Source organism: Ambystoma mexicanum, chromosome 8, assembly GCF_040938575.1.
Source record: "Ambystoma mexicanum isolate Mex_15411 chromosome 8, UKY_AmexF1_1, whole genome shotgun sequence".
In the NCBI taxonomy this organism is placed as follows: Eukaryota; Metazoa; Chordata; class Amphibia; order Caudata; family Ambystomatidae; genus Ambystoma; species Ambystoma mexicanum.
This window is the reverse complement of record NC_090929.1, coordinates 52573418-52717596: the sequence shown is the minus strand read 5'-3', so window position 1 is coordinate 52717596 and position 144179 is coordinate 52573418.

Below are 144179 nucleotides of genomic sequence, written 5' to 3'. Positions count from 1 at the left end.
AAATCCCAGGCTACGTCCATTTCAGGGGTGCGCGGGAAGTTTCACACGCGAAAAGCTAGGCTACGGGAATACCAGGGGTGCGCGGGAAGTCCCACACGCGAAAAGCCAGGGTACGTGTATTTCAGGGGTGCGCGGGAATTTCCACACGCGAATAGCCTGGCCGCGTGTATTTCAGGGGTGCGCGGGAAGTCCCACACGCGATTACAGCAGGGTACGTGTATTTCAGGGGTGCGCGGGAAGTTCCACACGCGAATAGCCTGTCCGCGTGTATTTCAGGGGTGCGCGGGAAGTCCCACACGCGATTACAGCAGGGTACGTGTATTTCAGGGGTGCGCGGGAAGTTCCACACGCGAATAGCCTGTCCGCGTGTATTTCAGGGGTGCGCGGGAACTCCCACACGCGATTACAGCAGGGTACGTGTATTTCAGGGGTGCGCGGGAAGTTCCACACGCGAATAGCCTGGCCGCGTGTATTTCAGGGGTGCGCGGGAAGTTCCACACGCGAATAGCCTGGGCGCGTGTATTTCAGGGGTGCGCGGGAATTTCCACACGCGAATAGGCTGGGCGCGTGTATTACAGGGGTGCGCGGGAAGTCCCACACGCGATTACAGCAGGGTACCTGTATTTCAGGGGTGCGCGGGAATTTCCACACGCGAATAGCCTGGGTGCGTGTATTTCAGGGGTGCGCGGGAATTTCCACACGCGAATAGCCTGGGCGCGTGTATTTCAGGGGTGCGCGGGAATTATCACACGCGAATAGCCTGGGCGCGTGTATTTCAGGGGTGCGCGGGAATTTCCACACGCGAATAGGCTGGGCGCGTGTATTACAGGGGTGGGCGGGAAGTCCCACACGCGATTACAGCAGGGTACGTGTATTTAAGGGGTGCGCGGGAATTTCCACACGCGAATAGCCTGGGCGCGTGTATTTCAGGGGTGCGCGGGAATTTCCACACGCGAATAGCCTGGGCGCGTGTATTTCAGGGGTGCGCGGGAATTATCACACGCGATTTGGCTTGGTACGTGTATTACAGGGGTGCGTGCGAAGTTACACACGCGATTAGGCTGGGTGGGTCCTGTCACCCTCGACGGCCCCTGCAGGCAGCCCACAAAACAGGGGACTACCCTGCACACCTGCTCATGTCTCCCACCACCCCCACCCCCCCAGTCACCAGGGGTACCCTCCACCAGGCCCCCACTCATGTCTCCCACCACCCCCACCCCCCAGTCACCAGGGGCACCCTCCACCAGGCCCCCAACCATGTCTCCCACCACCCCCACCCCCCACCATCCAGGGGCACCCTCCACCAGGCCCCCAACCATGTCTCCCACCCCCCCCACCCCCCCAGTCACCAGGGGCACCCTCCACCAGGCCCCCACTCATGTCTCCCACCACCCCCACCCCCCCAGTCACCAGGGGCACCCTCCATCAGGCCCCCACTCATGTCACCCACCACCCCCACCCCCCACCATCCAGGGGCACCCTCCACCAGGCCCCCACTCATGTCTCCCACCACCCCCACCCCCCAGCAGTGCAGGGGCAGCCTCCACCAGGCCCCCACCCATGTCTCCCACCACCCCCACCCCCCAGCAGTGCAGGGGCAGCCTCCACCAGGCCCCCACCCATGTCTCCCACCACCCCCACCCCCCAGCAGTGTAGGGGCAGCCTCCACCAGGCCCCCACCCATGTCTCCCACCACCCCCACCCCCCAGCAGTGCAGGGGCACCCTCCACCAGGCCCCCACTCATGTCCCCTATCACCCCCACCCCCCCAGTCACCAGGGGCACCCTCCACCAGGCCCCCACTCATGTCTCCCACCACCCCCACCCCCCACCATCCAGGGGCAGCCTCCACCAGGCCCCCACTCATGTCTCCCACCACCCCCACCCCCCCGCCACCAGGGGCACCCTCCACCAGGCCCCCACTCATGTCTCCCACCACCCCCACCCCCCAGCACTGTGGGGAACCTGCCAGCAGGCCCCCACACATGTCCCCCTGGCCCCAGGTCCTGACGATACACAATCATGGCAGTAATGGCCAGCATACCCAGCACAAACACCCAGGCAAGGATTGCATCCACCCACATAGTGAATGTAATCACATGACACAACCCCAATGCCAAGTATGCAAAAGAACACATGTCTGTCACACACACATACACAATGGGTGCAAGTGAATGTCAAAACCCATATCATGACATGTAACAAACCAATGAGAAAATAACACAAGTGTAAGAAAATATAAAAAATGTATTAAATACCAAAAATAAGTGAACTTTTCAAACATACAACGATGTGGCTAAGTAAATAAATGGCCCATGTCCGAGAACAAAAGTGATAAACAAAAAAACAAAGGAATAAAAAATTAAAATGATTTTGTCCAAAGCAATATCATGTCATAGGAAATTAATGAAAAACCATTACGTCATGGTGAAAACAATAAGAAATTAAAAAAATGTATCTCCCAAAAAAACAAACTATATACAGGAATGTTCCAGGGTCCATGAGCCCAACACCAAAAATGAAACCTACCACTAACTAATGAAAAATATATGTACAAAAAAGTGGCCATTGTCTGAGCGGTCCAAAATAATAAAAATAAATAAAGGAAACCTAGCACTAACTAACTAAATAACTATATACAAAGGCAGCGGGCAAGTCCTGCGGCTCACTTGGTGATGTTGCTGGCCAGGGCATCATCGAACTCCATGTCGATGTCCTGGAGGCGGGACTCTGTCCTGGCCCCGAGGTCTCGCAGGGACAACCCCATGTCCACCTCAATCTCCCTGCGAGCTTTCTCGAGGCACTCAGCCCGCCTCAATGCCCGACGCATGGAGAACTCCGCCCTGACCATGGCGAGCCGCTCCTCTTCCGCCCGCTGCCGCTCCGCACCTATCCGCTGGCCAAACTCCTCCCACACGGAACACACCACCATCCCAGGGTTGCCCTGCCCTCCGGCCGATGCCTGCCCCTCTGATCTTGATGGCCCCGAGCCATGATGCCTCCCACGTCGAGCCCGCTGCTGCCTCCGACACCACTGCCTCTGCCAGCACGACGGCATCCAGGCTGATGGAAACCACCGACGCCGTCGTGCACGTGCCCTGCCCGATGATGCCGTCACATCTTCCATCTGCTGGGGTCCACTTGCTGTGTTGTCCACCCCTGCTGGACCTCCGACTCCCAACTGTGGCAGGGATGGGATCCCCACCGAGCTGGCTGCATTGGTCGGGGCAGGTCCACAGGGGGCTCTGGTGGCATCTGGGCCGGAAGACGGCAAGGAGAACGACCGGTGGATAGCCTGCACAGAGGAGGAGAGGGCCGTCAGATTGGCCAACACATGCAGGAAACCCCCGAACATGGCCGATCCCAATTGGGCCACGTCGGCACGGTGCACTTCGTGATGACGTGCGTGCTCCTCCCGGGAAGCACGCACGGCATCACGAATCACAGCCGTGCGCATCGCGACCCCAATCAGGACCTTCTCCACGCGGCCAGGGGTTACCACGTCCGCAGGTGGAGGGGAGTCAGGTGAAATGGACATCCCCTCTACCTGCCGACGGGCCTGGGACGGGGCATCCCTGCTGGTGCATGGTGGTGCACTCACAGGGTCAGGGACAGTGACATGCACAGGCCCCTCCACGGTGACCTGTTCTGCCTCCTGCCCCTGGCCCTGGACTGCACCACTTGCACCAGCAGGGATGCTCCCACCAGGCCCCATGTGTGCACCAGTGTCGGCCTCCTCCTCCTCTGTGCAAACCACCAACCTGGATGGCTCCTCACCGTCTCCCGCCGTAGCAGGCCCCTGTGGGGGCTCACCCACCCCTTCCGCTGCAGCCGTGGGGGCATCCCCGCCGCCTTGCTCCACAGCGCCGTCTCCGCCCTCTTCTTCACTAGCCGCTGCGTAGAGGGAGACAAAGGACACAAGCATCAGGCTACTGTACAATGGTCCCCTAGACAGGAAGCAATAGCAGATGAGCACCACTGTCAAAGTACACTTCCATCATGTCCCTCCACAACACATGGGTCAGTCCAGGCAAAACACACACAGTAACAGGCATGGTGCATGCCATGGACATTTCCATGCATGTCCAATGGACTCTAGAAACAACCAGTGATATGTAACTCACATGCATCATGGCTCATGCATATCACATGCACACACTTCACCTCAGTCACATCCATCTGGCCCCAAACACACCGAACACAGGCGAAACAAGGGTAAGTTGGGTGCGTCACTGAATCTGTGCATTGTCACACACATGTGTCATGCATCCATGCCATGCACAAGTCACAGACACGCAGGTCAGGCACACAGACATGGCTACCATATATGTACCTGGCATCAGCACCCATCCTTCACCCCCATCCATGTCCAGGTACAGAGACTGGCATGCTCTCATGTCCAAAATCTGCATAGGGCTCCCCATGCCGCATTTCAACACATGCAACAACCATGTGGGTCACACATCACTGGTCGCACATGCATTACCATGATGTCCCTGCACACATACATGCATACATGGCCCATGGCACACATACAGGCAAGTATCATAGAACCAGCACACAGCAACATGCCCTGTCTCACACAGTAATGCTTGGACACATACCGCTCAACTCCAGACGGGCCTCCCTCTCAAGGACCTGGGCGTGGAGCGCTGGGCGTACGCGTTCCAGGACCCTCTTCTGGATGCAACTCATGCGGCCCCGGCCCCCCTCCACGAGGCGCCGGGCCTTCACAAGGGTCCTGGACCTCAAGTCCTCCCAGCGCTTCTTGATCTTCTGGACGTTGCGGGTTGCCACCCCCTCCGCGTTGATGGCAACCACACAGTCGGCCCAGATCCTCTCCCGTCCTTCCTTGCTGGCGCGGGACGATCCAAAGAGGGCATCATACTGCCCCAGGACATGCTCCACCAGGACACCAACTTCGGTGGCAGTGAAGCTGGTGCCCCTCTGCCCCTCTGGCCTGGGGTTGCCACTGGTGCCAGATGTGGAAGTGCCCGACATGGCAACCCCAGAGGCAGGTGTGGGTGGGCAACTGGGTCCTGGGGCTGGGCTGTGGAGCGATGTAATCCCAGTTGGGAGTCTTCAGTTCCAGCAGGGGTGGACACAGCAACTGGACCCCTGCAGATGGCTGATGTGCAGGCACCAAATGGCAGGGCACGGTGGCAGCAGGCAGGCAGGCAGGCAGGCAGGCAGGCAGCAGCAGATAGCACGTGGGAGGCTGCTCGGGGCACTGGGGGGCACTAACTCGGCCTTCTGGGCAGGAGCGTGGTGTTCCGTGTGTTTTCGGGTGGCCAGCTTGATACGGAGTGATTTGGCACGTGAAAATCCTGCACGTCAGCGTGAAATCCGAGGAAAGGCCCTTAGCGCGTAAGCGCGTCAGCACGCATACGCGATTCTATTGGACCAGAGTCCCTCAGCGCGTAAGCGCGTCTGACGTGACCCGCACGGGCGTTCCCCACTCAGCACGTGATGACGGAACACACGTGGAAATACTGCACGTCAGAGTGTCATCGCGTGATTGGCCTATGTACGTGTATTTCATTGCGTGTAATTGGACAAAAGTGCGCGTACACGCGATTGGCCTATGTACGTGTATTTCAGGGGTGCGCGGGCACTTACACACGCAAGTACGTCAGCGCACCTGTATGGCTGCTGCGTGTGAATTTCCACACGCTATTGGAGTGGGAACTAGATTCCAGGGGTGCGCGGGTCACACGCTCGCCTAGAACACGCGCAAAGCATTAATTTGCGCACTTTTCAAATAACAAGCCAGATGCCAGGATGAACATACCGTTCCTAGCAGCAGTGGCAGTGGGCTACCAAAGGAGGAGGAGGAGGAGAGTCAGGGCCAGAATATTCACACCCAGAACCAGCCTTTTCGGGATGCCTGATGACCAGGTGTATGAAAGGTACAGGTTTCCACCACACATAATACTGGACCTGGTGAGTGAGTGGGAGGATGACCTCACATCACCCACCCTGTGCTCTCAAGCACTCAGCCCCCTGGAGAAGGTCCTCAATGTACTGCACTTCTTAGCCACTGGATCATTTCAGCGGACAAGTGCCATAGTGGGTGGGGTGTCACAGGCCACCCAGTCACGCTGCCTACACCAGGTCTTGGACATCATCACTGCACGCCCATCAGTCCGCAGGCACATATACCTGCCCAGAACACCTGCTGAAAGGCATGCTGCCGCCCTGGATTTTTACGGAGTGGCACGATTCCCCAAAGTGCTAGGTGCCATCGACTGCACCCATGTGGCTCTACGTCCCCCCAGGGCATCTGAGCACATCTATAGGAACCGCAAGCAATGGCATTCCATCAACGTGCAGGTAGTATGTAATGCCAAGGGAATCATCACCTCAGTATATGCCAACTATCCCGGGTCCACCCACGACAGCTTCATTTACCGAATGTCCACCCTATGCCGGGACATAGATGCTGGTCGGCATGGCGATACATGGCTTCTCGGTGAGTATGTATGCCACTGCACATGCATGCATGTTGGATACTGAGCAAGGTCACAACCCCACCAATGATACCAATCACCACCTCCACAGGGGACAGTGCCTACCCTCTCAGCCCCCACATGATGACGCCAATTCGGAACCCCACCACGCCACCCGAGGTAAGATATAACACAGCCCACATTACAACCCGGGGCATAGTGGAGCGCACATTCGGAGTGCTAAAGTCACGCTTTCGCTCCCTTGACCGTTCTGGCGGGCAGCTGTTATACGCTCCCCCAGTAGAGTGCAGGATCATAGTGGCAGCATGTGTCCGGCACAACGTTGCAACACTCTGGGGCCTGCCCGTGGACATGGTGGTGGCCCCACATCCCCAACCACATGCACAGCCGCTGCGCATGGGAGGGGAAAGGGCACGAGGGGAGGCAGCCCGTACACAGCTAGTGGCTAATTACTTCACATAGTATTCACTCCCCTGTGGAGTGCACACTGGCCTGGCACATTCCATCTGACAATCAATGATGACTCAACCTGACACTGATCCTGAATGTCTGGAGATTCAACCGTGAAAAGCATATCAGCCTGAGATTGTTCACCTGGAAGTGTTACAATGTGTGCATCCCTACCCACACACAACACCAATTCAGTTTTGTGAAGGAACACATTCAAGCAGCCAAAATTAATACCCACTTGCTAAATGCAACAAGAGGACAGTGCCATGTCACCCAACCCATCCCCAGCACCGCCACACAACACACCGTGCCATGTCATGCTATGTGCAGGTAAACAAAGTAATCCCCACAACGTGACAAGTGTTGCGATGTACAGTGTCCCCAATTGAAACTTCCTACACCTGAAATGCTCACTGTAATGCAGGACAAACAACATACTTGAGCACGTACTACCATAAACATGACTTCAGTAATGTAATAAATCAGTTGTCTCACCACCTGGATATGCCTGCACTCCCACCACTTCCAACTGAACAGTGTTGGTGCCATGTAGAGTTGTAGGTGCACTGCTGCCAACAAGGACCCCATCTCCAGACTAGAGGGCCTTGTGTAGACATGAGGAAGGGATCTGCAAATTGGGAGGCAGACACAGATGATGAGTTACACATCAATGCAACATGCAGTGTACAACACAACAGCAATATGCACTAGGAATGTATACACAGTATTGACTAGACTACCCACACATGTAGTGGGAGTCCAATGTCACCATGTACTTCAATGTCACTTGGGCACACCCTTTGCAAGCCCATGGAAACGGGAAGCTGGAGGGGTGTGTGTGACTCAAACCCAGGCATCTGAACCTAATACATGACAAGCCTGCATGTGCCCAGCCACAATGCAGCGTATGCCCACAGGAACCACGGAAGCCAACAATGTGTCCCCAAAAAATTGGGAAAAATATAAAAATAAAAAGAAAATAAAAAATGGCCATTAAAGGGCCCGGGGGGGTTGGGGAGGCCACCCAGGAGGTCCGAGGTCAGGGTGCACACCAGAAACCACCTGTGTGGATCCTGGGGAAAAAAAACACCTCCATGGGCTCATGGCCCACACGGCTACCCTATTGTGGGAGTATCACTGCTGTCGCTATTATCACCCTGTGCAGCTGCATCCGGAGGTGGTTGCACTATGGGAGGCAGCCCACGCAAGGCCCTACTCTGTTCCTCCATGGCTGCAAGCATGCGGGTGTGGTAGGTCTCGTTCTGGAGGATGAGGGTGCGGAGGTCCCCATGCAACAACTCACGGGATGCCCGGACCTCCGCCCTCGTTGCTTGCATCTCAGCTGAGAGCGTACGGGTGAGACGCTCCAGCTGCTGTTCTGTCCTTTGGTGTGTTGAAGCCTCTAGCTCAACAAGAGTCGTCCTGAGTTGATGTAGCTCCTGCCTCAGGGCTTCCCTGTGGCCCTGGGACTCTATGGAGATGGCCTCCTGCAGAGTCGCCAGTGCCGCACGCCTGTCCCTGTTGGACGCCAACATGTCCTCCCTGTGTGACTGGCAGATGGAGTCGGTTGCCTGCTCTAGTCGCTCCATCAGCCTTTCAGGGGGGACAATGGAAGTGGCCACCCTATCCATGGCCTGAGCCATCATTTCGGATGATGCTGCCTGTTGGGTAGCCATACCGTAAATGGATTGCTCCCATACGGTATTGCCAGGTGGCGTACGGCCACCACGTCGGCGGGCACCACACCTGTCTGGGGCAAGGCGGACTGCGCCTTGCTGTGCCGGCACTGCCTGAGGCTGCAGGACTGCATTCCCCCTCTGATCTGCTGGCCCAGGAACAGGATCAGATGTCGCGGAGTGTGACCCTGCATCCGTAACCACCAAAGGCCTAGCTGCCAACACTGACATCCCCATTGAGGGTTCTGACCCTGGTGCAGGTGGGTGGGACAGAACAGATTCCCTCCCTGGAACACTCACCTGCGACGGCACGTAGGTCTCATCATTCGAGTCAACAGCTGAGTACAGCTCGGGGGAGGTGCAGCCAGAGACACCCCTTGAGAGCACGACCTGCAGCACTTGTGGGTTTTCACCCACCAGCACACCACGTCCCTCACTGGTGGTTGGTCGGCCCTCGGACCCCTCCTGGCTCTGCACCATCTCCACAACCCCAGCAGTATCAGGTGCGTCTTCCCCTGCAATGACATAATGACAAAGAAATGGAAACCCGCATTAGCACCATGGCACACAATGAGGGCTGTGAAACAAGAGAACCAGTACTTGATTGACACATGTCCCACATGACTAAGACCCTCCCATGCATGCACCCTCACTGCGTATGAAGGGCAGGCAAATGGCACACACTCATTACACAAAGATGGAAGATGAACACATTTCATGCATGCTGCCTGGCAGTGGCATCACACATTGCCCTTTGATTGCCAGGTGACACACACATGCCATCACACAGATGGCATGTGCCATTGCTTTTGAGTGTAGATGGAGAGGAGGGCAGCACTTATTCATTCTGTCCAGTTCCCACATGCTATAGCTTTTCTAATTCTGACAGGTCTGCTTTATCACCTGGAGCTGCCAGTCCAATATGGTCCAATTGCACAGGGACATGTGTGAACATATGATATCCAGGTAACAAAGTAACTCCACTTTACCATGGCCATGCCATACATGTGACTAGAGGACTGAGGAATGCCTAGTATGAGTGGTGGAATGCATACAATCTGTCTGATTGAACATAGGAAAATAATCAACAATGTAGTGGCAAGGTGACACTTCAAGGCCAACTTGGGTGCTGTTGGGCTAGATGTCTACTGTTAGCAGAAGGGATACTGCAATGGCGAAATGCAGCTGGCCAGGATGTCTTGCATGAAGCACATGGCTGACCCATTCGACTCAGGCGCACACACTCTCACCTGGCACACAAACAGATGCCCTCACACACACACCATGCACATGGATGACACACACATGCATGTGCACTCACCGGACAATGCCTCGTAATCAGGCAGATCTCCCACGCCTTGGATCTGTTCCTCCGTGACGTAGGTCCCAGCGACTGACTCATGTGGAGTGAGTTCCATGTCTTCTACTGGAGACCCACCTCCAGTCACTAGAGTTGCGGCATAACTAGAGGCCAGCTTCTTCTTTGCCCTGCACTTTAGGTCATTCCAGCGCTTGTAGCAATCATTGGCTGTGCGCCTCACGATTCCAAGGGCACTTACGATGTCCGCAATGGTCTGCCAGTGTGCCTGGCGTTGTGCAGGTGTGGTCTTGGATCCTGCAACAATGACCATCTCGTTATCATGTCCGGACACATACTCGACAAGTGCATTCAGTTCCACATCCGTGAAGCTGGGCTTCCTCGACGGACCGGACTGTGTAGCCGTGTCGGGGGCATCAGCCTGTGCCGGACGAGCACTCTTCCTCTTCCGCTTGGAAGGTGGTGGTGATCCTGAGTGTCCTGCGCCGCTCTGGACACTAGGGGCAGGAGCCCTGGTGGGCTCTGTATCAGGTGTGTGGGATTGCACACTCAGCATGGGAGTTGGTGCAGGCATTGGCTCAAGTGTAATGGTGTCATGGGGAATGTCAGCAGAATGGACTAGGACGGACACTGTCCTGGCTGGGTGTGTGAGAGCTGGGGTGGATGGAGCTGCAGCTGCCCCTGCAGCCTCTCCGCCCTGCCTACTTGGGGCAGCAGATGACCTTGCTGCCCCAGATCCACGTGGCATGATAGCATCAACGTGCACCAGCGCACGTGTCGTAGCCCTGCTGACCTGGAAGTCAGCCATGGAGTCAGCCAGGTCTGGTGCCACAATGGGCTGGTCCAACAAGGGCTGAGCATGGATGGTGTCAGCCACTTCAGCCTCAAAGGGAGGGGGGGGGATGATGGGTGCCCTTGACTGGTCCTCCACACATGGGGGGACAGGCTCACCCTGCAAGTTACGACCACGTCCCCTACCGGATCCACCACGGCCACCACTTGTGGCTCTTCCACCTTTGCCACCCTTACGGAATCCTCGCCTCCCAGCCATGGCACTGATATTAATGTGCCTATGGGAGTGGCTGTAGACAATTGTCCTGGGCAATTGGGGGTCAAAGGGGTTGGGTACCAGATGGTAATTGTACATTAGTGCTCTAGGACGGCTGATTGTAACCCCTGGGGAAAGATGACGGGTCACGCAACGCACAGGAGGCCCAAAAAAGGGAGATGACGTGCACGCAACCCCTCCTAGACCACGTGTGCAGAAAGAAAAACCTGCACTACGCTGTGGCACCCAGTAACACAAGAATGAACGTATGCGTGTCACACGCAGCCTAGAATGACCTCTGAAGGGGTAGGCTACACAGGGGGCAAGCACAGAAGTTGGATACGTGCGTGACTCACCGTCTGCCAGGTAAAGGAGCGTGAAAAATGAGCGCGTTTGGCTGGCTAAACCCCCGCCAAAAGAAGATGTGTACGATGTCTGAGAAGACAGGACAACAGTAGAAGGGGACACTGTTTGAGGGAACAGGCCCAGGTAAACCAGTACAAGAGGAATAATAGAGAAAAAGCTGTCAGAGGTAACAGGGAGTACGAACTGGAAACGCCGTGAAGTAAATCGCGTGTGAAACGACAAGAAGTACAGAATTCACCCACTCGCTCTCCACGAAAAGCACGTACAAGGAAATGGTGTTCTACATGTACCTTATATACAGGCCCACACGTACAGCGTCACTTACGCGGCGTGTACGTTCACCAATCACACGCTTTGTCACTCCTGCGTGTAGATCCATTTTCACCAATCACACGCTTTGTCACTTCTGCGTGTAGATCCATTTTCACCAATCACACGCTTTGTCACTTCTGCGTGTAGATCCATTTTCACCAATCACACGCTTTGACACTGGGACGTGTCACGCAACAATTTCCTGCACGTGCAGGTGACTATAGGCGCGCATATGCTGTTGACGGGTTTACGCGCTAAGGGCCTTTCCTCGATTGACACGCTGACGTGTGGGATTTCACTCCCTATCAGGCTGTCCACGCGTTCACTCACGAGAGACCACGCTCCTGGCCAGGAGGCCAAATTACTGCCCCCCAGAGCCCTGAGCACGCTCCCACCTGCCATCTGCTGCTGCCTGACTGCCTGCTGGCCACGTGCCCCACAGTGCTGGTGGGTGGGGGTGTTGGGAGACATGGGTGGGGGCCTGGTGGAGGCTGCCCCTGGTGGCGGGGGGGTGGGGGTGGTGGGGGGCATGGGTGGGGGCCTGGTGGAGGCTGCCCCTGGTGGCGGGAGGGTGGGGGTGGTGGGAGACATGAGTGGGGGCCTGGTGGAGGCTGCCCCTGGTGGCGGGGGGGTGGGGGTGGTGGGGGGCATGGGTGTGGGCCTGGTGGAGGCTGCCCCTGGTGGCGGGGGGGTGGGGGTGGTGGTAGACATGGGTGGGGGCCTTCTGGCAGGTGCCCCTGACTGCTGGGGGGGTGGGGGTGGTGGTAGACATGGGTGGGGGCCTGCTGGAAGGTGCCCCTGACTGCTGGGGGGGGTGGGGGTGGTGGGGGGCATGGGTGGGGGCCTGGTGGAGGCTGCCCCAGGTGGCGGGGGGGTGGGGGTGGTGGGGGGCATGGGTGGGGGCCTGGTGGAGGCTGCCCCTGGTGGCGGGGGGGTGGGGGTGGTGGTAGACATGGGTGGGGGCCTGCTGGAAGGTGCCCCTGACTGCTGGGGGGGTGGGGGTGGTGGTAGACATGGGTGGGTGCCTTCTGGCAGGTGCCCCTGACTGCGGGGGGGGGTGGTGGTGGTGGGAGGCATGAGCAGGTGTGCAGGGTAGTCCCCTGTGGTGTGGGTTGCATGCAGGGGACGTGGAGGGTGTGAATGGAACACCTGTGAGGACCCACCCAGCAGAGCCGCGTGTGAAACTTCCCGCGCACCCCTGTAAATGACGTACCCTAGTTTTTCGCGTGTAGGATTTCACGCGCACCCCTGGAATTCCCGTAGCCTAGCTTTTCGCGTGTGAAACTTCCCGCGCACCCCTGTAATTGACGTACCCTGGCTTTTCGCGTGTGGAACTTCACACGCACCCCTGATATCGACGTGGCCAGGGCAATCGCGTGTGGGACTTCCCCGCACCCCGGGATACACGTACCCAGGGCAATCGCGCGAGTGACTTCTCGCGCAACCCGTTGTACACACACGCGCACATTTTTGAACAGTGGGTGTCCGTGTTAATGGCGTACACCTTTGCACCTCATTTGTCCTTTGGGGTCACGGTATGGCCCATTGCTGTATGTGGGTGGTATTTGTTGGCGCAGGTTTTGGCGCACTTTCGTTAAGTGCGTCGGGACGCTACCGCCTGCTTACTTGTGGCGTACGTTTTTGGGCCTGTGCACTGGTTTGATCGAGCGCTGTTTTGCCCTGTTCGAATCCATGAATACGTGTTGCCGGAGAGCGTGTGGGCGTTCCGCGCACTTGCCTCCTGTACTTCCCCGTGCCGCCCACATTCTTCCCCATTCCGAGTGTTGTGCCCCATTTTATTCCCCATTCCGAGTGTCCCGCCCTGTGTTCCGCCTACTTTAGAGCTGTGCGCTGCGCTCGGAGTGATAGCGCAATGGCCGTGGCGCACGCCGTTGGTTGACCTGTGCGCCGGCGTGCGCCGCGCACTTTTTCAGCGCACGTCCTATGCTTTTCTTACGCACGGACTTCCATGAATCGACGTGCGCTGGTTTCCCTGCGCTTTTCGCTATTTTTCGGCGCAGCGCACGTATAGGCCCCTCTGCGCCGGAATTTTCGGCGCACATTTATTCCATGAATCGGCCTGTAAGTGTAGAAAATAATAAAAGATAGATAGGTAGACTGAAACTTCTGCGGGTTACTTAGAGAAGTCTAATTCCCAGTCCCAATACAGTTGTGCTCAATTCAAACCATTCACCGAGTGATTTTTATAATCTGCTGCCTGATTCCACACACCATAGACTGAATTGACTCTGTATGTGGGACATGCTTGTCAGTCTCTCCGTAGTGAGGGGTGCGCCTACAGAGGGCTTTCAGAAGAGGAGGCTGAGGGACTGGCTGTGGTTGTAAGGGGGGCTGCCCCAGATATGAAGGCCTTGGATGGGCAAAGTGAGAAGCTGGAGGCTAGCGAACTTGGCAGTCTGTGCAGAATTTCGGGGGGAGCGGTGGAGGCAGCGAGTGGGGGAGGGGAATATTTTCCTTTATAGGAAGGCTGTGCAGCATTTATAAAGCGCATAGTCTGCCATTTACACTGCCAATTGGTGTTTGGTTCATAAGCACAGTTTTGTCTGATGTTTCCTTGGGGAAGGAGTTAGTGGGTTGCAACCGTCTCCCTTTTGCTCTTTCTTTCTCAATATCTAGAGAATGTATGTTTTTTTATTAGTGTGTGTGTGTTTTTTTTAAGTGTGTATGTGTTGTCCTGCAGTGGTCCCGCCATAAGTGTGGGGCCTAGGGACAGTCTTTGTCATGAACCATCGTCTGTGTCCCTTCTGGACTTCGTGGTCCCTGACCCATAGGGGATTGAATACAGTAATCCTTCCAACATGGCCGCTTGATACGGAACGCTGCTTGCCAGTCTCTGCCCTCCACGCTCTACGTTCTACAAAACAGACACGCCCCGTGGCTCTGCACGTCTCAACGCTACCGCTTGCTGTATTTGGACGTGTGTTGCCGGAGTTCGCTCGGGGCTTTCTTCTGATTTTTGGTTCCCGGTTCCTTGAATCCCCCTTCCTTCCGCCCTTTCCTTTGCCTTACCTCCAATCTTCCTGGATTTTCACCCGTGCTCAGGTCACGGCGTTCCGTGCCTCCGAGTGCGAGCATCATTTCTTCCTGGTCTCCGTCCTGGTCATCTGAACGTATCCTGGAGTTGGATTGTGAACATCACGCTGGAATTCGAGGACCAGCACACAGGTTTATACAAATCCCGGACCGTGAGAAAGAAGACGCCACAGAAGGTCGCAAGCAAACAACAAAAACAGGTGAGAAGGGGAGAGACTTGTGACAGTGTTCTATAGGCTCAGAGGGGGCATCGAGCTGGCTCAGAAAAAGGCCCCTGGTGGTCTCAAAAAGGGCCTGCTTGCCTTGGAGTTTCATAAAGGGGCAGCATGGAGGCTCACAAGTACCAACAATGGCAATGGCATTACTAAATATAATAAATTATAAATGAGAGCAGAGCCTCTGGCCAGATATCTTTTTTCATTGCGATCGACCTTTCAGACTGCAGCCTCTTCTGTACTACCCAGGTCTTCCGCAGAAGGACAGTTCTGTTGCATGTGGTGGGTGGGCTTGACAGTGGCTGGCCCTCAATCTTCCTGATTGCGAGGTGGCTACTTGCTGCTCTCTCTTAGTCTCTGCTGTCTGACCAAGCACGAAGCTGAGCCCAGCCCAATCGTCAACCCCAACTCTGTACAGCGTATGCACTGAGAACTCAGGAAGCATGTGAGGTCAAGCAACAAATGTTGTTTCAGATTTGGGGTTTGTAGAGACCCCAGGTGATCGGTTGACACTAGCATCAGCACCTTGGTCTGTCATGCTCACTGCTGCACAGAGTGAGAGATTTAATAGCACTTTCTCTTGGCGTTTTTGCACTATATTACAAATGATGCATGATGGTGGCAGTCAGGTTGGCGTGCCCTCTACTAGTTGGCACCTCAGGCAGACGCCTGCACTGCCTGATGCAAAGACCAGTTCGGCAGGCCCAGAGGCACACCTCTGCCTAGTTCCTCAAAGCAAGGAATGGACAGTACCGCACCCTGGCTCAACTGACTTGATCAAGCTGCCATTTGGCCTTCGTCGACCCCTCCAGGGCCACTAGTATTGTGAGCCAGTCAGTCACTAAAGTAAGTGCAAAAAGGGATGGGACTGGCTCCTGTGATGTGGTAACGTGGCGCGACGGCAATGTTCTGCCGTCGCGCTTTGCTATGAATAAAGGGGGCGGTTCCGCAACACACCAGTGCACGCCGGGAGCCCGATACGTGAGGATCTGTGTCCGTTAGTTCCTTCCAGGGACGGGTGAGGCAAGGCCTTCATGTGGGGGCCCTGGGGCAGCGCAGACCACACCATTGGCGATGAGCATGCAGCTGGGTAGGGGGAAGGTGTTCCGATGTTAATTACATCTCCGGCAACCTAATCCGGCGCCTGTCAGGTGCATCGATCAATACAGTAAGGCAAACACCACCATTTTGAGGTCCCAACAGCAGCGGTTCCACACATGGAGTGCTTGCGCGCTGTGTGGGAAATTTTTGGAACCCACAAGGGACATTTTCTTTTCCTCCATTTTTCATCTCTCATAGGCTGCAATCAATGTTTCCTGAATTACACTGAGTTGCTGTCAGGAGGGGTGACGTGCCTCGCATCAGGGGTGGTCTCCTGGAAGGAGCAGAGTGTGACCACTGCAGTGCCGGAAGTCCCAGAAGTGCACCAGTGAGTGTTAATTGCGGCCTTCTTTTGCAAGGGGGGCCTGTGCGATTTGTAACCATGAGCAATGAATGTGACCTCCAGGGAGTTGGTCAGGATGCTGCAAGGGCCCCTCGGCGAGAAGGACACCACGCCAACAAGGGACACTGGCCCCATTGCCAGAATTTGACACTTCATGCATTCTCTTGAAGCTGGGACCGAAATGGTTGCTCTGGATAGAGAAGTTGGACATGTATTTTAGAGCGAAACGGATGATGAGGCAAAAATAGCAACCCTCATATACTCTGCTGGGTCAGAGGTTCACAAAATCTTCAAGTCACTGACTCCCATGGAAAACTCCTATCAAGCAGCAAAAGACAGCCTCAAAGAACATTTCTTGTCTCTAGCTCATCAAGACTATGAAAGATTCATTATGTGTAGCGAAAAACAGAAGGAGGAGGAATCGCTGGACCAGTTTTATGCCAGGCTCCATCACCTGGCAAGTACGTGTGCATGGGAGAATGAGGACGCAATGGTGAGAAACCAACTGATACAAGGGTGCGCTTCAGGGAAGCTGCACCGCCAAGCGCTGCATGAGCCTGGTCTGTCGCTAACCCGCATTTTGGAAATGGGCAGATCATATGAGCTGGCCGAGAGCCGTGCAACAAAGACGGACGCTGCGATTCGTTCACTGAAAGTCGAGGACGCGTGCTGTTAAGATGGATTTCTGAACTCTGACCTCGTGGACAGAGGTCCAGAAAGCCAGCCTAGTTTCTTGGAACAGGGTAGCTTTCTGGACAAGCCAGACCAATCAAGATAGCATTGGCAGTTGTCAAGACTAGGTCTCAGTAGGGGGGAGAGTAATCGAAAGTCCACAATGAGCACACACAGTGAAGGACACTACAAATTACTCTGTCAGGTGTATATCAAAAATACATATACATTTATTAAAGGACTTTATATCAAACGCAAGCAAAGATCAGCAGTAATACTTAAACCAACACAACACTACTGTTAAACATATATACAGATACCAATGGCCTCAATGAATGGAATACAGTAAGGGCCCACAACCTGTAAAGAAAGGAAGCATACAGTGCAAATATACTTTAGGCAGTCCTTCGCTTTATCAACCCTAACTGAGAGGCAGTCCAATCCCTAAGAAGAGTGGAGCCTTATGCTCAAAAGTACTTTCGGATGCAGATGCATGCAATCGTGCGGTTGGGCAAAAACAGGGTCTCTTACAGGGGCTAAAGCAGCTCAGGAAGGCAGGTGAGTCAGTGAAGAATAAGTTCACACTATTCGAGGAGGGTCTCCCCAAGAGGGCAGAACAGGATCCAAGAGTTTGGAATAGCTTGGTAGCACAGGCTACCTCAATAAAGAAGAGAGGCCCTCGGGGCACACTTGTGCGTAAAAATGAATGTATGCGCCAGGGGCCGCTGGTAAGGGTTGCAAGTACTCACCGACTCAAGGAACACTCCGGACCAAACTTCATCAGTCAAGTCCACTTGAGTTGCAGGTTCAAATGCTGCAATTGCCCGGTTCTGCAGCTTTCAGTGGCTGAGTTCCAGGGATGATTCTGTGGTGGAACAGAGGTTATTTCTCCTCTCCTGGTGAAGGGATCAGCTTGATTTCACTGCAGCTCATCTCAGGGCATAACAGCAGCGCACCCTCGAAGTTTGTCATCACAGCATGGCGACACAGTGGCCGCGTGCACTCAGATTCAGGCGTACTCTCCTAATTCCAGACCTAGGCGCCTAGGTGTAAGAAACTCGGCTGGAGAGGGCCTTGTACCCAGTGCTTACGGTCTCCAAAGTCTCAAGTGTCATCTCGAGACGGCGGCAGTTCCAAGGCAAAGGACCTGTACAAGCTGGTCAGTTCACTGGTTGGCTCAGGAACACTTCCGAGAAGGCATGCTTGCAGTTTAAGGTGGAAGTGCCGTGAATAGTTGTTCCCACTATTCAAATGGTTTCAAGCGCCTTTGCAGACCTTCTAAGTTCGATCAGAAGCAGGGGGTCCTGCGGAACAACAGCGGGCTCAGAGTGCCAAACCTTCCAGTGGGTCACCAGCGGTTCCTCAACTCGGCTTCTTACTTTCAAGATGCTTGGATCCTATCCTAGGTTTGTTGTGAACTGAAGAGATCGACCTGGTATGGGTGTTAGGGCTCTTCTATTATCCAGAATCTTCTTTGTGCCAAAACGAAGAGGACCCAATGAGAGAGCTGCTCACATACAGCCATGCCAGACGTGGACCAATTACGGACCACGGTGGTCCCAGTCATTCCCAGCACACCAGACTCTCTGGCACCCAGGATGTGTATTGGAACTAGACAGTCCAGCCCACATCCTGGAGGCACACACACAAGGCATGCAGAAGCCCACGAAAGCTTCGGTTTGTGCGGGGATCAGCATGAGCAAATAAGGGTTTTCCTGGGTCTGCTCAACCTGGGGAAGGCAAAGGGACAAGATGGCCAAAGGACAGAACAAAGGACCTCGTGGAAAGGCAATTTTGGGGCCAAGCCACTGTCCAGGGCCAAACGCGGTAAACACGATATGGACCACAAGAAAGGCTTAGCAATATATGAAAAATAACAGCTGCGACCAGCACTGTCCAAGGCACATCTGAACTTCGACCGAAACATCCTTAGAGGGTGTCTAGGGCCTTTGGAAACGAAAGGACAACCCAAGCGCACTGTACTGTAAGGTACTTTGTGCACTTGTAACATGTTGCACAAAAGTTGCAAGATAGGAAAAGACTAAGGGAAACAAAGTCTCCCAGTACTGACTGTCTTTAAGTGCATGTCAGTTTCCCCATAACAGAAATGAGCGAAACCCCAGCGGAGTGCAGCAGAAGGCTGTGCTCCACTGGCAAAAGTCAAGCTAGGATGGTCAGCCAACAGCAAAAGTTGGGGGGATTCACAACTGGAGGGAAAATTACACACACATGGAAATCATTCCTAACACTCGCCCCAAGTACAGGGGGAACACCCCTGGATGAGCTTCTTGTTCAGGTCGGTTAAACATTCTGGACAACCCATCAGCATTGCTATGTTGAACAACTGGCCTATGCTCAATAGTGAAGTCAAAGCCTTGCAGACTTATGGACCACCTGAGCAACTTAGGATTCTCTCCCTTCATGTTCATCAGCCACTTTAAGGGTTTATGGTCAGTTTGCACAGTGAAGTGGGTCCCATAGAGGTAAGGCCTCAGCTTCCTTAGGGACCACACAACAGAGAAACATTCTTTCTCTACTGTTCACCATCTGAGCTCTCTATCCTTAAGCTGGCGACTGATGAAACCAATAGAGCTGTCCTTAACCTTCCTCATCTACTTGTGATAGTAAAGCACCTATCCCCATAAAGATTCTGCAGTACCCTGTGAGTCCTAAAAAGGCTCTCACCTGGGTTTGTGTAGTGGAGGTAGGCCAGTATTGTACTGCTTGTACCTTACTGGGTAGAGGCTGGATCCTCCCACCTACCTCATGTCCAAGGCAGACCACTGAACCTTGACCGATCTGGCACTTACTGGCCTTTATAGTCAAGCGGGCCCTCTGAAAGGCCTGCACACAATTCTAAGGTGTGTCACATGATCCTCCCAGGTGGCACTGAAAACTGCTATTTCGAAGGGATTGTGTCCTCCGACGTATTCCTTATCTTAAATATAAATCCTTCAGCTTTGCTGGCCTCGGAAAATTTTTTTTCGCCAGAGGGCGCTGCGCGTCGATGATCGCCGAGTCGATGACCCTCGACGGCCTCCGTGCCGACGTCGACGTCATCCTGCCTATAAAGGCCGCGCGCAGCGTCCGTTGCTCAGTTCCGTTTTTCCGCGCTTCGTTGTGCCTCGGAACACCGTTGCTCAGTTCTCGTCAAGATAACGTATATAATAACTACTATTTACCTCGATATCGATGGCATCCTCCTCCGACCCGACGACCCCTCGGTCCGGTTTCAAAAAGTGCCGAGACTGCGGGAAGAAAATGTCGTTGACGGACCCTCACAGGGTCTGTTTGTGGTGTCTGGGAATCACGCACCAGAGTTCGGAGTGTGAGGAATGCCTTTCCATGACGGCGAAAGCCTTGAAGGAGCGTAGGGGGAAGCTCGAGAGAGGTAGGTCAACTTTAACTTCCTCGAAAGCTTCTTCGGTAGAGTCGAGACGTTCGTCTCCTCACCATAAAAAACACTCTCGATCTAGATCACGAAGTGGCTCCCACCACTCGTCGACATCGAGACACTCGAAGAAGAGACGTAGGAGATCCCCTTCGTCATCTTCGTCGAGTTCTCCTGAGAGAGTTCATTGCCCCACAAAACGCAGCTCGCAAGCTGAGTGGGAGGAATTCAGGAAAAAGATGCTAAGCGTCTTCGAGAAAGCGGCCTCGTCCCCCTCGAAGACAGCTGAGGGTGATACCCCGGGTAAAAAACCCAAAAAATCTAAACGCCGCGAGTCGCAGTACCCGGCGGAAAAGTCAACCCGAAAGCGCCTCGAGCCATCGGGAGATAAAGCATCATCGACGCCATCGTCGAAAACTCCTTCGAAACAGAGGTCGGCGCCATCGACGCCGTTGTCGAAGGATTCATCGGCGCATCAGTCGATCGAGTCGACGCCGACGTCGACGCCGATATCGACGCCGGTGAAGGAAAGAACCACGGCTACTCCACAGCCAACGGTTAGACAAAAGACCTCCGACTCGACGCCGAGAACGTCGACGTCGTTCTCGAGCAAGACTCCGATCCTTTCGAGTTCTTCGAGGCCTAGTACACATTTCTCGACGCTTTTCACGGCGCCTTCGAGTACTTTCACGTCGGTGTCGACGACATCGACGTTTTCAAGGCCTGTGATGATGGCTCCTTCTGCATTGGAAATGGGGTTTATACCATTCCAAAAACCAATGTATCCCCCTTTAACCTCGATTTTTGAGGAAAGGGAGGATTCAGACCAAGATATTGATTTACAGAGGACCACATCACCAGAGCCAGAGACTTTCGCCTCTGAGGAAGGAAGATTAAAAAATCTTCAGGATGCACTTCAGGAAGCTAGTGGCTTGGACACTTCTCCTGAAGCAGAATTTATCAAACCAGACCCAGGAGAACATGCGGAGACTCCATATAGAGCTCTGATGTCTAGAATCATAGAATTTATGGGTTGGTCTGCACCTTCTCCTGCCTTTCAGCAGGATGATCTCACTGACATACTGGACAAGGGCCCACAGGAGGATCCTGTGGTTCCATTTCACTCTGCTCTACAGAGAAGGATTTTGACAAACTGGGAAACGCCAGAAATTATCCCGGCAGTAAATAAAAAACTGTCAACAAAATACAGGGTGGCTAGTTCTGACCCTGAATATTTGTCAAAACACCCTACTCCTGAGAGCTTGGTTGTACAGGCTGCAACCTCATCAGGCAGCACATCTGCATACCCCACTGCTCCGCAGGATAGGGATGACAAAAAATATGATGCCATGGCTAAGAAGGTTTTTTCTGCCTGTAGCATGGCGTTAAAGTCTATTAACGCGACCTGTACGCTCGCTAGGTTCAGCCACACCCTTTGGGAGTGCGCTTCATCAGCGGCTGACTGCCTCCAAGAAGGAGAGGAAAGGGACGCATTTTTAAACATCATCAGGGATGGTAAAGATGCGATGTGCGAGACCCTACAAACTGGCCTAGATTCTGCTGACAGTATCAGCAGGGCCATGGCGGCAAGTACCACAATCCGCAGGCATGCGTGGTTGAGGAAGTCTGGTTTTGCCTCTGACGTGCAGACCAGGCTTTTGAATATGCCCTTTGACGGTTCTACCCTCTTTGGAAAGAAGGCGGATGACAGTTTGGAGAAACTGCAAACGTCCAAGGCAGCAGCCAAGTCATTGGGAGCTGCTATCCGTCAGAATACCTTTCGTCCTTCGGGATCATCGTGGAGAGGACGGTCCTTTCGTTACTATTCCTCATATGGAAGGGGCAGGGGACGACCGGCTCAAAGAGGCCAAGGAAGATTTACCCGTGGTGGACGGGGTAGGGGAAAGAAAGCCGCACCCGCAGGAGCAGGAGCCACTTTACCTTCGGCAACTGCATCAGCCGCTTCAAAACCACTCTGAGGTCTCCCCTCACAGAACACCAGTAGGGGGCAGGTTAACTCACCATCTGACGGAATGGCAGGCTATTACGTCAGATGCTTGGGCTCTGGAGACAGTAGCCCAAGGTTACTGCCTGCCCTTCCTACATATCCCTCAGAGTCATCCACCGGGGAACAACCCTTTGAAGCTTCCAGATCCGCTCCTCTTGCAGGAGGTTTTAGACCTGCTAGAGAAAGGTGCCATAGAACTGGTACCTGTAGCGGAAAGGAACAAGGGTTGGTACTCCCCCTACTTCATAATACCGAAGAAGGACGGAGGACTGAGACCCATCTTAGACTTACGGGAATTGAACAAATTCCTCCGAAAGGACAAGTTCAAGATGGTGACTCTCTCTCAGATCCTTCAGGCCCTCCAGCTTCAGGACTGGTTGGTATCTCTAGACCTCCAGGACGCTTATTTCCATGTGCCGATCCATCCCAGGCACAGGAGATACCTGAGGTTCGCAATTGGCAGCTCTCATTATCAATTTCGAGTTCTGCCATTTGGGCTAACCTCCGCCCCGAGGGTCTTTACCAAGCTAATGTCGGTTGTGGCTGCAAGTCTAAGGAGGGAAGGGATTCATGTCTACCCTTACCTAGACGATTGGTTGATCAGAGCTGTATCTTCGGAACAGGCTCAGAGACAACTAGATTATGTTTGCCACTTCCTTCACAAGCTGGGCTTCTCCCTCAATTTAAAGAAGTCACAGATGATACCATCACAGAGACTCCAATTCATTGGAGCAGTCCTGGACACTTCCCTGGGAAAAGCCTTGCCACCAGAGGTGAGGGCTCGAGATATTCTGCAGATGGTCATCAGATTTCAGAATGCCCAATATCTCCCAGCCTACGACTTTCTGAGGTTGCTAGGCCTCATGGCATCCTGCATATTCCTCGTGCCGGAGGCTCGCCTGAGAATGAGATCCCTCCAGTGGGCACTGAGAACTCAGTGGTCACAGTTCTCAGGAAGGATGACAGATCTCCTTCGGATCCCGGTCAAAGTAGCCCGAGACCTTCAGTGGTGGGCCTGTCGGGAGAACATCCTGAAAGGAGAAATGTTTTGGCAACCATGGCCGGAGATAACAGTAGTCACGGATGCCTCACTCACGGGGTGGGGAGCTCACGCCAACGACTTGACCATCAGCGGTCGTTGGTCTCCATCGGAGTCCAGACTACATATCAACCTGTTGGAGCTGAGAGCCATCAGACTAGCGCTGAAGGCTTTTCTGCCGTCTGTACGGGGAAGAAACGTCCTAATAATGACGGACAATACAGTGGCCATGCACTACCTCAACAAAAGAGGAGGCGTAGGCTCACTACCACTGTGCAGAGAGGCGATGCAGCTCTGGTTTTGGGCAATTCAGGAAGGAATCTCTCTATCGGCAATTCACCTAGCCGGAGAGAAGAACTTGACAGCGGACGCTCTGAGCAGGCAGAGCACAGTCTCTCACGAGTGGGAGATAGCTCAGGAAGTCCTTCAAGAGATCTTCGCCCTTTGGGGAACCCCTCAAGTGGATCTGTTCGCCACCAGTATCAACAGGAAGTGCGACAGATTTTGCTCAAGGGAATTTCCCCCGAGAGGAGCTCTAGGAGATGCGTTCGTAGTGGACTGGGAGTTCCCACTTCTGTACGCGTTCCCTCCGGTCCCTGTCATTCCTCAAATGATCAGGAGGTTGAGAAGGTTTCGGAAGACCATGATCCTAATTGCCCCGGATTGGGCCAGGAGAACGTGGTACCCGGACCTTCTAGACATGTCCATCTGCCCTCCAATTCGACTGCCATACAGAGAGGATCTTCTCTCGCAGAAGGAAGGTCAGGTTCTCCATCCAGCCATCAAGACCCTCAACCTTCACGCTTGGTGTCTGAAAGGTTGAGGTACAAGGATTGGGACCTTCCGGATGATGTTATGGAGGTGTTGCTTTCGGCCAGAAGGCCGGCAACTAAAACTCTATACCGCTGCCGTTGGAACAAATTTTGCAGCTGGTGCAGAGAAAAGAATATTGAACCCTTTTCTTGTGGTACACCTATGGTGTTGTCATTCTTACTTTACCTGGCTAATTCAGGCCTACAGGTTGGCACAATTAAGGGCTATCTCGCAGCGCTATCAATCTTTAAGCGCACTGCAGAGGAGCCTTCATACTTCAAAATTCCATTGGTAATACAATACCTAAAAGGATTAACTAATGTTTATCCCCCGAAACCTTTTCAAGTTCCCTTATGGGATTTAAACCTAATTTTAAACTTCCTAAAGGGTGCCCCTTTTGAACCACTACACTCTTGTTCATTGAAGCTTCTCACCCTCAAAACTGTTTTGCTAATAGCATTGACATCTGCTAGAAGGGTTAGCGAGTTGCAAGCCTTATCGTGTAAACCTCCACATACAATCTTTTACAAGGACAAAGTTGTTCTTCAGGTGAAGCCTAACTTCCTCCCGAAGGTAGTCTCGGAGTTTCACATCACTCAGAAGATTATATTACCTTCTTTCTACCCTCCTCCTCATCCGGGGAAGGAGGAAGAGAGACTGCACAGGCTGGACCCTAAGCGAGCCTTGAGCTTCTATATCAGCAGATTGGCTAAGATCAGACAAGCAGACCAACTCTTTGTAGGTTATGCAGGACATAAGTTGGGCCTTCCAATAACAAAACAAACCATCTCCAGATGGATTATTTTAGCCATTCTGGAATGCTACAAATTGGCAGGAAAGGAGCCTCCTCAAAATCTAAGGGCTCATTCTACCAGGGGTATCGCAACATCCTCAGCCCTTCAAAGAGGGGTGCCAATTCGAGATATATGTGCGGCTGCCACATGGTCGTCCGCACATACATTTACCAAATTCTATAGCCTGGATTCCTCCTCTAGTCAAGAAACTAGATTCGGCAAGGCTGTGTTACACTCTGTCCATTCTGGAAGGGTAACATAACTTTTATTACTCCCGCCTCCAGTCACAATACCACTGCTATGGGAGTCTATCTAAGATAAGGAATACGTCGGAGGACACAATCCCTTCGAAGAACTAGTTACTCTTACCTTGTAACGTTCTTTCGATGGGATGTTCCTCCGACGTATTCCTTATCGACCCTCCCATCCATCCCCGCAGTATGACTTCCTGTGGGTTTGCAGCCTATGCTCCTTCAAGGTGATTAGTCTAATCCAAAAACATTACTGGGGACTACAAAACGGAACTGAGCAACGGACGCTGCGCGCGGCCTTTATAGGCAGGATGACGTCGACGTCGGCACGGAGGCCGTCGAGGGTCATCGACTCGGCGATCATCGACGCGCAGCGCCCTCTGGCGAAAAAAAATTTTCCGAGGCCAGCAAAGCTGAAGGATTTATATTTAAGATAAGGAATACGTCGGAGGAACATCCCATCGAAAGAACGTTACAAGGTAAGAGTAACTAGTTCATCATCCAGATATGCTAGACATAATTCATCCAACCTATTAAGGACATGATTCACAGCTTCTGAAAAGTGGCAGGTGCATTGTTCAACCCAAAAGGCATTACCCTGAACTGGTAAAAGCCCTCTGGTGTTGAGAATGGCGTCTTCTCCTTGGCATGTTCTGCTAGGGCTATTTACCAATACCCTGCAGTGAGGTCAAATGTGCTGAGGTACATGGAGGCACTGAAAGTATCCACCAGCTTAAGCAAGGGGTGTTTATCTGTCTTGGTGACAGCATTCAGAGACCTGTAATCAACACAGAACCTTAGCTCAGAGGTACCTGCTTTTGGAACCAAAACCACAGGGCTGGTCCAGGAACTACTGGAGGGTTCAATCACCCCAGGATCTAACATCTTGTTGACCTCTGTCTTGATGTAAGATCTCACCTTATCCGACATTCTGTATCCTCTCCTTTTGGTAGGTACACTATCTCCTGTGTCAATGTCATGTTTGCACCAATGTGTCAAACCTGGAGCTTGTGAAAACAAGGGGGAGAATTGCCCCAGTAAACTTCTCATCTCATCTTGTTGAACAGAAGTCAGGTAAGGGGACCCCTTCAATGGAGCTCTCTGAAGGACTGCCCTGGAACAGATCAGGAAGAGGTTCTGACTCTTCTTCCTCTACACCTGAAGCCAACAGCAGTGCAGCTATTTCAACTCTTGGGATGAAAGCCTTCAGCCTATTTACATGGAACACATTTGGAGCCTGTCCAGCCCTTCCAAGGTCCACTAAATAGTTAACCTCACCCAGTGACTCCACCACTGTGTAAGGGCCCGACCATTTGTCCTGTAAAGCTCGAGGCCTTATAGGGTTCATGATAAGGACTTGCTGACCTGGTGTAAAGTTGATTAGAGAAGCCTTCTGGTCAGGAGTACCATTCTTATTCTGAGTCCTAGCACGTAGTCTACTACATTGGTAGTGACAGGGGGACTAGGCATCTCCCACCCCTCATTGACTATTGCTAAGGATCCCCTTACAGGATGACCAAAAAGAAGCTTGAATGGGCTGAAGCCAACCCCCTCTTGAGGTACCTCTCTGTAGGCAAACAACAAGCATGGCAAAATGAGATCCCATTTCTCCTCTGGGGCTCTTCAAGAGCCCCAATCATGCTCTTGAGAGTTCTATTGAACCTTCAACTAAGCCATTGGTTTGAGGTAATATGCTGAGGAAATCTTGTAAGTAAGGCCACACTCCATCCACATGGCTTGCATATACTTTGACATAAAGTTTCTGCCCCTCTCAGACACAACTTCTTTAGGGAAGCCAACCCTAGTAAATATGCCAAGTAAAGCTTTGGCAACTGACTTGGGAGTCACAGTCTTCAATGGGATGGCCTCAGGATACCTGGTGCATGGTCGACCAGGACCAGGATAAACCTATTGCCTGAGGATGTTTGTTGGTCAAGGAGACCAACAATGTCAATCCTTACCCTTTCAAATGGCACCGCCACAACTGGGATTAGTACCAAAGGAGCTTGGATTGTTGTGCCACTTTTCCCAGATAACTGGCATGTGGCACAACACCTGCAGTGACTTACTACATGCACCTCCATCTTAGGCCAGTACAAGTGCATGGCTAACTTTTGCTTGGTTCTCCTGATGCCAAGGTGACCAGCAAGGGGGACTTCATGTGCTAGCTGCAAGAGGAAGGGTCTTACATGAAGGAGAACCACCAACCTTCTATGGTTTCCTTCTGTAGACTCTGTGGGCTCACTGTAGAGGAGCCCACCTTCCCAATAAATCCAGGAGGTTCACCATCAAGCTGGGAGCAGGCCTGTCTCCTTAGGCCTTCCAAAGATGGGCACTCACGTTGACCCTTGCTGAACTCAACCCTATCAGGACCACCATCCACCAATAAACTCTGGAGTTCAGGGTGGTCATGTGGATTGAGAATTTCAGGCAACATCTCTTGCTCGTCAGATTCAGGTGTTTGACCTACTACTTCTACCTCAGTGGTAGGTGAGTTAGGGGGAATGTTCTCTTTCCTTCTTTTGTCTTTCTTGACTCCTTTAGCCTTGGGTGTCTCCTTGGGCTTGGCTTTGGTCTTGGCCAATGCAGCCCTTGTTTGTGACCTTGTGCATGGTCTCTCTGCTGTGTCACCCACAAGACCTAAGACTCTGAGATCATTCCCCAGCAGGACCTTACCTGGGACTTGCCTCTGGATGCTCACTGGAATCCTGACCATACTACCATTTAGAGTAAGATTGACAGGCATTACTGAGAACTTTAGAGGGGGGCCATCAGCTAACCTGGTGGGCATCAGAGGAGCCCTGGCAAGTTCCACTGGGTCTACCAATGCAGAATCCACCACTGTTCTGCTGGCCCCACTATCCTTAAGGGCAGGAGTTGCAACTCCATTGATCAGCACACTGTCCTTAGAGTGGTGCTTGGTGCTATCTGGAATGCTAGCATAAGCCTCTGAGACTTTAGACTCCAAGGAACCCAGGGAAACTAGGACTTCCTCATATTCTATCCCCCTGGGGAAAGAGTGTGAGGAGAAGGATGTCCCTGTGATCTCTTCCTCCTCATAGGAGGGGAATGCCAGACTCACAGAGTGGACCCCCAAGGGTTTGACCTTATATCTGGGGTCCCACTTCACATGGTCATTTGCTCCACAAGCCACACAAGATCCACTGGATCTTGGGACATAAGGAGGCTTATTATAACCAGAGTTCTGCTTGGAAGGATAACTTCCACTACCCTAAACATTCTCTTGGGACTTACCCGTGAATTTCTTTTGTGGCTCTTTTGGGAGGATGTTTTATCAGATCCCCCACCCTCTTTATCTTTGTACTTTCTCCCCTTCTCCTGCTTACCAGGAGTAGTCTTGTCCTCATGGGACACTCTGTGTTACACCCATAAATCTGCTGCCATGGCCAACTTCTTAGGATCTAACTCCTTTGAATCAGCCAAATGCTGCTTAAGCTCAAGGCAACAAAATACGAAAATGTGTTCAAGCATGACTAAAGAAATCATACCCTCAAAGGTGAAGACCTTATAGCCTTCAACCCAGCCAGTCAAGTTTTCCAAGGAATCAGTAACATAGGACACCCACGTGTTACCTTCTTTCTTTTTGTACTCTCTAAACCTCTTTAAGTATTGGGCAGGAGTCTTCCCAAACTTTAGGATGAGAGTTTGCTTCAATTTTGAAAAAGTCTACTCTTTCAGCCTTTGACATTTCCATAATAACACTGCAGCCATAATGTGGGTAGTCGACTGACCAACTGTCACGACCCATGTAAAAAAAAACCTGTGGCCACCCCATGGGCCAGGAGGGGCCTTGGATCGGGTCTCAAAAAAACTCAGGCATCCTTTGCTGGGGCCCTCTTGGGGCCAGTCCTGGCACTGTTGGCGCCAGGCTCATACTTCGTGAGGGCTTGTGTTTTGGGACTACTTTATTTCCAGTGCAAGCCAACATGGAGGCACCCACATAGCTTGGTTCCTTTGGAACCAAGCTATACGGTATAGTGTTTTGGGTGTGGTAGCTTAGGAACTACTTTACCTGGACTACTTTTCTGAAGCTATTTAAACCACACCCGACTTGAAGGACATGCTTCGCATTACTTTGCAATCCTGCAACGTGACGCTCATCGTGCTCAGCTGCACCTGCGAACCTCAGAAGAACTGCATATGAAAAACAAAAGGACATCATTAATAGCAGCAGCTTACCTGTGATTCCACCGCTAGCTGCCCTCCGCTCCTGCAAACAGCATCCAAGGAACAGCGAGCCTCCCGGACCGACAGATCTGCAAAAAGGAGAGAAACAGGACATTAGACAATTGTGCCGGCAGTTTACCTCACGAGTCGCCCGTCGACCAGCATCACCTCGGGACTTCTTGTTCCGGGTGAGCATGGCAACCTACGGGAACCAAAAGACAACGGGTTAGCAAAGGCAAGGCATCATAGCGATGCGCATAGCGCTTACTTACTGCTTCACAGCGCTCTCGAAGCACCATCACCTACCGGCGAGTCCCAACTCACCCAACGTTCCACAGCGAACTTCCACGCACCTAAGGAGAGAGAAAAGACATAACTTAAACCCAAGAAAGGCATACAAGTATAACAGTAAAAAGACCTATCTGAAAGACTCTAAAGGGCCTGCATCAGTGATGTAACTAGATCGCACTCGCCCATAGAGGACAATGTGCCCCTGCCAAGAAGACAGGACGGAGAGCACGCCAAAACCCATAATATGGCAGAACTTCTCCGCTGATCATACCTGGGAGCGGCTGAGAAGGATACCAGAGTCCCCACAGCTGGGTGTCGTCCCCGTGGATACCAGGTGAGCGTAACAGAACGCGAAGACTGCCAAACCAATCCACCTGGGCGCCATGGAAACATCAGAATTAGACCAATTGGCCCAATTGTTAGGAGAACTCCGTGCAGAGGTACACTCTGCCAGAAAGGAGACTAATGCTCTCCGGAGAGACTTATTGGTGACTAAAGAGCGTACCGAAGATATCAGCAGGCAATCACAAGCGGGTCAGATGCCTCTACCTGGGAACAACCCACTGATGCAAAATCCTACCATGTCATCCACTGTCTCTACTCCGGTACAAGTTGTGTTACCAGGTACAGTTCCTTTGGCACCACCGCAGAGGTTTGCTGGTGATCCGCGAAAATACGCAGCTTTCATGAATCAGTGTCGCCTTCATTTTCTTTGCAGGCCGGGAGCATTCCCAAATGACCAAGCCCGGGTAGCCTTTGTTTTATCATACCTAAGTGACTGCGCCGCAGATTGGTCGGTACCATTGGTGTGCCATGATGATCCTTTATTACATGACTTTAGGGAATTTCAAAGGGAAATGGAAAAACATTTTGCTCACCATACCCGAGAACAAGCTGTGGACAATTAACTCCTTTCCCTCTGACAGGGGAATCAGGATTTGTTAACGTACATCGCTACTTTCAACCGATTGGTTGCTGAAGCTAGGTGGCCTGAAAACAAAAGAACCACGTTGTTTCATCGGGGCATACGAGGTGAATTAAAAGACATTCTAGCTCAAGTGGTTAATCCTCCCAGAGATTGTTCTGAATTCATAGACTTGGTTGTGCAACTGGACCACCGGTTGCAAGACCGAAAAGCAGACCATTCTAAAATGGACCCTCGGCCAGTGTACGTTCGACCTAGAGACAGTGTAACTCGAGTGCAAGAAAATACTGTGGAGCCCACGCAAATCGGAGGTGTACGACCCCCGCTAACAAAACAAGAGCGAGATAAAAGGAGACAACAACAACTATGTCTGAACTGCGGAAAGTCAGGGCACTTCCTGAAGGACTGCCCAGTGAAACCTCCGAGGAAGATCGTTGGAGCCACGGAAAAAGATGAAGAGAAGGAGAGTCAGTCGGGAAACTTCCCTCACTCGACAAACTGACCTCTACATTTGCCGAGCTGGGTAAAGAGCCACCGACCTCACACTTTGCAATACCGGTGATCTTAATTAATAACCAACGATCGTCAAGAATGCATGCCATTGAAGCATACTTCGACAGCGGAATTATATAGATCAGGACCTGGCTGCAGAGATGGGGCTTTCCCTGTGTTCCAAGCCGACTACAGACAAGGTAACCACGGTGGATGGGACAGAAATCGCTTCCGGACCCGTAACCCAGCGTACAGCCGAGATAACCTTGCTGTGCCAGGACGACATCGGGAACTCATTTTGTTCGATCTCATCAAGGCACCTCAATTCTGGCTCATACTAGGGATGTCATGGTTAGTCGCTCACAGCCCTTTGATTGACTGGCAGGCAAGAAAATTAACCTTTCCAGCTAAAGCTCCCCAGCCTGTTATTACCAAGAACAGAAACCTGCTTTCAGTATCCCTACGACTCCTGAAGTGGCAACTCTGGGAGTGACTAATACCTTGCCTGAGGAATACCCCGATTTCCAGGATGTATTCCAGAAGGACCAAGCAAACACGCCTCCGCCGCACAGGCCCTATGACTGCCAGATCGACCTTGTTCCCGGTGCTCGAGTTCCTTGCGGCAGAATCTGTACTCTCACGGAACCCGAAAACCTTCACCTGAAGGCTTATTTAGACCAGTACCTCGCAAATGGATTCATTCGTCCATCCAAGTCCCCTGCAGCTAGTCCTTTGTTCTTCGTACCGAAAAAAGAAGGGGACTTAAGAACCTGTATTGACTACCGCGCATTAAACCAGATCACTGTAAAGAACCGTTACCCCTTGCCGCTCATCCCTGAAATGCTGGACCAGGTCAAAGATGCCCAAATTTACACCAAACTGGACCTTCGAGGAGCATACCACCTGGTGCGGGTCAGAAGCAGTGACGAATGGAAAACTGCTTTCCGCACCAAATATGGTTTGTACGAATATCAAGTCATGTCCTTTGGGTTATGCAACGCTCCTGCAGCGTTTCAGTATTTCATGAATGACGTTTTGAGAGAGTGAATCGATGTCTGCGCCCTAGTGTACATAGATGATATCTTAGTGTACTCAACTTCAAAACAGGATCATATCAAGCACGTCCGTTCTGTCCTCTCCGAGCTCCGGGAACATCGTTTATATGGAAAGCTGGAGAAGTGCTTCTTTCACGTCACCGAAGTTGAGTTTCTGGGTTTTATTCTTACTCCAGGAGGCATCAGAATGGACCTGCATAAAGTGGACGCCGTTTTGAAATGGCCATCACCAACGTCAGTAAAAGGGGTACAGAGAATGTTGGGCTTTGCGAACTTCTATCGCCGGTTGATACCAGACTTCTCACAGGTCGTACACCTGATCACCATATTGCTATGAAAAAATAAGAAAAAATTTGCCTGGACCGAAGAAGCAGAGACAGCTTTTCAGGAACTCAAGAAAAGGTTCACCTCCGCGCCAGTCCTGCAGCATCCTCGCCCAGATCTTCCTTATATCGTGGAAACAGACGCTTCCAGTAGAGCGATGGGAGCTGTCCTCTCACAAAGAGATCCAGAAACAGGCCAGCTACATCCAGTGGCCTTTTGGTCGAAAAAATTCTCTCCCCCGGAGATGAATTATGCCATCACGGACAAAGAACTCTTGGCGATCAAATCCGCCTTTAAGGCCTGGCGGCACTACCTTCTGGGGGCCAGACACACCATTACAGTTATCACAGACCACCGAAACCTGCAATACCTTAACACAGCTAAAGCACAGCCTTCACACCAATTGCGGTGGGCCCTTTTCTTCGCCGAATACGACTATGTCATCACTTTTTGACCAGGGGTCAAGAATGGAAAAGCTGATGCACTCTCTCGTACAGGCACTGATGACTTGGTATATACGCCCCCAGACCCAGTCCCCATCATACCTGAAGACAAACTCTCTCTACGGCCTTAACCCAAGTGAACTGAGAGATAAAATTCAACGAACCATGAACCCAGATGCCTTCCTCGCATGGCAAGCGCAAGGAGAACAATATTCCATTATTCCATTAAAGATCACTTACCCTTTTTTAAGGATCGGTTGTATGTACCCACCAAGGACTTACAACAACTAATTGTTTCAGGTTATCATGATTCCCTGATTGAAGGCACCCTGGAATCACCAAGACTCTAGCCAAGGTAAAACAGAACTTCTGGTGGCCTGCCTGGTGTAAGGATGTCATCCGATATATTCAGTCCTGTGGAGTCTGTGCGCAAAACAAGTCGCAGAAACAAAAACCATCCGGCCTTCTGCAACCTTTGGACATTCCTCCCACTCCATGGCACACTCTTTCCCTCGACTTCATCACTGATCTACCTCCCAGCCAAGGGTTTAACACCATCCTCGTAGTCGTGGACTTATTCTCAAAAATTGCACATTTTATTCCACTCAAGGGCCTCCCTGATGCATCTACTCTAGCCAAAGTGTTCCTGGATGGTATTGTCAAACTACATGGCTTTCCATCAGTCCTGATGACCGACCGAGGTAGTCCGTTCGTCTCCAACTTCTGGAGAAAGTGTTGCACAATGGCACAAATTGACATCCGGCTATTAACTAGCCAGCACCCTCAAACAGACGGTCAAACCGAGAGGACCAACCAGACCCTCGAACAATACCCACGGTGCATGTTGCATCAGGAACTAAGAGACTGGAAAGATTTACTTTGGATTGCCGAGTACGCATATAATAATTCTTTGCATTCAAGTACTGGACAAAAACCCTTTTATACCCTTTATGGGGTAGACATCCAAGTACCTCAGAGCTGGATCTCCCAACCAGTTTGGAAATGCCAGCCGTGAAAACTCTTCACACTAACATCACTCAAGCTTTCAGAAGAGCCAAAGAACATCTTACTCACGCCAAAGAAAAACAAAAGCAATTTGCCGACCAGCATGGGAAAAAGGCCCCTGACTATCAAGTAGGAGACAAGGTCTGGCTGGCCACCAAATTTGTACCTATTAAAGGAACCCAGACCTTTCAACCCAGGTACTTAGGGCCTTACACCATCAAAGCAATTATTAATCCGGCGGCCGTCAAATTGGATTTACCAGCTAAACTACAAATCCATCCTGTATTCCACGTGTCCCTACTAAAACCGATGCAGCCTGGTAAACGGATTGGGACACCACCAAAACCCATACTTATTGACGGGGAAACCAGAATTCGAAGTCAGAAGCATCTTGGACTCCAAGTACTCAAGGGGCAAGATTTACTGTCTGGTGGATTTGAAAGGATTCAGACCCCAAGATAGGTCCTGAGAACCTTATGAGAACCTTCATGCACCACGTCTGATCAAAAAATACCATCGAAACTTCCCAACTAAGCCCGGGCTGGACACAAGGAACACCTTGAGAGGGGCCTTGGGGGGGAGGGGAGTGCTGTCACGACCCATATAAAAAAAAACCCTGGCCACCCCATGGGTCAGGAGGGGCCTTGGATCGGGTCTCAAACAAACTCAGGCATCCTTTGCTGAGGCCCTCTTGGGGCCAGGCTCATACTTCGTGAGGACTTGTGTTTCCAGTGCCAGCCAACATGCAGGCACCCACATAGCTTGGTTCTCTTGGAACCAAGCTATGCTGTATAGTGTTTTGGGTGTGGTAGCTTAGGAACTACTTTACCTGGACTACTTTTCTGAAACTATTTAAACCACACCCGACTTGAAGGACATGCTTCGCGTTACTTTGCAATCCTGCAACGTGACGCTCATCGTGTTCAGCTGCACCTGCGAACCTCGGAAGAACTGCATCTGAAAAACAAAAGGACATTGTTAATTGCAGCAGCTTACCTGTGATTCCACTGCTAGCTGCCCTCTGCTCCTGCAAACAGCATCCAAGGAACAGCGAGCCTCCCGGACCGACGGATCTGCAAAAAGGAGAGAAACAGGACATTAGACATTTTACAATTGTGCCGTCAGCTTACCTCACGAGTCGCCCATCGACCAGCATCACCTCTGGACTTCTTGCTCCGGGTGAGCACCGCAACCTACGGGAACCAAAAGACAACAGGTTAGCAAAGGCAAGCGCTGTGCATAGCGCTTACTTACTGCATCAAGGCGCTCTCGAAGCACCATCACCTACTGGCGAGTTCCAACTCAGCCAACGTTCTACAGCGAACTTCCGCGCACCTAAGGAGAGAAAAAAGACATTACTTAAACCCAAGAAAGGCATGCAAGTATAACAGTAAAAAGACCTACCTGAAAGACTCTAAAGGGCCTGCATCAGTGAAGTAAATAGATCGCACTCGCCCACAGAGGACAACGCGCCCCTTCCAAGAAGGCAGGACAGAGAGCATGCCAAAACCCATAACAAGGCAGAACTTTGCCGCTGATCATACCTGGGAGCGGCTGAGAAGGATACTGGAGTCCCCACAGCTGGGTGGCATCCCCGTGGATACCAGGTGAGCGTAACAGCAACCATGAAATCTTGGCAGCATCCACAACCTCTTGAACTTCACATGCATACTTAAATGCAGTCAACCAGTCCATAATGTCATTCTTCTGATCATAAACACTGAGCAGATATTTAGGAAACCTTGAATGAGGGGAGGACCCAGACCCATGTCCAGATCCCTCGGAAGAGCCATTTGAAACCTGAAGCTTCGCCAGTTCCAACTGGTGATTCCTTTCCTCCTGTTTTTCTGCCTGCTCAGCTTTCAGCTTTGCAATGTGGAACTCAAGCTCCTTCTTCATAAACAGCTGTTCTTGGTCCTTCAATTCCAGCATGACATCAGCATCAGAGTTGGCAGAGGAAACTTGGGACAACACATCATCTCTGTCCTCGTGGGCATCATGGACAAGTGCAGCGAAAGATCTGTCGGATCTGTCAGTGAGAGCAGTCCCACCACCTTCTGCAAATTCGTCTCTGGTAATGACTTTGAGTTGCAACTCTTACGAATCCATGACACTTTGGATATTTTCACTCTTTGTACCTTGAGCAGGCGAGCCTCTCTCAGTACATAGCATTCTCAATGTTTCTGACATAGAATCCTTTAAGGTTATGTTGGTAACTGTTTCAATATTATAAAATAGGTTGTTTAGGTTTTACAGTACTTTACTACTAAGGTCACTATGTGTCCTGGATAAGTGTAATCTGAGTACCTTTACCAATGCGCAACACTGGGTACCTTCGATCCTATCCCACTGCTGTACACCAATTTGTTAAAGGGATGGTCTAGTAAAAATTTTTATTTCAAAAATAGATAGGCAACATAAAAAAAATACTAGCATTCTCTTTTTTAAAACTTCCTATGTAAAATTTTGAGCTATACAAGCTCAAAATTCCCAAAAGCAAGCACATGGGCGCATCCATTTTGTGAAATGGAGGCCCTACTGTGCTGGCTTTTGCTTTTGCGGCACTAATGAAGGAAAAGCCAGCCAGCTGTAGTAAACAAAAGCTACCGCTGGGTGGCTTTCCCTTCATTAGTGCTGTAGGTGGAGGACGGGGACCGGAGACCAGAGCAGGAAAGCTGCAGCTGAATCTCGGTAAGAGGCGGGGAGCACCGGAGACCCAAAGTGAAAGCCACAGCAGGCAGAAACACAACGCGGTTATGTTTACATGCCGCGCAGTTTTCTACCTACAGCTGATTTCTCATTTGGGGAGCCCGAGAGCCCCAAATGGGAAAGCAGATTCAGGCAGAAACAACGCGGTTGTGTTGGAAAACGCTGCGGTTTTTCTTTCCGAATTTCTCAGGCTCCTCCGAGCTGGAGGAGCCTGAGAAACTTGGAGAGAGAAAAACCGCAGCGTTTTCCAACACAATAACGTTGTATTTATGTTTGCGGTCGCTTGAAAAGCGACCGCAAACATAAATACAACGTTTTTAAAGCTGCGGTTTTATTCCTAAGTTTTCCGGGCTCCTCCAGCCCGGAAAACTTAGAAAAAAAACTGCAGCTAGTGCTTATTTTTTTAAAAAAAAAAAATAGCACTTACCGAGATTCAGCTGCAGCTTTCCTGCTCTTGTCTCCGGTCCCCGTCCTCCGCCTACAGCACTAATGAAGGGAAAGCCACCCAGCGGTAGCTTTTGTTTACTACAGCTGGCTGGCTTTTCCTTCATTAGTGCAAAAGCCAGCACAGGAGGGCCTCCATTTCACAAAATGGATGCGCCCATGTGCTTGCTTTTGCGAATTTTTTAGACAGTCCTTCACTTTATCAACCCTAACTGAGAGGCAGTCCAATCCCTAAGAAAAGTTGAGCCTTATATTTAAAAAGTACCTTGGAATGCAGATGCACGTGATCGTGCGGTTGGGCAAAAATGAGGTCTCTTGCAGCGGCTGTAGCAGCTCAGGAAGGCAGGTGGGGCAGTGAAGAATAAGTTCCCACTATTCGAGGAGGGTCTTCCCAAGAGGACAGAACAGGATCCAAGAGTTGGGAATAGCTCGGTAGCACAGGATACCTCGATAAAAAAGAGTGGCCCTCAGGGGACACTCGTGTGTAAAAATGCATGGATGCGCCAGGGGCCACCGGTAAGGGTTGCAAGTACTCACCGACCCAAGGTGCACTCCGGACCAATCTTCGGCAGTCGAGTCCACTTCGGTTGCGGGTTCAAATGCTTCAATTGCACGGTTCTGCGGCTTTCAGCAGCTGAGTTCCAGGGATGATTCTGCTGCAGGACAGTGGTGATTTCTCCTCTCTTGGTGAAGGGATCAGCTCTATTTCCCTGCAGCTCGTCTCAGGGCACAGGTGGGCACAGCAGCAGCGCAACCTCGAAGTGCGTCACCATGGCTGGGCAACACGGGGACCGCCTGCACTCGGGGTCAGCCATACTCCCCTAATTCCAGAACTAGGGCGCTTAGGTTTATGAAACTCGGCTGGAGAGTACCTTGTACTCAGTGCTTACGATCTCCAAAGTCTCAAGTGGCAACCTGAGATGCTGGCGGTTCCAGGGCAAAGGACCTATGCAAGCTGGTCAGTTCACTGGTTGGCCCAGGAACACTTCCGACAAGGCTTGCTTTCAGGTTAAGGTGGAGGTGCCGTGAATAGTTGTTGAAGTGCCGAATGGGTCGAATCGCCTTTGCCGACCTTTTAAGTTCGATCAGAAGCAGGGGATCCTGCGGAACAACAGTATGCTCAGGGTGCCAAACCTTCCAGCGGGTCACCAGTGGTTCCTCGACTTAGCTTCTTAGTTTCAGGATGCTTGGATCCTATCCTAGGTTCGTTGTGAACTGAAGAGATTGACCTGCTATGGGTGTTTGGACCGTTCTCTTATCCACAATCTCCTTCGCTCCAAAACGAAGAGGACCCAATGAGAGATCTGCTCACATACAGCTATGCCAGACGTGGAATAATCACAGACCACGGTGGTCCAGTCATTCCCAGCACACCAGACTCTCTGGCACCTAGGATGTGTATTGGAACTAGACAGTCCAGCCCACATCCTAGAGGCACACACACAAGGCATGCAGAAGCTCGCCAAAACTTCAGTTTGCACGGGGATCAGCATGACCAAATAAGGGTTTTCCTGGGTCTTCTCGACCTGGGGAAGGCAAAGGGAAAAGATGGCCAAAGGACAGAACAAATGACCTTGTGGGATGGCCATTTTGGGGCACGCCACTGTCCAGGGCAAAACGTGGTAAACGTGATATGGACCACAAGAAAGGATAAAAAATATTTGAAAAATAACAGCTGCCACCAGCTCTGTCAAAGGCACATCTGTACTTCTACCTCTACTTTGAGGGTGTCTAGGGCCTTAAAAATGAAAGGAAGATCCCAGCACACTGTACTGTAAGGTACTTTGTGCAATGGTAACATGTTGCCAAAAACTAGCAACAAAGTGAAAGACTAAGGGAAACAAAGTCTCCCAGTACTGACTGTCTTTAAGGGCATGTCAGTTTCCCCATAATAAAGTGAGCGAAAACCCAGCGGAATGCAGCAGAAGGCTGCGCCCCACTGGCAAAAGTCAGGCTAGGATGGTCAGACAACAGCAAAATGTTGGGGGGTTCACAACTGGAGGGAAAAGCACACATTAATGGAAATCTTTCCTAACACCTGCACAATAGGACGCCCGTAAAGTGCTGGTCCGACGAGGCCCAGATGGAACAGGAGGAGAACGGAAACTCTGCTGCCCTGCCCAAGTGTGGCTATGACCTTCCGCATGCGGGGGAATGTACAGGGAAAGGGAGAGTATGCGGACACTGCCGAACAGCGGGTCATTTTGCATGGATGTGCAAAGCCCCCAAACCAGTGACTATTCCCACAGAGCCCAGTAGGACAACCAGTGACACTGTGCGGCAGCAGAGGCAGGTGGCGATTGTCGAGCAGGCGGTGCCAAGTCAAGATCTGGCAGAAGAGGAAAAGGAGGAAAAAGAAATCTTCATCTCAAGTTCACAGTGTCCGTGGATGGGGCAAAGACACCAGTACTTGTGGACACTGGAGCGTCGGTGTGCTCGATGGCAACCCCTCACTACTAAGCACTCTCGGGACCTCCAGTGCTATTGAAAGCCCGGCCAAAAATCTTCACATTTGGCGGCACCAGACCGATACCTCTCAGAGGTATGTTCGTTACCCAGATGGCCCCCGAAGGGAAGGAGATTAGGGGCAAATTATTTGTCACTGACATAAGCACCCACTCTCTACTGAGCTGGGCGGCAGCAGAGGCCCTTGGAATAGTGCATTTTGCGCTGAGCGTGTATGCGAAAGACATAAATTAGGTCCTTGAGAGGTTTAGGACAGTGTTTGAGGGCATTGGCAAACTACAGGGTGAGCCCATCAAGCTGCACATCGATTAAACTGAATGCCCGACCGCACTGAAACACCGTTGGATCCCTTTTCATCTCAGACAACAGGTACAATTGGAATTGCAGAACCTGGTGAAATCGGACATCATAGAAAAAGGGGAGGGAAGGGGAGGGTCACCTATTGGTGTCCCCCATCGTTGTGGCAAGCAAGCCGAATCAACCAAGGTCAGTACGTATTTGTGTCGGCATGAGGCTTCCCAATCTGGCGATTAAGCGTGAACGTCACATCACATCGACTCTTGATGACGTGGTGGGAGAACTACAAGGTGCAAGGGTGTTTTCAAAGCTAGGTCTGCGCTCCAGGTACCATCAACTGGAGCTCCACCCGGATTTGCGTTATATTATCACCTTCACAACCCAACAGGGCCGCTACCAATATAAACATTTAAGCTTTGGGGTCTCCTCTGCAGCTGAAGTATTTCAGAACATTATACCCTGGCAGGTCTCGCAGTGGTCATCAACCTTAGCAACGTCATTCTGGTCTCGCCACATCGGAGGCGGAGCATATGACACGCCTCGAAAAGACTCTGTTGAGAATCCAGCTCCTTGGACTCACTTTACATCGTAAGAAAAGGGAGTTCCTGAAGGATAATATAGAATTCTTTGGATTCATATTCCATGAGAAGGGCATCTCCCCGGAACCGTAGAAAGTTTGCGAAATTCAAGAGGCAAACCCACCAGGGAACATGTCTGAAGTCAGGAGCTTCTTGGGAATGGTGATGTATTGTGGTCGCTTTATACCAAACCTGGCGACTCTCTCTGAGCGCCTCAGGATGTTGAAGAGAAAGGACAACGCATGGGAATGGACGGCCAAAGAGCAGGATGCCTTCAAAACCATCAAAAGGGCACTCATGGGGAAGGAGTCTTTGGCGTTTTTTGATCCGAAGAAGGAGTCAGAGATCATTGTTGACGCCAGCCTAGTGGGGCTGGGATCAGTTCAGTCGCAACAGGATGCACAGCGACAGATGAGACTGATTGCGTATGACAGCAGGACACTAACCAACACAGCGCAACGCTACTCCCAGATCATGAGAGAAGCCCTGGCCGTGCAGTGGGAATATCGACATTTTTGGATTTACATACTGGGCAAAACTGTTACGATAGTGAGTTACCACAAACCGCTATTTCCCATCATGGCAGGGTCTTCGTCCAAGCCGCCCCCAAGGATCGACCGCTGGAGTACGGGGTGGCGCTGACGTGCAGACCTGGAACCCACAAACCAGCTGACAACCTCTTGCATCATCTGAGGAACAGAGGGGAGCAAGATGACACGGCACAGGTAGCGGTCGAAGAACAGGTATGCTTGGTTGTGTAGGCTGCCAAACTGGTTGCACTCACCATTCAAGAGGTGGCCAACGCCTCGAACGGGGATTAGTGTTTTCAGGTGGTCCATGTGGACATGATCAGTGGCGATTGGAAGAACTCGAAACTCCTGTTTTTTTCGAAGGTTTGGGGAAAAGGAGGGATTAGGAGATCGAGAGGAAGAAGTTCCCCTGACTGGAGCCTCAGGTGTGGAGCCAACACCAGAAGGTAGACCGGATGATGAGGTGCCGACATCAGGCGGGGCACAAGGATGTGCCACAGAGGAAACAACCGGGAGAAGATATATTAGCCGATAAAGCAGAAGATGCCCTGCACGATTCTGAGACTATATAATCGGTAACTAGGTTGGAATGGATGTGGTCACGTGGCACAACGGCAGCGTTCTACCGTTGCGCGTTGTGACGAATAAAGGGGGCAGTCCCGCAACATGTCAGATCTGTGTCCGTGTGTTCCTTCAAGGGACGGGTGGGGCAAGGCCTACATGTGGGGGACCTGGGGTAGTGCAGACCACAACAGCTCCCACCAGCCACCGTAAGTGGTGCCCACACACCACCACTAACATGACTGTGTGGAATTCCCAGCAGCAGCCTGTTATAGTGAAAACCTAGACTCAATGTCTTACTAGTGATACACAATTTCAATAAAGCAATAACAGGGAATGTGGCTCAGGCCCGCACACTATGGAAAACTGGAACATGCATAGGGGGTGGGGCGGAAGTATATAGACATGAAGAATGGTAATCTGCAAGTGGACGTTATGCAAACGAGCAGAGTATGTAACTGCGTTAGGAACGTGATGCTCATGCAAACATTACACTGCAAAGTGGACTCACTGGAGGATTGGGGGCTTTGCAAATGAAAAGTTTACAGAAAGTGTGTGCACTCTCGATGCAAGCTACGTTTGTGGACGACAGCAAAGTGCTTACGCGTAGCAGCTCGTTTGAAACGTACTCTCTCTTCGGTTCTTATGCTTGTACTAGAAAAGTGATCCTTCGCACCCCACCTATGACTCTTCAAAAACTTAGGTAACCTGGTTACTCCTTCTGCCCAAGGTGGAGCAACAGTGCCACCGAGTGGCCATACGAACGAAGGCTAGCTTTGAAGTCTGTTGAATTATGAAGTTATGGTGAGTGCTCGAGCCTGTTGCATCCTCTGCCTTTTCACGAGTCCCTTTCCTAAACGGCCTCTCTGCCGCTCATCTAATGTGCTTTTTTGTCTGGAGAGTTGCCGCCTGCCTTCTTTAAGTTACTGTCACAGTACTCTCCCATGCCCAGAATATTTCGAGTACTCTTTCCTGCCGTTAGTGCTAGACCCCCCCCCCTCTTTAATCCTAGGGTACTTTCCACTTCCAATTAATGATAGGGGCTTCCAGAGTAACCCCTCTCAGAGTAATTCTGGGCTATTAATGTATTGGTAGTAGAGTACACATCCTCTCTCCTTAGGTGTTAGGTACTCTATCACAAGTGCATCACTTACTCCTGTGGTACTGCTAGCCCTACTTCTCAAGTACCTTTCACATCATATCAATGCTACGGTAGGCCTCTACTATCCCCTTAATATTACAGCTATATTATTCTATTATTGACTTTAGACTGACAACACCGTGTTTTATCGTTAGAGTACTCCCGCCACACATTAATGCTAAGGTATCCCCCTATTCGTGCTACAGATCTATCTTCCTGTTTGCTTGCTGTCAAATCTTGGATGTCAGATTACTTTCTTGTTCTAAAATCGTCAGAAACGGACTTTCTTTTCTTCCCTGCTACCACTATTCCCCCTTCCCCTCCCTACTCTGTCTCCTTCCATCCTTCCTCTCTATCTCTTTCCAGCATTGCTCGTAATCTGTCTATACCTTGACACAGACGTATTATTTTCCCTTCACATTTCTATTATCTCCTGTTCTTGTCGCTTCCATCTCTTTAATATTTGTAAAGCTCCCTTTTTCTCACGTTTGGTGCTTCCAAACTCCTGATTTAATCTCTTAATTTCTCTTGAGTTTTTCCTGTTCTAATATTCTCTTTGGTCTTCCTTGTTCTCGTTTGGCCCCTCTTAAAACCAGCTCCATTGCTTCTATTTGCCTTCTCTACCAGTTATCCCCCCATGGTTCCCTTTCCCAATCCCTGTCCTCGTTTGGTTGGCTGTCTTTCTCTTCCCAGCTCACATTTAATTTTCTTTGTATTATGGTTAAGTCCCTATATGGTCTTGCTCACAGTTATTTGCCATCTTTGGTCTCCTTCTACGCCCCCGCTCATTTCCTTCGTTCTCAATCTCAGTTTTTACTATCTGTCCCTCGTCCTCCTGGTGCCCAACCCTGATTTCGTTAATTTTCTCTTCTTGCTCTTTTATCACTGGAACTCTCTCACTTTCCCCCTCCGTTCCACTACTTCATACGCTACTTTCCGTACTTCTCTAAGGAACTATGTTCTCAAGTCCTAATTAGTTCCCTAAAATGTTTTGTAATTTAATCAATCTTCCTTATTGTACAGTAACATTTATGTACAGCGCTTTGGAGTAAAGCGCTCTATAAATGCCAAATAAATACAAAATACACATTTTCTGCGTTAGTGATAACATATTTTCCCCCACATTACAGATAAGGCACCCCCATTAGTGCCAGAGAACTTTACCCTCCGATTAATGCCCCGGTATTCCAATATCAGTGCCAGAATATTCCTTTTATTCCATTTGCTATGCGTTGCTCTACGCTAAACGCTAGGTTTCTTTTCCACTAGGTATTGCTGTGGTTCTTCAGCCACCACCATTACTCCGGATGTTCTAGTCCCTTCCCAGTAAGGTTGAGGTATTTTCTCATTAGTATTAGTGGGCTCCCCATGTATAGCCCATTAGCGCCTGAGTACTCTCAACCTCAGTAATGATCCCCCATGAGTGCTAACTCATCCTGCCACTCACATTTTGGGGATTTTTCTCATTCACGCTTTAGTACTTCTACCACTCACATTAATGATTGTGTTTTGCTCGTTAGTGCTAGGGTACTACCCCTCACCCTAATGGCAAGAGTACTCCCCTCACATCACTTCTATGATCTGCAATTAGTGCTAGAGCCCCTTGTCACCCCAGTCCCTGTTAAGTGGAACAGTACTCATCTTCTCCCCTTTATTCGTGGCCTCATACCCAGCAGTAGTGCTTGTTATCCCAATGCGTATTAGGGAGAATGTTACTCTCTTACTATTTTTTAGTTTGGGCTATTAGTTGTCGCTTGAGCCACTATAAACTGAAACTATTGCATTCGAGTACAGATAGGGAGGAATGGCATATGAGGAGGGGCACACATGCTGTAGGTGCTGTTTGGTTATTTACCCACCCATGGCCATGCAAATCCCTAGGGCCATTCCCACCCAGTTCCTGCTCCTCCCCGCCCAAAACACCTCCTCATGGAAACTCAGCTCGCTTTAATCAAGCCTTGCTATCAAACGCTGCACTCAAAATACCTGCCAGTGTTTTTCAAAGCAGTCTTCTGAGAGTTAATGACTTCATTGGAGCTGCCAACCTGCTACTAATGTCTTAACCAGGTATGCCGTCAGCCACTTGATTTAAAAGTACTGTGCTTGCTCTTCATTGAAGCCCTGTTAAAACAAGCATTGGCAAAGCAAATCGTTTTGGCTTGTGTATAAGTATTAGGCAATTGCCAGGCATTGCTATTAGATGCCCAGGTACTGCTATTAGATGGTACCATATTGCACCTGCTACCATTAGTGGCCAGTTTATACCACTACGGCATAGCCTGGCAAGTGCCTTTCCCACGCCTATAGAAAAGCCCAAGCTGTTGCCATTGCTAATGCTTGTTATATGCTGCTTCCACAGTGCGCCAGTACTCCTACTAACCCTTCTTGGTGGGGGAGTAGGGGGCAGGATTTAGCCCTTTTTATATTGCTGTCACTGCCATCCTCCTCCTAACAGTGCTAACATATCCAACTAATTCAAGCTAGAGTTCCCTTACCTTTCTGCACCATTAGTACCAGGGTACCCCAGTAGTTAGTGTCTGGGGTTTCTTCTGGTACTTGGTGGAAGGACACTCCCTCTTCCCTTTCCACCTGATATGTGAAATGTGCTATCTCTCTCCCCCACATTGGGGGTATGTCATACTCATTCCTCCCCTCTGGACTGGGGTATACTAGGGGTATACACTTGCGTCCCCCAATTCATTTTCACTCCTCTTATTATTAGTATGAGTCTCTCCCTCTAACATGTGCCCCCCTTTATTAGAGTATGGCACCCACAGGCATCGCCTCATTTGCGCTAGGGTACTCTACCTTCTGCTCTCATTAGTTCTAATATACTTTCGTCCTTCATTTTTAAGGTGCTGGTCTAGTTTCTCATATACCCCTTAATTGCTGCTAGCTTACTCAACACACCCCACGCCTCATTGCTGCGAGGGTATTCAACCCCAACCCCTTCATTGCTGCTTGCAGACTCTTATGGCTCGCCTTCATTGGTTCCAGGGTACTTTCCTTCCTCCCTTCATAAGTGATATGGTACTTTCCTTCCTCTCACCGATGCTCACCCTCTATTGCTACACTGCCACCTCTTCCCCATCGGCAGCGGTGAGGCAACCACCAATTAGTGCTACGCTGCTCTCCCTGTTTCCCTTATTTGGAGTGAAGCTCCCCCATCGCTCTCTCTCTCTCTTTCTGACTGTCTCTCTCTCTTCTCTTTCTTCCCCTCTGCCTCTCTCACTGCCCCTTACTTGCAATCCATTTTACTCTGTGGCAGCTGCTGAAATGTTTCAGTGTGGCGGAATACATTTTTAAGGAGGGGGGCGTACATTTTTGCAGCTCTTTCTTTGGCTAAAAATTTAGTAAAAAGCCAAACAATTTACAGCTAGTTCTGTAGGGAAATGGTTGACAAAATCCAATCGATTGTGAGTCGTCAAGAGTACACATGAGCATTACAACGCATTTTCATGATGTCTTTTCCCACAATATATGCAAGCAATGGTACTGTATAATACTGCTTTGTGATGTATTTGCCCACAATATATGTAATAATTACCACTGGAAAACACCTTCATGAACATGGTGGCATGTTGATTTATACCGCACACCAATACCACCCAAAGGCAGTCTCCAGGCGCTCATGTGGCTCTGCAAGAAAGAGGACAGGATTGGTTAGCTAGGGAAGGGTGATAGGATAGGTCCAGAACCAGGAGAAACTGGTGTCTGTGTGTTTTGGCTTGCCGATGGCAGGTTGCGTGGACTGACCTGTTGTATCTGTATGGGTAAGGTCCAATGCCTGGGATGTTTTCTGTGTGACTGTTGTGTTGGAGTGTGTCTGTGTGTTTTATGTGTAGATTGGCAGGTGTTAAAGGTTGTGAACACTGGCTTGTTGTGTCCATAAGGGTGAGGTCCAGTGTCCGTGTTTGTTTGTTGTGTGTTGCTTGTGTTGGGTGTGTGTTCAGGTATAGGTTGGCTAGCCCAGTGGGCATGTATAGTGTTTGGGTAGTGTGTTTGAGGACGTAGAAGCAGGGTGGTTGGTGGCTACTCACTAAGTTCTTCTATGTGGCGAATCTACACAGTCCTATCTGTTGTGACAAATTACTACTCTCCATAATTCTATGTAAATGGGACACGTTCCTAATCTTTACAATTCTGTCTAAGTCTGACACATGGCTAAACTTCACAATTCTCTCTGAGTGTGATGCATGGCTAAACTTCACAATTCTATCTAGGTGTGACGCATGGCTAACTTCACAATTCTATCTAGGTGTGACGCATGGCTAAACTTCACAATTCCATCTAGGTGTGATGCATGGCTAAACTTCACAATTCCATCTAGGTGTGATGTATGGCTAAACTTCACAATTCTATCTAAGTGTGACGCATGGTTAATCTTCACATTTCAATCTAAGTGTGACGCGTGGCTAAACTTCACAATTCTATGTAAGTGTGGCGCATGGTTAATCTTCACATTTCAATCTAAGCGTGACGCGTGGCTAAACTTCACAATTCTATGTAAGTGTGGCGCATGGCTAAACTTCACATTTCAATCTAAGCGTGACGCGTGGCTAAACTTCACAATTCTATGTAAGTGTGGCGCATGGCTAAACTTCAAAAGCATGGTGACCAAAGCATATGCTATCAATGTTACTGTAAAAGCCTTCCGTGATGCTGGTGCCACCAATATATAAGCGTTGCCACTTTAAAGCACATTTATGACACTAATGACCCAAATATAGGTCACCATTGTCAAATTAAAGCACAATCATGACGCTGGTATCCCCAATAAAGGTCACGCATGTCACTTTAAATCATATTCATTATGTTGGTGCACCTAATATGTGCCATAACTGCCACTTTAAAACACTTTCATGATGCTGGTGCCCTCTTGTCAGGCCCTGTCAGGAACTTGAAGGTGTCACAAACCATTGAAGGGCAGAAGGCACCCCTTCCCTGCACAGAGAGCATGCCTCCTCCAGCTATTTTCTCCTTTTTTTAAACCATTAGTTAGGTAGCTTGGCCTCGTGTAGCAACACAGACCGTTACAGCTGACGCATTCTTGTGTGTTTTTATAGATAATATAGTGCTGTCAGTGAGTTTATGCAATAACATTCTACAAGTGGTCCGCAGCCCACCCCCCCAAAAACGATAAACATTTCTTAACCGCTAATGTCAGTTGTATACTTGCTCAGGCCGTATCAGTGGCCCTGTGTCCACGGTAATCATCCCTGATGTCTGACCGAAGGGACTAAGGCTAAATAGGTTTCTTCAGTGTTGTTGGCCCATGTGAGGCCTTTCAGCCAGTGTCTCATGGTGGGAGGGCTTTGGTGCTTCCACCTCAACAAGATCGCCCTCTTTGCCAACAAAAAAAATTAAATGAAATCATTAAAATATCACTACAGACATTTTATCGGAAAGGGTTCTTGTGGGACTTCCACCACTACTATCCCTGATAACTCAGCGCAAACATTGAACCAAAATTCCCTTAGCATAGGGCATTGCCACAGCACATGCATGTAGTCAGCATGGGGGTGCGTGGGCAGCAGCCGTGTGAAAAAAAGACATGCTGAAGCTGAGCTCACGAATGATCGTGGCCTGGAGAGCGGCAAACAGTTTAGAAGCCGGATTATTCCACTAAATATATTGTTCTCACAAAGAGTGCGGTCAGGGAACCTTTTTTGGTGGCGCTTTAATGGGCAGAAACAGCGCTTTCATTGTGTAGAAATGATGCCCGGGGGACGGCAGTTATAAGAAAGCCACAGGAGCCGGGCCGTAAGGGCACGATAGAGGGCATGGGGGGTTAGGTGCAGAGTAGGGGCAGAGGAAGGGCCAACACAGTGGGAGGGTAGCCGGGAGGCACCCCCTCTTAGGCTGTTTGTCATGGCAACATGGCCACAACACAGGAAGGCGAGAGGGGAGAGGGGAACCGGCGGAGATCCAGTGGAGGGCCGCCCCCCACTAGAATAACCAAAGGGGGAGAAGCTTAAATACAGCCTCTTGGCAAGGTGAGGCACACCCACCTCGGGACACCCACCTGGGGTACAGCTCTGCGAAGGAGGAAGGACGGCATTGGGAGTTTCGTTGACCAGCACTGCAGAAAACAAACTTGCATTTGTTTATCCTTTGTAGAGGCCGTGGAAGATGGAAAGAGCCGGAGCGGAGGACGGGTCGGAAAAGGCAATGCGGACCACTTTGCACAGCACACCCACCTCAGGTATAAGACTCCAGCCGAGGCGGCGATAGAGTAAAAGCAGCTGGCGGTGTTTCTCACATCGGGGGAAGGCCCATAAGCCGGGCGGGCCGGAGCAGGAGGAGTGCAGACGGCATTGCCAGGAGACGGCTGCGAGGGACGCAGGGAAGTGTTGAAGCGAAGGCGGAACGGCCTCATCGCACAGCATCAAACCATAGAGAGACCCCCATGTCAAACATTGCAGATAGCGAGAGTTGCTAGGTCTGGAAAAGACCCGGGGCTAAGCTGATGTTGGAACTGTTGGGACTGGGGGCTAGCTAGTCTTTTGGCTGAGATTCTATCCGGGGCTACAACCAAAAGATCAGGGGCTATAGCCCTCTTAGCACCCTCTAGCAACGCCCCTGGCAGATAAGTTGGCTTACCTCAGACAAACTCGGCAAGCGGCTGCAGAGGGCCATAGAATGCTGAGGGGAGATGCTAGGGCGCAGGGAAAAGGGCATCACGTGTGGTTTAAGGAACAGAAGGAAACAATTACAGTTTCGAGGCACAGCAGCCATAAAAGCAGATAAACCGTTCTTTAAGGGAAATCTTGCACAGGACAAATTGTTTTCAGTGGATAACAGGAAGGAGCAGCATACAGAAGCAGAAAAGCTTAGCACACAGAGGTCACAATGGTAGAGGAGAGGGCGAAGAGAGCACGAGAGTTCCAGGAATGGGCTAGAAACGCAGAGAAGGAGTTTGGAGCCCAGTGGATAGCTGAAACACTCCGGGGGCAGCCCAAGCAAAGGAGATGTCACCACTATTGATAGATGAAACCAGCGACAGCGAATCAGAACGGGCTTGAGAAGTGGCCCTCCCTCAAGGGTAGAAGAGGAAAAGAGAAGCGGCCAGCACAATGGCGGAAGAAACAACTGAGGTCCTGAAGAAAAAGAGCAAAAAAGAGAGGAATACAGGTACTGTGAAAAGCAAAAACAAAATTGAAAAACGCATTGTTAATATTTTACGCACCTGCATGTCTGGTATGGGTAATTTGCCCAGGATCAACGGCAGGGGCAGAGGGGAAAAGGGGCGAAAGAGGAAGAACAAGAGGCACAGGGAGGAGTATGAGGGCTGCACCGCAAGCACAGACAGTACCGAGGATGAGGAAGCTGAGCATCTTAAAGCATGGGTAACATGGAAGGGTGTGGTGAGCAAGGGAAAGGAAAAGAGGTCGGGTAAAGGGGGGACCAAGCTGAGCATCTTAAAGCATGGGTAACATGGAAGGGTGTGGTGAGCAAGGGAAAGGAAAAGAGGTCGGGTAAAGGGGGGACCAACCCGGGGGCAGAGGGGCCAGTACGCACACCGCAAGGGGGCCCAGTGGGGACCACCAAAGGGCAGGGGGAGGTGGTAGCCATGCCTCGGGGGGGGGAGAGGAACCAAGGGCAGAGCCCACAAACACGGCAGTCAAAGAGAGGGTGCCAATAATGACAAAATTTGTCAGACCAACGATGGGCAAAGATGTGCATGGAAGGGCAAGGAAGACAATGGCATGGTACATAGACGAGAAGGTGAAGGAAAAAATCTGGCGGAAAGAGTTTATATGTCATGCATGCTGGACATATTACCTCTGGACCTGGAAAACCATCTTCACGCAGAACGGGTTATCCTCATAGAACTGCTAGACCGTTCTACTTTAAATGGAGGTTGTTTGATGTACTGCCGGGAAAACGACGTTTGCATTATTCATGTCGTTGAATTCACGTGTGTTACTGCAGTACGTTCATAAGCAGCGTGGAGACGTTGCTCGCTGCTTCTGATTGAACCAATATGGCGTTTGGTAGCTGAACCCTTGATCTGCGTCCTCTCATCTTCTCAGTTACTTTCTTGGCTTTCTTCGGCGCGTTTCTTCCACACGCAAACTCCTGGAGCTGGCTTTCCTTCACACGCGAGTTTTGGCAGCACTGTCTGCGTGCACTTCAGTCGCGTGTATCCTCACACGCAGGTTCCTTATATATTTGCATGCTGCTTTCCTGACTGCGTGTAAATTGTCGCTTGTAAATTCCCATGAGGACTTTGGAACTCTTCAAGCGCGGCTGTCCTGGCTGCGCGTACTTTGCTCGCGGGTAAAAACTCACGCGGACTCTGGAACTCTTCATGTACGGCTGTCTGGCTGTGTGCATCTGTTTGCGTGTAAAATCACACGCGGTCTACTCTACTCTTTACACGCTGTGGTCCTGGTTGCATGTACTTTTGTTGCATGTAAACAGCACACTTTCTACAGTACTTGCAAGCGTGGCTGTTCAGGCTGCGTGAACTTTTGTCGCGTGTAAATCTGCATGCGGTTTTTTGAACTCTTTGAAACGTGTAATTCCACACTCATCCCTGGCACCTGTGATGAGATAACAGGTGGACTCATTTCATTTCTGTTCTACGTGGGAAAGGAAGTATTATCAACAAGTGTTTATTTGAAGGTGATTGTGCACAGTACTTTGGATGCTATCCTGTGGTGCACCAACCCGGTATCTAGCGTGATCCTCGTGCCGTTCGGGATAAGTCTCCCTTACTAACCTCCTTTGTCGTTGTTTCAATTCCTGGATTTCTTGAGACTTGTTGGTGGAGATTCCAGTTCTAAGCCTACAGGTTAGTGTTGTAATTAGTGCTATTGCTGTGCTATCAGTGAGAGTTTAGTTGGGACGACTTCTCATTATGCTTTATTTATCGTAGGCTGACGTCCTATAATTCTCCCACGCCCTTTCCAGTGATCCCTCTCTCTGCCTGTTTTACTAGTCAGAGAGTTGTATAATTTGGAAGGTCTAATTTGACTTCAAGCCGTGTGAATTCAAGGATCCGGAAGAGCCCTACCAATTGTATCCTTTTTGGTTACCGTATCCTTTTCATAAGATACCTTGGTGATTTATGACATTATGGATATTTTTTCTCTGCTCAAATACCAAAAAAGGGGGTGTGATGTATCCCGGGAGGACAGGAAAGAGGATGAGAAGGGAATATGCAGGAGAATAACAGTGGAAAGGAACTTTGAGAATTGGGTGTCATCATTCCACATCCTGTCCACCATTATTTTGCAAAAATACCCAGAGGAGGGGATGGCGCTGGTGACTTATGAGCAAAGGGTGTTCAAAGTGCATAAGGCTTTTGGGGGTGATGTATGGAGGGAGTATGACCATGAATTCAGAATGCAGATGAATTGTTACCCAGACATAGAATGGGACGAGGAGGACTATAACATAGACATATTCAGTGTGCTGAGGGAGACTTGGGAGCAGAATACAGGGGGACAGAAGAGGAAACCCTATTGGCAGAATAATTATAGGGCCAAGAATAGGTACAACATCAGGAGGTACGACAACGAGTATCGGCGGACAGCGGAACAGCAGTTTCGGAACAGGCAATTTGGGTCTCAATGAGGCTGGCAGATCAGCATGCCACCCACAGCACAAGGGAGTTGCGGGGGGGCACTTGGCCACCACAGGGCCCCCGGCCCAATGCTGGAAATTTGAAAATGGGTCCTGCAGCTGGGGTAAAGACCGCAAATTCAGTGACAGGTGCACCAAATGTAGCGGGGAGCACAGCAACACAAAATGCACAAAGGTAGCAACAGCCAGCAATAGACATAGCGAGGGAAAGTGATCTTAGGAGCTGGGGTTCAATGGGGAAGTCACCTGTAAGGCTGGACAAGATGGAAAGGTGGTTTAAGGTGTTCTCAGACAAGGAAACAGCAGCATTGATAAGAGATGGCTTTGGGGTAGGGTTCACAATCCCTTTTACGGGACAAGGGTCACGGGACATACCGCAGAATTTGAAGTCAGCCAAGGAGAACCTGGGGTCAGTTGGGGAAAAGATAAGGAAAGAAATAGAACTATGAAGGAATGGGGGGTCCATTCAAGGAATTGCCTTTCCAGGAGTTCATCTGTCTGGTACCAAAGAAAGAGAAAGGGGTTTTTACATTAATTCATCAACTCTCATACCCCACAGGCGCCTCAGTAAACAACGGGATCCACCGCTGGAGGCGACAGTGTCATACACAGACTTCCAAGAAGCAGTGGAGTTGGTCAGGAGGGACGGCGAGGGGGCATGGATGGCAACAAAAGACATAAACTCAGCATTTCGTCTCTTACCAGTACACAGGGCATCACAGCAGTGGTTATGCATGCATGGGGGGGCACTATTATTTCGAGAAATGCCTTCCCATGGGCTGTGCGATTTCCTGTGCATACTTTGAAAAAGTGAGCTCCTTCTTGCAATGGGCACTGACCAAAGAGATGGCAGAGGCAAGGGTGGTCCATTACCTAGACGATTTCCTGCTTGTAGGGCCACAGGGTTCAGGCTTAAGTAGGGCAACACTGGAAAAAACTTGTGGAGTTAACTGAGGAATGGGGGATCGCATTGGCAGGGGAAAAAACAGTGGGTCCCACAGAGACCATACAGTTTCTTGGCATAGAGATTGACACAAGGGGTGGGGGTCGCATCCCAGAGGAGAAGGTGGCGGACCTTCTAAAAACCATCAGAGAGTTGGGATAAAGTAACAAAGCCACGTTAAGGGAACTACAGTCTTTATCAGGAAAGTTAAACTTCACGGGAGGGTAATACTCCAGGGGAGGGTTTTCCAGAGAAGCATCAAATTGAGAACAAAAGGGGCCAGGCAGGGACATCACAGAGTCAGGTTAGGGGAAGGAGTTAAAAGGACATGGCAGTATGGGTGGAATTCCTGAGAAACTTGAACGGCTCGGTTATCTGGCGAAAGCCTGTCAACCAGGAGGGACGGAGAGTACTGTTCACCGACGCTGCAGGGGGGTACGGTATTGGGGCAATATTGGGCACAGATTGGTGCGCAGAGGAATGGCCACAAACATGGCATGAGATTGGTTGGACCAGAAATATCACATTGCTCAAACATTTTCCAATATGGGTGGCATTATGTGCTTGGAGTGGTGAACTGAATAACAAAGAGGTGGCACTGTGGTCAGACAACATGGCAGTGGTGCAGGTGCTGAATCAAGGAAGCGCATTCTGCTGCAGTTGCCCAAGCTATTGAGAGCCATTACACTGGAATCATTGAAAAATAATATATGTCTAAGAGCCAGGCACATTGCCGGCGAGGTAAATGAGGTTGCTGACGCCCTGTCTCGTTTGCAGTGGGAAACGTTCAGGAAGCTGAGGCCAGACGCAAAGGAGCAAAACACGCCCACACCAGGAAAGGCATGGGCACCACTACTGGCAGTGGAGAGGAAAGAAAGATTAGCCAAGGGGCTGACGGGGCTGGCGGCAAAAGAATTAAGGAGCCAGGACGGGCCATAAGGGACCTCGCCCGGAATGCTTTGGCCCAGAAAAAAGGTAAGCAATATGAAAACACTTTCAAAATGCATTAAGGGAAACGAGAAAACAAAAAGTGGTAAAAATGACAACAATCAATATATGCACATTTCTGGAGGTGGTATTTACACAAGGGAAGAGGAAGAGCTGGGCGTCTGCACATCTAACAGCAGTCGTATATGCCGCAAAAATAGCCGGGGGGGTAGACCCAACAGACAGCCCCTTAATAAGATATGTAATGAAGGGTTGGCCAAAATTGGAGGGGAAGAAACCGGCCTTTGAATTTTGGGAAGCTGGTCGCCTGCTGACTAAGCTCGAGGTCACGTGTTCCAGTGTCTATGAAACAGCACTGTTCAGGGCAGCCTTTGCGATAGCTTAGTATGAGGCTCTTTGAATATGGGAACTGGTGGCTCGGAATACAGCAGCAGGGGAATGGGCTGGCGATGGGCGACATCAGCATAGGGACAAAAGGCATGACCGTACTAATAAGAAAATCCAAAACCGACCAAATGGGAAAAGGGAGAGCAATAGAACTGAACTGCATCAAGGAGAGGGACCATTGTCCCAGCTGCATCACACATGAATTTCTGGATAAACGGCCAGCACTGGGGGGCTAACTCTTAATACACGAGGATGGCACCGCCCTCAGCAGATACCAATTCCAGGCAGTACTGAGGAAATCCATAGGTAAGGCAGGGTGGAGACACACTCGTTTAGAATAGGGGCGGCCACGTTAGCTTGGGCTGGGGGCATGAGAGCAGAAGATGTCAAGAGAATTGGGGGTTGGAGATCAAATTGTTTAAAAAAATATGTAAGCGAGGAATTAATATAACTGCCCTGTTCCTCCCGCCCCTATCCTTAGATGCAGGCCCGTACAGATCAGCATGGATCGTGGGCCACTCATTCGTAACCCGGGCAGGGCGGTGGATCGAGGAAGTAAAATAGGGGCTTTGTTTCCCCCGAACCATCACTTCATGGTGGGGGTTGCCGGGGATGCACTGGGAAGACATCCACGACAGAAAGCACACCAGTTGGTGTATACGTTTTGTTTGTTTATGTTTGCGAGTAAGAAATAAATGCCTACGGCCAATAATTATTTTCCACACCAAAATGGCATGTATAATTATTTCCAAGATAGGGGGTAGGAAGCAGAGCCTGGGGGGCCCACACTACTCAGCCTAGCAAGATGGCGGGTGGAGTGCCTGACATCTGCAGGGCTGGGAGGCTGGTGAGGCAGCAGTCGTGGCCGCCGGCTCAAATGCGTACCCAGAGTGCTTGAGACCTGCTTGAGCTTGAGACCAGCTTGAGACAAAATACCGCGAAGCAGCTTGCAGAGGTGGACACAACGTGGGAGCAGCAGGACGAATACAAAGGGGTCTGTGCATGGACCGGGGCACAGAGAAGAGGAGGCAGTCCGGAAGGCCGAGCCAGTGCGAGCGAGGAAGTGAGGTATCCACACAGCAGAAGAGTAGGAGATCCGAAGCAGGAACTTGATGAAAGGCAGGCAAATGGTACTGGTGAACATCACAACAGGAGCCAAGATGGCGTGCGGCCTGCTCACAGAGTCTGGGCAGGCAACGACAGCAAGCGGGCCATCATTATCATTATCATTGTCTCGGGGGGCGGGTCAAGGAAGTAAGCAGCAGCACTTGGGAGGTTGCATAGCGTGAGGGCAGCATTGAGAGCGTAAGGTAGGTGACATCTGAATCGGTAAAGGGACTGTCGAACCCAGGATGCGAGTGAACTTCTGAATTCTGGAACATAAGGTACTTGTCCTCAACAAAGATCTGTGGGTCTAAGACACCTGCCTAGATCTGAAGTGCAGGAATCTCTTCATGGGGCATTCTTATACCACACTGAGGCATGCCTGAAACCACACCACAGGGTATCAGGCATATGTTTTGGGCCCGGCTCACTGAGGAGAGGATCCCCCCGGCAGAAAGTGCGCTGCAGGCTGAATCGTGCAGGACTCGAGCATAGTGGGGACCAGCAAGGTGGCGGCATGAGAGGCCTCTGAAGGGTAAGGTGTTGCAGACTGGACAAATTGGCACAGGGACAGAGAGGAGACTAGGGAGTGACACAGAAGGGAGTTTGTCATACTCAAAGACACATACCAGATAAGAAACCCCAGGGAAAGCTGAAGCTGACCAAGTTGTATGCCTTCACCAAGAAGAAAGGGGCAGGCAGGTTGCATGTGGCAACCCTTGGTGGAAGGTAATGAACCCAGAGAGGTGGCGGGCGAGGACACGAGTCGAAGGGAACAGACAACAAGATACTGGATGCTATAGTGGCACTGAGGACCTCCACGAAAACAAGAATGAACAAGGTGCGGAGCGATGTGGGTTTTTTAAGGCAGAATGTGCGAACACTGGCATCAAGTGTCAGAGAGACAGAGGCAAACGTGAAATAAGTGACGAACACCACTCAAGAACTTAAGTCTACGGCACAGAACATATTGTTGGAAGTGAGTACACTTGAGCAGAGAGCAGAGGATGTGGGAGGCCGTGGAGAAGCAACATTAGAATCCTGGGCCCACAGGAGAGAAAGGAGGGCAGAGACCCAACCATCTTTGTGGAAAGCCTGTTGCTACAAGAGATGGGCACGGGTACATTGATGCAAGGATTCACGGTAGAGAGAGCCCACAGGTCTTTATCTAAGAAATCGCCCCTGGGAGCGCCGCAGAGACTGCTAATTGCGAAAATCCTGAAGTTTAAGGACATAGAGAGAATTTGGCCATCTACAGGGAATGGGGCAGGGAATAAAAAGAGCATACACAACTCTTGCAATGTATCCTGAATATACCATAATGGTGCAGAGGTACAGGAACTAGTTCTTGCCTACAAAAGAAAGGCTATGCCAACAAGGTCTAAAATTCATGGTCCTATATCCAGCTAAATTAAAGGTCCTGTATGAAGGAAAAGCTCTTTTCTTTGACAACCCTGAGGAAGTAAATCAGTGGATGGATACTAACAAAATGGCAACCATGGTGGCCAAGAGGAAAAACTACAGCTGAAGGTCTTGGTTCCCAGACGCTGAAGAGTGTGCCCGAGCCAACGTTCGTACATTGATCAACCACACAGACTTGAAATACGGAGCAAGTAGGAAGCTCAAAGGCACTACTCAAGCTCACATAAGAGAACTAGTTCACCTAATGCCAAAGAGCCGAATTTCCACGATCAAGGCTACTGTATTCTGTGGCTACCCAGAATACCAGTGGCTATAGCTGACTTAGATTATCCATCAGTTAAGGCAGAGGTGAAGCGTATGTTCACTGACTTTAGTAAAGAACAGCTAATTGTCAACTTGACATCACATGAACATGAGGCAGAATTTGCCCATTATATACTGCTGAGAGTATCTACCCCTAAGTATATGAGAGGTTTTATAGGGAACATGCTGGTATGGGACTACATTAAAATAAAGTTACACGCTGTCAAAACACTGGATTTGCAGGGCAAATGGCCTTGCCTCTCGAGAGAGGATAGGGTCTGTCGTTTATGTGGGGACGACACAGCTGAAACGACAAAACATCTTTTGACACAATGTGAGTTCTTACAGCCACTTCGTTCCCTGGCCTTACTGTCTGCAGGTTTAACAGGTAGCCTAACCACAGAAGAAATGTGGGCCTTGTACTTAAGTGGGAATCATGAAGGATGCATCATCTATCTGGCCATAATGTAGAAGAAAGTCTATGAGATCCTACATGTTCTGACGTAACCATTCCCATCGCAGACGTGGTGTCAATGGTTTGGAGGTAACCTTCTTCTGTGCTGTGCTTAGGTAGGAGTGTTGATTCTCATTGCCTTCTTTATGGTATCAGCATTCAACTCTTCGATTAACTGGGGTAGTATGCCCAACTGCAGAGAAACAGGGATTATTGTTATGCATTATTCTTTTTACATTTCCTTCTGAAAGGCATTAGTCTTCAACTCTTTGATTAACTGGGAAAGTATGCCCACCTGCAGATGAAGTGGGATTCATTGCTATGCAATATTTCTTTTCTTTTTGACATGTATCATGGTTTTTTTTATTAGGAAAGCTTGTAAATATTTTGCAAGGATGTGTGATTTATTGCCATGCAATATTTTATTTTTGGTGTCTGAAATGTTTGCATAAAACTGTAACACAGTAAATAAATAAATATGAGAACTAGAGTTTCAGAGTGATCGACGGCTGGCCCAGGTTACGGTAGTTTTAGTGGCAGGATACTGGTTTCTTTTCCGACTGCCAAGTGCCGCCCTAAATGGGTGGTATAAATGACAGCTAGGCCAGAATGTCATGGTGCTGTTAGGCCGAATAGTTATAGTTTGTTGGTTCTGTTGTTTAACGTTTGAGTTACAAGGCGGCTCACTAAAAAGGTGGGAACTGAAGCGAGAGGGCAGTGGGGTGTCTTGCACCACTGGGGTGAAGAAGGGGAGCGTACTTGATGGGGCACCCCAACCAGTGGGCGTATGTTATGGTAAGAGAAGGTTGGATTTTGTTGCAACAACACTATCTTGGAGATAACAACGGTCCATGGGATGTGGGATGGGGAGGCAGGGCGGAGTGGGAAGACAAGTTGGCTGACCTGCTCAGAGTGGCCACCTGGAATGTTAGAGGGTTGAATATCTATGTAAAACACAACAGAGTGCTGACATTCCTGAGCAAGAGAAATATGGGGAGGCTATACTGCAAAAACTGGAGAAAAAAAGCAGTGAAATTCCGGATTACGTGCCTCTGGCAGCTCAGTATATTTAAAGGTACAGAAACACTTTTTCTTTTCCTTTGCACAATGTTTGGAAAACAGGCCCTACCTGTATATACTCGACACAAATTTTGCTAACAAACTATTAAAAATATAACAGGACACAGGATACTTTTACAAGGAGTATTTTGCATTGACAATTAAAGGTTTTACTCAGTCACCATATAAACAGATAAAAACCCTTTTTGTTATGTGTTAAGTGGAGAGCTTCTCAGAAAATCATTTGAATACCTCACACAATTAACCGTTATTCATACTCTATCCACCTCTACTAAAAGACCTGTACTTGGAGACTTTTTGTTTGTGGAGGAAAGGCAGAAAAAAAGGGGAAAAGGGGAAAAAAAGGGAAAATAAAATAATAAAAACAGGGAAAGAGTGAAAGGAATAAAGAAGGTCATGGGAAGGTAGAGGGGCACAAGAGAAAAGACATAGGAAGAAAAGGAAGAAGATGAAGAAAAGGAAAAGACATTTTTTAAGCCACACTGTTCCTTACCCAATTATTGGTTTGCTCATGCAAAATGTTTTTCTCATACCACATGGCAAGTGGCTCTTCATTAGACATTCCTTAGTTTACGCCTTATTATTCTCTAGTGTTGGCTTTTAACTTCCTTCAACAGGAATAACACTTTATGCATAATATGGATGTAATAATTGTAAACTGAGGCATCCTATGTCTACAAAACTGCGGTGCTAATATATGTTGTCTCCTCAACTTGCCTTCCTTCAGTCCATAGAATCACTGATCTCAGGTACGTACAGAGGATAATGTAAGCACCTTTGAGATCTTCAATAAATATACCTCAAGCCAAATATTCTAAATATATGTATATTGTTATATATACCAGCAAATAATATGGCGGCCAATAAGAAGAATACGACAACGCCAAAGGATCCGAACATCTCAACCTCTAACCTTAAGAGAGTGACTCACCTCCTCCGCTGGGTATATCAGATCCTGCCATTGATGCAATTTTATCTGAAATTAGATCACTTAAACCCTTTATTGAAATCACAAATGAAAAATTACAGCAACTAGATGACAGATGGAAAGGCTTTGAAAAAAGAATGGACGAGGTGGAAAGAAGAGTTGGTCTTGTAGAGGAAGTATCTCCCAAAGTGAAATTACTCGAGAAGTCAATCAAAGACCTCCAAAGGCACAATGAAGATTTAGAAAACCGCAGCCGACGCAACAATCTTCACATTTCTGGTCTGCCGGAAGATTTAGAAGGCAACAACACCATTATTTTTCTACAAACGTTTCTCTCATCCCTACTCCACTTACCTTCAATATACAACAAGCACATAAAATTGGTAAATAACCCATCACTCTATCTCCAAAAGCTTTGCCCAAAACACTGATTTTTTTATCTTCTGGAATATTCCCAACTTCAACTCATATTATCTGCAGGCAAGGAACGCAAGTCACTCATTTGGAACGGCAATAGGATATACATCTCACAAGATTTTGCTAAAATCACGGCCCAAAGCAGGAAATTTTTCCTATCCTTCCGCCCAGCCTTAAAGCAACTAAATATCTGGTATGGTCTATACCACCCCTGTTCATTCAAAGTGACTCATGAAGGCCGTACACATATGTTTGACGATCCAGCTGACCTTAGAGCTTTCATACGTTCCATCAAAACTGAAGGCATGGACACATCATCTCCTGCCAGCACTTCTACTTCGCTCAGTCCATAATTGTATCCCCCTCGCTTAAGCTTCATTATTATTATATATAATGCCTTGCTTATCATATTACCATAACTTGTGGGACGGGTGTCCTCACTGCGTCCATCTTACATCCTGAGTCGCTTTTCTTTTTAATTCTGTCTTTTTGTCGACTCAGCAGGCGTCACCCATCCCTATTATTGCATTCACCTGTTGTCTCCCTTATCCAGTCTTATCCTAATTGATGCTCTATTGTCTGATACACTACCTTTCATTCTCATGACCGGACCCCCAACTTCCCCTCCCTTATCCCAATGTGTCACCCTCTTGTATCTCCTTATGAATATGTTTTATTCAGCATGTTGTTTTTTGGCACTAAAGTTCATTATCCTCATGGTTTCAGGTTATGTTAGCATAATTTTTGAAATGTTGCTATGATCTTCAAATGTGTCTCATGAAACATCAAGGGTTGTAACAACCCCATCAAAAGATGTAAGGTCATTTCCCATCTTATCAAATTCAATCCTTCCATAGCATGTATACAGGAAACACATCTTTCAAACAAAGAAGTATTGAAACTGAAATCCTGTTGGGTTAAGGAAATCATCTTCAGCCCTGCTGTTGCTAAGAAAAATGGTTTAGCTATTTTAATTAGCAAAATATCACCCTTCAAAGTTATGGACCAAGGTGCTGATACTAATGGCAGATGGGTTTGGGTCAAACTACACCAACCCTAAAGCCCATTTTTGGGTTTCCATAAAACAATTGATACTTCAAAATAGTTTTACCAACTTAATCATGGAGATTATCTCATCCCACCCAATTTGACTATACATTCCACTCTCCGCCACACAACACCCTCTCCCGCCTAAACTACATTTTCTCTTCTAAAGCCCTTTATGGTTCCATTTCAGATTCTAAAATAGGAAATATTACATCCGACCACGCCCCAGTATGTACCTCCTTTAGCCTTTCAGATGTGCGCAAAACATCATCTCATTGGAAACTTAATCATTTTCTCCTGCAAGATCCCCTATTCATCCAATCTGTTAAATCTTTTATTCGACAATTCTATGTGGACAATCAAGACCTGGATACTTCCGTAGTCAATAACTGGGATGCCTTCAAGGCGGCAGTAAGAGGTCACATTATGGCATATTCAGGAAAGAAGAAAGCTCTACGCATAAAGCATTTAGATGACCTTTACTCTCAGCTCACCTCAGCTGAACAACAGTATTATAGCAACTCCAACCATACTAATCTTCGTCAGGTATTAGCCATACGCTTTCTAATTAACAAGGAGATCACTGATCTGGAAGCCGGGACCATTCTTAAATATAAAACAAAAATCTATCAAACTTCAAATAAAGCCGGGAAAGCACTTGCATCTTACCTGAAATCAAAAAAAGAAAAATGTCTTATATCTCATATTAAAGACTCATCTGGCACTGTATATCATAATTCCAATGAAATACTAAATTGCTTAAAAAAGTTCTTTACTAACCTATACAACCCTGAGAACTCAATTCCCCACAACAACATCACATCCTTTTTTGATAATATCAATAGATCCTCTTACCCTCAATTGGATCTATCCCACTTGGATAATATTACTCTTTCAGAAATCTCCAAAGCAATTAAAAGCTTAGGCAGAGGCAAAGCCCCCGGCCCCGGTGGTCTTTCCACTGAATTCTTTGATAGCTTGTCTCAATCCCTCATACCCAAACTCCAAAATCTATTCTCCTTCTTCATTTCCCAAAAAGCCTCCTCTGGCTCCTTTTCAGAAGCTTTACTCATACTTTTCCCCAAACCCTCAAAAATCCTTCTGTCCCTGATAATTATCGGCCCATCCCTCTCATCAATGTAGAAAGACACATTTTTGTAAAAATTGTAGCCAATAGGATCGAGTCCTCTCTTCCTTTCCTAATAAACCTGATCAAGTTGGTTATGTAAAGGGTGACAACATTTCTTTCAATGCCAGACTACTATTAAATCCTATACACCTATTGGCTAAAAATAAAAAAGATAATCAGGGTTCTGCTGTTATAGCACTAGATGCAGAAAAGGCCTTCGATCGGGCCAACTGGGACTTTATGTTTCAGTCTCTTCATTGGCACAGTTGTGGGGATAAGTTTATCTCCCTTGTCAAACTACTTTACTCCTCCCCAAAATCCTCCATATGTATTAACGGTCTAACCTCCCCATTCTTTTCCCTCAGCAGAGGCACTAGACAAGGTTGCCCCTTCTCACCCATCCCATATATTCTCTTGTTAGAACCGTTATTCGAATTAATCAGATCTAATAAAAATATCCCAGGTATCTCAGGGGGTACATCTCATATAAAAATAGCTGCTTATGCAGATGACATCCTCATTCTTATTAAGAACCCTAAAATACATATTCCACATTTACTTAATGTACTATCTCTGTTTAGCTCCGTATCAGGTTATAAGCTTAACAAAGAAAAATCAGAAATCATGCCCCCCAATCCCTTCTGTCTTAAACATGACATTGACTCCTTTGGTTTTAAATGGTGCACCTCCTCTATTAAATATCTAGGTGTACGTGTTGCCCTTACTATACAGGATACCATAAAACTTAATACACAATCTTTATTAGATTGATTAAAGGAATTAACATCCATATGGTCCCCCCTATATCTTGCATGGTGGGGTAGACTTGATATGAGCAAAATGATGCTATCACCAATAATTTTATATTATCCACAACTCCTTTGTGTTCCGATGTCTCCTTCCTTTTTAAAATCTATTTACTCTATCTTACTTAACTTCCTTTGGGGGGTCGGCAAGAGTAAAAGAATTGCTTTGATCAAATTGAAGGCGCCCTATGATAAAGGCGGGGTTAGGTTCCCTGATTTTAAAGCATATCACACTGCTTTTATCTTGAAACAATCTAGAAGCTGGTTTGCTTGTCCCAAATCATCAGATATCCCCACATGGTGCATCATAGAGAAACAGTTGGTGTTTCCTATAGAAATAACTGACCTTATTTATGTATTTAATCATTCTTCGTCGACTATATCTGACCCAATCAAAGCCACAATATCTGCCCTCCAATTATTTCTATTTCCCCATACAAAATGTCCCAAAAAATGCCTCTCTCCATTACTATGGCATAACAGTAAGATCCTTATTAATAACAGAACCCTAAACAGAACATCCTGGTTGAAAAAGGGTATTAGATTTATACAACAAATCATAGATTGTTCCTCTGTACTATCTTTCCAACTATTTAAACATCAATTTTCCATACCCAATACAGAATTCCATTTCTACAATAATATAGTCAACTCCTGCCTGGACGCACTTCATAGTTCTTCAAATGACATATTAACTCCTGATGCCCTTAGACTACTACAGCTAACAATGCAATCAGACATAAAGGCTTCTAAATTCTATAACATTCTTATAGCTCCCTTTAAGTGGGAAAACGATTTTGGGCACATTTTAGATGATCTTACATGGTCTACCCTTTTCTCCAGATGGAACTGTGTTGGCAAACAATTTAAACTCTATACATAAGTACAATGCCAAATGGTAATTTTTCATCCGCTATCTGGATCACTTTAATGTAACTACACATGGTATGTCACCTTCTTTTACCTCTTATACTCCTTTGATGCTCCTTGCATTTTTATATTCCGGTATTTTGCTCTCAACCTTATTGAATATTATGATGTTACGCTTTAGTGCCATGCCTGCTTTATCAAGCTCCCATTGATTCCCCCCTCCCTTCTTTCTCCAGTTTGTTCGAGTTTGTCTCGTGTTTGTCTCCCTCCAACTTAAACTATCGTTAAGCAGTAATATTGCATTGACAAATTGTTTTCATTTATGGTTATACATTGTTCTCTTTGTTATATATTAGTCTTATTACTACATTGTTCAAGTTATCTATAAACAAAATCAGTAAATGAGGAATTCTTTCATATGTTCTCCATAAGTTCTCCCTCCTTATCACCGTCTTTTAATTGTTCAACCTATGATCACTGCTTAATGTCTTTAAAACTATATTATTATTGTACTATATATTTCAATAATCAAAAAAATGTTAAAATAAAAAAATAAATCCACCTCCCAGAAGAGGACCAAATCTATGTTTTGAAATGGTGGGGAGGTATAGGGTAAGTAGGTCACCCTATTCCACTTATGCCAGAGGGGTACTAATTTGGGTGGCACCCACCGTGCCCTTTAATGCTATGAAAGTGAAAGTGTGGTCTTAATACATGGGTATTTAGACAACAGAAATGTCTCCATAATTAGCACATATGCAAATAATCATGATGCTTCAAACATTTTTAGGTCATTGTACGCCAGGCTGGCCCTTTCAAGGGTGCCATGTGGATTTGCAGAGACTTCAATTGCACACTGGACCCTAGACGAGATGGATCGGATGACAAACCTACTAGGCTGGCACCACTGGCTAAAGTGTTAAAAGGATTGCTGGAAGATCTGGAGTTAGTGACGTCTGTAGGTGGGTGAATGGGGACGCCAGGCAGTATTCGTATTATTCCGGACTGCACAGAATTTATACCAGCATAGACTACTTATTCACGGGCCAGGAAGGTGTAGGGGAATTTGCGAGGGCTACATATGAGGGAAGAATGCTTTCAGACCACTCGGCCCTGTTTGCAAGCTGGTTAGTGAGCGCGTACCTGCCCCCACTCCCAACATGGATATTTAGGGCAGAAGCACTCCAACAGACCCTTCCAAGACCACATGGGCAATAGGATGGAGAAGTATTTCAGGATTAATGAGAGTAGCATGGGCAACTGCAGTACGCTGTGGAGACATTTAAGTTATATATTATGACAGGAGAGCACGATTTGGTCCATTTCGTAGGTTTTAAATGCTCTAAATTAATTAAATTTGGCACTCTTGATGTTCTTTCTTTGCACCTTAACAAGGGATCATTCGTCCTCCGCACGTTTGCTCATTTCCAGAATAGATAACTGACCTTGGCTGCTCCAGTCTTGACTTCAGGCCAGACAGCCTTGTATTGCAGCTCCACGAGTATGCTTATTCTTACTGCGACACAGTTTCCCTTCCCACTTCCTGGGTCCTGGCTTATTAAATTCATGATACCGATACCCAGCTTCTATATAATGGTGGCTTTGGCTGCGTTCTATTCACTGCGTATAGCCACTTTCTATGATGACTTAGTTTTCCTTGCGTTTCAGCTTCCACACATTTATTGAACGGTTGATTTTCTGCAGCACTTTGTGCAGGTGTAACCTTCTTCTTTGTATTTAAAAGTTCACTTGATTCCTTACTTTGGCATTAGTTTCTTTAAGATCCATACATCCTCTTCAGTCAGTATCTCAGGATGTCGTACATACTTTTTATGACATCACTGGCTCCCTTAGGTCGGCATCACTTCAGGTATATAATTGGTAGGGTTGTCTCAATGGGTACCTTCTTTCAAACAAACATTGCGGTATTGGCACAACGGCTGGTGTCAAATACGGCACGGTCTCATGTCTCCAACATATGGGAGGAAGGGGGGCATGGTTTCCTGCAGAGGCATGCAGCTGCTCCTGTACATCCGCCCCTCTGGTCGATTCCTCGAAATACTCAAGTATTTCTTCATCCTGGTATTTTCTCTTGAAGAAGTGTTTCTTGGGTGTCCATATCTTCATCACCCCGCTCAGGGTGCCTGCTGATTTGACATGTTCATCTGCACTCTAGGTCATGTAGTTACATTGTGCATTCGGGGTACAATAGACTTATCGTCCCACGTACTTCTTATGATTATTTGGATACAGAAACTTTGTTCCCTCTGGTGCTACAATGCTAGCCTCTATGTATTTTCTGACAGTGTCATCAGTCAGCTCCTTGGCGTTTGGTTCATTTTTTACATCAATCATGGTCTTCATTCCTACCACGTTCTTTGCCGTTTTCTTGCATTGTGCAATCACCATCCTGACTATACAGAATCCAAACATTACTAGCACCACTATTACTCCAAGAATCTTGAATAGATTTGCCAACCACTGAGAAATCCACAAGAACAAGGAGATAAACCAACCGTCTTCTTCAATGTCATCTGTCTTGGCTTCCATCTTGGTATGTAGGTCTGCCAAAATCGATATGGCCTCTGTCAAGGTCCCATTATGGCCATCGTGAGAAGCTATAAATGTGCAACATGATGGCCTGATTTTGGCACAAACTCCTCCTTCCATCGCTGTGATCATATTAAGGATATACCTATTCTGGAGGGTCATCAATCTTATGGCCCTCAGCTCTTCTTTAATGGCATTAAATGCCTTTATGGTAGCATTGATCGTCTGCAGAAGCTCCCATCTGGCAATTTGCAATTTGCAACCATTTGGTGTTCACCACTGTTTGAATCCCAGGCATAAATATAGCTGTCATTATCATAGCAGTCTTGCTGAACAATGCTGTTATCGATTTGGCTGAGAAATAATTTTCTCTTTTCGTCTGCTGGAGTTAAGTGATCTTCTTTTTCTCAAATGGTCATCCACTTTTGGAAAATCGTTAATTGTAATTTTTATATTTTCGTATTAGTGTTCTGTACCAGTGTTTGTAAAGGTTCATGAGAACCAAATGCAAATAAATAAATAAATAAGTCATTAATATTTAGATCGCTCTGAGGAATCACTAATTCTGGAACATGGATGAGCACTAGGGAACACACTCCAACACAATCCTTGGGCAACATCATATAGGCTATAGATCCACAAGACCAATATTGATCCATAAGGACAGTTGTCCCTTCTCTCATTCCAGAAACGTCAATTGTGGTTTTGCATTCTTTATTATATCCCACATGGTTCTTTCCATGCAAAACATGGAAAGATATTGTTGCATTAACCAATGGGATTACAAATACTGGGCTTGATGTGTTTTCTACCCATCTCAGTAACTTGTAGTGCTTGGCCCATGACTTTAAGCATCCATCATTCACTCTCTGCACTTCTTGTACGTATTCCATTTTCAGCAGATGAGCTGCACAGGACATCATTCCTTCTTCCCGTCCCTTCTTGGTATGCACTCGTCCATAGATCAATAGTTGTGTTCGTTCCCAACTCCAGGTGATCCTGCTATTTCTGTCACATCAGGACAATTTATTCTCTTCATTTCTTTAATGATCACCTCATCCTGTCCTGCAGCAGGATACACAAGCATGTTGTCTTTCCATCCAGGCTCCTTTTCCATTCATATGGTCTTGATGTAGTCATCCTCGTATGGAAACAACCATCTTGATCTCTACTGCAAGGTTGCCCAACTTCATTGGAACTGTCGTTGAGTAGTACATGCTGCAAGATGGCTGAGGCATTTCGTATTGTGTGCTGACACCTCCTTCGAAATGAATGTCCTTACTGTATTCATGGAATAGGGGATCGGAGAGCAGACATAGCAACTCTCATCAGATGCTCTTTCCCCACCTTTTTCATGTGCTGGTACCACATATTATTCCCCAGGTGAGCTGAAGTATCTAGATAGGTATTTATCCCTTGATTATCTTCCTCTGCATCTCTTTTATGTCTCCTAACATACTTATAGAGATCAAGGAAACTATGATAATTCGTACTCATAGTGGGGAGAATCATAGGAGCTCTTTCTTCAGCAGAACCATTAAGATTATAGAGATTATGAAAAATAAGGAACAAAAAGCTAATGAGAACAATCATGCAAATATATATTATGCATAGAAATCTGGACAACGATTTTTCATGCCATTGCACTGCTTCCTGAACTCGTGTTCTCTATACAATCGTGTCGTCTTCCTCATTAATAATTTCTAATACAATCATTACGTTTCCTTTACATTTGTAACTGGACAATTTGTTCATGTATAGCAAAGGAGTCTTCTTATCACTGGACCATTTTTAGGATCCTGTAAAAAAGTGGGAATATTAACATCTCTTTTGACAAGAGCAGGGTAAGATTGAAGTATGAACACAAAAACAGCAACCAAAAGCTGATGGACGTCACTGTCGGCAGGTATTTTTATCATTTGAAATAGATATTCTCCACGAAATGAATCTGGATATTGATCTCTCTTCCAATTTCTAATCAAGAACTGATGTTTAGGCATCATTCTGATGCATCATTCACTGCTTCAATATATTTCTAAAACTCTGGAATTTCTCTGCAAGTCCTTGCACTTCCTGCTAAAAAGGAGTGTCTATTTAATTCCAGTCCAAATAAAGTATGTGTTAATCACTCATTGCTTTATCGTCCTTCTTCTTAGTCATCAATTGGGTCTGCACTTGCAGAAATTCTTCTTCTTGTCTTGCTTCTGGATCAGCAACGTTGGGCCGGAGGGTCTCGCCTTTATAAATCTTCACATCGTTCAGATGCAACCAAGCTTGTCTTCCCGAAATCTTAAGGGGAAACTTCCTCAACAAGGAATGGGCCATTAAAGTGAGGCTCATGCCACTTCAGGGGGAAGCTTTTGATCAAGATCAGGGCCCCAACATATAACGTAGGTGATGGTAATTGTTCACTCAGATTGGTCACCAAATTATCTTCTTCCATGTTCCTAGACCTTCCCCCCGATGCTTGACTTGATCTGAAATGAAAGAAATACTGGTAATCATACATGTCAAGTAATCGTGCATCTAATCACCTAGAGTTTTGGCTACACTCTGGGCATCACTCCTGATCCTAGGCAGAGGTGTAAGGGGCATTCTTATTCGACGCCCTGTTACTAGCTTGTGCTGGGTGAGGTGGTGGTCTGACCATGGCTGATTCTGAAGGGCAGACAAGGCCAGGGTTAGGCAATACAGTCAATTTAATCTTGGCAATCCTCTCTTTAAAGAGGCCGTTGAGTCTCTCATATATTCTGTTCACTTGCGGGTGATACGCAAAAGGGAACTTTTGCTTTATACTTCATAAAAGCCCTATTTGTTTGAATAGCTCATTGACAAAATGTGGCCCATTATCAGATCTTAGTACTTCGCACACACACCACCTCAGGAAAACATTGTGTACTAAAAACTTTGCGGTGCAAGTGGCATCAGGGTGTGCACGTGGACCTGCTTTGATCCACCTAGAGAAGGGGCACACCACCACTTATAGATACCTATATCTATTACATGTCTGAAGCATATCGACAAAGTCAATATCTAAATGCTGAAATGGACCATTCAGTCAATGTATTACTCCTCTAATGGTTCTTAGTGTATGCCCAGCAGTAAACATTTGACACACGATGCAGTTCACCATAAACTGCAACGTGTTCCAACAAATTAGAAATGAACCAGTCTTTTGCAGTATTGGCAGCAAGACTTTCTCTAGTTACATGTGTGGGGTAGTGCAGCCATTCAAGCATGACTTTCAATAGGTTTACTGGCATCACTGGCTTTCCAGTGCTGTCCTGCTGCCATAAAGCTTCTGTGGGGGATAAAGAACACCCCCTTTGCTTCCATAGTTCTTGCTCTTCCTGTGGTGCACTTCCCTGAACCTCTATTAATTGGGTTATTGACAGCATATTAAACCCCTCCTGTACTAACATGGTTGTAGCCGAAATTTCTTTAATATCCTCAGTATCAAAACTCGAACATTTCTGGATAATATGCAACCCTTTTGGCTTCTACGTCTGTGGCTTTGTTCCTGCAAGAGAGAAAGTCTGTTTGTTTAGTTTGCGCTGCGCATTATACAACTGCTATGGCTACAGGGAGTTGTCTGCGTAGAGATAGCCCCACCTTTTCCAACATGACAACCCTGTGTGTTCGGTTGACATCACATAGGCGTAGTCACTGTACTCCGTCACTTCCTGGCCTTCATGTTTCTGAAGCGCGAAACTGAGCTCTACTAATTCTGCTGCTTTTGCTGTAAAGTGAGACAGTAGGGCCTCATTCCGAGTTGGGCGGTTAGGGTTAACGGTCCCTGGTAATGATGCCGGTGCCCATAAACCCTTACCGCCCTATTCCAAGGTCCCTTAGCGAGTCCCAGCAGGAACGGCTGGTCTGACCAGCCGTTCACTCCGGGTCCCGTTAAGGGACCTTGGAGCTAATAACGGGCCCGCAATTTGCGGGCCCATTATTAGCGCCTTCCCCATTCCCATTGAGCCCTCCGGGGGCTCAATGGGAATGGGGAATGGTCTACAGAATGGGGACTTACCCGGTCCTCCAATGTCCGAATGACCTGGTAAGTCCCCATTCTGTCAGACCGGACCCGGGTTTGGAGGCAGCCATGGCGCTAATAGCACCATGGCTACCTCCAAACTCGTAATGTCCCCCAGTAGTCTTGCACTCGCCACCACCTCGAATTCTCCATTTAATCTGGGCCTTACTACTGCAGCGCACGAAGGCCTTTCCCCACTAGTCTGATCAATTTTCAAAGAACCATCAATAAAAAGAATCTCCCCTCCCGCCAAAGCATTCTCTTTCCCACGGGGTATGTCATCATAAAATTCAACATAATTGGCACAGTCATGCACATGATCACCTTCTACGGGTTCAGCTACGAATGTGGCTGGGTTCACTATTTTATATCTTACAATGTTAAGCGTTTGGTCAGAAATCATTACCTCATAAGCTGAAGCTATTTGGGATGTCAACGTGCCCTTGGGTTTTGCTAGATTGGCAAATAGAGCATGCTCCACCTAAAGGGTCATAGAACAGCCAGTGACAATACTTGTGGACTTCTCAATTGTAAACGCGGCAGCTGCTAAAGATTGTTTGCAAGGGAAGTGTCCTCTCATAACTGAGTCTAAAATCTCACTGTAATATGCTATACGTTTTTACCCAAAGGTTTTCCTTTGTGTAAGCACTGCTGTCATTACTGATCCATTTGTGTGTGAAAACAAATAAAATTCCTCACCATAATTGGGAATCCCTAAAACTGGGGCTGTACAAATTGCTCTTTTTGACCTCTCAAATCCTTCCTCCATTTCTTCGGTCCATTCTGTTTTTGCCTTACCAACTTGTGCTTTCTTTAATGCTTGCCGAAGTGGCTTTGTGTACGTGATGGAATCAAACACACAGGCTGTAAGGAAAAGGGGACTGAAGACATGGAAAAGTCGTGCAAAAGGAGTGTTTTGTGCTAAAACAGGGAAGAGACTGCACTCCCCATGATCCTTTGGGGTGGCAGTTGGTCCAGAATGAGGCAGGTGCAGCCAAGTGCTATTTAAGAACTTCCTTGGCCCGTGCTGCCTGTTGGTGATTGTTGGCGTGGCAGGCACGGGCTGGAGGAATCGGGTGGATGGATGACGGCGTGGAGGATCCCCTTCAAGCAGGACCCTGGCCAGGCGGTGAAATTTCTATAAACCGGGCCCGGCAGTGAAACACTGCCTTTTCAAGCAGCTCGCTGTTCTTCACGGGGAAGGAGCAGAAGCACGGCAGGAGACCGTTCAATGCTAGAGTTTCATTGCCTGGGGAGGAACCGGCGAGCCCACCCAGGCGTCAGTTAAGTGCCTAACAGAATGTATGGTGATACGAGTGTGTTTATTCCTTGGGTGAGTGCAGGCCACATCATTGTGAGAACGTTGTCCGAACTATACGCGGTAGCAGCATTTCTGAGTTGTTTAAACCGCATGTTGTTATCTGTTGCAAGTAACACAAACTTATGTCAGGCGGACCGCCGAGTCCTCCAAACACTCAAAACGCTCAAGAGAGTGTGGAGCAGTTAACTAGGCATACGTGAAGTAACGCTATGTTGTATGTGGTGGCTCATTGTCCATTTTTCATGTTTTTTTACCACGCATTATGTTTCTAGTCAAATGCTTGTCTGTTCATGTCTAGGTGCCTCAGTAAGAAGGAGCAAGGCATGATCTGGGGGCATTACTAATTAAGAAGTACACCACCAGTATCTCTGTTCATATGTATGTTTGTCACAGTACCATGGTTTCATTTCATTTCATGCTGTGTGTGCTTATGTTTGTTGCTCTTTAGGAAACACTAAGTAGTCAAGTCAGTACTCTAATTAAGAAGGGATCCGACTAACTAGGATTAGGGGTACAAGGCAAGTTATGTACAAGTTTTGTTCAGGTTGTAATCCCAACACCTTTTCCCGGTGGCCCTTAACACCCCCTCCCTTTCCACCACCTCTCCCTAACCCTGTTTCCCCCATTGGCTGCCCCGTGGTGCCTGTAGGTACTAAAATCAGGAGCCTGTGCAAACCAAGGTGGAAGAGGTCAATTGCATTTGGCTTCCGTGGCTAGGACGGAGTTGTGTGATACTCCTGGGGTGTGACAACGGCTCTAATGTAATTGCACAAACCCAGAAACTGTTGCATCTGTCTCAATGGGTTCGGTTTTGGGGTTTTCATAATTGCCTCAGCTCTCTAAGGTGTCAATTTCTGTCCTTCATGTGAAATTAACTGACCTATGTATATATATATATATATATATATATATATATATATATATATATATATATATATATATATATATATATATATATATGTGTGAGGTCGATATTGCCTAGATCCACCTGTAGGTCTCTGTTAAGGATCGACAGGGACTCACAGTACCCTTGAGGTAAACAAGTATGTTTTAGTCTTTTTTGGCAAAATGCAAAGGAAGTCAAGTCTTGTGAGTCTTTGTGCAAAGGGATCGAGAAAAACACATTTTCAAATCGATCACTGTAAAATACTGAGCATTTCCTGGGATACTATACAATATTGTCACAGAATTAGGAACTAAAGGAAACTCATCATCTACAATCTGGTTAAGAGTTCTTAAATCCTGCATAAATCTCCATGAACCTCCTTTAGATTGTTGAATCGGATGCACTGCAGTATTGCACAATAACTCTGATGGCATCAGAATATGCTGATTCATCAGTGCTGAGATAGTCTGAAATATACCTTCATCAGCTTCTTGAGAAATGGGGTACAGTTTTGCTGGGAGTAAAATTGCTCCTGGCTCAAGCTTTATTTTAACTTCCCCTATCCCCTTCAATAAACCTATGTCATGGTCCATAGGAGTTCTCAGCACCTTTTCAAGATCCTCCTGAAAAAATGCCGGTCGTTGCTGCCTTATCGTCATTCTTTGTGGAACTTCCCTTTTCTCTATCCTTATCCAGTATGTAATGCTCATGAAGAACACCACTTGATCATCGCTTTGGTTTTTCCTGAACATATTGTCATTGGTTATGTCAGTCAGTCTGTACTCCTCCTCAAGAGCTATCACTGTTCTCCATGGTCTACCCTCATCTATCCCTTCCAGAATTGCCATCTCTCTTTGCGTTATATCTGCTTCCAATTCTACAGGAATAGTCTGTCCACCTTCCTCATCCATAGGTATTTTTGGTCTAAATAAAAACTCATCAGGTATCCTCACAATCTTCCCTACCAGGCCAGGTAGCCATGTCAACAAAATGCTTACTCCATATAGAAAAATCTCTGGATCTACTGGAACGCCTCGCCGGGCCTCTAGCCCTGTGAACACCAGTATGAACTCTCCCACGTTTAAATAGTGTATTCCTGGAGTGGAGCACACTATTCCTTGATCAGTAAATGAAATTGTCATGTTAGGTATTGTCATTAAATCGCTTCCTGAAATGTTAACTGGTGCCTGTCGTGAAAATAACAAAGGAACAGACATGTCACATTCTCCTGTGGAGACCACTAATTTATCAGTAAAAGGAACTAGGCTCGTAGCTCCAGAGAACCCTTGAGCATTCATGACAATAGCTGACATTTCATTTTTTTCACTGTCATAGACACAAACAAGTTGCTCCAGTGTTTGCAAGAAAAGAAAAGGATTCACCTCCTATCATCACATCGACCCTTGGTTCGCTTGGGGTTCTGGTGTCACAGATAATACTGAACACATCAATGTCCTATTGTGGGTATAAACTCATCCCTGTCCATATGAAAGGATTTCCTCTTACCACAGTGACACCTCCTATTCTAGGTGTTAGTATTTGTCCTGTATTTGCATACTGCTGTGTCTGCATAGGGGCTTGTTGCGACTGCCCATTGGGTGTATTCATTTGTGCTTGTCCCTGCTGTGGTACCTGCTGTACTTGCAGTGCTTGTGCCTGATAAGATGTGTGATCTTGGGCAAAGCCCTCGCTGGCATGTGTGCTGTATGGCGGAGGATAAGCTGTCCCCCTCCGGAAAACTGGCCATTTTGTGCACTCCATCGGCTCTTGCATGCATGCACAATATATCCTATCATTCCACAATTCCAACACACTGGGGGAGCCCTTCTGATACTCCCTCCTTGGTTATATCCACCCTGAGCACTCTGGTTCTCGTTCTATGTGTTTTGAAACCCACCTTGGTTATTCTGAAATCCGCCTCCTCTTCCCCTATAACACATACCTCTACCTCGTGGTGTAAACCCATACCCACCTTGGTCCATTGGGGGCAGATTATTTGCCTGTGATGCACCCATTGCTTCCTGCAGTGCCATTGCTTCTCCGCTTGTCAATACCGCCCCTTCTATGGCAATTTTTGACAACTTGTTCTGAACCAACTTGGTTTCCTCAATTTTTCTATTTTCATCTTTCTTTTTGTTCTTCTCTTGTAATAACCGGCAATGGTGTACTATTGTCAACTGTATTTCAGCTCATGGCTTTGCTTCCATACCCACTTGTTTTTTCATCTGTCTCTGTATTTGCTCAGGCAACCCCTGGCATAAAATATGGTAAAATAATGCCACTGTATTTTCCCACGGTTCGCGAGTTTCAAGCTGCGATTTCTCCTGAATATCTTGAATATAAGCAATAGGGTCTTCATCTTCTTTCATTTTACATTTCATAATTGCACCCATATCTTATGTGTCAGGATATTATACCATGAGAGCCCTCCAAGCATCTGCCCTACAATTATTAAATGGTGCTCCAACATGCACTGTGTTTTGCGCAGTTACACTTGAATATCCTGCTCTCCTCCATATGTCATCAGCCCTCTCTCCACGAATGGCTGCAAAGAGACCTTTTAGGGTAGTTCCTCCTGTCATTTTCTCTAATTCGTATATCCATTTCCCAGCACTCAAAGACGAACTAGGGAGCTTACATTTTAAGTTATCCATGTCCATCTTTAGCAATGGAATATATTGCAGTCTTGCTCCCCCTTCTCTAAAAAGGGATACTGCGTGAACCCCACCCCATAGTCGGATCTCACTCTTAGTCTATCCATGGCAGTGATAATCATCTGTGTCTGTCTTCTTGTCAGTAATAAACTTAGCCTGCTTAGATATGGTGGAGACCCTGCCATTTCACTACATGATCATCCTCCGGGATGCTCAGGATATGCTATGGGATCTGGCGTTCTATTTTTGGGCTGTTCCAGATCTCACCATCTTACTTCCTTATCAATTTGTGGGCTTCCTACAGGGGCACACGCGCTCCCTCCTTCTGCCCTTGGACCGGACTCTCTTTCCTCATCCGACATGTCTAGACCCCAACTAGTGTGACTAACATCCTTCTCACCTTTGTCTAGGTTCAATCTGCTCAAAGACAATGCTCGACGTTCATCACTAAACAGGTTTCCCTCCTCTCTTCGGTACTGGGGATCGATCATCATTCCCTCGAGTTCCATACTCGCTTTCTCGTCTTAATTGCTGATAGACCTTATCAATCCTTTCTCCAATGGTTTCTGCATCATCTCTTAATTCTTCTAGAGCTATGCTATATGGTGCCTGATTGATTGTTTAATTATTATGCGCTTATACACAAGTGCTTCAAAGAGCAACCATGCATGGGATGAGGAAGACACAGGGAAGACCAGAAACATTATCTTACTAGGCATGGTACATTCAGATTATGCAGGTGAAACAGAGAGGAAGTGTGTGTGTGGGGGGGAATAGGGACAGGTGCGCCCAGTCCCATCAGAACAGGGGTGAAGTGCAGAGAGATACCACTCTCAGGGCTATTAACTGAAGTGCAGGAGTGCTGCAGCCGGTGGAAGGCCTGTGGGCAAGTGCAGGAGACTGGTGAGGAAAGCTGGGACCTGTGAGACTCTGAGGGAACACCAAGCAGCCATTAAGCAAAACTGAGCAGATGTATAGGAGAGAGAGCGAGAGAGCAGAATGAGGTGGTTAGCAGGGGAGGGGGAGAGAGAAGGAGAAGGCGAAGAGGAAGGTCTTGAGGAGTTTCTGGAATTTAAGGAGATCCGGCTCAAGAGGGCTCAATGCTGGCATTACTTCCTTTATCGTGAGAATCTCTTTAACTCTATCCCATTGTATTTCTGGGCTCGGCCTCATTTGTTCTTCACGGATGAGGCTAGCATCAAAATCTCACTGTCTCCTTTTTTGCTCTATTTCTTCTACTTCCCTTCGCTTTCTCGCATCTCTTCTAACTCTTCCTCCTGTCTTTGTTCTTCCTTCCTTACTCCTTCTCTTTGTTCCTCTTCTTCTCTGCAACCTTTTGTTCCTTAATCTTTGTGCTTCTTCCTCTTCTCTTTTTCTTTCCTTCCTATCCCTCTCTTCTATCGCTCTTTGTCTATTGTCGTACTTTCTTCTCCAGCATTGGATCTTTCATAGATTCAGATGCTTGAATATTCCCCGTCGTCAGACTGGGAATCCTCGGTGATAAATTAAATAATAATAATAATACATTTTAAAAAAAAAAAAAAAAAAAAAAAAATATATATATATATATATATATACACTGCCACCTAGCAGTGCATGTACATAGCCCATTATAGCCTATGAGCCACTTCATTGTGTAGTCCCTCCACCTCACTTTGGTCCTTTATGGCCCCAGCCAATGAGGTGGCAGGGCTTAAGCTCCGCCCCCGGCAGCCATCTTCAGATTTTTCACCGCAGTCTATCAGACACAGGGAATCTTCAAGCTCTCTGAGCTTTTTCAAATTCTTTCTACTTTTGTGTGGTATATATTTGTAAAATATATTCCATCTTGTTCCCCTTCTTAGGGGCTTTCTTTCCAATTAACCTTGGTGGTAAAACTTGTTGTTTTCCTCTCAAAATCGTCGACTGAACTTCTCTTCAGGAATGGAGGCACCTCAGGCTGTCAGGAAGCCTTCCCTGTTCAGGGACTGCACGAGGTGCAAGAAGAAATTGGTTTACTACAAGGACCCCCACGAGCATTGCATTTATTGTCTGTACCCACATGACATTAAAAAATGTGAGATTTGTAAAACTTTTTCCACCAAGACCCTTCATGACAGGCATAGAAGACTCCTTTCATACCTGGAATCCAGGGATCAATCTTCGGACGAAGAGTCTGTCAGAACGTCTCCTGTCCAATCCAGCATTCCATCTGAGAGGCAAACTTCAAAGAGAAGGGCCTCTTCAGTGGAAAGGAGTTCCTCTCCCAAATCCAAAAAGAGGAAGCTGGAATTGATACCCTTTCTGCCTCCAGTTGACCTGTCAAGCCAGAAAAAGTCAGCAAAATCTGCCTCCAGAGGTAAGGAGGAGTTTGCAAAAAACGGGGGGGGGCAGTCGTCGGCTGGTAAACCGCCCACGAATGAAGGGAAAGGTAAAGGCCCGTCATCGGCCATACCGTCGACGAAACCAGCATCGACGATGACGACGCTTAAGACATCGTCGACAGTTAGATCATCGTCATCGGACATGTCGACCGTGAAGCAATCGTCGACGAGCAAGAAACACCACTCGTCCACGAAGCATTCGTCCATGACGCAGTCGTCCACGGAACCATATTCGTCAACGAAGCCCTCGTCGACGGAAAAATGTCAGTCGTCGACGACGAATCCCTCGTCGACTGGAAAATCTCAGTCGTCGACGGGAAAATCTCAGTCAACAGCGAAGCCCTTGTCGATGGGACAATCTCAGTCGTCGACGGGAAAATCTCGGTCGGCGGCGAAGCCCTCGTCGACGGGAAAATCTCAGTCGTCGACGAGGATAACATCATCCATAACGCCTTCAGAGGCACCGCAAATTTCGGCAGTTACAGAGGAATTACTGCCTATCACTCTTGAAGCTCCTGTCATTACAAGCAATATCATTGAGAAGAATACTGTAACTGAACCTCTGGTACAGCAATTCTCACCTTTGGGGCACATGGCAGAACTTCCGGATATAATTCTTCAGGAAGAATTCTCCGATGCGGAAGTGGTGGAAGAGCCCATCGGTCCCTTACCGAAACAATACAGCCCTCCTTGGCACCCGTCCACGGGAGAATCCGAATATCCTCATGACCCGGTGCTCATGTTATCCGTGCAGAGGATTGTAGAAGAATTTTACAAACGGCAAAGGGAGAAGCAAATTCCGATTAATCCCATTCCTAGAGAGTCATCCCTGATTCCAGGCACATCGGGTTGCTCTCCCTACAGGAGTAGACCGCAAAAAAGGATGAGATCACCTGCTCGAAGACCGAGGAGCAGCACCCACAGTGCTTCACCTACAAGAGTCCCGTCACCACAGTCATCGCACAGACCGCGATCTCCGGACGTAGATCCCACCATGGTACCGTCCACCATCTCGGTATCAGACTGGCAGGAGGATCCTTTTGGTGAATTTTCGGAACCAGAAGAAGGAGAAATTACTCAGGAGCCAGACGATTGGAATGACTACGTCGTCGAGAAACCCAGGAGGAGAGACTCGCCGGGCAAGGCCTCACCACCGGATGATCTCGTCTCTTTCCACACCATAATAGGTAAAGCCGCAGAACTGTTTAAAATTCAGGTTTCTTCGGAGGAAAGGCAATCAGTGCTCTACGAGCACAGGGACAAACGAAGGAGGACAGTGACCACAATTCCCCTCCTCGATACCATCTGGGATTCCGGATCCAAGATCCTATCTACGCCCTTATCGACTCTGGCTTTGGTGTCCAGGCCAGAAAAGAAATATAAAGCTCCGGATTCGGCACCGCTTTGTTTAAGGGGTCATACGAAACCGGACTCAGTTATTACAGCGGCGGCCAGAAAGAAACTCGCCAACCCCTCCTCACCGTTGTCGGCCCCACCGGATAAGGACGGACGTAAACTGGAAGCCATGGGCAGGAAAGTATCATCTTCTGCATCACTTACAATCAGAGCGGGTAATGCACTGGCCATGACCGCAAGATTCGATCGCGAGCTTTGGCTCCGCATGTCTAACTTGGCGAAACAATTACCACCGGAGCTCCAGGAGGAGGCAAAATCCATAATCGCGGATGGTGAAGCAACATCGGATCACATGATCGACGCAGCAGTTGATGTGGCCGAATCAGGCTTCAGGCAGATGGCGCACGGCACCGTGCTCAGAAGGCAGGCCTGGATGAAGGCTACTAACTTTAGACCTGAAGTTCAGGCGCAGATACTAGACATGCCATTTGACGGCCAAGATCTCTTTGGGAAAAAGATAGACGACCATTTGAAGGCAATCAAGACAGACACGGACACAGCCAGAGCCATCAGTTCTTTAAAGGACAAAAGTAAGGACCATCGGTCTTTTCGTCCCTTTAGAGGTTCATCTTCCAAGTTCAGGGGATACAGTCGTTCCTCCTATAGTCAAAAAGCACAAGGCGGCACGTACCAAGCCAATAAATATCAGTCATCCAACAGATACGCCCATAGAGGCAGACGTGGCTCCGCCCAAGGGAAGTCGCAAGGCAAGCAGAACTGACGACCAACCCCCCCCCCCTTCGCCACGCCCCGGTGGGGGGAAGGGTGAGCCAGTTTTTCCAGCGCTGGCGGTCAATTACATCGGACAAATGGGTGTTACAGGTGATCCGAAAGGGTCACACCTTGGAATTTCTGGACCAACCTCCTTCCCTGCCTCCAACTCCCCGCAGAGTGCATATGCTAAGACAGGTCATGTCCGAAGTGCAAAAACTGCTCCAGAAGGCAGCAGTAGAACCAGTACCCTATTCTCGGAGGGGAAAAGGTTTCTACTCCCGATTTTTCCTCGTCAAAAAGAAAAACGGTCAATGGAGGCCCATCTTGGACCTGAGGGCTCTCAACAAGTTCATCAAGCGCATAACTTTCAAGATGGTAGCTCTACAAGGGGTGCTACCTTGGTTAAACAAGCACGACTTCTTGGCCACTTTAGACTTGGAGGATGCATACTTCCACATTCCGATCCATCCAGCACACAGGCAGTTCCTCAGGTTCACAGTGGGAGAGCTCCACTTTCAGTTTCAAGTACTTCCGTTCGGTCTAAAATCGGCGCCAAGAGTTTTCACGAAATGTCTGGCACCGGTAGCGGCAAGTCTCAGGAGAGCAGGAACGGACGTTTTTCCATACCTGGACGATTGGCTGATAAAGGCAAGTTCAGCTGCAAAGGCTCGTTCGGCAGTGTCGAGGACGGTCAACCTCCTAAAAGAGTTAGGTTTCTCCATCAACCAGACGAAGTCCTGCCTCGTTCCCAGCAAGGTAGCTCTCTTCCTAGGAGCCGAGCTCGACTCCAGCATTTCCAGAGTGAGACCATCCACAGAGAGAATAGCAGCGATTCTACGCTCAACTTCGAACTTCCTACAGAAAGAGACAACATCTGTACGCTCTTACAAATCCCTATTGGGCATGATGTCATCATGCATTTTCCTCATACCGAACTGCAGGCTTCGCATGAGGCCGGTTCAGGAAGCTCTGGACCACCAATGGAAACAAGCTTTCGGATGCTGGGAAGACATTGTCCAGATTCCATCGACGTTGCACAAGGCCCTTCGATGGTGGAACGCTCCGAGGAATCTTCTACAGGGAATGCCGTTTCAAGCACCGACATCGACCCTCCTGCTGCGGACGGACGCTTCCTTATCAGGCTGGGGCGCTCATTTGCGGACCTCCAAACCAAGGGATCTTGGTCGGCACAAGAGTCCCAGCTCCACATCAACGTGTTGGAGCTCAGGGCCGTAAGGTTGGCGCTGAAAGCCTTCCTACCGGTTATAGCTGGTCAAGTTCTTACGGTCCAGACAGACAACACGACCTCCATGCACTATACAAACAAGCAGGGAGGCACGAGGTCTCAGATCCTGTCGCAAGAAGCCCAACAGCTATGGGCATGGGCCTTGCGCTACGGGATACAGATCAGGGCAGAGCACCTTCCAGGAGTAGACAATGTCCTAGCGGACAGATTAAGCAGAGAATACACAGCGTCACACGAGTGGAAGTTGGACGACAGAGAAACCCGACGGATATTTGCCTTATGGGGCCATCCGCAGATCGACCTTTTCGCCACCAGGAACAACAAAAAATGCAAGAGATTTGCGTCAAGATACCCCGAGCACCAATCGCTGGGAGACGCGTTCTCAGTGGATTGGTCGGGGAAGCTCCTCTACGCCTTCCCACCCATTCCCCTCATATCGAGGGTACTTCGCAGGGTGAAAGAACAGGATTGTTCCTTGATCCTTATTGCACCCTATTGGGCACGGCAAGTCTGGTATCCGACGCTGAGACATCTATCCTGCAAAACCCCGATTCGTCTCAAATCACATCAATATCTACTGACACAACAGAACCGCAAGGTCCTCCACCACGACCCGAGGAGCCTGTCCCTCAAAGCATGGTTCCTGAGCAGCGTAGACTGATGCACCTAAAGTTACCATCAGAATGCTGGGATATCATCAGGGCCGCTAGAGCCCCGTCCACGCAACTCACCTACACCAGAAAATGGACCAGGTTTTCCAAATGGTGCGAGACCTCTGCGATCGATCCCCTCACGGCCTCGGTTGATCAAATTCTGCCTTACTTGTTGCACCTGGCTAAATCAGGGCTCTCACTGTCCTCTATCAAGGTCCATCTGTCAGCCATAGCGGCCTACACAGTAACCGCGGAGACGCAAGCCTTACTCTCCTTACCAGCGATCAAGATCTTCCTGAAAGGGCTAATGCGTACTTATCCGCCTACACCTACACCAGTTCCGGACTGGAGCCTCAACACCGTCTTAACAGCCCTCATGCAACCTCCCTTCGAGCCCATACATAGATGTGATATGAAATTCTTGTCCTGGAAGACATCCTTCCTGGTAACCATCACATCGGCCAGAAGGATCAGTGAGTTGCAAGCTTTGTCTTCGGAACCTCCATTTACCTTGTTCCAGAAGGACCGCGTCATCTTAAGGCCTCACCCGAAGTTCCTCCCCAAGGTACTTTCGAAGATGTCGTTCACTGAGCGCATTGTTTTACCAACCTTCTTCCAGAATCACGCTTCTGAAGCGGAAAGGACATTACACTCTCTAGACGTTTCTAGGGTGTTGAAGTTTTATTTGCAAAGAACAGAGGAGTTACGCTCCTCAAACCGGCTATTCATTTCCTTCTCTGGCCGTACCAAGGGCCAACATATATCCAAACAAAGCCTGGCAAGCTGGGTATCGTCCTGCATCACCCACTGTCATCAGTTGAAAGGCGACCCTTTTAACTAGACCGCCGTCTGCGCACTCCACCAGAGGAAGGGCGGCGTCAACAGCATTCCACGCAGGGGTGGCCTTGAAAGACATATGCAGAGCTGCCACGTGGAGCACTCTGCATACTTTCGCGAAACACTACTGCCTGACTGAAGATACCAACAAAGAAACTGCAGTTGGACAGGCAGTGCTCCGCCATCTCTTTGTGTAAGGTAGGACCAGCCTCCTTTCCCACCTTTCCCGAAGTATGTAACCGTTGTGTTGCTGCATGGTAAAGGTTTGATCAGAAATATGTTTTTCTGTAATTATGCATATCTGTTTATAATGGTGGCATGTTTTAACTGCTTGGTATTCTATTCAAGCATCTGAATCTATGAAAGATCCAATGCTGGAGAAGTTTTAGTTACTTACCTGTAACTGTATTTCTCCAGCATTGGTATCTTTCATAGATTCACATGCGCCCGCCCGCCTCCCCTAAGAGGCTGCTCCTATGCTCGGCATCCATCATACTGTAATCTCTACGGTTCAAAATCTGAAGATGGCTGCCGGGGGCGGTGCTTAAGCCCTGCCACCTCATTGGCTGGGGCCATAAAGGACCAAAGTGAGGTGGAGGGACTACACAATGAAGTGGCTCATAGGCTATAATGGGCTATGTACATGCACTGCTAGGTGGCAGTGTATATATATATATATTTTTTTTTTAAAAAAAAATTATTATTATTATTATTTAATTTATCACCGAGGATTCCCAGTCTGACGACGGGGAATATTCAAGCATGTGAATCTATGAAAGATACCAATGCTGGAGAAATACAGTTACAGGTAAGTAACTAAAACTTTCTTCCTCTGCCCATTTTTCGTCTTTCTCTTTCTCCTCCTGATATATCGGTTCTCGACGCTTCCTACTTTTCCTTCTTTGCTCATCCTCCTTTAATCTCGTCTCTTGTTCCTTATTCTTCCTTTCTTGTTCGTCTCTATCTTTTCTTTGCCTAGCTTCCTCAATACATTTCCCATCTATCTTGAGTAATATCTGTCCTCCCATTCATTCGTTTTGTACGAGCGCTACCGTGTCAGCCCTTTCTTTTTCTCCTTTCCATCTCTTGGTTTTTCTGTCTATATCCGTCGTCAAATTTGACCCTTCGCTTCTTTCTTCCTTGTCTTGTAAAAATGTATAAATATCTTCTTTCCTTTTAGTCTTTTCCAGACTATCGTCACTACTGCAAGTGGGGGGTTCATGTATCGGATTACTATACCCTGTTGCTGCTCCAAATTTCTTTTAAGGGTACACTCCTCAATGCTTTCCTCCTTATGCTGATTAAGCATCCACTTCTCAGGTGGCGGGTCTTCTCTTTCCTCTTGGCACATCTTCCTCTTGGTACATCTTACAAAGTTCTAAAATTGCTAATTCTTTCTCTAATTTTTTCCCTGTCTACGCGGGGTGCAAGTATAGCGTCATGTGTTGCAGTACCGCTCTTGACAATGATCCCCCTTGTGTCCATGGCATGAACATTTTATCTGCTGTGCCCTTTACCCATTCTGCACTGTACTACTTGAATTTGTGTGCATGTTTTGGAAGTGTCCTGCATAGGTGCACGAGAGGAGTGTCCTTCATAATGACAAGTCTCAATTGACTGTCAATACTTACCAGTTCCTTAAATAAACCTATTTATTTTAACTTAAATCACCACTTTTAACATTTTAAAACAACAAATATGAGCAAGCACCATCAATCGCTGCTCAGTCTCCTTATTTCAATAACCTATCTATTATTTTGATTGGCGCCAATCATTTTGCTACACTTTATCTTTAATCACTGTTACTTCTTCACAATTCTATCTCTCCTTGATACTTTATTCAACAAACAACATTTAGACTAGTCAGACATTACACATTATAAAACACAGTGAACACATTCCCACTTATTTACTTCTTATTCATAAATATTCTCTCGCCTTTACCCTATACACGGTTTGAGACATCAACTTACACGTTCCTGAACTGTGCATTTCTCTCTATTTTCTACTCCTGATGGAGTTCGAAATGTCTCCTTCTATATCCCTTGCATTAGGACTCCTATGTAGTCTCTCTTTTCTTCACACTATTTCCCATTACTTAAATTTATCACAATTCCGTCCCTACATCTTGCCATTCCCTTTAGTCTACTTACCATTCATTAATCGACTCAAGTCCTTCGGTATCGACTCCTCCTCCAATCCAACCACTTCGCCTTCTGTTTGCAGAGCGCCCGTGGAAACCGGGCAGGGATTTCTTCAAAGGGAAACCTGCCCACCATCTCGGTTCTTCTTGCAAGTTTACTTCTATTTGGCGGCTCTCCACAGGAAACTCCTCGATCTTCCAGCTAATTGTGGAGGATGCTCGATCTTCCAAAACTCTGGAGCAGAACTAGTTTGGATCTTTAAACCTTCCTTACTCCTTCTCTTTGTTCCTCTTCTTCTCTGCAACCTTTTGTCCCTTAATCTTTGGGCTTCTTCCTCTTCTCTCTTTCTTTCCTTCCTATCCCTCTCTTCTATCGCTCTTTGTCTATTGCCGTACTTTCTTTGTTCCTCTGCCCATTCTTCGTCTTTCTCTTTCTCCACCTGATATATCTGTTCACACCGCTTCCTACTTTTCCTTCTTTGCTCATCCTCCTTTAATCTCGTCTCTTGTTCCTTATTCTTCCTTTCTGGTTCGTCTTTATCTTTTCTTTGTCTAACTTCCTCAATACTTTTCCCATCTATCTTGAGTAATATCTGTCCTCCCATTCATTTGTTTTGTACGAGCGCTACTGTGTCAGCCCTATCTTTTTCTCCTTTCCATCTCTTGATTTTCCTGTCTATATCCGTCGTCAAATTTGACCGTTCGCTTCTTTCTTCCTTGTCTTGTAAGAATTTATAAATATCTTCTTTCCTTTTAGTCTCTTCCAGACTATCGTTACTACTGCAAATGGGGGGTTCATGTATCGGATTACTACACCCTGTTGCTGCTCTAAATTTCTTTAAAGGGTACACTCCTCAATGCCTTCCTCCTTATGCTGATTAAGCATCCACTCCTCAGGTGGCGGGTCTTCTCTTTCCTCTTGGCACATCTTCCTCTTGGTACATCTTACAAAGTTCTAAAATTGCTAATTCTTTCTCTAATTTTTTCCCTCTGTACGCGGGGTGCAAGTATAGGGTCATGTGTTGCAATACCGCTCTTGACAATGATCCCCCTTGTGTCCATGGCATGAACATTTTATCTGCTGTGCCCTTTACCCATTCTGCACTGTACTACTTGAATTTGTGTGCATGTTTTGGAAGTGTCCTGCATAGGTGCATGAGAGGAGTGTCTTTCATAATGACAAGTCTCAATTGACTGTCAATACTTACCAGATCGTTAAATAAAACTATTTATTTTAACTTAAATCACCACTTTAAACATTTTAAAACAACAAATATGAGCAAGCACCATCAATCGCTGCTCAGTCTCCTTATTTCAATAACTTATCTATTATTGTGATTGGCGCCAATCATTTTGCTACACTTTATCTTTAATCACTGTTACTTCTTCACAATTCTATCTCTCCTTGATACTTTATTCAACAAACAACATTTAGACTAGTCAGACATTACACATTATAAAACACAGTGAACACATTCCCACTTATTTACTTCTTATTCATAAATACTCTCTCGCCTTTACGCTATACACGGTTTGAGACATCAACTTACACGTTCCTGAACTGTGCATTTCTCTCTATTTTCTACTCCTGATGGAGTTCGAAATGTATCCTTCTATATCCCTTGCATTAGGACTCCTATGTAGTCTCTCTTTTCTTCACACTATTTCCCATTACTTAAATTTATCACAATTTCGTCCCTACATCTTGCCATTCCCTTTAGTCTACTTACCATTCATTAATCGACTCAAGTCCTTCGGTATCGACTCCTCCTCCAATCCAACCACTTCGCCTTCTGTTTACAGAGCGCCCGTGGAAACCGGGCAGGGATTTCTTCAAAGGGAAACCTGCCCACCATCTCGGTTCTTCTTGCAAGTTTACTTCTATTTGGCCGCTCTCCACAGGAAACTCCTCGATCTTCCAGCTAATTGTGGAGGATGCTCGATCTTCCAAAACTCTGGAGCAGAACTAGTTTGGATCTTTAAACCTTCCTTACTCCTTCTCTTTGTTCCTCTTCTTCTCTGCAACCTTTTGTCCCTTAATCTTTGTGCTTCTTCCTCTTCTCTCTTTCTTTCCTTCCTATCCCTCTCTTCTATCGCTCTTTGTCTATTGCCGTGCTTTCTTTGTTCCTCTGGCCATTCTTCGTCTTTCTCTTTCTCCACCTGATATATCTGTTCACACCGCTTCCTACTTTTCCTTCTTTGCTCATCCTCCTTTAATCTCGTCTCTTGTTCCTTATTCTTCCTTTCTTGTTCGTCTTTATCTTTTCTTTGTCTAACTTCCTCAATACTTTTCCCATCTATCTTGAGTAATATCTGTCCTCCCATTCATTTGTTTTGTACGAGCGCTACCGTGTCAGCCCTATCTTTTTCTCCTTTCCATCTCTTGATTTTCCTGTCTATATCCGTCGTCAAATTTGACCGTTCGCTTCTTTCTTCCTTGTCTTGTAAGAATTTATAAATATCTTCTTTCCTTTTAGTCTCTTCCGGACTATCGTTACTACTGCAAATGGGGGGTTCATGTATCGGAATACTACACCCTGTTGCTGCTCTAAATTTCTTTAAAGGGTACACTCCTCAATGCCTTCCTCCTTATGCTGATTAAGCATCCACTCCTCAGGTGGCGGGTCTTCTCTTTCCTCTTGGCACATCTTGCTCTTGGTACATCTTACAAAGTTCTAAAATTGCTAATCTTTTCTCTAATTTCTTCCCTGTGTACGCGGGGTGCAAGTATGGGGTCATGTGTTGCAATACCGCTCTTGATAATGATCCCCCTTGTGTCCATGGCATGAACATTTTATCTGCTGTGCCCTTTACCCATTGTGCACTGTACTACTTTAATTTGTGTGCATGTTTTGGAAGTGTCCTGCATAGGTGCACGAGAGGTGTGTCCTCCATAATGACAAGACTCAATTGACTGTCCCATCTCCTCGAAACTCCTCGATCTTCCAGCTAATTGTGGAGGATGCTCGATCTTCCAAAACTCTGGAGCAGAACTAGTTTGGATCTTTAAACCATCAGCACCGCTACCACGTGAGCTTAGGGCCCTTTAGGAACATGCATATTTAATTTTTTATTTTAATTGTATGCCTTTATATTACCCCGAAGCCCGCAGGCATCAGGGCGCATACGTTTAGACAAGGAACCACAAAACAGAAACGAGACAGCTGGGTACTATTTGATCCTCCTAGAAAACTGCAACTGCTATATAAAGATAGCTGTCTTCAGGGCTTTCCTAAAAGCAAACTATTTACCCTCTAATCTGATTGCTCTCGGCAGTCCATTCCATGCTTGGGCGGCTTTTACTGGGAATTATCTGCCTAGCCCATTTGAACGTTTGAACGTTGGGCAAACAATCTAACCCTTAGATTCCGATCTCAACGAATGGCCAGGTATGTAGTGAGATATGTGTTCCTTCAGGTAGGCAGGGGACTGACCATGGAGACATCGGTGGACTTATGGTCATAGCCTTGAACGTAATCCACTCCTTGATTGTCGGCCAGTGCAGGGCTCTTCTATCTGAGGTAATATGCTCCCTTCTGGTTTTCTTCCTGACAGTTCTCACTGCTCTGAATAATCTGATATCTTGCAATGCACCCTTTGTTTGCTCCTAACATTAGTGCATTTCCATAGTCCAACCTAGATAGAATAGTACCCCTGGCTATCATAGCACTGCTGTATTTGCTCAAGAATGGCCTGATATGATTGAGCAGACGTAGATAGTATTGGCAACTTCTGTTCATATTGCTCACATGAGACTCTGGGCCTCATTACGACCCAGGGGGTAAGTTACCGCCTGGGTCGTACCTTTACCACCATGGCGTAAACTACGTTTACGCCATGGTGGTTGGCGGACTTACCGCCCCATTCCGAGGTTGGCGGGGCGGTAAATCCCCAATCCCCATTTACCCTTCCCCATTCCCATTTTTGCCCCATAGGGCATAATGGGAGTGGGGAAGGCGTTAATTACGCCACCGTAAATTACGGTGGCGTACTTAACAACAAGGTCCCTTAGCGCCATGGATTTTAACACCTGCTAAAAGCAGGTGTTAAATCCTCCATGGCGCTAAGGGACCTCGGAATCAGGCGGTAAGGGTCGGCGCTGTTTACGCCGCCGTAAACCCCTTACCGCCTGGGTCGTAATGAGGCCCTCTGCGTTTAGCGCTGCCTCCAGGGTTAATACCCAGAGTCTTCACCTTTTCTTGGACCTGGATGGCGGAATTCCTGATCTGAAAAGTCACATATGCCTTTCCTAGTTTGCCGCGTGCCTGTCGTGAACCAAAAATCAGTAACTCCTGTTCAGACACACCCAGTTGGATGTCATCCGGGCCTCCATAGTGTTGTAAATTGTCTCTAGATTCTGAAAATCTACCTCATAGTTGCCGCTCAGCTCCATCACCAGCTGAATATCGTGAGCATAGTTTGTGAAAAACACTCCAGTGTCCTCAAGAGCTGTGCCAAGTAATCTGAGATAGAGATTAAAAAGTAAGGGAGACAGACTAGCCCCCTGTGGAACTCAATTGATGGGTGTTAGGGTTGAAAATGCTTCCGCCTAATGAGTTTTTGATCTTCGATTGGCCAGAAAGGATAGTACCCATCTGGTTGCCTTTACGGAGCCACAACTCATGTGTTCCAAGGACCAGAGGAGTTGTTCATGGTCTAGCAGGTCAAAAGCTGTGGACAGGTCGAGCAGCACCAGCATACCCGACCTGTCTTTATCCATAATGTTAAGCATATGGGTTTTGAGATCGACCATGGTTGTTTCAGTGCTGTGGACAGGTCTGAAACCTGATTGTTGCATGTGCAAGATGTTATTAGCTTCCACAAAGGCTTGCAACTGCAGCGTAGATGTTTTATCTAAGATCTTCAATAGGAAGTTGCAATTAGTGATATGTCGTAAGTTACTAGGATCCCTGTGGTCCAAACCTTGCTTTTTAACTAGCAGGGTTACTGTAACTATTTTGATAGCTTCTGGTATATGATATAATATGATATGATATGATAGGTTATTTATAATGCGCTTAATACCAAGAGGTTTCTAAGCACGGACCCGGGGATCAAACCTGTGTTGCTTCATGTCGTCTTGCTTCCAAGGCGAGCACATTGCCGCAAAGCTATCCTCCCAAGACCCAACTGGGATATGGCTATCACCAAATGATGCATTTACCAGACGTGTGAAAAAAGGTATGAAGATGTTCCTATGTTCTAATATAATCCTTGGCGGTAAGATATTCTCAGCACAGGACGTGGGTCTCCTTCTTCTTCTCAATTATCGGAGGCGTGGGCGGACCCATGCAGGCGCTTCCCCATCCTAAAGGATGATGTGCACCAGACGCACCAATCAATACTTAGCACACATAAACTCACAACTCCTCCCACCGCCCTGTCTGCCTCACAAAATCCAACATCACAATGCTCATCCTCCTGCCTCTCACCCCGTCACCTCCCATCAAAGCCCTCCCACTCAGCTCAGCCATACCCAGCGCAGTCAACTGAACCCTCATCAATTCTCTCTCTTCAACATGTCTCTCATACCTAAGCAAAAAATGTCCCACAGTCTCAGGCACCCCTCACACCGCACAGTCCCTTGACTCACACTTCCCCACTCGAAACAGACAGTCATTCAGCCCCACATGCCCTATCCTCAACCGATTCAGCATCACCTCCTCCTCCCTCCTCCATTCCAGACTCCACGCATCCACCTTCACCGAAACTTTCCCACAAACACCAAACATCCACCTGCCCTTCACCCCACTAACCCACCTCTCCTGCCACTCATCCATGACCTGTCTCACCATCACAGCCATCTCGTCCACACTCAAAGGCAACCTCACATCAACCTCTCCCCTCTTCATACCCTCACCCGCCGCCAGATCCACCAACTCATTGCCCAAAATGCCACTGTGACTGGGGACCCACGCCAACTCCAAATCCATTCCCCCACGCACACACCGATCAATCTTCCTCCTGATATCCAAAATCACATCCTTCCTATCACCATCCCCTGCCACAATCGCCTGCAACCCACTCACTGAATCCGAGAACACCACCACCTTCTCATATCCCAACTCGCACACCCTATCAATCGCCAATGCAATCGCCACCAACTCAGCCGTACAGATCGACACATCATTCGTCAATCGTCCCACTTTATACTCCCCAGTGCTTTCCAGATAATACGCCATACCCACTCTCCCAGACACAGGATCTTTTGAACCATCCGTGAACACCTTGCATCCTTCCTTTCCTGCCACATACGCCTGACCCAAAGCTTTGATCTCGCCCCGCAATCCTCTCTTCTTCGACACCACATTCGCCAACCCCAAACACACCTTTGGAGACCCCATCATTCACCTCGGCCATCTCTCCAAATCCATACCCGTCACAGTCATCAAATCGCCCACACCCCACTGCACTCCCTTCTCCCACATGTGAAACCCAAAAGCCTCATTGAGGCTATAAGAGACCTTATGTCCTCTGTTGTAACAGTTAGGAAATCAAATCTCTCTGCCTCCCTTGCTCCAGCAATTTAGTCAATGGATTTTGCTGATGGGGCACGGAGGCAAGGGTAGTCATAATTACTTCTCTAGCCTTCAAGATCTTAGCACTGAAAGCCTCCTGTATTTTTTGGCAGTCGGCCTGAGAGGCTTGGGTCAGGGGGGACAGTGCTTTGGGCTTTTCTAGGGATCTCAAAATTTCAAAGAGCTTACTCGTACAGTTTGACGCTCTGTTGAATTGCTCATTGTAGAAATTCTTCTTTGACTCTATGATGTTTTGTTTATACCGTGACTCTACTTCCTTCCACTTATTCTTATTCTCAGTGGTCTGCTGTTTTACCCATCTTAGTTCCAATTTTCTCTTCTCTCTTTTTAAGCTAATATGTTGGGTAGTGAACCATTTCTGATGTTGCATGTTTGCCCTGACTAATTTCCACCTGGCCGGAGCCATCTGATCGACAAGTTCTTGAACCATTTTGTTATATGTCAAAACTAGGTTTTCACATGAGTCAGCTTCCGATGTTCATGCCATCACATCATATAGGCATTGCGCTAACTCTACAGCACAGATTTTATAAAAATTACTATTCACAATCCTTTTGTGCTCGTTCCTATCTTTGGACGCGGGCCCCCAGAGTGTTATTAAGAAGCGCACCGTATGATTATCAGACCATGTACATGGTATAGTCCCTTCTATTTTGACTTCCAGGTTGCACGACACACCCAGTCTAGCAAATTGCCATTTGATGTCATTGGTTCACTATTGCATACCCTGAAGTCTATGTTCTTAAGAGCTTTTTCTAGTTCTAGGTCTTCTTTATTCTCAGGGTTCCCCTCGAACGATTTAGATCTCCACAAATAAGGTGGCCCTGTTAGTTGCATTAAGGCCACCCAACATCTGGGTTATTCCTTCATTAAAATCTGCCATGGGTGGAGGTGGTCGATATATCACTATTAAATTAATGCAGTTTATTTTTAGTCAGAGTTCATTTCAAATGGAGGATTTTGCATCCCTGGCAACAACAAGGAGTCATAAACATGTTATAGGCACTTCTTTCTATAATTGCCACTCCGCCACCTTGTCCTTACGCTCTATTATTACAGAAATTAAATAGTCCTCTGGTGCTGCCATTTCAATCATGGGGCCACTATTGTCATGTATCCATGTTTCCATAAGGCAGAGTATGTCAATGTTGTTATCTTTAATAAGGTCGTGGATATTTTGGAGTATGGTTGTTCAGGGACCCATTGTTAAGCAAACACATTTGTATTCCCTTTGGTAGACGTAACTCCTGGGTAGCCATGGAATATGGCCTCTTTGTGTGATGCTTACAGCTTCCAGTTGTCCAATTCTAGTAGGATTGAGCTTTCTATTTTCTGATCAACTTCTGGGCCTTTTACTAGATTGTGAGACGCTCCAAGTGCCTCATCCTCCAGGTAATTCTCCACTAAGTCAGTAGTAGATGTAGTTTGCTCTGTAATTCGAGGCAGTGGGACAGTTGACTTGGAGCTTACATCGCCAAGTCTACCCTCCTGAAAGGCTGCCTTTATATGTTTTTTCACGATTGCCATGCGCTGCACGTGTTGCAGTTCTAGGAGCCCTTTCATGTTTTCCTAGTACCCCATGACTTATTTGGGTGGAATTAGGTTGAATGATATGAGGTGCTTGGCAGAATACCACAGCTCCGGGTCTCCGGCAACGATGACGGCGAGGACTCAACTGGGGAAGACTGGGCTTGTCTCAGGTGCGCCGAATCAACTGATTTGAGGAGCCTGGGGCTGCTGGGTAATGCAGTTTCCCTTGGCAAGTAGCTCAAGCAGAGTGCACAAAGCCAAATGCTGCTTTTAAAGTGAGTAGTCTAACCTCACATGCAGCCAGGCACACAATCCACAGAACGTGATGGAATCTCACAAGTAATTACAAATGTACTTCAATTTCAATTAAAGCGCACCACCCACACATTCAGTTTTGGCAGCAAAAAAGAAAGAACCTGAAACCGTGCTCTACATGAGATTAAGTAACTGGGGAAGACTGGGCTTGTTTTAGGTGCACCAGATCAACTGATTTGAGGAGCCAGAGGCTGCTTTTAAAGTGAGTAGACTGATCTCAAATGCAGCCAGACACACACTACACATGCCTTCTGCCATGAAGATTGTCTTTGAACTTGGCCTTGCAAAGTATCCTTGTCATTAGAATACATGGAAGGGAGAGCACTCACTATTGTGTTCTGGGACTCCAAGTTCGAACTCTATTTTCATCCTGATAGTGACCTACCCTCCCCTGCCTTAGCCTTTATGGGTTATTGTCAGTCCTTTTCCCTTAACCCCTGTAACTCCCCTGGGAGTACTGTGAAGAAGAAGAGGCAACGAGGAGCAATGCAGATTGCTCAATGGAAAAACCACTTTGTGTCAAGAGCTTGATCACTGGGGCATTGCTTTCCGGGTCCTGGCTGCGAAGATCCTTTTCCTTTCTTCTAGGAAGCACCAGGTTGCGAGCCATCCATGATGAACCAGGGTCTATACAGGCAGGAGACACAGCCCCCTTCCATCCCAAGCTGATGTTAACCTGGCCACGGTCAGGGACCGGTTCCCCCACATGACGGGCTGAGCTGCTTACCGGAATTAACGTGATGCAAAGTGTAAGGAACTCATGGTGGCAATAGTATGACAAACACAAGTGACAACAGTTCAAGTGTGTTTATTGAACTTTTGCAAGTGTATGATAAATGCCTATCTAAAGCTAAATATTAGATGGAAGCAAGCTATGACCATCACATAATAAAGAATGCAGTCCCAGCAAAGTCTTGTCAACATTAAAGGGCCCATGCTAAAAAAAAACTATTGCCAATCCATACTACTAATTTGCAAATAGTGTGGGGTGAAGTTCATGAAAAAGAAAGAAGTGTTCATAAAATGATGAGCCAGGATGATTGGGCCGTTGGCCTCCCTTATCCATGTTTTCGGCACGGGGCCAGGCGGGTCACTCGAGCAAAGCACAGACTCTTGCACTGCGGCACGAGGATACATTTCAGTTTCCTATTGTTCGTATTGAAGCAGGGTGTTCACCCTGGATCACCCTCAGCCAGGCACAGATCCTTTTTAATCAAAGGTTTAAGGTTGGATCCCCCTCTTCCGGGCTCAGATCCCTTTCACACCAATGTCCAAGAGTTCTTTCGAAGGTGACTCACGGCTCAGATCCCTTTCTTTTGGTCAATTAGTCTCCCTCAGCTGGGCTTAGACCAATTGCGATGTACTATAAACTATCAAAGACTTTCGAATGTGCACAGGATTTAGCAAGACCAGTTGCATGAACACTTCGATCTCAGTATCCTACTTTGTAGAAAAGGTGTTCTAGGGAAGGGGATACCACGTCTCACCCATTCGGTGTCCCACTTCCACTCCCCGAAGTCCCCCCATCCAGGTGACCCCCAGGAACTTGATTCAAAAGCGATGACCGTGTCCTGGCCACCTGGATGATAGATCCCCGGGGACTAAGGTGTCTCACAAAAGGTAGCAGAACCACAAGGGTCCCACTGTGCCAGGAAGTGCTTGCTGGATGTAGATAGTCTGTCAGTGGAGCCACCATCTGGAAGAGGACTCAGAAACAGAAAAGAACTGGGAGAAAATAGGAACAGGAGCCAAGCAGGAAGATCAAAGACTGGATGGCAGACATGAGGAATGAGCAAGTAGGACAGAAAGAGAGTAAGCAGGCGGTGCAGCAAGCAGAGAAGAGATCAGGATGGCAGGCAAAATGCAAGGCAGTGATCCTAAAAGGCCATGGAGAAGCACAGGAGCAGACCTAGGCCATGGGAGCCTTAAGATGCACTGAACAGGGAAATTGCCAGCCTTAAATAGTGTGCGAGTATTCCGGCATCAGTAGTCTCCTAGGTAACTGAGACGTTGCAGCCCAGGAACGGGGTCACATGACCCATGCCTGGAAGGCTGTGCCATGATATAGGCACGACACAGTCCCGACCCCGGAAACATCCAGCCCGACTGCTGCAACCCCTGCAGGACACCGCCCCCTGCGACCGCAGGCATCCCAATGACCCTAGAAGCCGATGCGGGCGGCGTAAATGGCGGCTGTCGTTGCGCTTGACACTTCGGTAGTGTGATGAAGAAGAGAGGGTTAGAGTCCTTTAGCCATCAGTATCAGGCAGGTCACTCTTAATAGGTGAAAAAGAAGGGTTCTGCACACATCTGTTACTGCGCCACAAAAAATGATTAGGTTTAAAAAAATAAAATGTTCATGATTCATCACATATTTATTGGTGGCCCAGAAAGATGACACATGTTTTGGCACCCTGAATGTGCCTTTTTTCAAATCTGGGCAATAGTAGGTATTTGAAATACTATGTACAGAAAAATAAAGTAATGTGTGCACATTCCATAGTTTAAAACCCATGTTGCGAGATAGTAAGTTGGGTGCCAATGAATACCTTCAATAATGATTATTGCTGCAGTTGAGTCCTTAAAATATGCTCCTGAATGTAGATCTAAAAATTTTCAGCAGGATTCTGACTAATAGGTTGAATATGTGCATAGGCAAACTGATCAGTGGATCACAGGTTGGCTTCATGAGAGGCAGATACGGTTATGACCATATTAGGACGTTGATAGATTTGATGGGCCTACCGAAGACGAAGACCAGGGATACCTTGTTGTTATTTATGGATGCAGAAAAGGCTTTTGACAGGGTCAATTGGTCCTTCCTTTACCACACACTCAAGAGAATGGGATTTGGGGACACATTTATTAAGATCATCAGGGCAATGAATTCTAATATTAGTGCAAAGGTGTGGGTCAATGGGGTTATGTCCTCCTCGTTCTTGTTATCTAGGGGAACTAGGCAGGGATGTCCATTGTCTCCGTATCTGTTCAATCTGGCCTTGGAACCTCTCATCCTATACTTAAAACAAGAGCAGGGTCTTCGGGGGCTTAGATTTGGAAATACGGAAATGAAAGTACTATGCTACGCTGATGACATGACAGTGATATTGTCTAATCCGGCTGAGGGATGCGTACTACTTAAACAGATGTTTGATGAGGTGGGACGTTTATCGGGCCATAGGATCAATTGGGGGAAGACTGTGGCTTTTCCTTTGGATGTTAGTGTCCCGCGTGATGTCTTGGACTCTTGGGACTGTCGCTGGGAGGTGGGAACAATGAAATACTTGGGCATACATTTAGTTCGGGATTTGAAAAGGATGGCCGTTTTCAACGTGTCAAGGATACTGGAGGTAATTAAAAGGGACATATTGAGATGGGGCCGGCTGCAGTTGGGAATTTGGGCCAAGGTTAATGCCGTTAAAATGGTACTTTTGCCGAAGGTTCTTTACATCATACAGTCCATTCCATAGAAGTTTACGAGGAAAGTTATTGCTCCTATTGATAAAGTCTTTCGGGATTTTCATTGGGGAGAAGGCAAGCGGCCCAAAATTCCTAAATTTATTTTGCATGGTCCGGTAAAGGATGGAGGATTTGGATTCCCGAACTTGATGAATTATTGTACAGGTTTTCTCTTGAAAAAATCGACCCCATATTTTTCTGAGGTTCATGAATATGTTCCCAATTGGTATATAATTGAGAGTTATCAGTTTTCGCCTTATGCGTTGAGAGACCTCTATTCAATGTCTAAATTGCCTGCCTCAGTACAGAAGCTGCCCACAATGAGTGCGACTAGGGAAGCGGTGCTGCGCTTTCTGGACTTTGGAGGTGAAAATGATGGGTTGCACTATGATGCGTCTTTATGGCAAAATGCATGTTTGCAATTGGAAAACAGGCCCTTATGCTGGAAAAGCTGGATAGGTAAGGGCATACTTGGAGTCCGTGATGTGTGGCATAATGGTGACATGATTTCCTTTGAACAGTTGAGAACTTCCTTTGGTATTGGAGCTAGAGAAAGAAATCGTTATGAGGCCTTAAAGATGCTCCTGATTGAAAGGACAGGGATGTTAGACGGAGGCATAAATGAGAGACCTGCATTGTGTGAACTTCTCCGTTCAGCGTCGTATGGAGTTTCGACATATCTGAAGTTGATGCCGGCGGATGAGGGTGATGTGGGAGCATGGGATAAGCTTCGTCAGACCTGGGCGGATGATCTTGGGGCGGACATCTCGGTTCGGGAATGGACGTATTTACTTCATGTGGGAGTACAGGCAAAGATGGACTTGCAGCTGCGTTATATCAGGCAAAGGATCCTCTTTAGACTGTATTGGACTCCGTCCAAGATGGCCAGATTGGGTCTCTCGGACACTGATTCATGTTGGGGCTGTGGATGTGGTGTGGGCTCTTTGATACATATGTTGTGGACGTGTCTGAGAGTTTCCGACTTCTGGACTGGGGTATTGGATAGACTGGACCTTGTATTGGAAGAGAATCTTCCTCGCTCTTTCCTTTCAATCATTTTGTTATCCACCAGGGGTAGAGGAGACGGAGCTAGGGACTGTACGGAATGGATTAATAAAGGGTTGATTTTGGCAATGAAACAAATCCTACGGGTCTGGAAGTCAAGGAAGAAACCGAGTGTGGATGGGTGGTTATCAGATATGCAGGTCCTATCGAACTTTGATAAAGTTCTGCTCACTGGACAAGGTAGAGAAGGTCGTTACTCTCGACTTTGGGGACCCTTTAATGACCTATTTGGCTGAAGGTTGGGATCCAAACCTGGGGGGATAATCCCTTCCTTGAGTTGGGGATACTTTGATACTTCTGGAGTTGGGGGGCTGTTTCGTTGTGTGTTTGTTGTGTGTTTTGGTTTCTTGTTGTTTTGTCTTAATGGTTGAGTGTCAGGAATTTTTGTTCAAATTGTATTTGTTTTTTACAAATATTATCGATGTCCATGTATTCAGTATCATTTTGTTTCTTTCTAAGTTTCTTTTAGATTTTGCAATCTGAACACGATACGATGTACTGGAGATTGTTTTTCTTTGTTTGTTGTTAGAATCTTTAAATAAAGTGATTAAAAAAAATATGCTTGTACCATTTTTACTTTGGGTCTTAATATATTGTCAATATACTCTGAAATGGATTCTGTGGCCCAGCCTATTCCGCTTAATATGGGTCTGCCTTCCGGGATGTTTAAGAAAGGTTTGTGTATCTTTGGGAGGAAATGGATGGTTGGTAATACAAACATGCACTAATTTTACCTTTATCTTTGTCTTTTTATTTGTCCTTTCCTGCTCTTCAAACTCATAATTCCACCCTCCCCCCTCCTCCCTTCCCATCTCCCTGGTATTTTTTCATGTCTCACCATTACAACCGGGCGCCCTGATGGTATGTTTACAACCTTCTATTATCGCATGCACCTGTATACATGTTTTCTCACCAATATGTAATATTGCTATGTGAAATGTATTTAATGCATGTCTCTCAACCTGTGTGAAAATGAATTTTGTTGAGCACGGTCACTTTAAATTTCTTGACTACTCTGACCATATGATGTAAAATATGGTTGGAATACGTATTTGATTTTGGGAACCCTTGGGATTTTACTCTCTCTTTATATTTCATTTAATTTGTTTTGCCCTCTTACCTCTGTTTTAAACTATGGAATGTGCACACATTACTTTATTTTTCTGCACATAGTATTTCAAATAACTACTATTGCCCAGATTTGAAAAAGGCACATTCAGGGTGCCAAAACACGTGTCATCTTTATGGGCCACCAATAAATATGTGATAAATCATGAACATTTTTTTTTTTAAACCTTATAATTTTTTGTGGCGCAGTAACAGATGTGTGCAGAACCCTTCTTTTTCACTTTTGACAAACGGAGTAGGGGATCCCTGTGTCTTTGTTTCCTGCACGCACCATTGCGACACTTCAAAACTCTTACCTTGCACCAAGTCGCGGGGGTCTGAGTGAGCTTGCTAAAAAGTTCCCCTTGTCCACTTTTAATAGGTGTATGCAAGGTCAGGCAATTGGGTGTAACTCAAAACAGCTGCAGCCCCTTGACATTCAGGGAACGTATAAAAGGTGGAGGGGGAGAGACTAGTGTGAGCAACAGGGAGACCTGAAAGCAGAGGAGCAGCAGGAGACCCTTGTATGGAGGCAGCCGTGGTGGTTTAATGGGAGAGAAGCCAAGACGCCGGCAAGATACCCGGAGAACTCGTGGGACCCGAATTAGAGGGACAGATTTAGTAATTCGAGCCCGGGAGCCTTGAAAGCATTGTACCGCTGGGAGTCGCGGAACCCTGAAGCCGCGGACCGCGTGTGAGCACTGGTGTTGGGGGTGCAGGCTCAAGAAGGAGAAGCTGTTTGGAGAGAGAGAGCAGTTAGGCTGCGAGCGGAACCCGCACCAGTGGGTGTCCCTGCTTCCAGAGAGAAGGGAAGCCGTGGGAACCAACGGAGCAACAAATACAAAGTTGCTGAGTGTCCGAGGGAAGCTTCAATCATGGGAAGCTGCAGACAGGCTCCTAGTGAGTATTAATGGCCAATTGAAGATGTATTGAATACCAAACTGAATAGAAACATTGTATTAAACGAAGCAAATAGAGTATTGCATATTGAACGTAATAAAGAGCCTGGGGCTTATAAAAAGGGGCTGTTGAGCCTGTAACATGAAACCAATACATACTTTATTTTCTTTGGGCAAAAGGGGCCGTTTGGGCCCAGACCAACAGAAATTGAATGTATTTAATGTTCCCAAATAGACAACTCAAGAGTGCTTTGAACTGTTAAATCATTGAACATCAGCTAGGGGAACTCATGGTTGTGTGACTTGTAATGGGTGGTCCGTATGGTCTGACTACTGCACCTAGAGCAGTGGGTTTCCTTGTTTCAACTTTATCAATACCAAGACTCAAGTTAAAAGTGCAACAGTTCGCCTCTGGTTGTGTAACCTGTAATGGGTGGATTGTGTGGTCCAACAACTGTGCTGAAACCAGCAGCTACTAAAAAGGTTTGAGAAGTAGCTAGAGGTGTAAACTAAAGGAACTCTTGGTGAAACTAACCAAAGGGTTGGTCAGGTGGACCCTATGTTCTTTCATGAGCTTCTGAATCAATGAGCTTGTGAGGTTGGAAGTTTTCAACTGTTGTGATGGTGACCCTCAGGAGAAGAGGTCCCTAAGAGCTAAAATTGGAGAACCTTTGTCTTGGGGAAGGGAGTTCCTAGACTGCTGTGATGTGTGAACCTTTTGTTGTGATTTTGAACTTGGGGAAGGGCAACCCTAATCTTTGTTTTTGATGTGAACTGTGATATCTGCAAAGCTACAGAAGGTAACTTTATAACTTGTGGGATTCTTGCTGAATTCTTGCTGAGAATGGATTATATTGGAATTGTGTTGAAGTTGAACTAGAGAACTTTATGGAAACTTGAAGTAACATTTGTTGAACATTTGCTTTGGAACACTGACTTTGGTTTTAAGCATTCCCCCACTAGTTTTTGTTTTTGTTCGGAGTACAGCATAGGTTTTGGACCCAGACAGATTTTTGCTTTTGGACTTCCTGACATAGACTTCCTTTAGATTTCTTTAGGCAGGGAAATCCCACCATAGCATAGGGCTAGTTAGGCATTGCACCAGCTTAATCATTAATAAAGTTGTTGAAATTACATTTTCATTTTCTTGCGTAATCTCTCTTGATACCATGTCTGTCTCACAGGTGACGCAAGAAACAAAGCTGTTGCAGGCGGCCATTGAACCAGACCTGCTGAAAGAGGTGCTTTGGTTGTGTGATAACAGAATCCCGAGACCCCATGCACTCTGCAGCTTAGCAAGAAGATCTGTTCCAAGAGGGGGCGCTGCTCCAGTTTGAGCGAATAGTAGACACGACAGAGGTGAAGGTGGGGCAGTTTTTAGCATATAACAGGCTACTACCTAGGTCCAGGTGGCACAGCTTCACAGAAAACCTAGAGGAAGATGGCATCTTGGGGTTGTTGTATGACATCTCTGAGAGCAGACAGGGCCTTTCAAGGCTATACCAGGGTTTATTAACAAGATTACATATGGACCCACTGGGGCTGAAGTCCAAATGGGGCGGATCTGGGTAGAGAATTTACTGAGCGGAATGGACAAATACAATGCTTTATACGAAAAAGGTCTTGAGAAACGAAGCTCACACAGTTATAGGTTTTACACAGAGCCTATCTGACACCGTTTAGGATGTTGAAGTTTCCAGGATCATCGGGTACTAGATGTCCTAAGTGCACATTGGAGGGGGTGATATGATGCACATGTTTTGGGAGTGCGACGTGATTAAGAGGTTTTGCGTTGAAGTGAAAGTGAGGATGTAGAAAGGGGAATCACAACATTTAACCGGAAACAAAGGGTGTGTCTGTTGGGAATGTTTCCCAGGCTGAAGAATGCTAGATGATCACTAGTATGATCGATCTAGCATGTGTGTTAGCGAAAAGATGGATTGCTTTGACATGGAAGTCTCGACAGGGCCCACAGGTAGACTGCTGGTGGAATGACCTGAAACATTGGTCAATTGTGGAAACTGGGGCGTGGTATAGGGCCATGCAAAGGGGGGTGAGAGAGGAATGCAACAACATGGCAGCCTGGAATATTTTGGTACAAAGGTTGCTTCTCTCACCAGATGATACACCCCCTTGAGGGACCTGGTCGAGAAGCTGGAAAGGAAAGGAGATGATGGTAGAAGGTTATCTGGAGGGCCGGAACGGGGAGGGAAGGGCCACAGGCAATTGTTGGTCGGACCACCGCAGAATGTGTTGAGGGTTGATGTCATTGATTTGGAGCTGCGGGGGAAGTTATGCAAGACGTGGGGGTTGGGAGGGTGGAGTTGGGTTGAATGTTGGGGATATACTGTACATAATGACAAGGGTATTGAGAACATGTAATAATTAATGTTGTGGACCTGTTATAACAGTTACAAAATAAAAATGAGTCCACAAAAAGAAATACATATAGTCAGCACTGTACTAAAAAAAGTGATGGGTGGAAGGTTTTGAATTGTCCCAAACTACTGGCACTGCTCTGGCCAATTTTCCACACCGCTGTTATTTAGCCTGTCTGCACCATTGAAAAAGGGGTCCAGCTATAGGCAAATCAGTCAGGTATTGCCACCAATGGGAGCAGCCCAGCCCGTACTGCTAGGCGAGGTCCCTTCTGCACGGAAACACAAGCAACCCTGACACGTTTCAGCCTTGTTGGGCCTCATCAGTGAGGTGCAGCTTTGTACCGATGGCACAGCGAGCGAGGGAAACACATCTGGGAATGCCCTTTCTCACATAGGGAGACCAATTATAACCAAAAAAGTGATGGGTAGAAGCTGAACTGCTACGCCTAGAGACCCAAGCTACTTCTCACTGATGATGCCCAGTGAGGCTGAAACATGTCTGCAAATGCTTGTGGTCTTGTGCAGAAGGGATGGGGCCAATCAGTTTGGGCTGGACTGCCCCTTTAGGGTTGGGAGCAAGCCGGATATGCAAATGCTGTTTCCCCTTTTGTAATGGCTTGGCAGGTGAAGATCAATGGTCTGGAGGGTTGCCAAGAGCAATGCCAGAGGTTAACATGTATTCTAAACCTTCCAGCCATCACCTCTTTTGTTTTGCTATAGTCAGCACTATGCATGCTACACCTGGAACATTTTGCACCTGCTTCCATGTTAAAAGTATTGATTTTAGCTGGAGTGTAGTGAACCTCATGTAGTACCTTGAATTGTACAGCTTTGAAATTTGAGTTTAAGGCACATCTTTAGCTAGCCCACATATTCGACATAGCCTACCTTTTCTTCTTCTCTATCTCTAACCAAGACATGAGGACCTGGCTCCCTGCAACTACAGACCCTGAGGGTGCTCCTTGTCACTGCATCGCTGCTTCCTTCACCAACTGCACTGAGGTAGGACCGCCAGGAAATATAAGATTGTGACTTCGGAAAAAACAGAAATAAGAATCAAAAAGTGTTTTTTATTTCCTGAATGCACCCATTTCACTGCGCATTCCGTTTCACTACCACACGTCTTCCTATCTCCCACCCTGGGGCGGCCTGCATGTGGGCTAAGGGAGTTTGTATTCTTTTGGGCCATTTGCTGTGTTGGCCTTGTGGGCATTCAAACATAGCCGAGATTCGCTCTGCAATACTGACAGACCTCTGTGTCCTCCACTCCCGCCGGCCTGCAGCCAATTCGTTTGGGAGTCCTGCAAATTGGCCTATCGGGCCCGGCAGGCTTCAGCCGCCCCCCTTTCAAAACAGCCCACTTCCTGGACCATCTCTTTTTGTAGCCTTTTCCTTCTTTTCTATCTCTAACCGAGCCAAGAGGACCCGGTTCCCTGCAAATACAGACGCTAAGGGTGCTCCTTGTCGCTGCATCCTGGCTTCCTTCAGCACCTGCACTGAGGTAGGACCGGCAGGAAACATGAGATTGCGACTTGGGAAACAAAAAGAAAAAAGTGTGAAAAAGTGTTTTTTATTTCCTGAATGCGCCCGTTTGATCGCGTGTTGCATTGTACTACCACACGTCTGCCCATCTCCCACCCTGGGGCGGCCTGCACGTGAGCGAAGGGAGTATGTATTTTTTTGGCCCATTTGTTGTGTTGGCCTCGTGGGCATTCAAAAGTGGCTGACGTTCGCTCTGCAATACCGACGGACCTCTGAGTCCTCCACTCCCACTGGTCTGCAGCCGATTGGTTTGGGACTCCTGCAAATTGGCCTATCGGGAACCGGCAGGCTTTAGCCGGCCCCCTTTGCAAAGGCCCACTTCCTAAGGCCCAGTCTGTCCCTGTGCGCTATCCAGACGGCCTGGGGGGACCCATCTGATGACCTGGAAAACAAACTGATCCCACATTCCTCAATGCCTGCTGAACTTTTGGGGACATTTCTCCTCCTTGTGGGTTAGTTGCATCACCACCTCCCACCCCTCTGACTTTCCCTCCAACACTCCGTCTGCTTTACATCTCCATCTGCTTTGAATTTAGCTGCGCCCAGTCACTACTGTGTTTTACCTGAAAACTAAATGATTGCAGCCAACAAAGCTCTCCCTTGTCGTCACCTCTTGTTAATTTGAAAAAATCTAAGGTGAATTCGATTTTAAAATAAAATGAACAAGGTTGTCAGCATGAGTAATTCCCAAGGACTGTGTGGCCGCTACACAGATGCAATGTCAGTAATAAGAGATTGGGCAAAAGTTATTCTAATGCCACAACTCAATTATAAAAGTATGCAAAGGTGAGTCAAAGGAGCATCCAATAAACATTGTTTAGTTGAAGTGAGATTCATAAAAATTGAAAGAATTAGATTCAATGTTGATGGTATTTTCAATAATAGACTACATTTTTTTGTTTCAAAATGACCGACAAACACGTCTCTATGCGCGATGACGTCACCACGTTACACTAGATAAGGTTGAGCGTGGCGTGATGATGTCACTGAGCGTCGCTTTTGACACTATATTAAGCGCGCACACAAAAGTTTACATCGCGCATCCGGCCATCTTTTCACAGCTTATCACGTCAGAATAGGACTGATAGACCCCCATTTAATGGTACTTTGGACATACAAGGTAAGCTAACAGGAATTGAAATGGTAAGCTTGTCAGCAACAAGTGCTTTGCTCCAAGCATTTCATTTTGCGTTATCTAAATAGATGCTATTTATACTTCTCGCTTCCCTGCAGTAATCCTTATTTTGGATCGCAATATACGAAATATCAGGCCATTTTGAAGTCATTTGAAAGACTACTTTGACAAAATAAATATTTGCCATCCACCAGAAGCCACTTGAAAGATTAATTGGATGAAAGTTAAGGCTTTAGAACTGAAACCACAATTAGGGTGAGTCAAATATTATGATTATTTTTAAGGCGCATAATCAGATTAGATAATAACATGATTTGCAATACCAATGATAATCACTTTTCTAACTATGATAAATTTACTTCAGTTTCTCTTTCTTTCCCATCTTTTCCTGTCAGAAATTATTTGTTCTCCTGATGAACCATTGACAAATTCAATGGGGAAACATGTGTCGAGTTAAGGCTTTAAAAACTGAGCCACAATTAGGATTTGAGAGTGACAACTGATTTGAAGATAACAAGGTGTGATGTTAACACAATGTTAGATATGATTTGTTTCTCCAACTAAGAAACAACATTAAAGAGCTTTTTGAGAATACCATCAACATTGAATCAGATTCTTTCAATTTTTATGAATCTCACTTCAACTAAACAATGTTTATTGGATGCTCCTTTGACTCACCTTTGTATACTTTTATAATTGAGTTGGCGCATTATAGTAACTTTTTCCCAATCTCTTATTACTCACACTGTTTTACCTGCCTGCTTTATTATTTTAATTTAGCTATTCACCCAGTGACCACTGTGTTTTACCTGTCTGCTTCATTTTTTGAATTTAGCTGTGCCCAGTGACGACTGTGTTTTACCTGCCATGCTTTTACAGTCAAGTTATGCCTCGTCTGCTTGCACCACCACCCAGTGTTCACCCCCTGTGTCTCCACCCCCTCTCCGTTCTACTCTCTTTTCCCACCTACCTCCCTCTCTCTCCCCTGCCCCCTCCTCTTTATCTATGGTGCTCTCTGTTTCTCCTATCTTCTCCAACTGTTTCTCTATCGACTATCCTTCCCTTCTCACTAAGTCTGGTAGGAAGAAGTTCAAAAAGAATATCCTGGTCTCCAACCAAGGCCTCCCTATCACTGATACCTATACCAGTGCTTCCTCCAGGCAGACACTCACTGACACCCTTGTTGTCGTCCCTTTGCCAGACCTATGGCCTCTTCATATGGTCTCTGTGCTCTCTCCTTTCTCTTCGTCTCCCATTAATGGTGCCACCCGGTGGGAGATCCTCCTTGCTTCCTTGCACTCCTCTAAGGTCATCATTAATGTTTACCTCAATGACACAGTCTTGGTCCAAGACCTTCAGGTCAACCTCCTCCTCTTCGACAGACATTTCCCACACCTTATCAATTTCCTTTCCTCTCCCTGTGTCCCTTCTCTCCCTTCTTTAGCTTCCTTGCCCCCACCCTCTGCCACTTCTCTGGCAACCTCTTCCTCCTCCTCGGCAACCGTGTCCTCTCCTCCTTCCTCCTCTGGCTCCTTCACCTCGACAGGGAGTACCTCTAATTTTTACTCCTCCCCGGAAGTCTTTCAAGGATGGCAACCTTCTCCACCTCGCTACTCTTAACTCTCGCTCAGCTGTCAAACACTCCTCAGACATCTGCCGCCTCCTTGAAGAACACAACCTTGATGTCCTCGGTCTCACCGAGACATGGTCCACGGCCAGCTCTGTCACAAGCTTTGGCACCCTCCACCCTGATGGCTACAAGATCCTCTCTGCGCCCAGATCCAACCGTTCCAGTGGGGGTGTAGCCCTGATCTTCCCAGAGTCGATTCCTGCCTCTATCATTCCTATGCAGGCCGACTCCTCTTTCGAATGCCTTGTCTGCAGGCTTTCTCTCTCTCCCGGCCACTCTCTTACAGTGGCTTTTATCTACCGGCCACCTGGTCATATCACCTCCTTCCTCTTCGAGTGGGCAGACCTCTCCTCCTCCTTCCTGGCCTCAATCACTCAACTCCTCCTCCTTGGAGACTTCAACATCCACCTGGATGCCTCCTGTCTCGCCACAGGACTCTTTCGTGACCTTTGTGACGCTCTCTCTCTCTATTCTTCCCTCTGGCCCAACCCACTCTGCAGGGCACACTCTTGATGTTTTGATCTCCTCAGACGCCCCCCTCTCTAACCCTCTCACCAATCCTTTCTCCTGGAGTGATCACTTTCTCCCCTCTTCTCATCTCGCCACCCCTCAGTCCAAGCCTATCCTGACACTGCCACCCACCTTCTTAGTCATTCGACCCATGAAGCGTGTGTCAGTTGAGACTTTTGCGCATCTTTCTCTCCCTCTCCTGCGCCTCTGGCTGACTCACACCCTGACACAGCCCTTTCTATGCTCCACTCTGCTATCTCTGACACTCTCAATGTACTTGCCCCTGTCATTAGGATCTGCATGAAGCTTAAAGCCAAGTGCAACTCCTGGTACGACTCAGACCTCGTCACCCTCAAACATAAGTGTAGGGTGGCTGAAAGTAAATGGTTGGCATCCTGTACCTCCGCTGACAAACTGCCCTGCTCCAAAGGCAATACCAACTCTCAGTCCTCACTAAGAAGAGAGCTCACATCCAACCCCCCGTCTCTGCGGCATCTAGCAACTCGGCTGAACTCTTTAAAATATGCAAGGAGCTGGCCAATCCTGCCGCAGTCTCTACCTCTCCTCTCCGATCCCAGGCCCACTGTTACGCTCCTGGCCTCTCACTTCATCTTTAAAACCCAGGACATCCTGTCCTCTCTTTCGGCATCTCCTGCCTCTCCCTCCACCCTCTCCCCTTCCTCTGGCCCCCTTGCGGCCGCCCCACTCCGTTCTCTGCCTTTCCTCTCTTCTCCCCTGACAATGCTGATCTATGAAAACCTCTTCTAAACAGGTTCTTTCCTGTTCTTCCGAAACCATCAAGGACCGCATTGACACCCTCGCCCCAGCCCTGGCTAACTTCTGCAACCACTCTTTCGTCTCCGGGACCTTCCCCTCCCCCATAAAGCACTCTCCTGTGCACCCTCTTCTGAAGAATCCCTCAGCCGACCCTTCCCATCTTGCTAACTATAGCCCGATCTCTATCACTCCCTTCTTGGACAAACTCCTGGAAAAGCTGGCCCTCTCCCAACTAAATCTTCACATTGAATCTGTCGGTTGTCTCCATGACCATCAATCTGGCTTGAGAGCAGCCAGAAGCATGGAAACTGCTCTCTTGAACATCCGTGAAGACCTGCTTTCTAACCTTGATTCTAATCTCCCCTCTGTCCTCATCCTACTCGATCTCTCTTCTGCCGTTGATGTGGTCAACCATGCCATCCTGCTCAACCGGCTTCATGATAACCTGGGGATCACTGATCAGGAGTCCTCTCTGACCGACCCTCCCACGTCCAACTTGGGTCCTTCCTCTCCTCTATCTCTCTCTCCACTTGTGGTGTTCCCCTGGGGTCTAACCTTTCTCCCTGGTTGTTCAACCAATACCTGGCACCTCTCGCCCACCGCATTGCTGCTCTCTGCTCCGATTTCCAGTGCTATGCAGATGATACCTAGCTCGCCTTCTGGCTCCCCTCTGCCGCCTCTTCTCCCTCTCTCATCCCAGACTGTCTGATTGCAATCCAGGAGGGGTGCGCCGCCATTGATCTCAGCCTGAATGCAAACAAAGTTGAGATCCTCCTCATTGGCACACCCGCAACCTTCTTTCCTGCCGCTCTCTGGCCTGCCTCCCTTGGCCCTCCTGCTCCCACCTTTGAGGCTAAGAACCTCAGGGATATCTTTGACTCCTCTCTTTCCTTCTCTCCTCACATTTCTGAGTTCTATAAGAAGTCGAACTACCAACTGCACCTCCTCAGAGGTATTCTTCCTTTCCTCTCCTTCCCCAGAAGCTCACTATATCTAGATCTCTGGTTCTCTCTGGGCTGGATTACTGCAACAGCCTATTTCTAAATCTGCCTGATTCTCCTCTCCGCCCTTTGCAAATCATCCAGAACAGGACTGCGAGACTTGTACTTGGTCTCAAGCCCAGGGATCGTATCTCTCCAGCATTGTCTCCAAGTGGCTGCAAAGATTAAATTCAAGACCCTTTGCATTGTCCACAAGGCTTTCTGGGGCCTGTGTCCAAAAGACCTTCAATTCTCCCTCCGTAAATACCTTCCCACTCGAGATCTTCACTCCTCCACCTCCAACTCCCTCAGGGTCAGTCGCTTCTCCAAGAAACAAGTTGATCTCTTTCCTCGGCTGGGGCCACCCTCTGGAACAGCCTCCCTGCCACTCTGAAACTTGAGGAGGACCATATCCGGTTCCGGAAGCACCTGAATACCTTCCTCTTTGCTTCTGCCTTTGCTCTTCCTCTCCCCTGCTGATCTGTCTGCTTTGGCACCGTGCACCCGGTTGCCCTCTGACTTTGGGCCCAGGTACATGCCCACCCAGCCACATACCCGCACTGCCTCCCGGCAACTCTTGCACTTGGGTCTGTATCTGTAACCCTACAGTCCCCTTATCTGCACTCATCAGACACCCCCTGTCTGCGCCTTATACCTAGCACTTGCCACCTTGCTGGCTGCACTACCACTTGTTTTGTATCCCTTGCTTAGCACTGTCCACTTCTCCTCACCCCTTGCACTCTCCCCCTTACCTCTCCCCTGCACTTGTGCGTTCTCAATGTCACTGGGCCTAGTAAGATCATTGTTTTGTCCTCTCTTGTTCCCCTCCCTTGCCTCGTCGCGCTCTGAAACACTTGTGTATGAGCGCGATACAAATAAAATATATCATATGACTTCTCCCCCTCCCCTGGCACTTCTCTCTTTTCCCCCCTCCCTGCCCTTGTGAGATCTCAATGTCACTGGGACTAGTAAGATCATAGTCTTGTTCCCCCTTGTTTCCTTCCCATGCCTCGTCGCACCTTGAAACACTTGTGTATAGGCGCCCTATAAATAAAATATCATATCATATTTTACTCCTTGTTACATTGTCTATTCCACTTCTAACGCCCTTGAGAATTTTCCACTGACCCTTGGTGGCACTTCCACCACACTGTTCAACACCATGGTATATAATGTAGGAACTAGCAGGCCGATTCATGGAATAATTAGCGCGGCGCAAGTGGGCAAAAACGTGCGAATCGCAGTGGAATAGCGAAAATCGCAGTGAACGTGCGAAAATCGCACGAAAAGCAGCGCACGTCGATTCATGGAAGGCCGTGCGCGAGAAAACCAGCGGATGTGCGAAAAAAAAGTGCGCGGCGCACGTTGGCGCACGTTGGCGCACAGGCCATCTAACAGCGTGCGCCAGGTCACAGCGAAAATCGCACAGGCCACAGCGAAATTCGCACATAGCGCGGCGCACGCAATAAAAGTAGGCGGAACACGGGCGTAACACTCGGAATGGGGAACAACTTGCCAAAACGTGGGCGTCACGGGGGAAGTACAGGGCACAAGTGCGCGGAACGCCCACACGCTCGCCTACAACACGTATTCATGGAATAGAATAGGGGAAAAAAGCGCACGCTCAAACCAGCGCACAGGCACAAACACGACCGCCACAAGAAAGGAGGCGGTAGCGTCTCTGCGGCTGTAAGAAATGTGCGCCAAAAGGTGCGCCAACAAATAGCACCTATATACTGCCATGATGAATGTCCCATACTGTGGCCCTCCAGGAAAAATGACGTGCAAAGGGGTACCCACAAACACGGACACCCGCTGACAAAAAATACGTGTGCATGTATACCGGGGTGCGCGGGAAGTGTCACACGCGATTTGCAGGGTACGTGCATCACAGGGGTTCGCGTGAAGTTATTCACACGATCGGGCCTGGGGGAGCGGGCTACGTGTATTACAGGGGTTCGCGTGAAGTTCCTCACGCGATCGGGCCTGGGGGAGCGGGCTACGTGTATTACAGGGGTTCGCGTGAAGTTCCTCACGCGATCGGGCCTGGGGGAGCGGGCTACGTGTATTTCAGGGGTTCGCGTGAAGTTCCACACGCGATCGGGCCTGGGGGAGCGGGCTACGTGTATTACAGGGGTTCGCGTGAAGTGCCACACGCGATCGGGCCTGGGGGAGTGGGCTACGTGTATTACAGGGGTTCGCGTGAAGTTCCTCACGCGATCGGGCCTGGGGGAGCGTGCTACGTGTATTTCAGGGGTTCGCGTGAAGTTTCACACGCGAATAGCCTGGGCGCGTGAATTTGAGGGGTGCGCGGGAAGTTCCACACGCGATCGGGCCTGGGGGAGCGGGCTACGTGTATTACAGGGGTTCGCGTGAAGTTCCTCACGCGATCGGGCCTGGGGGAGCGGGCTACGTGTATTTCAGGGGTTCGCGTGAAGTTTCACACGCGAATAGCCTGGGCGCGTGAATTTGAGGGGTGCGCGGGAAGTTCCTCACGCGATCGGGCCTGGGGGAGCGGGCTACGTGTATTACAGGGGTTCGCGGGAAGTTCCACACGCGAATAGCCTGGGCGCGTGTATTACAGGGGTTCGCGGGAAGTTCCACACGCGAATAGCCTGGGCGCGTGTATTTCAGGGGTTCGCGGGAAGTTCCACACGCGAATAGCCTGGGCGCGTGTATTTCAGGGGTGCGCGGGAAGTTCCACACGCGAATAGGCTGGGCGCGTGTATTTCAGGGGTGCGCGGGAAGTTCCACACGCGAATAGGCTGGGCGCGTGTATTTCAGGGGTTCGCGGGAAGTTCCACACGCGAATAGCCTGGGCGCGTGAATTTGAGGGGTGCGCGGGAAGTTCCACACGCGAATAGCCTGGGCGCGTGTATTTCAGGGGTGCGCGGGGAGTTCCACACGCGAATAGCCTGGGCCCGTGTATTTCAGGGGTGCGCGGGAAGTTCCACACGCGAATAGCCTGGCCGCGTGTATTTCAGGGGTGCGCGGGAAGTTTTACACGCGAATAGCCTGGGCGCGTGTATTTCAGGGGTGCGCGGGAAGTTTTACACGCGAATAGCCTGGGCGCGTGTATTTCAGGGGTGCGCGGGAAGTTTTACACGCGAATAGCCTGGGCGCGTGTATTTCAGGGGTGCGCGGGAAGTTTTACACGCGATTTCTGCACGGTACGTGTATTTCAGGGGTGCCGGGGAGTCCCACATGTGATTTGACAGTGTGGGTCCTCCCAGGTGTACCCTGTACACCCTCCACGGCCCCTGCAGGCAGCCCACACCACAGGGGACTACCCTGCATCCCTGGTCATGTCCCGCAGGCAGCCCACCCAACATGGGCATGCCCCCCAGCAAAGGCACATGTCTCCTTGAACACCAACACATGTCCCCTTGCACCCCCACCCCCCAGCACTGTGGGGCACCTGCCAGTAGGCCCCCACCCATGTCCAACTCATGTCTCCCACCACCCCCACCCCCCAGCACTGTGGGGCACCTGCCAGTAGGCCCCCACCCATGTCCAACTCATGTCTCCCACCACCCCCACCCCCCAGCCACCAGGGTCACCCTCCACCAGGGCCCCACTCATGTCTCCCACCACCCCCACCCCCCAGCACTGTGGGGCACCTGCCAGTAGGCCCCCACCCATGTCCAACTCATGTCTCCCACCACCCCCACCCCCCAGCACTGTGGGGCACCTGCCAGCAGGCCCCCACCCATGTCCAACTCATGTCTCCCACCACCCCCAACCCCCAGCACTGTGGGGCACCTGCCAGTAGGCCCCCACCCATGTCCAACTCATGTCTCCCACCACCCCCACCCCCCAGCACTGTGGGGCACCTGCCAGCAGGCCCCCACCCATGTCCAACTCATGTCTCCCACCACCCCCACACCCCAGCACTGTGGGGCACCTGCCAGCAGGCCCCCACCCATGTCCAACTCATGTCTCCCACCACCCCCACCCCCCAGCCACCAGGGTCACCCTCCACCAGGGCCCCACTCATGTCTCCCACCACCCCCACCCCCCAGCAGTGCAGGGTCACCCTCCACCAGGGCCCCACTCATGTCTCCCACCACCCCCACCCCGCAGCACTGTGGGGCACCTGCCAGCAGGCCCCCACCCATGTCCAACTCATGTCTCCCACCACCCCCACCCCCCAGCCACCAGGGTCACCCTCCACCAGGGCCCCACTCATGTCTCCCACCACCCCCACCCCCCAGCACTGTGGGGCACCTGCCAGCAGGCCCCCACCCATGTCCAACTCATGTCTCCCACCACCCCCACCCCCCAGCACTGTGGGGCACCTGCCAGCAGTCCCCCACCCATGTCCAACTCATGTCTCCCACCACCCCCACCCCCCAGCACTGTGGGGCACCTGCCAGCAGGCCCCCACCCATGTCCAACTCATGTCTCCCACCACCCCCACACCCCAGCAGTGCAGGGTCACCCTCCACCAGGCCCCCACTCATGTCTGTCACCACCCCCACCCCCCAGCCACCAGGGTCACCCTCCACCAGGCCCCCACTCATGTCCCCTATCACCCCCACCCCCCAGCCACCAGGGTCACCCTCCACCAGGCCCCCACTCATGTCTCCCATCACCCCCACACCCCAGCAGTGCAGGGTCACCCTCCACCAGGCCCCCACTCATGTCTCCCACCACCCCCACCCCCCAGCAGTGCAGGGTCACCCTCCACCAGGCCCCCACTCATGTCCCCCTGCACCCCCACCCCCCTGCCACCATGTGCAGCCCCCACCAGGTCCTCACAATCCCCAATCATGTGCGTAATGGTCATCCTCCACAGCCAAAAAGACCTACCAAGTAACCCATTCACCCACATGGAAATGGAAATCACATGTTACACCCCCAATGTACATGAAGCAAATGAACCCATGTCCGTCACACACATATTTTCAAATTGAATGGGAAAACACACAACATGACATGCATGAAACCAATGAGATGAAACCACACAGTGAACAATGGAAAAAAAAATGTATTGAAAAAAATACAAATGCCAAAGAAAGAAAACTAACTACAATGTAAATGTGAAAAAATAAGCTGCATGTCCGCATAAAAACACAAAACTAGAAAATCAAATCCAAAAAATTATGTCCAAAGTGAAATGTAAAAACTCTCCATGCAACAAAGAACTATGTACAAAAATAACAAGGGTCCATCATCACAACTGAACTAAGGAAACCTCCTAAAAAACCTACCTAAATATCAACTATATACAAAAAGTGGAGCAGTGTCCGTCGACTCCAAATAATAATAAGAACGAAAGGAAACCTAAAACTAAAGAACTATATACAAAGGCGGCGGGCAAGTCCAGCGGCTCACTCTGTGGTGTTCCGGGCCAGGGCATCATCGAACTCCTGTTCGATGTCCCGGAGGCGGTCCAGTTCCATGGCCCCGAGGGTCCGCAGGGACGACGCCGTGTCCTCCTCCAACCCCCTGCGGATTGCCTCGAGGCACTCGGCCCGCCTCAGGGCCCTCCGCATGGAGTTCTCCGCCCTGACCATTGTGAGCCGCGCCTCTTCCGCCCGCCGCCGCTCCGCACCTATGGCGTGGCCCAACCGCTGCCACACGGAAGACACTCTCTGTCCTGGGTCCTCCTGCCCTCCGGCCGATGCCTGCCCCTCCGATGTCGAAGGCCCCGAGCCTTCATGGCTCCCACCATCTTGCTGCTGCTGCTGCTCTGCCTCTGCCCGTGCACTGCCTCCTGCTGCCTGCACATCCTCCGCCGGCTGGGGTGCACCTGTTGATGTGGCCACCCCTGCTGGACGTCCGACTCCCGACTGTGGCAGGGATGCCTCCTCCACCAGCCTGGCCGCACTGTCAGAGGCAGCTCCACAGGGCACCCAGGTGACTGATGGGTGGGAAGATGGCACAGAGGACGACTGGCGCGTAGGGGGTCCAGTTGAGGAGGGGGTCGGAGCAAGCCCCATCAGACAGCGGAATCCGGCCTGGGTGACCTGTCCCAGCAGGCTGACGTGGTCAACGAGCCATTCGAGATGACGTGCAGTCTCTCCATGAAAAGACTGCAGGTCACCTCGCATGGCCCGTTGACGCAACGCCACGCCAGCCAGGACAGGCTCAACCCGGTCCTGGATGGCCACGTCCGCAGGCAGAGGAAGGCCAGTTGACGTCAGCTCATCCCCTGCCTGAAAACGGGTCTGGACGTAGGCATCCCTGCTGGTGCAAGATGATGCAGGGACAGGATCGGGGACAGGATTGCACACAGGCACCTCCGCGGCCGCCTGTGCTGCCTCCTGTCCCTGGTCCTGCACTGCACCACTAGCACCAGTGGGATCCCCACCTCCAGACCCTGTCTCTGGTGCTTGCGCGGCCCCCTCCTCCACCAAACCCCCCACCAACCTGGATGACTCTGTGCCATCTTCCCCTGTTGGGCCCTGTGGGGTCCCAGCTGCCCCTTCTGCTGCCGAGGAGTCCAACTGCAACCTCCGCCTCTTGGACCTCCCCCCGGCAGCTGCGGCCTGGGACGCGGCACCGGACTCCTCACTCCCCGACGAGATGACAACACGGGAGGGGAGCCGGGCCTTGCGTCTCCGGCTGGCGGTCGGATCCCCGCCGCTGTGCTCCACAGCACCTTCTCCGCCCTCTTCATCAGTTGACGCTGCAGACAGGGAGAAACAAAACACAGGCATCAGGGCACTGTACAATGGACACATACACGCATGACAGTTGCACATGAGTGGCATTGGCAAACCTCAGACATGTCATCACAATCCCCAACACACATGTCATTGCAACTGGCACACATGAGCCATACCACAGCCATATCGCAACTGCCACCACCATCCCTACACATACAACAGCATCAGCAGCCAAAGGGGAGCCATACATCACATGCAACACAGGAAGTGCACCACACATGTACACACACCACCACACTTGCATGCATGTCTACACCTCTGCCAAGTGTCGCACTGTTCAGACGGGCATCCATGTCACATCTGCCAATCAGGCTTCCACATACCGCTGTCACATGCATCCATGTAGCATCACTGTTGCACCTTTGACAAATACACACACATGCACATGTACACAGTGCTCATACATGCAGCCGAAAACAACATACATGCCTGACATCACGGACATGTCTACTTACATACACATTCATCCAAACATGTGTGCACGCACAACTGCATTTGCCATGCAAGCCCACACACACAAGCACCATCCATGTCTCACACATTACAGCCCTCGCATGTGTCAGCCCCACGGCCCTGTACACCCCCACCCATACTCCACCCCATACAAACAGATGTGCAACCGGCACAATGGGGAATGATCACCACACGCCCTGCTCACAACCAGGATGCATGTACACTCACCGCTCGACTCCAGACGGCTCTGCTTCTCTAGGACCTGGACGTGGAGCGCTGGGGATATGCGTTCCAGGACCCCCATCTGTTCTTCCGACAAGTGGCCCCGGCGCCCCTTGGCATCCGCTGCCTTCAAGAGGCGCCGGGCCTTGTTCAGGGTCCTGGACCTGAAGTCCTCCCAGCGCTTCCTGACATGTTGTAAGTCCCGGACTGCCACCCCCTCCGCGTTGATGGCAGTCACGATGTCTGTCCAGATCCGAGTCCGTCCTTCCTTGTCGGCGCGGGAACTTCCAAAGAGGGCATCATACTGCCCCAGGACTTGCTCCACCAGGACACCAACTTCGGTGGCACTGAAGCTGGTGCCCCTCTGCCTCTCTGGCCGGGGGTTGTCAGTGGTCACAGATGGTGTTAGCCCCGACATGACAACCCCAGAGGCAGGAGTGGGTGGGCAACTGGGTCCTGGGGCTGGGCTGTGGAGCGATGGAATTCCAGTCGGGAGTCTTCTGTTCCAGCAGGGGTGGTCACAGCAACAGCACCCCTGGCTGATGTGCAGGCAGCAAATGGCAGTGCACGTGGGCAGTCAGGCAGCAGCAGATAGCAGGTGGGAGCGTGCCCGGGGCTCTGGGGGGCAGTAATTCGGCCTTCTGGGCAGGAGCGTGGTCTCCCGTGTGCTCACGCGTGGCCAGCTTGGTACGGAGTGAATTGGCACGTGAAAATCCTGCACGTCAGCGTGAAAACCGAGGAAAGGCCCTTAGCGCGTAAGCGCGTCAGCACGCATACGCGATTCCATTGGACCAAAGGCCCTCAGCGCGTAAGCGCGTCTGTGACGTGACCCGCACGGGTGTTTCCCACACAGCACGTGATGACAGAGCACACGTGGAAAGACTGCACGTCAGAGTCTCATTGCGTGTGATTGGTGGAAATGGCCGTACACCGGGATACAGGTGCGCTGACGTACTTGCGTGTGTAAGTGTCCGCGCACACCTCATATACACGTACATAGGCCAATCGCGTGTACACGCACTTTTGTCCAATTACACGCGATGAGACTCTGACGTGCAGTCTTTCCACGTGTGCTCTGTCATCACGTGCTGTGTGGGAAACACCCGTGCGGGTCACGTCACAGACGCGCTTACGCGCTGAGGGCCTTTGGTCCAATGGAATCGCGTATGCGTGCTGACGCGCTTACGCGCTAAGGGCCTTTCCTCGGTTTTCACGCTGACGTGCAGGATTTTCACGTGCCAATTCACTCCGTACCAAGCTGGCCACGCGTGAGCACACGGGAGACCACGCTCCTGCCCAGAAGGCCGAATTACTGCCCCCCAGAGCCCCGAGCACGCTCCCACCTGCTATCTGCTGCTGCCTGACTGCCTGCTGCCCACGTGCACTGCCATTTGCTGCCTGCACATCAGCCAGGGGTGCTGTTGCTGTGACCACCCCTGCTGGAACAGAAGACTCCCGACTGGAATTCCATCGCTCCACAGCCCAGCCCCAGGACCCAGTTGCCCACCCACTCCTGCCTCTGGGGTTGTCATGTCGGGGCTAACACCATCTGTGACCACTGACAACCCCCGGCCAGAGAGGCAGAGGGGCACCAGCTTCAGTGCCACCGAAGTTGGTGTCCTGGTGGAGCAAGTCCTGGGGCAGTATGATGCCCTCTTTGGAAGTTCCCGCGCCGACAAGGAAGGACGGACTCGGATCTGGACAGACATCGTGACTGCCATCAACGCGGAGGGGGTGGCAGTCCGGGACTTACAACATGTCAGGAAGCGCTGGGAGGACTTCAGGTCCAGGACCCTGAACAAGGCCCGGCGCCTCTTGAAGGCAGCGGATGCCAAGGGGCGCCGGGGCCACTTGTCGGAAGAACAGATGGGGGTCCTGGAACGCATATCCCCAGCGCTCCACGTCCAGGTCCTAGAGAAGCAGAGCCGTCTGGAGTCGAGCGGTGAGTGTACATGCATCCTGGTTGTGAGCAGGGCGTGTGGTGATCATTCCCCATTGTGCCGGTTGCACATCTGTTTGTATGGGGTGGAGTATGGGTGGGGGTGTACAGGGCCGTGGGGCTGACACATGCGAGGGCTGTAATGTGTGAGACATGGATGGTGCTTGTGTGTGTGGGCTTGCATGGCAAATGCAGTTGTGCGTGCACACATGTTTGGATGAATGTGTATGTAAGTAGACATGTCCGTGATGTCAGGCATGTATGTTGTTTTCGGCTGCATGTATGAGCACTGTGTACATGTGCATGTGTGTGTATTTGTCAAAGGTGCAACAGTGATGCTACATGGATGCATGTGACAGCGGTATGTGGAAGCCTGATTGGCAGATGTGACATGGATGCCCGTCTGAACAGTGCGACACTTGGCAGAGGTGTAGACATGCATGCAAGTGTGGTGGTGTGTGTACATGTGTGGTGCACTTCCTGTGTTGCATGTGATGTATGGCTCCCCTTTGGCTGCTGATGCTGTTGTATGTGTAGGGATGGTGGTGGCAGTTGCGATATGGCTGTGGTATGGCTCATGTGTGCCAGTTGCAATGACATGTGTGTTGGGGATTGTGATGACATGTCTGAGGTTTGCCAATGCCACTCATGTGCAACTGTCATGCGTGTATGTGTCCATTGTACAGTGCCCTGATGCCTGTGTTTTGTTTCTCCCTGTCTGCAGCGTCAACTGATGAAGAGGGCGGAGAAGGTGCTGTGGAGCACAGCGGCGGGGATCCGACCGCCAGCCGGAGACGCAAGGCCCGGCTCCCCTCCCGTGTTGTCATCTCGTCGGGGAGTGAGGAGTCCGGTGCCGCGTCCCAGGCCGCAGCTGCCGGGGGGAGGTCCAAGAGGCGGAGGTTGCAGTTGGACTCCTCGGCAGCAGAAGGGGCAGCTGGGACCCCACAGGGCCCAACAGGGGAAGATGGCACAGAGTCATCCAGGTTGGTGGGGGGTTTGGTGGAGGAGGGGGCCGCGCAAGCACCAGAGACGGGGTCTGGAGGTGGGGATCCCACTGGTGCTAGTGGTGCAGTCCAGGACCAGGGACAGGAGGCAGCACAGGCGGCCGCGGAGGTGCCTGTGTGCAATCCTGTCCCCGATCCTGTCCCTGCATCATCTTGCACCAGCAGGGATGCCTACGTCCAGACCCGTTTTCAGGCAGGGGATGAGCTGACGTCAACTGGCCTTCCTCTGCCTGCGGACGTGGCTATCCAGGTCCGGGTTGAGCCTGTCCTGGCTGGTGTGGCGTTGCGTCAACGGGCCATGCGAGGTGACCTGCAGTCTTTTCATGGAGAGACTGCACGTCATCTCGAATGGCTCGTTGACCACGTCAGCCTGCTGGGACAGGTCACCCAGACCGGATTCCTCCGTCTGATGGGGCTTGTTCCGACCCCCTCCTCAACTGGACCCCCTACGCGCCAGTCGTCCTCTGTGCCATCTTCCCACCCATCAGTCACCTGGGTGCCCTGTGGAGCTGCCTCTGACAGTGCGGCCAGGCTGGTGGAGGAGGCATCCCTGCCACAGTCGGGAGTCGGACGTCCAGCAGGGGTGGCCACATCAACAACTGCACCCCAGCCGGCGGAGGATGTGCAGGCAGCAGGAGGCAGTGCACGGGCAGAGGCAGAGCAGCAGCAGCAGCAAGATGGTGGGAGCCATGAAGGCTCGGGGCCTTCGACATCGGAGGGGCAGGCATCGGCCGGAGGGCAGGAGGACCCAGGACAGAGAGTGTCTTCCGTGTGGCAGCGGTTGGGCCACGCCATAGGTGCGGAGCGGCGGCGGGCGGAAGAGGCGCGGCTCACAATGGTCAGGGCGGAGAACTCCATGCGGAGGGCCCTGAGGCGGGCCGAGTGCCTCGAGGCAATCCGCAGGGGGTTGGAGGAGGACACGGCGTCGTCCCTGCGGACCCTCGGGGCCATGGAACTGGACCGCCTCCGGGACATCGAACAGGAGTTCGATGATGCCCTGGCCCGGAACACCACAGAGTGAGCCGCTGGACTTGCCCGCCGCCTTTGTATATAGTTCTTTAGTTTTAGGTTTCCTTTCGTTCTTATTATTATTTGGAGTCGACGGACACTGCTCCACTTTTTGTATATAGTTGATATTTAGGTAGGTTTTTTAGGAGGTTTCCTTAGTTCAGTTGTGATGATGGACCCTTGTTATTTTTGTACATAGTTCTTTGTTGCATGGAGAGTTTTTACATTTCACTTTGGACATAATTTTTTGGATTTGATTTTCTAGTTTTGTGTTTTTATGCGGACATGCAGCTTATTTTTTCACATTTACATTGTAGTTAGTTTTCTTTCTTTGGCATTTGTATTTTTTTCAATACATTTTTTTTTCCATTGTTCACTGTGTGGTTTCATCTCATTGGTTTCATGCATGTCATGTTGTGTGTTTTCCCATTCAATTTGAAAATATGTGTGTGACGGACATGGGTTCATTTGCTTCATGTACATTGGGGGTGTAACATGTGATTTCCATTTCCATGTGGGTGAATGGGTTACTTGGTAGGTCTTTTTGGCTGTGGAGGATGACCATTACGCACATGATTGGGGATTGTGAGGACCTGGTGGGGGCTGCACATGGTGGCAGGGGGTGGGGGTGATAGGGGACATGAGTGGGGGCCTGGTGGAGGGTGACCCTGGTGGCTGGGGGGTGGGGGTGGTGGGAGACATGAGTGGGGGCCTGGTGGAGGGTGCCCCTGCACTGCTGGGGGGTGGGGGTGGTGGGAGACATGAGTGGGGGCCTGGTGGAGGGTGCCCCTGGTGGCGGGGGGGTGGGGGTGATAGGGGACATGAGTGGGGGCCTGGTGGAGGCTGCCCCTGCACTGCTGGGGGGTGGGGGTGGTGGGAGACATGAGTGGGGGCCTGGTGGAGGGTGCCCCTGGTGGCGGGGGGGTGGGGGTGATAGGGGACATGAGTGGGGGCCTGGTGGAGGCTGCCCCTGCACTGCTGGGGGGTGGGGGTGGTGGGAGACATGAGTGGGGGCCTGGTGGAGGCTGCCCCTGCACTGCTGGGGGGTGGGGGTGGTGGGAGACATGAGTGGGGGCCTGGTGGAGGGTGCCCCTGGTGGCGGGGGGGTGGGGGTGATAGGGGACATGAGTGGGGGCCTGGTGGAGGCTGCCCCTGCACTGCTGGGGGGTGGGGGTGGTGGGAGACATGAGTGGGGGCCTGGTGGAGGGTGACCCTGGTGGCGGGGGGGTGGGGGTGATAGGGGACATGAGTGGGGGCCTGGTGGAGGCTGCCCCTGCACTGCTGGGGGATGGGGGTGGTGGGAGACATGAGTGGGGGCCTGGTGGAGGGTGCCCCTGGTGTCTGGGGGGTGGGGGTGGTGGGAGACATGAGTGGGGGCCTGGTGGAGGGTGACCCTGCACTGCTGGGGGGTGGGGGTGGTGGGAGACATGAGTGGGGCCCTGGTGGAGGGTGACCCTGGTGGCTGGGGGGTGGGGGTGGTGGGAGACATGAGTGGGGGCCTGGTGGAGGGTGCCCCTGCACTGCTGGGGGGTGGGGGTGGTGGGAGACATGAGTGGGGGCCTGGTGGAGGCTGCCCCTGCACTGCTGGGGGGTGGGGGTGGTGGGAGACATGAGTGGGGGCCTGGTGGAGGGTGCCCCTGGTGGCTGGGGGGTGGGGGTGGTGGGAGACATGAGTGGGGGCCTGGTGGAGGGTGCCCCTGCACTGCTGGGGGGTGGGGGTGGTGGGAGACATGAGTGGGGGCCTGGTGGAGGGTGCCCCTGGTGGCGGGGGGTCGGGGTGATAGGGGACATGAGTGGGGGCCTGGTGGAGGCTGCCCCTGCACTGCTGGGGGGTGGGGGTGGTGGGAGACATGAGTGGGGGCCTGGTGGAGGCTGGCCCTGCACTGCTGGGGGGTGGGGGTGGTGGGAGACATGAGTGGGGGCCTGGTGGAGGGTGCCCCTGGTGGCGGGGGGGTGGGGGTGATAGGGGACATGAGTGGGGGCCTGGTGGAGGCTGCCCCTGCACTGCTGGGGGGTGGGGGTGGTGGGAGACATGAGTGGGGGCCTGGTGGAGGCTGCCCCTGCACTGCTGGGGGGTGGGGGTGGTGGGAGACATGAGTGGGGGTCTGGTGGAGGCTGCCCCTGCACTGCTGGGGGGTGGGGGTGGTGGGAGACATGAGTGGGGGCCTGGTGGAGGGTGACCCTGGTGGCGGGGGGGTGGGGGTGATAGGGGACATGAGTGGGGGCCTGGTGGAGGCTGCCCCTGCACTGCTGGGGGGTGGGGGTGGTGGGAGACATGAGTGGGGGCCTGGTGGAGGGTGACCCTGGTGGCTGGGGGGTGGGGGTGGTGGGAGACATGAGTGGGGGCCTGGTGGAGGGTGCCCCTGCACTGCTGGGGGGTGGGGGTGCAGGGGGACATGAGCAGGTGTGCAGGGTAGTCCCCTGTTTTGTGGGCTGCCTGCAGGGGCTGTGGAGGGTGTACAGGGAACACCTGTGAGGACCCACCCAGCCTAATTGCGTGTGATAATTCCCGCACACCCCTGTAATACACGTACCAAGCCAAATCGCGTGTGATAATTCCCACGCACCCCTGTAATACACGTACCTGGCCAAATCGCATGTGAAACTTCCCGCGTACCCCTGTAATACACGTACCCTGGCCAATCGCGTGTTGAACTTCCCGCGTACCCCTGTAATACACGTACCCTGGCCAATCGCGTGTTAAACTTCCCGCGTACCCCTGTAATACACGTACCCTGGCTAATCGCGTGTATAACTTCACGCGTACCCCTGTAATACACGTACCCTGGCCAATCGCGTGTTAAACTTCCCGCGTACCCCTGTAATACATGTACCCTGGCCAATCGCGTGTTAAACTTCCCGCGTACCCCTGTAATACACGTACCCTGGCTAATCGCGTGTTAAACTTCCCGCGTACCCCTGTAATACACTTACACTGGCTAATCGCGTGTTAAACTTCCCGCGTACCCCTGTGATACACGTACCCTGGCCAATCGCGTGTTAAACTTCCCGCGTACCCCTGTAATACACGTACCCTGGCCAATCGCGTGTTAAACTTCCCGCGTACCCCTGTAATACACGTACCCTGGCCAATCGCGTGTTAAACTTCCCGCGTACCCCTGTAATACACGTACCCTGCCTAATCGCGTGTATGACTTCACGTGTACCCCTGTAATACACTTACCCTGGCTAATCGCGTGTTAAACTTCCCGCGTACCCCTGTAATACACGTACCCTGGCCAATCGCGTGTTAAACTTCCCGCGTACCCCTGTAATACACATACCCTGGCCAATCGCGTGTTAAACTTCCCGCGTACCCCTGTAATACACGTACCCTGGCTAATCGCGTGTATGACTTCACGTGTACCCCTGTAATACACTTACCCTGGCTAATCGCGTGTATGACTTCACGTGTACCCCTGATATGCACGTTACCCGCTTTGCGTTCCTTGTTTGGCTGCCCTGTAAACTGGTCCAGGGTTAGCGCAGCCCTTTGCGATGATTTAGCGATTTTGCTGGCTTTTCCTTGCGCGAGGGCGTTCTTGGGGGCGTTACTGGCGCTGCTGCAGGGTCGCTGCGATACTCTGCGCCACGGCTGGTTTGGGAGCATGAAATCCATGAATACGCTGTGCGCGGAAATCGGTTTTAGTGCACGTGCCTGGCGCAGTCAATCGCACGCGGACACTCTGCGCCAGCCGCTTGCGACACTTTTCTGCGAAATTCTATGAATTACCCTCTAGGTGTCTACACAATCGCACCCCACCCAGAAATTGTGCATACATGTGTAGGTGGTTCCGCTGGAAAGCACTTACATTTGATGCAGAAGGCCGATCTCAGTCGAAGATTTTGTATTGTGACCGGCGAACTAGTCCCTAATTCTTGTTTTGCCTCCAACATTATAAATGTTTTATTGGTAAACAAACTGCTTAACACCTGAAATCCCAACCTTCTGCCACAGGGTTCGGTCATTTTATCCATTACCCCATATGGCGGCAGTACTGATATATACATTGACCATGCCTATTTTTGGGGGGAGTCTATTCCAAGCTTTCAGGGATATCTGAACTGGGTCATACATACAGTCGTCCACATTCCCCGTGCATAGCAGTCCAGAGCCCAGATTCCTATTGCCTGCTGCCTTCCGTTCTAATCGTACGTGGGGAAGCTTCTTGGGGGGAGGAGGGGCTACCACTACAGTAGGAGATAAAGCTGGCCTGTGCAACCAAATAATAAAGTTTAAAATTTGGGGCTCCTCCCGCTATTTTGAATAGAGAGGGGAACTCCTCTCTACACACGACACGATCACAGTCTCTGGAAGCTCCAACTCCTCAACCCCAGTGAAGAGTCCGACCAGGAAATAGGCACTGCAAGACAGAGAGCAACAGATAACTGCTCAAGAATAAGGTAGGAACTATTGACCCCCCCTTCCCCGCCCACTTCATTGTATGACCCTGACTAACCCAGAGCTTGGAAACTGTACCCCCTTTGCTGACCAAAAGTCACAGGGTAGCCCTTAATTTGGTATCAAAGGAATGCAGAAGAAAGGCCAGGGAGGAAGTGCCTGACAGCACGTGGAGGTGCACTTGAAGAGCGTTATTGCCAGAACAAAAGGATCTTCGGGAAACAAGAAAATCTCCAAGAACACAAGGATACAGGCATCATGGAATGCTTGCAAGTCATTTCAAAAGACAATTTACTGTGGCCATGCTTCAGACCATTAAACTTGTGAGTGAGCAGTGGGTGCATCCGATGATTTCTGGAATCACAGACTTCTGGATTTTCAGACTTCTGGGGGTGTCTAGTGGCGGGTCAGAAGAAGGAGTCAGACACTTGAAGGACATTCTAAGGGTTCTTTTATTTAAATTATAAGAAAAAGGCCTGTCTTTCCCTATCGCTAAAGGGATTGCTCTTCCTATCTAAATAACTAAAGGTGTTCGTCTGTCGTCAGGAAGTCTAAAACAAATGTCCTCGGTTCAAACCTAACTCTACCTGACCCTAGCACTGATATGAAGAACTCAAAGTAGGCCAAAAGAATGTATCTCTTCTCCTGGTCTTTTATTGTCTCCTCGTATTCTTTTTATAGAAGTGCCTCTCTTTCAAACATATTGGATATTCTCTTGATATCTCCTTTATGTGCTCTTGTAGCTCTTCCAAAACATTTCTTGTTCTTGTACTCTCTTTAGTGATAAGTTTATGACAGCTTTCCATGAGGCACACACTCATATTCTTGTCTTCCATCGTATATGTCCAACAGTCTTTGAATTCAACCTATCCTAGGTTTTATGTTACTTTATCACATCTTAGTCTCCTCCGCACCTGAGTTCTCTGTATTGCAGTCTTACTTCTCTTATACTGTTCACTTGACGATCTCAGCTCACAACACTTATAACATGTTTTTGTGGTGTGTTCTCTGCGCTCTTCCACCCTGTACTCATGGGGCTTTTCCCAGGTTATTCGTTTCCAGTCTTTCTTTAATTGCCATAAAGGGTTATGTATTATGTTCTTTATTGGCTTCTCACAACTCCAGTTAGGCTGGTTTAGTGTTTGAATATCGTTCTTATGATTGGGCCGTGTTTCTCTACTCATATAATGTTCCCTGGTGGCCTCCCATTCTCCTCAGTACCTTTGTGTACTCAGGGGAACCTTGCAGGGCTCGCCACTCGCACAGGTAGTTTACTTCATTTTCTGGCTTCTCATCTTTGGTTTTGTGGGCGTTCCGTTCTCGGCGTCCCTGCAGACTGCTGCCGTCTACAGACGCTGGTGGTAGGGAGCTGCTAACGCTCCTGGTTACAATGGTTTGAGCGTCGTTAGCCGGGTGTCTCGCCCACCACAATATGGTTGTGGTAATGCCACCACCTTGCACAGGATTCCTCTTTTCGTTATTGGACTCGCTGAGACTCCAGTGTCTCAAGTTGGCGTCCTTCGGCTTTTTGAAAGACACTGGCTCTGCGGTTTACTTCTGCTCTGCCTCTCCAAGGTGCACTTACCTCAGGGGACTTCCCCTGCACACCATACACTCTTGCTCCTTGTAATCAACTTGTCCCAGTTAAATACACGTCTCTTCTTAAAGAATCAGCTTCTTTTCCTTTTGATGACTGATTCGCTTCAGCATTGCTTGCAGCCAAATGTAAAGAGGAAACATTCTTCTACTAACAACCCCAAACTCCTTCCTGACCTCTACATGCTGAGCCCCCAAACTGCCATGGATCAGCATGCTGCACTTAAACCCAAAATACTTAAACGCCATACACTGACCAATTCCTGGTTTAGGCATGAGCTTACCTCTCTTTGGAGACAAGAGAGAGCTCTCAACCACCTCTGGAAGAAACAGCCACCCTTCCTAACCTTACCAACCTCTCTAACCTCTATATGCACACCCTCATTACCACCAAAGCTAACTCCTACAACACATGCATCGCCAACGCCAGCTCAAATACCAGAGTTCTTTGCGACCCTTAAAGAACTTGAAAACTCAGTTCCTATTAACTCTCAGCCATGTGCAGACAAAGATTGATGTTCAACCATACAATCAGCCCAGTCAAATAAAATGGAGTCCTTACGAGTCAATATCAATACCAAAAAACCCTACTTGCGGTCAAACCATCTTATTTAGAGCCTGCAGCAGTTCCACTGCCCCTTTCCACCTCGCCGACTACCCCTTTCTCTTTCTCTCAAGTATCCCACAAAGATGTTATCACAGCCATCCAAGGTCTGAAGCCTTCCATTTGCAAGGGTGACTCCTTCCCCGCTCAGATCGTTAATTTCTGCCCCACTACCCTCTCCCCCTTCATCACAAACTTCATCAATGCCCCATTCGCCAAAAGCTCAGTCCCTTCTAGTCTCAAGGCCGCCTGGGTCACTCCCATCCTTAAGAAACCCCCGCTCAATCCTACCCTGCCCACCAACTCCCACCCCATCGCCTCCATGCCTTTCCTCCTCAAGAATCTTGACTGCATGCCCTACCACCAAGTACAGTACTACCTTGAACACCAAAACCTACTAGGTGCAAGACAATCGTGCTTCCGCTCCAAACACAGCACTGAATCAGCATTACTGGACTTCAAAATTCAATTGAACACCATCTGAGACTCAGGCAATTTCGCCTTGCTTCTTTTGCTTGACCTTTCGGCTGGGTTCAAACTGGTGGATCCTCACTTGCTCACAACCACCTTTGCACCAACTTCCATTTCTCACCTGCAGCTGCAGCTTGGATCAAATTGTTCCTCACTGAACGCAGCCACAGGGTCTCTATTGGGGACGCTGTTGCCGACCCCATCACTGCTCCCATAAGAGTGCCCCAAGGCTCCTGTCTCTCCCCAATACTATACATCACTTACAGCAAACCCATATCTATTTGACCTGCTTGATTCTCTCAGTATAGATATGCCAAATTTGCTGATGATACCCAAATACTTATCCCCATCTCAGGAAACCACCACGATGATACAGCAACTGTAAATAGGGTTTACGGTATTGTTCAATCCTGGATGGCTACTCGCAACCTGTGTCTCAAGACAAATAAACTGAGCTCCTAATTGTAGGCTCCTCTCATTGCCTCTAAGGTTTAGACCCTGCCTTCTCTTCCTTCCTCATTGATAGTGCCACTATTCTGGTGTCACAACATGAGGAAACACTATTTGAAAACACTAGGCATCCACCTAGATGCAGAACTCTCTATGAATAATCACATAAATGCCCTTGCCTACACCACCAAGCTCATCTCCTTGAGCAGACAATTCCTCTCCACAGCAAACTGCCTCACGCTCTCCCGAGCCATCATCTTCAGTAAACTAGATCAATGCAACGCCCTTTATATGGCCATCTCTGCAAAAAACATTGACAAAATACAACTCTTATAAAACAAAGCTCTGTGCAGCCTTGGGCCTCAAGCGCTCTGATCACATCTCGGCCACTAGACGCAACACACACTGGCTTCCCCTCAAAGCCTGCATTGAATTTAAGATTTTGTCCTTCGCACACAGATGCATAAACAAAGAGGTCCCACGCTACCTCAACGACTGTGTAGTGATGGAACGCCATGTGCGTCATCTACGATCTTCCACCAGTCTCACTCTTGACACCCCCAGATTCAATTGTGAAAGAACGGGAGGTGTTAGCTTCATTTTTACGGTTCCCTCTCTCTTCCTTGCAACATCAGAAATTAACACTTGTACACAACCTTCTGAAAGTGTGTTAAAACCTGACTGTTTAACAAATTCGGCTAACTCTCTCCAACTCTGTTTGTTGCTTACTTCCTATGACTGACTACTTGTATTATGTTCACCTGTACAAATGCTGTGATACCCGCGGGTCTGGGTTTTACATAAATATAATAAATAAATAAATAGCAGGCAGTGCCATATATGCTGATATGGTGCTTGGCCTAGGGAGTTCCTCATGGGAACGCGAGTCCTTGTCCCCTAAGGGGGAGTCACTACCAGTTTGGTCCCACTTGCCCAGACCCCTAAGGAGAGTTTTGTGGAGCAGCCTCACCTCACGAGCCTCAAAGGGGGTGGCTCCTGCTTGGGGAGAAGGGACGAATACCTTTGATATGTCACATACCTTTCCCCTTATGGTTGTGGCTACCCTATCTTTGTGTTGAAGAGACGGCCTTTGGTTGTTTCCACTTGGTTGACTTGTTTTCTTCCTAAGGTCTGGAGACATAGGGCCTCATTACAATTGTGCCAGTCTGGAAACAACAGTGCCGGTAAGCCTACCTGCATCGTTGTTTCCGGACCGGCACACTACAACTCTGCAGGCGTTTCCATTCCTTCCGCCAGGGTTAGGCCTGGACGGCACTGCACCCGCTTGCAGAGTTCTCATGGGAGCACCGGCACCGTTGTTAATTATTGGACTCCATGGGAATGGGGACTAACAAAATTACTGCAGTCTAACTTCCCGGCCACCAAACCCCGAATATGCCGGTGGCATCAGGAAATCAGGCAGCAGTCATTTTTTACGGGTCCGGCTGCAACCCGCTGGTAGCACCGGCAGGGTTACCGCCAGACCCGTAACGAGGCCCATAGTTTCAGGGAATTGTTCCCTGAGAGAGATAGTCTTTCCCCATTCCCACAAGGAAGTGTCTGTGAGATCAATCAAGGTTTCCCAAGATAGTATCTGTGAATAATTTCCTAAAGTATTCTGGATCAAAAGAGGACTTCAGAGTTCTGAAAGGTCAGGAAGTCGGTACCAGTGATTACTTCCTCCGGGAGACCGGGTACAACTGCAGTTCTCATCGTCGTAGGCTGATTCCTTAATCCTAATAGCAGAGGGACTTTGGGATATGTTTCTACATCACCCTAGACACAGGTAATCCTGACTGCTTGTTCGGCCTGGAGATCCTCACGAAACATTAGGCCAGCCATATGACCGTTTCTCTACTCCCTGAGTCAATAAGGGCTTTAGCCCATACCACATTAACTTGTACAAGTTCATGAGTTTGAATGGGTTGAGAGCTACAATAGCAGACTTCAGTCTTCTTGCTCACCTTCTTCCCCATTCCACTGCTTTGTTACTAGCCAGTCCATTTCCATAGGTTCTTCTGAGCTGTTTGTAGGGCAGAACCTTGCAAGGTGCCCTTTATCTCCACAAGAGAAACACATGGGGGAAATCAAAAAGGGTGTTTTGATGTGTTCTGTTTCCTCTCTAGTGGGTTATAGGGATTTGGTTATCGGCATAGAAGGAGCTCTTTTAGGGAGGTCTTCCTTTATTCTGATTTCTCGAGACTGTATTTTCACAACTTTATTGGTTTTCTCATGAGAAAATGTGAGATGTTCTAATGTCCCTTTTTGGGTCCACCACTTTGTTTATATGTTTAATATATCTGGCTGCCTCAGAATGGGCCCGGGCCACCTTGATGACAGTCTCTAGGGAGGGTTGAGGCTGCTGTAATATACCTTGTTGGAGGGATGAGGGTAGTGCATTTATGAATTGTTCTAAAGCCAGGGCTTCCAAAAACTCTGGTAGGTTTTCCTTCCCAGCCACTGGGTAATAACATTTTGTATCCAGCCTGCTAACTCGAGGGGCTTTCACTTGGGAGTATTTGAATATCCCGAAACTTTAGCCGGTAAAAAGCATCAGTCTGCCCCACCCATTCCAAGGAGAGCCTGAAAAGAGCGTGGCTGGGCAACATGATCCAGTTCATCTTTAATCTACCCTTTCAGTCCACTCCAGAATAAGGTAAAGCAAGCATTAGTTGACCAATCGGCTTCTTTAGCCAGCTGCTTAGATCTGGTGACATAGGTAAGCATGTCCTGCAATACTTGTTGAAACTCAAGTAGCTCCTCTTGGGCTGAAAACACCATGTCGGGCCGATCAAACATGGCTTTAAAGGACAAAACACAGTTGTCCAATTGCATATCTCTAGAGACATCTAAGGGGGTCGCCCAGGTGAGGGCATTACCAGTAAGGTGAGATATAATGAAGCCCACCTTGTCCCTAACTGTAGAGTAAAAATAGCGCTTAAAGGTAAAGTGTACCATTCAGGAATCCAAAAATGCACGCAACATCTTAGGGGAACCATCGTACTTCTCTAGCACACCCCCATGGTTGTTCCTTCCTGCAAGAATGTATCTCGAGACAAAACCAGTTGCCTTAAGGCTACATTTCCGGCTTTCAAGTTATGGACCTCGGTAGAGAGTGCCTGCATGCCTCGCAATAAATCCTGAACTGAGGAATCCATAGCCGCAGGTGTAATGAGCTTTTGGCGTCTCAAACTCACAAGTTTGGAGATTTTAGACTCACCTGTGGCATCTTTTGCGAGGACTGCTTAGTTCTTTTTGTCTTGGTGTTCTTCCTTTTAGTCCGGGTTTTGTGTAGAAAGGAGCGAGCCTCCCCTGACGCCACCCTGCCTAGTAGGCAAACCACCAGGCAGACTGACCCCGGGGAGACCACCCAGTATCAGGGAAAAAGAAAAAGGGGAAAAACATATAGTTGATTCGTAGGTGCGCAGAGCAGGTAAGTCCAGAAGAGTGTTGCAGGGTAACGCTGAGCAGGCTGATCCAGGAATATGGAGCAGTATGTTTGCAGAGTCAGGAATAAGCAGCAGAATGGATGCAGAGCAAGGTAATCCAGGAATAAGCAGCATGAAGTATGTAGAGTAAGGAATGACAGAAAATAGCACGACCAGGAGGGAGAGGAAGACAACAACAAGGTGCTGAACTCAACAAAGCAAGGAGAATACAGGAAAAAGGAACAAGGACAGGGATGAGAGCACTAAGCTAGGAAGTACTGACCGGAGAAGGGCAAGGTAGGTACAACCAAGTGTTGAGACGCAAGGTTTGATTTTGCCCCTGCGCATATGAATGTTGTCTTAGAAGACTAGACAGTGTTCACAGCTATCTGGGAACACTTGCGGCGGTTGAATAAATGGCCACTGCGATCCACGAATGAGACCTCCAAGCTTGCCGGGCATGGTAGGTCATGCCATTTTCTCTCCTGCTGCCTTTGGCTTTTGATCCCTAATAGAGCTTCTTGTGGCTCGCGAGCTTACTAGTTTGCATGTACCCTAGTCCACGTATCTTTGACATGTGGTTCCTATTATTCTTGTCCTGTATTTCCAATACTCTGCTCTTGGATTCTCCCTCATACCTGCCCTTTCTGATCTTGAATTCCTGCCTTTTGGAGCTTAATCCCAGACTTCAGCGCTACTGCCACTCTTCACGTTCACTTCATCTCAGAGTACTTACCAACATTGTTGCTGCTACGTTCAAGTTGTTTTTTTGTCCCTGCAAGGTTTTTTCTCTGCTGACATCCTGGACGGCGCTCGAGTCCCTTGTAAGCTTCCAGGGTCTTGAACGCTGTTTTGGGCTGTTCAGCAATATCTGCAAGCTGAAACCAGAAGAACAGGTAAGTGCATGTTTATATCTGATACTCTTCTCCTGGTCTTTTATTATCTCCTTGTATTCACTTTATAGCAATGTCTCTGTTTTAAATATATCAAATATACGTTTCTTAAGACAATCCTCTTGGATATTCTCTTGATATCTCCTTTATGAGCTCTTGTAGCTCTTCCAAAACATTCCTGGTTCTTGTACTCTTTCAGTGATAAGCGTATGACAGCTTTCCTTCAGGCACACCCACACATTCTTGTCTTTAAATGCATATCTCGCACAGTCTTTAAATTCAAACGCCTAAGTTGGAGATGACTTTGTCCAATTTTAGTCTCCCCCTCTCCTGGGTTTTCTGTATTGCAGTATTACTTCTCTTATACTGTTCACTTGACAGTCTTATCTCAGAGCACTTATTACACGTTTATGCGGCGTGTTCTCTGCACTCTTCCACCCCGTACTCATGGGTGCTTTTCTCTTGTTCCCAGGACATTCATTTCCAGTCTTTTTTTACTTACCATACACGATTATTTGTTACGTTCTCTATTGGCTTCTCACAACTCCAGTTAGGCTGGCTTGGTGTTTGTATATCATCCTTATGACCGGGATGAGTTTCTCTACTCATGTAATGTTGCCAAGGCGACCTCCTGCTTCTCCCTTTCTCTCCGGTACCTTTGTGTATTTAGGGGAACCAGGCAGGGCTCGTCACTTGCTTGGGTACTCGACTTTGTTGTCTAGCTTCTCGGTCTTTGGTTTGCTCTTGGCTTCCTTGCAGACTGCTGCTGTCTATGGACACTGGCGATAAGGAGCTGCTAATGCTCCTGGTTAGGATGGTCTCAGCGTCATAAACGGCGCGTCTCGTCCACCGCAATACATTTGTTGTCATGCCACCACCTTGCACAGGATTCCTCTTCTCCTTCTGCCAATGGCTTCCCCGTTGTTGGACTCCCCGACCCTCTGACATCTCAAGTTGGCATTCTTCACCTTTCCAAAAGTCGCGGTCTCTGCAGCTTGCTTGTGCTCTGCTGCTCCAAGGGGCACTTACGCCAGAGGGCATCCTCTGCGCACCATACACTCTCTCTCTCTCCGTAATCCACTCCTCCAGTGTTGAATACACATCTCTTGTTAAAGAGACATCTTCTTTTCCTTTTGATGACCCGTTCGCTTCTGTAAGGAGGGCACATTATTTTTCATAGAAGGCAGTCCTATGCTTATATGGTGCTTGGTCTACGGAGTTCCACATGGCAGCAAGAGTCCTTGGGCCTCATTACACGGATGGCGGTGGATCAAGGTGCTATTAGCACCTTGGTCCATGCCGGTAAAATACCGGCACCACCTTGGTGGAAAGGGGAATTACCGCCCTATTCCAAGGATGGCGGGGTGGTAATTCCCCTTTCCCCCATTGCCCTTCCCCATTCCCATTTTTGCCCCATAGGGCTCTATGGGAATGGGGAAGGCGCTAATTACGGTGCCGCAAATTGTGGTACCGTAATTAGCACCCTGGTCCCTTTTGCGGGTTGGTTTTTAACGCCTGCAAAAAGCAGGTGTTAAATTCACCAACCCGCAAAGGGACCTTGTAGTAAGGCGGTAAGGATTTACCGGTACCGGTAAAATACCGGTACCGGTAAACCCTTACCGCCTACCGTGTAATGAGGCCTCTTGTCCGCTAAGGGAGAGTCACTCCCAGTGAGGTCCCACTTGCCAAGGACCCGTGGGAGGGTCTTAAGCAGCAGGCTCACCTCCTTAGCCTCAAAGGGGGTGGCTCTCCCTGGTGGAGAAGGGGCAAATACCTTTGGCTCATCACAGTTCACAGAACCAGGCTGGGCCCACAGATTTCTGCCTGGAACCAGGCAATCACCAAGTTGTCCGGAAGTAGCCCAGGCTTGCCGTAAATGTGAAGGATGACTGTTGGTTCCACAGGCGTCTCCAAGGGATTGTGGATCTGGGGTACAGTCTCCAACCCTGAACCTTACCTCTTGGATGTTGCAGTTTCTTTCTAACACCCCAATATATGTCATCATTGCCACTGTAATTTACTTTAATAGTGATGGTGCCCATAATGCAATAAATCCTCCTTACCCAATTCCACTTTTTCCAGATTCGTGGGTTCTGCAGACTATAGTTTTATTTTTTTGTTCAAGATTCAAGACTTTGGGCCTCATTACACGGACGGCGGTAAGGGTTAACGGTCACCGTTAATGGCAACGGTGACCGTTAACCCTTACCGCCGTACTACGAGGTCCCTTAGCAGGTTGGAGTTTTAACGCCTGCTTTTTGCAGGCGTTAAATACCAACCCGCTAAGGGACCTCGGAGCTAATTACGGCACCGCAAAATTGCGGTGCCGTAATTAGCGCCTTCCCCAGTCCCATAGAGCCCTATGGGGCAGAAATGGGAATGGGGAAGGGAAATGGCGGAAAGGGGATTTACCGCCCCTCCAACCTTGGAATGGGGCGGTAAATCCCCTTTCCGCCAAGGCGGTGCCGGTATTTTACCGGCATGGTCCAGGGTGCTAATAGCACCCTGGACCACCGCCTTCCGTGTAATGAGGCCCTTTGTCTCTTCTTGCATCACAAACACCCCCAATCCCACTCCCTTTCCAATGCGAGTCCCTCCCAGCTCGGTTCTAAACGGATTATTTTAGGCGACTATGAGGTCAAAAATAAGTGAGCCACCACCAGTCAATTTAAAACAAAACACATCAAGGCTCACTTATAATTCCACTTCTTGTTGGATTTCCATAAACCATAATACTTCGACCTCTTAATAAAGAACAAACGATACCTTTATAGTTCTTAGTAATTTCTTAAATACAAATCATCTTTATATTATAAATATTTTATACACAAGATCCATCACCAATACCCACAACCTATGAAATATTCATCATGTCCTTTATACAATAGGCATGGCATAAACTTCATCCAGACCTCATATACACTCTCAAATATACGTTTGGAGACAACTAAAAAAAAGGCACTTTCCATAATTTGAAGACATTAGAAAGAGAGGCCATTTTTCATTTAGCTCAGAAACAACCGATAGTTATAAGGAAAGCTGATAAGGGGTGAGTGATTGTCATTCTTAATAGAGCGGACTATATAGCTGAGTGTGAACATCAATTGAATGATACATCCTGCTATGAAAGATTACAGTGTGATCCTACAGAAAGATTAAAGCACTGTATAGAAGGTGGATTATCAAACAAGAGGTGGCCTTCTTAATAAGAATTCCAATCTTATATATTCCCTGCCGAAAATTCAAAGGCCCGTCAGTAATCCACCAGGGTGTCCTATCGTCTCTGGCATAGATTTGATTCTTGAACTTCTTTCAAAATGTGCAGTTGTATATTTAAGACCATTTGTACAAATCATAAGTTTAAATGTGAAGGATACAACTGAGGTGTACAAATGGTCTTAAATATACATCTGTGTGTCTAGTGAAAGGACTAGAATTTAATCCAATGTCAGAACTTTTAATTGGGCTGTAAAGTTTGTTGCTTTACACTAGTTTTCAGGAGGTCAACAGTTTAACTATGCTTGAAGATCTTTTTTATGATAAAAGAGAAGAAAAGGGCACCACTAATTCCTTTATTCTATGCTGCGTAGAGATGACCTTAAAAAAACTATTTTTGTTTTATGAACACTTTTTAGACATATTCATGGCACAGCCAAGGGAGTAAAAGTAGCACCAAGTGTGGCAAACGTGTATAGACCAACTAGAGGAGTCATAAATGCATTCAGATGCCAATGCATTTAAAGAGAAAATAAGGCTGTGGAAGAAATACATAAACAATGTCCCAGTCATCTGGAAACGTAGTGAAGTGGAAGCATTAGAAATCATAAATTGGCTGAATAAACAGAATTAATTGTTTACAGTTTACAAGTATTTTGAGTAACATAGAACTTCATTTTTTGGACATTACTATCTTTGCAAATATGACCCATGGAAAATTGTTAGTACAACCTTTTTAATAAAGAAACGGATACTAATGCTCTCCTCTTATATAAATGTTCCCATACAAAACACATTATAGGTAATGTCCCTTTTGGTCATTTTTTGAATTTAAGAGGAATAGTTAATTAACCCAGCTCTACAAAGAAGCCATTTGTACCAGAAATTAATAAAGAGATGGCTCCCAAAGAGCTTGGTTGGATGAGTTAGCAAGAGAGCATGTAATAACAATAGAGAGGCTGTTGGAACATGTCCTCCATAATAGTGAAATGGAAAAGCTTGTATTTGTGAATACTTTCTCCAATTTATCAAATAAGATTAAAAAAAGTAATTTTAAGAAACTGGAAACTTCTAGAACAGGTAAAAGGCTCAGTTAAACCTCTTATTTTTGCCTTTAGATGGAGTAAATATTTGAGCGATCAAGTGGTTAGGAATGCTTTGTGAAATAACATCCCCAAGACTGAGACCCTAACCCAAATTTGGGGTTTGTCTAAAACAGTAGGGCATACTCCCTGTGGCCAATGCAAATGCTGTTGAGAAACACAGAGGAATTGTGAGGTCTATATAGGATTACCAACTCTTTGGAAACAAAGTGTTTAACAACTGCAATTCTGAGTGTGTTGTGCATGCTATATGGTGCCCAAGCAATGTTCTTTCTATCGATAAAACAGAAAAGTGAGAATCAGTATTATGGAGCATAAGAGCTGTATTAGAAACAAAGTGGCAACTGCACCATTAGTACAACATTTTATTGAAAAACAGCATACATGTGACAGTCTATTTTGTACTGTATTGCTGAAAATAAAAATAAGAGGAATGAAATTATGGAGAATCACTAGATGGTAATTAGAAAGAGGGAACTATCTTCCTTACAAAGAGTCACTAGAAGGGTTTAAATGAAAATATTGAGTTGCATACGGTTTAAATGGCATCCGTTCCTCATAGCATTTAACATTGGCTTTTTGAGGTCTATAATAAATAATCTGTATATAGTGTAAGAGCTAATAGTTGTCCTCAGACTATTTTACTTTTTTACTGTAATCGTATGGATTTTTGTTAAGAATTTACTTTAACCAATGAATATAGCATTGAGTTTATAGTAGATTGTGATGAATCCTACGGACTCCACACTAATTTGCTGCCTAAAGTCTCCTCCCAGGTTGCCAGGGAAAGGCATGCACTTTCTGATCCTTACCTTGGGGGTGGTGCTCTGCGAGCAGATCACCTGGGAAGAGAAAAGGCGCAGGGGAGTGAGAAGAATCCGTGGGAGGAGACACAGTATTTGTCTTCCTCTGGGGAGGATGGTTTCGCAATGCCAAAGTATGTATTAGCTTGTTGTAATAACCATCTTGCGGTCCCACAATATACACATACAACGAAGGGTGAAACCAATCATACACTCGTAGGCCCTGGGAGAAATCAAAACTCTTCTAAAATTTGGGAGACCTGTAAAGCTGAAAACCTCATTAACACATAAAGGTGTAGTGAAAGGAAATGTGTGAATAACACTAGTGTAAAAGAATTGCTTTTCACTTCTCAATCAAGGCTAATGACTCTTCTTATGGTGTTCCTTTAAAGAATGTTATAAGGAACAAACTGGGGTTTAAAACTAAAACAACAGACATAAGAACCTGATTTTTCCATTAGGGACTTCAAGTCCCATAATTCCCTAAATACTGTGATGAAGAAGAGGGCTGAAGGGGTACAATGTTGTTGCAGTGTTCAGTTCATTCATGCAGATGGCCCACACCTGAGGGAGACAGAGAGGCTTTAAAGGACCCCCCCAGGTGCAGGCCATAGAGTTGCTGTTGTTGGTGAAGAGTAGAGGAAGCTAGAAGCAGAAGCAGTGTGGTTCGTGCTGGCAGCCCAGGCAGAAGCTGGGGTAGAGAGGGGATGCCCCCAAACCACTGCTTGGCAGATATCTGCTGCCGGTCCTGAGAGGGTCTGTGCCCCCAGAAATCTGAAGTGCAGAGGCTGTGCAGCGGGAAGCATGCAGGAGGGTGTCTCTGGTGAACGGCGTGAATACTGAGGGCCACGAGGCTGTCTCCGATGGCTGGCATGTGCCAGAGGGCCTCAGTAGCAAGAGGAGCTCCAATTGAAAGTGGTGTTGGCGAATGCGGACTAAACTAAGCAGTTTGCCGGGTCGCAAGGAGCCATATCATCAGAAGTCCTATGAGCGGTGAGGGGAACAGAGGTGCACGTCTTACCTGGATAGTTCAATAGCTATCAGTGACCCCAGAGCATTCTGTCTCTGCTCACATGTTGAAAGAAGCCGTTCAGAGAGTGAGCAACGCTCGCGACGAAGCAAAGTTAGTGCAAAGAACGGTTTTGAATACCAACTATTGCAAAGCAGCAGAAGCAGCACTCACGTGTGTGTCAAAGTGATTCCCAAGGTAATTCTGAATACTGAACAAGGGAAAAGCAGCAAAAACCTATTGTATCAAAGCCAAATGACTGTAACCTTAAAAGTGTGAGTCTGGAAATTCCAGCAACCGGAGGGAGCAGCTTTGTTAAGAGTTAATGTCAATAAGCATTGCCCAGGCCAAGAGAGACTGAAACCAAGGCAAATACAATCTAGCCGATATTGTCATTCCTTGATTGAGGACTGTCGGAAGTGGCTACTCTTGTGGTGCGGTTTGACGGCAATAGGTGCTTTCCACTAGCGATTTCGAAAGCAGGAGCAAGGAGCAACCGTGCTGGGTCGCTCACATCGCTCACACTGTTGATCTGTGCTATTGTAATTCTGAATCAGAGGAGCGGCCCACGAGAGACTGACCATGATCGCTGCCCTGATATCCAGAGAACCGGCTCTGCTGTTGGCTCTGCGGTCCAGGTAACGGAGCGAGTAGCATTCACTCCCCACTAACCCGAAACTCACAAGCCTTTTCGGAGTAGGCTTGGCTTGGCTTGGCTGTAGTCCAGTTCTTAGCAGCAAGTGCATTTCACACCCTACATTCGGGACACAGGAACTTGGTATTGACAGTCGGACCCCCTTTTTTTGTGCGGGGAGAGTGGAGAGGCGACCATTTGCATACTCATTTCTGAAGTACTATATTACAGTATCACTGAGGGAGCGTTGGAAGAACATGTAGTGGGAGTGAGTTAGATCATTACATAAAATGTCAACGCTTCTTTCAATATCAATACTTATTACTGGAGTGTAATTTATAACAATACAAATAAACTATTCAGCTATGGTGAGTTGGGCCATTTGATCCGCGAAGGTGGCGGTGCCCCTCCCGCTATTTGCAATTTTACTGGCAATATTAAGTAAGCATCAGTGAGAACTATCTCTGGAGACTGTAGGGCGAACGTGAGGCCCTTTGATCCACAAATACGGCTGAGTTGCTTTTACTATTCACAATTGTGACATCAACAAGTTGTACACCTGTTGCATTTCATTTGGAAAACGAGAAGGATAAGTGGCTGTGTATAATCCATTAAACACATACACAGCACTTACGGACATGGCAGCGCCCGCTCACTGCCCTATCGACGTAATGGTTGAAGTCGTAGCAAAAACAAATTCACTGTGTAACATTTTGGACACCAGAGTTGAGCCTCTGCTGAGTGACAAGTTTCCCGCGGAATAAACTCCAAGTGAGCCTGTGGATCAACAGTGTTTTGGTCCAGGAGCTGACACGTCACCAGTGTCAGGGGAAGTCTGTCATATGCAAACAACAAAGGTCGCTACCGAGCTAACGAAGGAGGCTGTAAGACTAAAAATGCTATGCTATGGAAACAAACATAAGATCAGAGCAGATACAGAGAGATCACAAGACACAGAAATCGTAATAAACAGAATGCATTTTTATTTATACATGGCAGAATGTAATGTAGCAATAAGAACCAATCTAGTAATGCAAGCACCCAGCAATGGGCCTCTAGCAAAGAGAGCTCATCAGCCCCCTCACACAAGCAGTTTACTCTACTGAACCCACACCCCTCCAGCTCACTAGCTCTGAGCCAGCCTTCCTGAACAGAACAGCAATCTACTGTTATACAGAGCGATGACGCATTTTACAATTGCATGCGTAGAAAGCATTCTATGGAAACCGTGCATTCTATGGCTATGTGCGTGCATACATAATTTCAACATAGCATAATCATGTGCTGTACTGGGACCCAGTGACATGACATGTTCTCCTATATTCTATTCTAAGAACATCAAGCATATCACGTAACATTCCTGTCTCTTCAAATTGGGACAGTCTCATGCTATCTCTTTCTCCGTAGCCAGCCAAGGCTATTTTCGCAGTGAAGGCTATATCTGACAGTCTGCCAAGAGTGTCTTTATTATCATTTCCACTGTGTTCTGCTGCGAACACATTTCCCTCTCCTCGCTCACAAAAAGCCAGATTCATGATGGACAAAAGCCACAATAGGGCTTCGAAACACTGCAATGTGCGCTGTAGAAAATAACAAGCTAAATATATATTTCTACATGCTTCTCAGCAAATGGCGATCTATGAGAGCTCAAAACAAACTATAATGCTAAACATAGCTCATACTAAATGGATGCATGTATGAATGAATTAATGGATTAGCCCACGCTAACTAAACCATAGATACATGCAGATTAACAAGGTGGCTCTGGAATGAGAGCCCCTCGGAGAGGAGCCTCAAATTTATACTTTTGGCTTCAAGGACCCATGGACAAGGACTAATCTTAATAGTGGGGACAAATAAGAGAGCAACCCGCGTGAAAGCCCAGGGGGTTGACGCCCCTTACTCTGCAAGCTAAAAAGCACTTTTTTCTACAATCGTGCACCTAAGACTTTGGAGACCAATAAGGCTGGATAGGATCATAAGTTTAAAGAAAATATGCCAAAGGACAAAGTTATTACCAGCTTTTGTCCCTGAAGAAAATGAGATATTTGAAGAAAGTGACAAAGATTGCTCAACTCCAGCACGCAAGGACAGGTTATCCAAAGAACACACTGTACACAGGACAAAAAAGCTCCCAGCTCACATCTTTGGTGGAAGAGACTTCACATTAGTTGAACAACTGGTAATACCAAGGGTTATGGCTCTGGAAGAGGATGCTGAGGGGACAGAATGTCCCCCTTCAAATCTAGAGGCACAAAGAAACTATACTAAACCTGACTCTGTACGGAAACGGCATAGACTTGAAACCGAAGCAGACCACCGACATACCCATAATGAGAAAATGCTGTCAGATGAAGACTTATTACTAGACCTGGCAGCTTCTCAAATCGAAGATCAGGCAGCTTCGCAAAAGGAAACTATATGCCCATACCATCCGAGGCTAGACTCTATCTAGCTTCTCTATCAATTACCATGGCTCCATTTATGAAGGTATACTTAAATATAGCTGAACAGTTAAAAGGTCAAACTACCATCATCATGATGCTCCATTCAAAAATAAATTTTGTGGAGGTGTTTGTTTCACCTTTACAAGTGAATATGGACAAGAACGCCAAGCAAATTACCAATATTCTAAGAAGTGTTATTGATCCAATTGTTAGGGACAAAGATCGACGAAGGTCAGTACTAATAAGTCAGCAGAAAGCATCGTCCAATGAAGGGGTGACGGGCAACACAGCGCAAGTAAGGGACAAGGACGACCAAGGAAGTAATGACGGCTCCAATGCCCAGCAAGTCTTACTGGAAATAAACATCCGAGGCACAGTTAAAGGGCTGAATCCACTAACTACAAATAGCCCATTAAGTGTCCCTGTGGATGACATGATGCCTGTGGAAAATCTGGTAATGGGGTCAGAAAATGCACTGGAGAAGGAATGATAGTAGTGACCCGTAAGATTGCATAGAGGTGGTGCAGATCACGAATCTGCAGACCTCCACAAAACAGAATAAAAAGGATACAAACATTGGTAATGCAGGCTTGTCTCCACAGAGCAAAAGGGAAGCTTTGAAATTATTTTTGAAAAACTCCTGTGGAACAAGTAAGGAATTAATGGACCCTAGAAGGGGGTCTAAATCACTTACTAGGAACCTAAAAGATTCTGATTTAAGACAAATTGAAATGGTGAAAAGCATGACAGGAGAGGGTGAGGAAAGTAACAACCCTGCCAACCACTGAAAAACCAAGTTGACCAATAGAAAAGTCTACGTGAGGGGAGAGGAGGAGGACCATCCAATGAAAAGTGTAACTCGCCAGGGCATTGTGGTCAACAAAGATGTTGACAGTTACGAACAAATCAGTGATGCAACATCAGAAGACGAGGACAACGAAGGTTGGTGACCAGAAACAGACTTGAACCACCCGGGCCCGAAATCTCATAGCAAGGATCAGAGCCCTGTGACAAACGGGAAAGTAAGTTGCAAAGCGCTGCAAGGGGAGTACACTCCAAGGAAACAACGAGGGGAAAAACAAGGGCATGGAAAGTATGTGTTTCGCACTGGCACAAAAGTGGCGAGACATAGGCAATGTAAAAAATAAGAAAGGGTCTGAGCAGGAAAAAGAGCACGCCACATACAAAAAAGTAGCACCCACCGAAGTCGGATGGCCCAAGCCATGTATTACAAGGTCTAATTGAGATGGAAATGACATTTGTAGAATTCAACTGGAAAGAATTCTAAAAGTAAATGATGATCTCATCTTGAATAGGACTAATGTTCTTCATCTTTTCCACAGTCTTCGTCTTTTCAACAGTCTATCATCTCTAAGTGACATTAGATCCACCGACTTAAGATTAATAGAATTCCAGGAAGAATCTAGGAAAGATAAAGTGATAATTCATCTTGCGTCACCCAAATACTTACAGCTTCTCTTAAATCATAAGACCAAATTAACAGACATGGGCTTTGTGACCAAAGAGCTAGGTGCTATCCAGGATCGACCTGTACGAATGGAAAAAGAAACTTAGAATGCTGCTCAGAGAAAGCAATCCTACGAGGTCATCCTCACTACGAGTCATGAGGTCATGAGTCATGAGGTCATCATGACTCGTAGGATCATCAAGGTCAGGCGCACAGGGATCTAACTGACAACAGAAAATCTTCTTCATGGATACAGTGGAGGAAAACAGCATACCTCGCTTACAAATTGTAGTGGAAAATAAGAGTCCCAACTCTAGAGAGGTCAGGTATGCACATGACACAGTCAATCAAGATGAAAGATGGGGATGGATTTCAGGGGCACAGGCGCATAAATCATACCACAAAATGAGACCAGGAACCATGCCATCTTGTACTGGGATGTTGGAATACAAGGGGACATAGACATCTGTACAGCAAAAGGGACATAGACGTCATTAATCCAGCTACTAAAGGCCAAGCAGGCCATTCTATGGTGGATCTGTTGACAGCAATAAAGACCACAATTGAACTAAAAGTCCTTTCAGTAAAACAGTTCTTTCCACTAATCCAGTTTACATTATTGCACCAGCCAAGTCAACAAAATTGGTTAGAAAGAATTATTCTGATTTGCAACCTGTACGGGAATGTAAAGTCCAAAGCTAAGGGTTTTGTACAAAGTGTGATTAAAGAGATTGCTGAAACCAGGGTATTATGGCCCTCAGTGGCCATAATTGTGTGTGGGGATCTTAATATTCATTGCTTCGACTCAAAGAAGAATTTAATAAAAGATCAGGAACCTCATGCGGGAGAACAAGTTATAAGGGGCCTCAAATGGAGGCAAGAACTACTCCTGCAAAACATCCAAATCATTAACGGCTCAGTGAGGGGGAGACACACCACTTAGCCAACTTGGAAAAGGGGAAAGGAGTCGCAGATCCTGGATTACATATTCCTCTTTGAGAACATTCAAGAAAATCTGAGTAGTATGGAAGGGATTCATACGGTATCCAGCAAGCATAACATTTTGAAGATGCTGCTTTTAGGTAACAACCCAGCAGTAGGTGACTAAAAGATCAAGCAAGGGAATATTTTCATAAAGCAGTTTTGTATTGAGAATTCAAATCCATGAAAAGTTCATTTCTTTTCTAATCAGTAAATTGATCATACCAAGCAATTATTGGCATTACTGTGTATATAACTTTAAAAAAAATGATCTCGGTAGCATTAGCAACGTTCTTCCTATTGCATACAAATTTCCAAAATATAAGTGGTTTAAGATATTGTTAATTCCGATCTCTCTATCTATAGGATTGATTTTGATTGTACGGACTGTCACCCTTTTTCAGGTATAGATATCAGGAGTAGTTCTATTTTGTGAATATAAATCAAAGAAATACTGTTTAAGTATCTTAACCATGGTTTTGTTACTA